Genomic DNA, 144,179 nt, shown 5'->3' with positions numbered 1-144,179 from the left:
GTTTATGCATCAGTTCCTGAGAAAGTGGCCAGCTTTCCCAGGGAGAACCACAATACTCCCCAGAATGCACCCTATCTGTTCTTAATTGTTAGAAAACATCCCCGATATGCCCACTGTTCTAGTTCTCATCAATCCTCCTGAAATATGAAAAGTGCTGACCAGTAAGGCTGATTAACAAAGCTTCCTGCCTGATTTTTTACTTTTAGGTTTGAACAATACTCACTAAAATTTTTCCCAATACAGTATCTTCTCTGTTTTTTTCTTTGTCAGTCTAGCTAAGGGTTTGTCAATTTTATTAATCTTGAAGAACAAACTTTTGGTTTTATTGACTCTCTCTATTGTTTTCTTGTTCTCAATTTCATTTATTTCTGTTCTGATCTTTGTTATTTCATTCCTTCTGCTTGTTTTGGGAATAATTTGCTATTCTTTCATTGGTTCCTCCAGCTGTGTAGTTAGGTCATTGATTTTAACTCTTTCTTCTTTTTTAATGTAACTATTGGGGGCTATAAATTTCCATCTCAGCACTGCTTTTGCTGCATCCCATAGGTTCTGATATGTTGTGTTCTCATTGTCATTCATCTTGAGATATTTATTGATTTCTCTTGCAATTTCTTCTTTGACCCATGATTATTTAAGTGTGTGTTGTTTAATCTCCATGTATTTGTGAATTTTCCCTCTTGCCATCTGTTGTTGATTTCCAACTTTATTCCATTATGACCAGAGAAAATACTTTGTATAATTTTGTTCTTGTTGAATTTATTGAGGTCTTTTTTGTAATGCAACATATGGTCTATCCTGGAGAAATATTCTTTAGCATTTGAGACAAATGTATATCCTGCTGTGTTGGTGTGTAATGTTTGTATATGTCTGTTACATTTGTCATATTATTCAAGCTCTCTGTTTCTTTATTTATCATTTCCCCACATGTTCTGTCCAATTCTGAAAGTGGTGTATTGAAGTCCCCAACTATTATTGTAGAGAAATCTATTTCTCCCTTCAGTTTTGTCGGTGTTTGCCCCATGTAATTTGGAACATCCTGGTTAAATGTGTGTATTAGCCAAAAGGGGTGCTGACGCAAAGTACCAGAAATCTGTTGGATTTTATAAAGAGTATTTATTTGGGATAAAGTCTTACAGTCACAAGGTCATAAAATTTAATTTACTTCCTTCAGCAAAGTCTATTGCCTTGTTTTGGAGCAAGATGGCTGCAGGTCTCTGTGATGGTTCAGTCTTCCTCTTCCTACTAAGTTTCCATGGTTCTGGCTCCTTCCTTTCTCAGCTGTAGGTTAGCATACAGCTTGTCTCTGTCTCTGGTTAATTGTTAATTGAAAGAATTAACAATTCTTCCTCTCTTCTCTACCCACGAGACCAGCTATAAATTATGATTATTAGCTTTAGCATTTATTAGCTCTGGTCTCTTCATAAGGTCGGCTGTAAACTATCAGGTGAATGGCTTGTCTCTCTTCCTCAGCCTCTGCTGTGTCTAATGGAGACTTCTCTCTTTCCTGCCTGCTTCTCTGTGTGTTTACTTCCCAGGATCCATCATCAAAAAACAAGCACAAAAAACCCTCCAACTATCTCCTCTGCTATGTGTTTTCTCTGTGAGCCCCTGCCCATCAAGAGATGGGGCAGGGACTCAGTGTCCTACTGACATGGTGGAATCAAAGCCTTAAACAATAATTTAATCAAGTAAAAGTAAAACTTCTGAATTTAATACAATATAATATGCCCAGAGGAACAGATATGTTTACAAACACAGTCCAATATCTATTTCTGGAATTCATAAACAATACCAAAATGCCACAATGAGTATATATTTAAGATTGTTATTTCTTCCAGGTGAATTTCCCTTTTATTGGTATACAATGTCTTTCCTTGTCTTTAATAACAGATTTGCTTTTAAAGTCTATTTCATCCAATATAAATGTATCTATTCCAGCTCTTTTTGATTGCCACATGTGTGGAATATCTTTTTCCAACCTCTCACTTTCAATCTATTGGTATTCTTGGGTCTAAAATGAGTCTCTTGCAGACAGTATATAGATGGCTTATATTTTCTTATTCATTCACCAGTCTGTGCCTTTTGATTAGGGAGTTTAATCCATTAAGCTTCAATGTTATTACTGTAAAGGCATTTCTTCACCCATTTCGACCTTTGGGTTTTATGTGTCATTTTATTTTCACTACTCTTTGTACACTTTTAGTTACTTTTACTGATTTAATCTTCATTTTTAAACTTTCTTCCAAGGCTTTCTTTCCTGTGTTTTCTTTTAGACTGTAGCACTACCTTTAGTGTTTATTGCAGAGCTTGTCTCTTGGTTACAAACTCCCTCAGTTTCTGTTTATCTGTGAATATTTGAAACTCTCCCTCATATTTGAAAGTCGGTCTTGTCAGATATAAGTGTCTTAAATATATCATATTACTGCTTTCTTGCCTCCATGGTTTCTGACTGAGAAATCAGCAATTAATATTATTGGGTATTGTATATGATCTATTGTTTTTCTTTTGCTGCTCTCAGAATTCTCTGTCTTTGGCATTTGAAATTCTGATCAGTAAGGGTCTCAGAGTTGGCTTAGTAGGATTTATTTGGATAGGAGTACATTGTGCTTCTTAGATGTAGATACCTATTTCCTTCAATAGAGTTAGGTGATTTTCAACCATTTTTTCTTCAAATATTCCTTCTGCCCCTTTTCCCTTCTCTTCTCCTTGTGGGACACCAATGACAATTATGTTTGCATGTCTCTTACCATCATTTATTTCCCTGAGACCCTGTTAAGTTTTTTCTATTCTTTTCTTTATCTTTTCACTTACATGTTCACGTATGTAGCCCATGTCTTCAAGCTCACTGATACTTTCTTCTGTCTCCTCAAATCTGCTGTTATGTTCTTCCAGTGTATTTTTCTATTTCATTTATTGTGCCTTTAATTCCCATGAGCTCTGCTATTTTTCTATGTACTCTTTCAAGTTCTTCTTTGTACTGACCCCATGTCTTCTTATTATCATTAATCTCTTCAGCCATCTCATTGAATTTATTAAGGAGATTTGTTTGAACATCTGTGATTAGTTGTCTCAGCTGCTTTATGTCATCTGGAGGCTTATCTTGATCCTTTGGCTGGGCATATCTTCCTGTTTCTTGGTGTGTTAGATGGAAAGTGGTGAGTATATTTGCTGACTTTTGCTTACAAAGAGTCCACATTTGAGTAACATGGAGGTTTTTTAGGAGGTCGCTCTTAGGCATTAATTACAATTAGGGTAAGTTTAATTTTTATAGGAATAGGAGTTCTTAAGTATAGGCACTATGTTTGAAGGCTGGGCATATTGCCCTGTTTTTTTATTAGGCATTACTTATATGTTCCTGAGATTTTGCCATTTTATTTGAGAAAGTATTAGTACTCCCCAGGATGAGAGTTTAGTATTTTGTTATCTATTGTTTGGGTCTCTAAGTATAAAGGAAACATGCTTTTGACAGCATGAATGTATTCATAACCCATGGAAGTATGCTTAAAGTGATTTCCTATATATTATCCCCCATTGACACTCAGTAGTAGTAATGCACTTTTGTTATAGATGCTGGAAGAACATTCTTATAATTGTATACTTAACCACAACCTCTAGCCATCCCAGATTTCATTGAGTTGCACTGTCATCCAATTTATCCTCCTTTTTTTCTAGCATCATGTATGAACCAAACCTTCCTTTTTTAAGGCAATTCACCCTCATACTTCAGCACCATTAATTACTCATATCACTGTGCCACCATCACCTTCATCCATTGCCAAATCGTTGTCATCAACCTTATTATAAAAATATACCCAGATTAGGCATCTGCTTTTCAATCTCCACTACCCTTTTATCTCCTGGTTACCTATCTTCCTTACTTTACCTCTGAGTCTGCTCAATATCACTGGTCCTCATCAGTGAGATTATGCAATATTTGTCCTGCAGTGACTGGCTTACTTCAATCAACATAAGGTCCTCAAGGTTCATCCATGTTGTCACATGTGTCAGTACTTCATTCCTTACAACTGAATGCTATTCCTTCATATATATACTCCACATTTTGTTTATCCATTCATCTGTTGATGGACACTTGGGTTGCTTCCATCTTTTGGAAATTGTGAAAAATTCTGCTTTGAATATTGGTGCACATATATCTGTTAATGTCCCTGTTTTCAAATCTTCTGGGTATATACCTAGTAGTGGGATTTCCTGGTCATATGGTAATTCTATACTTAGCTCCCTAAGGAATCACCAAGCTGTCCTCCACATGGCTATACCATTCTACATTTCCACCAACAGTTCATAAGTGTTAAAAAAAAAAATGTCTCCACATCCTCTCCAAACCTTGTATTAATTTTCTGGTTTTTTTAAAAATAGCATCCTGTCTAGTAGGTTGAAATGGTATCTCACTGGAAGTTTAATTTGCATTTCCCTAATAACTACTGATGTTGAGCATCTTTTCATGTGCTTTTTAGCCATTTGTATGTCCTCTTAGGAAAAGTGTCTATTCAAGTCACTTGCCTGATTTTTTTTTCTTTTTTTAAAATTTTATTTTGTTTACAAATTGATTTTATGATACATATTAATAAAGCTTAAACCCAAAGTGTACAATGATATTTTGCATAATCACATTGCTGTGCATTCATCACTTCAGTCATTTTAGAGCACTTTCATTGTTCCAATAGTAATAGTAATAACAACAAACAAAAATCAAATATCATCTTTCAATCTCTCTTTGCCTCCCCTGCTGTACATGTCTTGTTATTCTGTTTCCCTCTCTCTAGTTTATTTGTGTTTATATCTTTTGAAAACAGTCTTATATATGCAATATCACCATATTCATATTTTACATGAGTTTTCACCATGTCATATGGTCCCATGGTACATTTTTTATCTTTCCTTCTAGTAATATACATAACCTTAGACTTTCCCTTTCAACCACTGTCATACCCATATAATAGCTCTGCTTATTACAAACAATATGATATGCTTTCACCATTTCTATTCATTTCCAAAGATTTATAAACTTTTTAAAAACCAATTCTGTACAGATTAACCCTCAGCTTTCCATTCCCTGCCCACCTATTATTTGGTGACGTATATTCTAATTATTAACTCCATGAGTTTACACAATGTATTTAGTTCATAATAGCTCAATCATACAGTATTTGTCCTTTTGTGTCTGGCTTGCTTCACTCAACATAATGTCCCACGGGTTCATCCATGCTGTCATATGCTTCACAACTCCATTTCTTCTTACTGCTACATAATATTTCATCTTGTGTGTATACCACAGTTTGTTTATCCATCATTGGTTGATGGACACCTGGGTTGTTGCCAACTTTTGGCAGTCGTGAATAATGCTGCTATTAACATCTGTGTGTGGATGTCTGTTTATGTCACTGCTCTCAGTTCTTCTGGGTGTAAATCTAGTAATGATATTGCCAGGTCCCATGGCAAGTCTATATTTAACTTCCTTAGGAGCTGTCAAAGAGTTCACCACAGTTGCTGTACCATTCTACATTCCCACCAACAGTGAATAAGCATTCCTATCTTTCCACATCCTCTCCAGCACTTAGTTTCTGACTTTTTAATAGCATCCATTCTAATAGTGTGAAATGATATATTATTGTAGTTTTGATTTGCATTTCCCTAATTGCTATTGATGTTGAACATTTTTTTCATGTGTTTCTTAACCATTTGTATTTCTTCTTTTGACAATTGTCTTTTCAAGTCTTCCCCTCTTTTTTTTTTTTTTTTTAGGTATCAGGGCCAGGGATTGAACCTGGGACCTTGTATGTAGGAAGCCAGAGCTCAACCACTGAGCCATATCAGCTCCCTGGGGTTGGTTTTTTCATTTGTTTATTGTTTGTTTTTGTTTGTTTGTTTTAAGGAGGCACTGGTAACCAAACCTGGGACCTCCCATGTGGGAAGCAGGAGCTCAACTGCTTGATCCAGATCTACTCCCCATTGCCATTTTTTAGATTGGTAGTTTGTCTTTTTATTGTTGAGTTGTACGATCTCTTTATAGATCATGGATATTAAACCCTTATTGGATACATGATTGCCAAATATATTCTGCATTGAGTTGGTTGCCTTTTCACCCTTTTGACAAAGTCTTTTGAGGTGCAAAAGAGTTTAATTTGGAGAGATCCCATTTATCTTTTTTTCTTTTGTTGCTTGTACTTTGGTTGTAAGGTTTAAGAAACTACCACCTACCACAAGATCTTGAAGATATTTTCTTACATTTTTTTCTAGGAGTTTTGTAGTTGTCACTTTTATAGTTAGGTCCTTCATCCATTTTGAGTTAATTTTTTTATAAGGTATGAGATAGGGGTCCTCTTTCTTTCTTTTGAATATGGCTATTCAGTGCTCCGAGCAGCATTTGTTGAAGAGATTGTTCTAGCCCAGCTCAGTGGGCTTAACATCCTTGTCAAAAATCACTTAGCTGTAGATTTGATGGTCTATTTCTGAGTTCTAAGTTTGGTTCCATTGATCAGCCTGTCTGTCATTATGCCAGTACAATGCTGTGGGTTTTTGTTTGTTTGTTTTTTTTACCACTGTAGCTAAGTAATATGCTTTAATGTCAAGAAGTGAGAGCCCCTGAACTTTGTTCTTTTTTAAGACATTCTGGCTATTTGGGGCACCTTACTCTTCCAAATGAATTTGATTATTGGCTTTTATATTGCTTTAAAATAGGCTATTTGGATTTTTATTGGGATTGCATTGAATATGTAAATCAGTTTGGGTAGAATTGACATCTTAATGATTTTAGTCTTCCAATCCATGAACATGGAATGTCCTTCCATTTACTTAAGGCTTTCTTGGTTTCTTTTAGCAATGTTTTGTAGTTTTCTGAATACAGGTCCTTTATTTCCTAGGTTAAGTTAATTCCTAAATATTTGATTGTTTTAGTCACTATTATAAACAGAATTTTTTTCCTGATTCCTCATCAGATTGCACATCAGTAGTGTATAGTAATGCTATCAGTTGTTACATATTAACCTTGTATCCTGCCACTTTGCTGAACTCATTTGTTCTACCAGCTTTTTTTGTGGATTTTTCAGGATTTTCTAGATATAGGATCATGTCATTTGTGAATAGTAAAAGTTTTCCTTCTCCTTTCCCATTTGGGTGCCTTTTATTTCTTTGTCTAGCCTAATTGCTCTAGCTATTAGAGTTTCTAAACTCTAGCACAATATTGAACAGCAATGGCAACAGTGAACATCCTTGTTTTGTTCCTGATCTCAGCAGGAAAGCTTTCAGTCTTTCAAATTGTGTACAGTGCTAATTGTAGGTTTCTCATATATGTACTTTACCATATTGAGAAAGCTTTTTTCTATCCTTATCTTTGGAGTGTTTTTATCAAGAAAGGATGCTATATTTTGTCAAATGCCTTTTCTGCATCAATCAAGAGGATTATGTGATTTTTCTTCTTCAATTTATTCATAGGATTTATTACACTAATTGATTTTCTTTTGTTGAGCCATCCTTACATGCCTGGGATAAAACCCACTGTATTGTGGTGTATAATTCTTTTATTGTGTTTCTGGATTCTGTTTACAAGTATTTTGTTGAGGATTTTAAAATCTATATTCATTAGAGATATTGGTCTGAAATTTTCCTTTTTCATAGTATCTTTATCTGGTTTTGGTATTAGGGTTATGTTGGCTTCCTAAAATTAGTTTGGTAGCATTTCTTCCTCTTCAGTTTTTTGGAAGAGCTTGAGTAAGATTGGTATTAGTTTATCTTTGAATGATTGGTGGAATTCACCTGTGAAGCCATCTGGTCCTAGGCTTTTCCTCTTTGGGAAGTATTTGATGACTGTTTCAGTCTCTTCACTTGTGATTGGTTTGTTGAGGTGTTCTATTTCTTGTAAAGTCAATGTAGGTGGTACATGTGTTTCCAGGAATTTGTCCATCTCATCTAAATTTTCAAAATTTTTGGCATACAATTGTTCGTAGTATCCTCTTATGATCTCTCTTATTTCTACAGGGTCAGTTGTAGTGTCCTCTCTCTCATTTCTGATTTTATTTATTTTTGTCTTCTCTCTTTTATACTTGTCAGGCTAGCTAAGGGTTTGTTGATTTTGTTGGTGTTCTCAGAGAACCAACTTTTGGTTTCGTTGATTCTTTCTATTGTGTTTTTGTTCTCAATTTCATTTATATCTTCTCTGATCTTTATGATTTCTTTTCTTCAGCTTGGTTTGGGATTATTTTGCTGTTCTTTTCTAGTTCTTTCAAGTGTGCAGTTAGATCATCAATTTTAGCTCTTTTTTAAATGTAAGTATTAAGGGCTATAAATTCCCCTCTTGGCACTGCCTTTTCAGTGTCCCATAAGTTTTGATATGTTGTGTTCTTATTTTCATCCATCTCAAGATATTTGTTGAATTCTCTTGCAATTTCTTCTTTGATACACTGGTTGTTTAAGAGTGTGTTGTTTAATCTCCATGTAGTTATAATTTTCCCTTTTTCTGACCATTATTGATTTCTATCTCCATTCCACTGTGATCAGAAAAAGTGTTTTGTATAATTTCAGTTTTTAAAAATTTATTGAGAATTGTCTTGTGACCCAACATATGGTCTATCTTGGAGAAGGATTCATGAGCACTTGAAAAGAATGTTTACCTGCTCTTTTTGGATGCAATGCTCTTTAGGTGTCTGTTAGGTCTAGTTCATTATTATTCAAGTTCTCTGTTTCTTTATGTATCCTCTCTCCAGATGTTCTATCCAATACTGAGAATGTTGTATTGAAGTGTCCAACTATTATTGTAGAGACATCTATTTCTCCCTTCAGTTTTGTCAGTGTGTTCTTCATGCATCTTGGGGCCCTGAGGTTAGGTGCATAAATATTTAGAATAGTTATTTCTTCTTGTTGAATTGCCCCTTTAATTAACATATAATGACTGTCCTCATCCCTTATAACAGTTCTGTATTTAAAATCTGTTTTGTCTGATATTATTATCACTACTCCAGCTCTTTTTTGGTTACTATTTATATAGGATATCTTTTTCCAATCTTTCACTTTTAACGTGGTTGTGTCCTTATTTCTGAGGTGAGTCTCTTGTAGACAAATATAGAAGGGTCATATTTTAAATCCATTCTATATGTCTATGTCTTTTGATTGGGTATTTCAAGCCATTAACATTCAATGTTATTAATATTATTGTAAAGGCATACCTTACGTCAACTATTTTGACCTTTGTCTTTCTGATGTATCATACTATAGTTATCTTTTTACCCTTTATAATATTCTTCATTTCTACACTCATTTCCAAGTCTCACACCCTTGTTTTTTCCTTTTAGACTGCAGCACTACCTTTAGTATCTCTTGTAATTCTGGTCTTTTTTATAACAAGTTCTATCAGTTTTTGTTTGTCTGTGGAGGTTTTGAAATCCCCTTAATTTTTGAAGGACACCTTTGTTGGATATAGAATTCTTGGCTGGCAGTTTTTCTTTTTCAACACCTTAAATAGATCATACCACTTTCTTCTGTACTCCATGTTTCTGATGAGAGGTCTGCACTTAATCTTATTGAGTTTCCCTTGTATTTGATACTTTGCTTTTCTCTTGCTGCTTTCAAAATCTTCTATATCTGATATTTTTCATTCTAAATAGCAGGTGTCTTAGGGCATGTCTCTTCATGTTTATTCTGTTTGGCTTGTATTGTCCTTCTTGGATATTGATATTTGTCTTTCAGAAGGTAGGGAAGTTCATTCCTTTGGCTGAGCCTTCTCTTCGTGTTTCCTAGTATGGCTGGTAATTTTTTGCTAATGTCTAGGCATCTGATATTTTGGTGAGTTTACTCTCAGTTGATTTGTCTCTCTTGCCTATTGTTATTATTTTTTCAGTTTTTCAGTATTTGGTTCAACTTACACATTTGTCTTTAAAATGGCCTGGCTTAAGTTACCAAAATCTTGTAAGGGACTCACTAATGGGATGCAGACTCTCTCCCATGTTTGGGATAAAGAGAGCTCTAAAAGCAGTTTTGTCCATGTAATTTCCAGACCAGCCAGCAGATAGTGCTTGTTGGCTCACCTTTTCACTGAGGTTTATCTCTCAGTTTTCCTTTGTTTTTATCTGGCCAGAGCCAAGATTCAAAGTGTGCTCTGTTGGCCAAATTCACTGAAGAAATGCCCTCCTACTCCCCCTCTTTTTCCCTTTGTAACATCTAGCAGGGAGGATGATGTCTGCCCTCCTTTCAGTCAGCTGCAATATGCCAGGTGTTTTTCCCCCACTGAATATCTCAGGAGAGTGGGAGGGTAGCCATTCCCAATGGCCAGGTAGTTTATTAACTCACAGTTTGTTTTGTCTTCTGTTTCTCTCCTGTCCCTCACCCTCCTGGGAGTTGTGAAACATTGTTCTGGTTCACTGACCCCCAAAGTAGGACCCCCAGGCAGCTTTTGTTTCTTTGTCCATTGTTTTTGTGGGAGCACTGGGCCTTATCTGCCTAATCTGATGCCATGTTCCCACAATCCTACTGAACTCACCCTCATTTTTGAAAGATAGCTTTGCAGATATAGAATTCTTGGCCAGCAGGTTTTTTCTTTCAGTATCTGTAGTACATCAATCCACTTTCTTTTCACCTCCAACCTTACACTTTTTTTTGAGTTCTTTTTTTTAAAGATTTATTTATTTTTTTATTTACTTCTCTCCCCTTCCCCCTCCCCCCCAGTTGTCTGTTCTCTATGTCCATTTGCTGTGTGTTTTGTCCTTCCATCTGATGTGGGTCTCTTATAGACAACATATAGGCAGGTCATCTTTATCTATTCTATCAGTCTATATCTTTTGATTGAGGAATTCAATCCATTAACATTCAAAGTTATTACTGAAAAGGCATTATTTACTTCATCCATTTAGCCCTAGGCCCTCTGTTGTCCTATCATTCTTTTGTCTGTCTTCTTACCCTCTAGTTTATCCTTCCTAATATTCTTCACTTCTAAACTCTTTTCCAAATCTCTCACCCTTGTTTTTTCCTTTCAGGCTGAAGCACTCCCTTTCATATCTCTTATAATTCTGGTCTTTTGGTAATATATTCTATCAATTTTTATTTTCCTGGGAAGACTTTGAAGTCACACTCACTTCTGAAGGATGGCTTTGCTGAATACAGAATTCTTGGCTGTCAGTTTTTCTCTTTCAGTACTATAAGTACATCATAACACTTTCTTCTCTCTTCCATGGTTTCTGATGAGAGGTTAGCATTTAATCTTATTGAGTTTCCCTTGTATTTGATGTTTTACTTTTCTCTTGCTGCTTTCAGAATCCTCCCTTTATCACTGATATTAGTTATTCTGAGTAGCAGGTTTCTCAGGGTAAGTCTATTCAACTTTATTCTGTTTGGGGTGCATTGTCCTTGGATAGTGACTTTTATGTCTTTCATAAGGGTTGGAAAGTTTTCGGTCATCATTTCCTCAAATATTTTTTTCTGCCCATTTTCCATTCTCTTCTCCTTCTGGCAGATCAGTAATGCATATTTAGTGGGTTTTGTGTTGGTATTCAGTTCCCTGTGATACTGTTTCTTTTTCCCATTCTTTTCTCTTTCTGTTTTCCTGTCTTTTCTAGTTCAGATGTTCTGTCTTCAAAATCACTAATTATGTCTCCTAGCAATTAAAATCTTCTCTAAGGGCCTCTAAGGTATTTTTAATTTCATCCATACTGTCATTCCATAAAGTTTTACTTTTATTTCAGGCTTTCAAATTCTTCTTTATGCTCACCTAGTGTCTTCTTAATAGACTTTATTTCTTTATTCATATTTTCTTTCAATTCTTTGAATATATTTTAGAGACTTGTGTGATTATCATTGATTAATTGTCTTAAATCCTGTATGTCTTCAGGATATTTGGTTTTTCTTTTGGCTGGGCCATCTCTTCCTGTTTTCTAGTATGGCTTGTAATATTTTGCTTATGTCTAGGCATCTGAGTATGCTGGTAAATTTACTCTGATGGCCAATTTCTCTCCCTTACCTTTTTTTTTTTTCACAGCTCTTCTTTGATATTTTGGTTTAACTTATTCTAAGTCTTTAAAATTATCTAGTTTAAACTCTTAAAATCTTGCCAGGGACTCACTAATGGGGCACAGATTTTCTCTCAGGAGTTATTAGGATATAGAGAGAAAACAAAAAGCAGTTTTTGTCCATGTAGTTTCCAGATCTCCTAGCAGATGGTGATCATTGGTGCACCTTTCCACAGAGTTGTTTAACTCTCTGCTTTCCTGTGTTTTGGTCTGGCTAGAGCCAAGATTCAAAGCAGGCTTTGCTGGCTGAATTCACTGAAAAGAACCCTCCCAACTTCCTGCATTTTCCCTTGTAACAGCAGTCATGTAGGAAGATGTCTGTTTCTCTCTGAGTCAGCTGCAGTGAGCCAGGGATTTAACCTTGGCTTAAAATCTTGGGTGTGGGGGAGGGGAGCCCTTCCCAGCCACTATAGGGCTTTTACAATTTATGTTTGTTGTTTCAGGTTCTTCATCTCTCTGCCCCTCTCCCTCCTGGGAGTTGTATAGCACTATCCTGATCTGCTGACCCCCAAAGTAGCTTCTTCAGACTCGTTTTGCTCTTTTTCCATTGCTTTTGTAAGACAGTTAATCTCTGCCTAGTCTGATGCCATCTTCTCACAATTCCCTAAACTATATCTTGCCTGTTTTTAAATGTTTTTTTTTTTTTGTCTCTCTATTACTGAGTTGTAGCATTTCTTTATATATGTTGGATATTTGAACCTTATCAGATTAAGTGATTTCTGAATATTTTCTCTCACTGAGTAGGCTGCCTTTTCACTTTCTTGTCAAACTCCTTTGAAGCATATAAATTATTAATTTTGAGGAGGTCACACTTATCAATTTTTCTTTCATTTCTCATGCTTTGGGCATAAAGTTTAGGAAAAGGAGAGTTTTATTGGATATAAAATTCTCTGTTGATAGCCTTTACCATTCCACATTTTAAAAAATGTCTAAGTTTTTCTGGCCTGTAAGTTGTCCAATGAGAAATCAGCTGTCAGTCTTATTGAAGATCCCTGTACATTATAAGAGTCCTTTTTTTCTTTAAGATTTTATCTTTGTATCTGAATTTCTTCAGTTAGACTGTGATGTGTCTTAGTTTGGATCTTTTTGGGTTTATTCTTCTTGAAAGTCACTGAGATTTTTTGATGTGTATAATAATAATTCTTACCAAGTTTGGAAGGTTTTTAGCCATTATTTTTCCTTTTCTTTCTCTCCCTTTATGTACATATTGGTATGCTTGATAGTATTCATAGATCTCTGATGCTTTGTTTATTTTTGTTCATTACTTTTTTTCTTTTCTCTCCTCAGGCAGGATAATTTCTGTTGGCCTAGTTTCAAGTTAGCTGCTTATTTTTCTATCAGCTTAAATATTTTATTAACTCCCGTGGTACACTGAATTGTGTGCCTCAACAAAGACATGTTCTTAATCTTAATCCATATTCCTGTACATGTGAACCTATTTGTAAATAAGACCTTTTAAAGATGTTATTTTTAGTTAAGGTGTGGCTAACTGAATCAGAATGAGTCTTAATCCATATTATTGGGGGCCATATAAAGAGAAGAATCTAGAAGTCATAAGACAGAGAAAGCCATATGGAGGGGCTAGAAGCCAGATGTCAACAGAAACCATAAGAGCATACACAAGGAGAAAGAGATTGTCATATGCAAGCCAAGGAGCCCCAAGGATTGCAGCAAGCCAGTACCAGAACACTACAGACTGCAGGGAAAATACATGGTCTTGCCAAAACTTGGTTTGGGAATTCTGGCCTTTGAGCTAATAAATGCTTGTTGTTTAAGCCAACCCTTTGCAAGGCATTTCTTATAGCAATTTTGGCAAACTTCAACAGCTCCTCTAGTGAATTTTTCATTTGTTATTAATAGTTTCAACTCTAGAATATCTATTTGCTTCTTTTACATACTTTTTACATCTTTATTCATCCTCCTTACCTGGCACAATATCATTGCTATACTTTCCATTAATTCTTTAGATATGGTTTCCTTTAGTACTTTTAGTAAATTTAAAATAGCATGATTTAAGCCTTTGTCTAATAAGCCCCAAATCTCAGACTCTCAGTATATTGCATTCAACGTTGGCATTATGTCTCTTCTCCCCATTGTGTTTGCTTTTATTGTTGTTGCTTATTTATTTATGGACTTTCCTGGACTAATTCTATATATTATATATTCCCTGAAATGTGCAATGGTGAGTTTTCTGTTAATTTTTTTCCATTTACATTCTCACTTTTATTTTAGGCCTGACTTCCTAGCCCTTGTATCAGTTCCTTAGGGTTTTTCTTCATTGCCTTGCCCGTATGTCTTCTGCACGTTTCCAAGGTGTTCTGCATGAGAAGGCACTCCTTCAAACTTCAGGAAGTTTACAGGAGCTGTTAGCTCTAATTTCCTGATTGTGCAGGACCTCAAGGTTAGCCATAGGTGAGTGGGGTTTTCTCTTTCCCCAGGTTTTTCCTGGGGAAGTACACAGCCTTGCAAATCTGGACAGACTTTTAGATCCCAAGGAATATGCTGGAGTTGTTCATCATGACCTATGCTCATCTTGTGTTCTAGAAGTTCCTTTTAAGTTCCTAGACAAGCTCATGTGTACATCAACTGAAGTCAGAGTCTTAAGTAGCTGTGATGTTGCCAGTAGAGTGCTCTTTTAGTGTGCTGGGAATAGGGCTTTTCTTTTTCTGCTGAGGTAAGCTCTGACATAAACCACATAGTCAGAACGACCTGGGAATAGAGATTTTTGAAGGAGCTGGAAGTTTGGACAAAATATGGAATGTACTCTGGAACTGATGCATTTCCTGGAGCTCCAAGAGAGGACAGTCCTATCTGTTGGATGCAGACATGTTGGCTTTTCATGAGCCTACTCTGCCACCAATCTGGGACAGGAGAGGAGATGGGAATAGCCCCATGCTAAGATGTCAAAGAATCCCACTGGCTTGCTGAGGTTCAGTAGAGTCCCTTGGATAGATGATTTTCAGGTTGTTCTGTGGCTTCGGTTAATTTCCACATTTCTAAAATGGATAATTTTAGGTTTTAGTAGTTTTGCTAGTACTTTCATTGTTTTTGTGAGACAGTGGTTCACTGAGGTCCTCACCTCTCTGTTCTGGAAGTTGATTTTTTCTATGATGATTGACATGAATAGACATAACTGATATTATGAGATTAGTCCTGGTAGTCCAAAGGAGAAAAATGGTAGAGAACTTGCAAGGATCAAGGGCAGGAAGTTCTGGGGCCTCCACTTCCTGATAGAAGATGTAGAGTCTTGCAGATGAAGCAATCTCTGCGATGACTCTGAAAGGAGGAGTGATAGTTATCTACGTGGTTATAGGGTGTGTGGATGGCGTGGGCCTCTAGGTCAATCTTTGAAACCCACATTACCTTTATTTGTTTAAAATTTGTGGTTGTGGGGAGATGAAATAGACAAATGCTTATAGTAGAACTCCACTTGTTATAATCATACTCCCAATTTTTAATATATAGGATGCTATTGTGCTTGGGAAGAAAATGACCAAGTGTCAGAGATTGGTGTCCCTGATTGATTGATAGAGGCCCTCTCTGTTTTCATCTCCAGTCACAAGAGTGACTGAAGCTAGTGTTGGTAGCCAGGAGTTATGTTTGTGATGGAGATAGGATGTCAAAAACTAACGAGTGATCAGTGATATTGTATTGGCTAAGGATAGAGATTTCCTATTATCAGGGAAGCTCTCCTAGGGACATTTGATTTCAGTCAACTATATTTCATATGGGTGGAGTCCCACACAGAAAGGTCAGATAGCCTCCTTAGCGCTAGAGAAACCTCCCTTAAAGCATAAAGTGGGTAAATACAGGGTCTTCAGACACTGATGGGTTCTATAGATTGATGGTGCCAAAGTAGGCTCCTCTTTGTCTTGTGAGCTGCATACAAAACTAAGGCATCCCCTGACTGCTATATTTCCCCTCCTCCATCCCAGAATTTGAATTTGGATTAGGTTCTAATTATACTTTGGAATTTCTAGTCATAGATCAAGTTCATCACAGTGATATAAAATATATTAATGCACACATACTTAAAATGTATAATTATAGGACATTTTTCATCTTCTTGGAAAAATCTTAATGAAATTGTGAAATTTGGAGCTAATGAGATTGGAAAGTATTATTGCTCTGTCAACTTAGCTTTGGAGATCAACTTTGCTCAGAGGCAGAGGGAGAAGCAAAGAGAACCTCAGAGTCTGATTTAAGGAAAGCATTAGAGGAAAACACAGTCTCAGGAAGAAAGGGCCTTACTCTTGCAGACCAGCCCATAATGATGAGAGACAAAAAGGAAAGGCTAGTATGTCAATAAGAAGAACAAATTTGACTTTCTTGTGATAGAGTAGAATCTACTTGAAAGGGGCAGAGAAATCATTATTGTAAATACTGAAGGCAGATCCCTTGAATAAAGAAGTACAGATGGTAGAAAGGCATGTTTCTGCTCTTATTGAAATAGCAAAAATTGCCCAAGTTCTGGAAAATTAAAAGATGAAGGGAAGATAGGACAAGAAAGCACACAATAACATATATATTTGCCTTCACTGGGCCCTGAGGGGAACACCTTCTGACGCATCAGCTCCTGCAGTTTAGTTCAAATATGCATTGAAGATGACTCTCCAACTGGATAGAATTTGAGGACTGAGGAGAAATTTCCCTTAGGATGCAGCATTCCTAGACCCATGGAAAATCAGAACAGAAGGCAAGGGCAGCAGGAAAAAATATGCCTTGGTTAGAATCCTGCTTGGAATGTAGACACAGAGAAAAGGGAGGATATGAGAGTCCTGGGGTACTTTCCTCACAATCTAAGTAGACCTCTGGACCATCTGGCTTTGCAGAGCCAGGGACTCAGGGGTTAAGATGAAAGAGAAATGAAGATAATTTAAGCATATAGATTTTATATGAGGTTGGAACATGGGATTAGCTTGGTGACTGTAGGACATTCCATTTCATATTGATAGGTATTTGTATTTCAGAAGACAAGAGTACTTTAAATGCCATTCTTTTATGAAGAAACCATGCCTAGTTGGATATGTTTTCCCTATAGATACAGAGAGCAAATATCATAATTAATCTCTTGACGCAAGGTTTCTTTCATTTGAATTTAAATTCACAGGTTGTAGACATTGGCACAGATGGATTAGTACCTGCTGAAATATTAGCCAAGAATAACTTTTTTTATTTCTTTGTTTTTCTTGTTCTTCCAGATTATACAAAATTTGTATTATGTTTTTAGCTGGAAATAATGTCTCTAGATTATGAAGTATATTGATTTATCAGTAAGGATGATTTTGTCTGAAAATAAAAGAAGACCAACCTTAAAATGCCTATAAATTTGGAGGTAGGGGGTAGGCCTTGAAGTAGGTTAATTCAGCAGCTCAACAATGTTGCTATTTTTCTATTATATCATTGCTGTGGTTTTGTACTGCGGTAACTTAGTAAAGCCAGAAATTAGTTTCTGAGAATTCCTAGTTACAAGTGAGGCCTGGCCCCCAGGTAGATTTACATGAAATTTGGTACCTACAGCCACTATGCTTGGAAGGTGCTAATGTTGTGTGGGTCTGTTGTCTTCAATTGGCTGGTCATGTCATTGGCATGGGGCAGCAGATTGGTCTGCAGCTTTTTCCAACCCTAATACGATCTTTCCTTTCACTTGCCTGAATCCTGGGACAGGTGTGTGAACTTCGCTGTGGTAAAGGGCAGTCGCTTCTTCTATAGGTCACTGCGTCATCAGGTTTGGACATGATGAGGTTCCATTTGTCTTTGTTTTTCCTCATTTTGTATCCAGATTTTCTTCCTAACTGCCTGTCTTCACCTCTACCACTAGACACAGAGCCAACGGCCTTCTAGGAATGTCTTTACCAGCTGCCATTTTTGTTACAAAATTCTAAGTGATGGATGTTGAGATTTTACAGTAGGGCACTGCTAGTGCTGCTAAGAAGTGGGAAGGGTCTGACTAATGGTCTTGATCCTGGTGCACATTAGAACATCTTGGAAACTCAAAAATATACCAGCATCTGGGACCCGCCCCAGAGATTCCACTTCAAGATCTTTCCTGTCACGGATCCTGGGCATTATTTTTTAAAAAGCTTACCAGAGGATTCCAGTAGGATTGAAGTACCCTTGTGTGAAGGAGACAAATTTAAAAGAGCCTGCTGGGCAATTAAATATGACTGAGAGCAAAAGTAAGGAACCTACAGTGGCTTCAGGCTTTTATATCGTTGGAGGAGGGATTCATGTGGGGTGGTGATGACCTTCCAAGACTGAGATAACTTCAGGGTATTTGAGAGTGGCTCCCTAACAGGAGGTTAGGCAGGAGTTTAGAGCCCAGAAGAGGCTGGAGATGAATGGCAAGTGATATAGGCATATAGCGGCCCTGAAAGTTGAACATGAATGGGTGATTTCAAGTAAGAAACGTGAATAGAGTGAAGAGAAGGCCAAGGTGATAAATTTGAAAACACTTCAAAAAAGAGTGTGGTGGTTGAGAAAGAGACAGCATAATGCTCCAGAATTTCAATGTAAAGCAAAGTTTTTTGATGGCAGTTTTCAAGATTGTGAGATGGGGCAGCAGACTTGGCCCAGTGGTTAGGGAGTCTGTCTATCACATGGGAGGTCCGCGGTTCAAACCCTGGGCCTCCTTGACCCGTGTGGAGCTGGCCCATACGCAGTGCTGATGCGCACAAGGAGAGCCCTGCCACACAGGGATGTCTCCCACATAGGGGAGCCCCACGCGCAAGGAGTGCACCCTGTAAGGAGAGCTGCCCAGCGCGAAAGAAAGTGCAGGCTTCCCAGGAATGGTGCCGCATACACAGGGAGCTGACACAACAAGATGATGCAACAAAAAGAAACACAGATTCCCATGCCGCTGACAACAACAGAAGCGGACAAAAAAAAGACACAGCAAATAGACACACCGAACAGACAACCGGGGTGGGGAAGGGGAAGGGGAGAGAAATAAATAAATAAATAAATCTTTAAAAAAAAAGATTATGAGATGGGGATATTTTGAGATATACTATGTTATTATTTAAAGGAAGGGGATGGTGATGGAATAATAAAAAGCATGATCATTTGGTAAAGATTTTCTTTGATAGCATAAGTTCTGTACTTTATAGATATGGTTAAAAGAAGGAAGGGGAAAAACTAATAAAAAATGTAAAGGACACATAGAAAAGAGTAATAATACTTTTAGGTTTTATGGTTTTATGTTGTATGTCTATATATATAGCACACACTAGACCTGTCCATGCTTACTTCATGATGCTTAAAGTACAATATCTTTGTGGTTGCATAAATATTATAGCTATGAGCACCTGTTTTAGTCAGGGCCAGAAAACTCAAAATCTCGGTGGCTTTAAGCATAAGGGTTTATTTTTAGTTAATGCACCGTCCAGTGTATATCAGTAGGGAGTGGTGACTGTCACCTCTTAAAGCAAACTCTGCTGGATCTAGTTCATGTAGAAAAGAGTGAACTTGGAGGATGGCATGGAAGATTGCTTGGATTATATGTGCCTTGGTGGAGGATCACAGGTCATTTCTGCCCATTCTATTGCCTGAACGCAGTCTCTGTCTGCAAGCAAGCCTAGAAAATCTAGTGTAAGTATGAAAGAAAGAAGAAGAAACTGGTTTGAGGAACGTTTAGCCAAGCACCATGGCAATGCATTTTGCTTTTCCTTTGTCAAATGTGCCCAGAGCTATTTAAACATAGGTCAGAGTTTACATTGTTTGGAACTAGTAAGACTGAGATGTAAGTAGATAAGTACTGAAGAGAAGCCTCCCATCCCCACCTCCCAGACACATGCACACCCTGTCTTACATGGTCTAACGTTGTATACTGCTCCATTAAGGGCTTGTATGACCCAAGTAAGGTGCATCTGTGATACACCTGCTCTCCAAGTTCACAGCCATGGATAACTCTACATGTGGAGAATTATGGAATTTTGAGAAGAGATGATGTAACCTCTCCATACCCTATGCAAATACAATAAAACAAAAATAGAAACAAAGCTCCATAATACCCTGTAAAGTCCTCCTGAGAGTCACTGCTCCTGAGTGTCACTACAGTGAAGGAGGCACACACAAGCTCTTTGCATATTGTGAAGATAATTAGAAAGATAAATCTCTATTCAAATGGAAAGCATAATAAGTAACCACAACCATAAAATGCAAAGTGACTCTGAATAGCTCTCTCGGTTTTACTGTCTTTATGACAAAAGAAAACAGTGGATCCCTCCACACTTTTAAGAAATATATATTTATTTGAAAATTTAAAATCTTAAGATTGTTTAATGATTGATGTATGGTTCACTCTCTAAAAATGCATACATGATTTTGGCCAACATTCTTATAAAATGAAGAATCTCATAGTGACATTTAGTGACTACTGGATATTAGTCTACATTAATAATGAAATTGTTAATGAGTTAGTCTCTCCTAGGAAACTCTTTGCAACACTGTGTAATTTTGATGATAATAACAGTTTGGTACTACAAAATTCAATACTTCTATTATTGAGAAACAATAGGTTTTTAGTGAAATGCATTTAACTCTGGAGGTATTTTTTTCTCTAATGGAATATTCTATACAGAAAACAAAAGCCACTTCTGTAGACAACTTTCTTCATTTCTGAGAGTCATCTGATTATTTAGTGTGATTTGTAAAATGAGATCTAATTTTAGTATTAGAAGTAATGTAATGCTAGATGAATAAAGAAAAAGATAGAAGAACTAATCAGCCTTTTTATTTGTAAGTATCCAGATGTGAGTTTGGATTCTTAATACTTCCTTTAAATACTACAATAATTCCAGTAACTCTAGAATAGAAATGGTTGCACACAAATTAACAAATACTTTCAAAGAGCCCAATCAACCATGTGGTGGGTTGTCCAGATATACTGTGTCACAGAGCTCCCTGCTTGATTCCTGCTTTTAGGGAGTAGATGTCGGTGCCAGCAGTACTTCTCCAGGGGTGGCCCACAGCTGCTTTTGTCCAATTGGCTTTGTTTTTATTGAGACATGATAAAAAATAGTTTTCCTCCTACACACTCCTTCCTGATAACTCTCCTCTTCCTCAAAGCCATGTAAGCAAGCTGGAAGAATAGAAAAGGAAAGGATTTGAAAGAACAGTTAAAGAGAAAAATTGGTCAAGAAAAAGAGGAAGCAGATCATATTATGTATAATCCTATTATTAATCCAATGAGTTCCATAATCCAATATCATTAATAAGTTCCTCCAAGTTGAATATTATTGAGTACCTTCATATAAAACGTGTTTCTAATTTATGTAAAAGATCCTGGTGTTAAAGAGCATCCTTGAGAACCTGGCATATATATATATAAATGTGTATATATGCTGCGTAGATAGTATTAAGTGACAATTTCTAGAATATATTGTCATGCTGACTTATAACAGCTCATGGGTTTTTTGTAATATTTACATTTATTTTGTCTCTGAACTTTTTTCTACTCATCTGCTCATGTAAACTGCTTTGCTTTCATCATGTCCACAAAGCACTAGGACGGAGTATTTTATATAGCCATCTCTCAACGTCTTTGCTGAATGAATGATGTGCTTGTAACATAATAGGCTTTAAATAAATGTTTGTTGAATCATATCACAGCTCTGCAGGGTTCTAGATTCTATGGAAACCAGCTTATCTCTTCTCTCCTTCCCTGGTATTGGCAGTGTGAACTAAAGTGAGTCTGTTATTAAAATCACAATGAACACTTTGTACCAGTCTTACCAACGATACCTGGAGAGAATAACCAAATGTTAATAGTCTCCCTGGAGTTTGATCTTAACCAAGCTATTTTCCATTATTTTATTATAATTTAATAGTTCTAAATATTTCCATCGATGCTCCCTAGCATGAAAGAAAATTACTCTAGGAGGCGGCTTTTCCTTGACTCTCCGTGCCGTGAGAATTTTTTTTTTTAATCTTTCCCCAAGGTCCATGGAATTTTTCTCTAGATTGTCTCAACTTGGAAAATTTGTTCTGTCTTTATATATGATAATTCAATGATGAAAAACTTCTCCTTTAATATGTCAGAGTGCATTAATTATAATGGAGATTTTGCTCTAACTAGTTCATAGTGGAGTTTTGGTTTGATAGTAAGGAAAAGCCCACCAGTACTTGTCAATGTATTCTTTGCTAGAACGGAAACCATGCTCAGTGTATGCATATGTAAGTCTTTCATCAGAAATATTATGTCTCTACAAATCATCTAACTCAAATAGCTTCAAATGAGAGAACTATGAGGTCCCTACCACAAGCAAAGCCTTTGAAAACTTTAAGGACTCCTTATGTTTCTCTTAATGTAAGAGAGTAGATTTACTAGTGAAAAAAGATTACTCTTTTGTACAACAGTAGAGGCTTAACATACAGAGAGCACGGCATTTAAAAACACCTAAAAACAGGGCAGTTTTGAGTCAGAGCATTCCTTGTTGTTCTTCCAGTCTAAGCTCCTCATTTGAGTAGATGGGAGAATATTCCTGAGCTAGAACCACTCAGCTCATGCATTCTACTCAGTTCAGTCAGCAGTGACAGGAGTAAGCCCAGGACACAAGCAACTACTTACGCTGAAGGAATAGGTGCTTCAGTGGCTTTCCTTGTGAGGAGGAAGTTTAGGGAAGAGAGTATATGTAAAACGTCTACCTAGAACCAGAGGTCTAATTCTTCCATGGATGAAGGTGCTGTGCTAGCGGCGAGGGGTGGTTTTGAAATAAAAGAAAAATGAAGGACAAGCTACACTCATAAATTGGGCAGATGGAGAAGATGTCCACTGTGAAAGAACATAGAAGACTTTGTGAGTGTCTGGGGGAGAATGAAAGAGGCTTCTGTAGCTTTTCACATTTAACCAAAATAAGAGTGAATTTTCTTAAAGAACTAAAATGATCTGCTTTTCCCTCAAAACTTCATGACTGTGTACAATGAGGTTGCTGTTCTTTAAAGGTATTTACTGCCAGGTGTGTGTATACTCTGGGTATCAAAGTCTTGACTGAAATTGTAACTTGTGGTCTGTCTGAAATATGAACAATCTGTTAAATGTTCTGGAGGTGGCACAAAATAGTGGGAGCAAGTGTGCTGTGATCCCTTGTCCCCTCTCCTATGTATTTATCACCCAAGAAAATCCTTGCACACACCCATAAAGAAACACATACAAATTGCAGAATTGTTTGGGGTATGGAATGGAGACAGGATCTCAAACACCGGTGCTCGGTGAAAGAAATGGAATGAGATCTATGGTAAAATTAGCACAAATTAAACACACACAAACTAGATGTATTTTGCACTTTGAATTGTGCACATCAAACATGTTAGGCATTTCTTTCTGTCTGGGAGAGAGGAATGAATGAAAAATAAATGAAGAAATAAAAATATAATTCTAAGGCAAGAAGTGTATCTTGCAAGAACGAATGTCTGGAGTGGACTGAGGTATACGATTTATTCCAACTTCTGTATCTGAGGTCAAAAGCAAGAACAGAAAGGAAAAAGGAAGGGGGAGGAAGGAAGTGAGGAGAAAACGAAGGAAGAAAGTTCTGTAAGGACATTAAAGGATTTTTTCGACTCTAGAGCTAGATGATTTGAGAGATGCCAAACATGCCCTATGGAATAAATTTTACAGCCTATTGAACAGTTAATAAGAAGGGCATAAATATTCATTGTCTTCTTCCCTCCCTCACCCTTCTCCTGCTTGTTCTCCTTCATGTAAAATAAACGACAAATACTGATCTTTCAATCATTATCCAGAGGGAAAGGAAAGGGTCTTAGGCAGACACCTAAGTCTACTATTGAGCCGTTCCTTTCAGAGAAGGGAGCCTTGTCGTCAGCTGATAGTCCATGTGTGCTGCTGCGTTTTCCAACTCACTAAGAATTCTGTAGAAAATTTGTCATTTGTGTTTGGAAAATATGTTTATCCTATTAGATAACATCATTCTATGCAGCTCAGAAGTAAGGTACTAAAAAGTAGACCTCAGATTATTTAGAAAAATTAAAAATGCAAAACTGTCTGCTTGCAATTTCTGACTACCCAAAATGAAATGCTGTTGAGGAAATTATTTGGAAAATTCAGATAGAAAATGTGGTGGAGGCTTGTCTCCCTGCAGGCTGGAAGTTTTCCTTCCCCAGTCGCCAGGAGAGCTGGCTGCCCAGGGACCTTAAATGAGTCCTCCTCTGGGTATTGGCTTGTCTCCCCCAAAAAAGCACCCCCCCCCTTGACCTTAGCAGCAGCCTGCACCCAAATGCCTGACCACACGAGGGCCACCCCATGCCTCAGGTAGGAAGGACTTTGAGGGCCTTCCTGGAGACACGGCTCGCTGTGGGGTCTTGATCGAAGATCTGCATTGCTGTGCAACTTCTTCCTCAGCCCCTTCCTACTTCTCTCTCTGCCCCCCTGGTGTTGATTTGAAGCCTCCAGTAAAACCCCTTCCTATTGAAGAGAAAGAAACATCTGAAATACTTGATGTCCTACATACTACACTTCTCCATTCATTTCTTTTTGTGAATTAAGAATAATAATGGTGATACTACACCTAATGGAGCACCTTCTTTGTGTCAGATACTGTATTAAACAGTGTAATTATAGAGGCTGATAGGATATGGCCCTTGGACAGGAGAAACTTGTGACAAGTGCACTTTCTACATAATTATTTCAACCTAACTTCATTTCATCTGTGTATATATGTCTTTGATATACTTGTTTTTATTTACTCATAAGAATGTTGTTAGCAAATCCTTTGAATCTACTAGTAGGTTTGCAACATTCATTTAGGTATGTGCTCCAAGACTAGAATCAACAGAGATAGTTAAAAAAAATTATGCTTGTATTATCTAGAGTGGATAATCCAACATTTATTTTTGTTTTGTCAGCCATGATGTGCTTTCAAATTAATTTTCATTCAGTAAGTCCCCATCAGCTTAGGCTGCTAGGAAACTGGAAAAATCTTCCAGGGAGAAAAATATTTATCAGAGATGAATAATACAGAGGGAATCAAGGCTAAAATGTTTGCATCAGGATTTCTTCCTGAAATGTGGTAATTCAGTGTGCTCAATTATATAAACACAGAGAGTACACATGACTTTTCAAAGATCACTAAAGAGGTATTTGTTAAAGTATCTCTCTAGGAGGTAAAGAGGGAGAGACTACAAGGAACCAAAAATCTGGTTGGAAAAAAAGATGTACCCTAGAAAACCTAGAATGCAACTAGGAAAGAGTATGTTGAAAACCTTACCTTCATCCAAGATACATAATGCCAAAAATAGAACCAAGATAGGTTATCAGTATAGTAGATGACAAATCAGTGAATCTCAGAAACATCTGGAAAAGGAAGTGGGCATTGAATTGGTCTTACTGCTGACCCAGCAGGTGGTGGAGGAGATGGCACAATTGGTTGAGCTGCTTTGCCCTCACTGTTGAGAAACTGGGAACTTGGCTGTGTTATGGCTGTGGAAGAGATCTTGAAATTCTGGAGATTTGCTGAGTGCTTCACAGCACTCGCTTGTCCTATGGCAACAGGTAATGTGGAAACTTTAACAGCCCCAAACCAAGCTAACAACACAGGTCCTTCAGGAATGAAGGTTTTTGTCACCCCATTGGGCAGGGAACCAAGACTAGCTGAAGTGCCTACTGAGAGCAATGGGAATACCAATAGGTAGAAAAAAAAAGTTGCCACCGTATAAATGCTATGACTGCATGGTGAGTTTCAGAAACGAGGACTAGAGTAGCTATGAGTATTCCTTCCTTTGACCTGAATACATTTATTTATTAACCAGTTTCTTTCCTTTTCTCCTCATCCCACTTCCTCACTATCTAATATAAGATGTACGCAGTGGGTTCAGTGTTATCCTCCCAGAAATGCATGTTTACCTGGAACCTCAGAATGTGACCTTATTTGGAAATAGGGGTTTTTGCTGATGTAATTAGTTGAGGCTGTTAAGATGAGATCAACCTGGAATTCAGGTGAGTCCTAAATCCAATGGCTGGTGTCCTCATAAGAAGAGAAGATGATGGAGACCTGGAGAAGAAGTTCATCTGAAGATAGGGGCAGTGTTTGGAGTTATGCTACCAGCAGCCCAGGAATACTTGCAGTGACCAGAAACTGGAGAGGCAGGAAGCATTCTCTTCTAGAGCATTGAGAGGAGCACGGTCCTACCAACACCTTGATTCAGCCTTCCGGTCTCTAGAAATGTCAGAGAAGAAATTTCTGTTGTTTTAATCCAGGAGGTTTGTGGTCATTTGTTACTGCAGCCCTAGCAAACAAGTTCAATGTGTTAATGGTGGGTGACTTTGTATCTCACTATGTAAGTATCAAAGAGGGAGTAATAAGCACAATAAACATTAACCATTGAGGGATAAAGTACATGTTTGTGTATCCTCTTTTGGAGGGGGGTGATTAGCATGTGTTTGGTTATAGGAGGTACGATTGCATCATGTTAGGTGGAAGAATAATTTTGCTGATGTTTTTATTTGGAAGGTAGAATGGCTGAAGGAGGTGTGGGTAGATGCCACATTTACAAAGAGTGGACTCTGCAGTGGTTACGACTGGGAACTACTTTTTCCAGAATCCCCTTTCCTATAGTTCCTAGGTTAGAAAGGCAAAAACAAGAACAACTAGAAGACCTTTCATATAATTGGGAAGGTGGAGGCAAGAAGTAGTCATTCCTTTCAGAAAGGATGGCCAGATTCAGCAGGGCGGGCGCCCTAACACTGCCTCTCCTCACCCCACGTCTACCTGGCTTCCCGATGCCTCTCTCTGCTCACCAGGAGCAGTACCCAGGCCCACCCCCAGTCTCTTGCAGTGGACCCACGGGCACAGCAGCTGCCTGGGGCAGCAGCTCTCCCTACGTCTCTCCGTGAGCTCCCCTCTCCAGTCCCACTTTGGCAGTCGGGCAGGCTCGGCTTCTTGGCATTCCTGGCAAGCCAAATTGTGCCTAACAGCCAGGGCTTCTGATGGACAGGTCAGTGAGCATTTCTTAAATGACCTGACTACACCTGCAGACCTCCCCGTCCCCAGTGCCTTCCATAATTGTGTAATTGTGTCCAGTTCCTGCAACAAATCTCTTTTTCCCATAACCTTCATTGGGGTGATGCTTCCCTGGCTGAACACTAAGTGATGCAGGTGGGATGGGGAAAATAATGGATAAGGCATAGCAATGGGAATAAATGTGCTTATTTTTAGAAAAGGCAGGAGCTGACTGGACAGGAGAGTGGGATTGAATCAGGAAATGGTAGGAAATGTGTTTCCATCCACAGTACAGTGTGGCCAGATGATAGAGAACCTAGAAAGAAGTGATAGAAATTATGTGTGATGCAAGAGGTGAATCAAAGGCCACCATTGGTTCTCCACAAAGAAAAGAGGGAATCTGTAAAATTGTAGGCCAGGGTACTTCACTTCCCTGTTAGAGAAACTGGTAAAATTTATCATAAAAGTTAAGATAAGGCATATCTAGAAAAATAATTTAAAAATTTGGAAGGGTAAAATCATACATACCTCACTTAATCTGTGAAATTGATATGGTTGTTAAAAATTTTATGGAAAGTTCTCACACTAAAGATGGAACATACTCTTTTCCATGTAAAATGAAAAAAAAAAAACCCCATAGAAACATAAAGCCAAGTCTTGATAAATGGGCAGTTCTCTAGACAGAAAAATCAGAGTTGGTTTCCCCCAAAATAAGTGCTGAAATAAGTCATTTTGCAAATTTATAAATGATAAGTAATAAAGTATGCCCAAGAACGACACTATCACAGTGTTTCCTAAGTGTGTTCACAGAGTGTGTCCTGTGAGAGTCTGTTAAGAAATGGTGTGAGGAAATACTATACACTATATCCCACTTTTGGAAATTCACAATGCACATTAGAAAACAATGGATAAAGGGCTCTGAGAAGCGTGCATAGTATAAGCCTGTTAATTTTGTCTAAACCAGTGTTTTGAAAACATTTTGAAAATAGTTTCATTGGAATTTTCCAAATTGTTTCAATAGTCTCCCAAAGACCAAGCTGAGAAAAGATAGAGGAGGAAAGAAGGTGGTAAATCTGTAGGAACAAATATAAAACTTGATATTTAAATTTTACTGAGGCCCTGATGAAACGAATGTGCTTAGAGATGGAAATAATCCAATATACGTAGTATTTTATGTATGTAGTCTGTTTGTTGTATTATTGTGTGTATGTACACATATACATATATAAACTATACATATATGTACACACACACACATATATACACACGCGTACAAACAGAAAATGAAGGGTTCTGGGTACTAACGGAGGAAGGAAATTCAATTGTTTTCAGAAAATATAATTTCATCTCGATATAATTCTACAGTAAATAAGCCCAAAAAAAAATGTGTGGCATCAATAAAGCCACTGAAAACAACACAAAACAGAAAGAAATACTTCTAAAAGCAAAGTTTATAAAACCTAGAAAGCACTGTACTTTCAATATTAATTGCACAAATGCTATATGCCAAGTGTTCTCCTAGGTGCTGTGGTAAAGCAGTAAGCCAGGCAGTTGAGATCCCCGCTTTCCTGGAGTTTCTATCCTAGTGAGAAGAAAGAGGAAACAAGCAGAGTATATACTATGTACGTAGTGATATTGGAGTGAAAGGGGAAAGGGAGTTTGGTGGGTTGGGGGGTGTGTGTTTGTAGAAGGTCCACATGTTTGTATGAAGCACAGGGCTGAAGCCATCTTGGAAGGAATGGGACAAAAGAGGACAATGGTCATAGTTGCTGATGTTCTAGAGGTGGTAAGGAGCCCATTCCTGTAGGACCTCGTAAGCCATTGTGACGACGTGAGCTTCTACCATGAATGACGTGGAAAGCTTCCAGAGGATGGTTTTAGGTCGAGGAGTTAAATGATCTGACTTATGCTTAAAAATAGCTGCTGTTTTGAGGGGGAAACAAATTGTCTTTAGGGAAGGAAGGGTAGAAGCAAGGAGACCCATTTGGAGGTTTCGTAGTAATCTAGGGAGACAACATGGTGCCTCAGACCAGGGCGGGAGCTGTGGGATACTGAGTATATTCGGGAGGTTGGGATGAGAGAATTTGCTGAAGAATGCCATGTGGAGTGTGAGAGAGAGAGATGGAATTGCTCCCAGGTGTTTGGCCTCTGCTGGTGGAAGGATGGCATTATCCAAATGGAGACATGAATGGACCACCTGGGGTGGGCGAGGCACCTCCACGTGTGTCACCTCCTCTAATCCTTACAATGCTCCTGTGATGTTGCAGGATTATTCTCACTTTGGGGTGAGAAAACTGAATTTGAGTGAATATGAATATGACTAAACTTTCCTGGGATCACACAGTAAATGGTTGTCTCAGTTTGGGCTCCCCAGAAAACAGAGCCTGAGATAAGGACTTGTGTGCACCTGGGTTATTTGTGAAATGAGCCCAGGAGCAGGCATGAGGGACTGAGAAGAAATGAAAGAGGAACAATCTACAAGAGGGAATTCCTGAGTTTGTGGACAGTGAGGGCTGCCTTGGGGACCACAGAAGGCCTCCCAGAATTGTCTGCAGAAGAGAAGGGGTGGGGGGCCTTCAGCCATCTGCTCTGTTCCCCATCCCCATTCTCTGGTAGCTGCCCCTGGAGGCTAGCTCCCTCACTTCTGAGTTTCTCATGTACCGTGGTCTCCGAGCTGCTAGTCAAGCTCTTTTGTGTTTGGAGAATCCCCAGGCAGAAAATGAAGATGCTCAGCAACCTGCTAGTAACTTCCCACGGGTCACCTCATTTAATCCTCACCAGACCCAGGGAGATAGCAATCTCCTCATTTCATGTAGAGGAGCCGAGACCAGTGATGGTAGGTGGAGCTTGTCTGTGGAAGAACTAGGCTTCGAACCCAGAATGGGTCTGAGATGCCAACGCTGCCATAACCCTGTTCCTGGGCACACTCCCACCATCAGACTGTGCTGGAAGCCTCCTTTTCTACCCCTGTTCCTACTGTAATAAAGGAGTCTGGTGGGTGATATCAAGTCACGTCGGAGAGTGTTGCTTTAGTGTGTTTAGCTCATTTCCAACCTGAATATGGGAGTTGAGGAGGAGGCACGCAAACTTGGGCATGAGGAGGGTGACGTGAAGGAATGGCGTATTGGAAAGAGCCATGGACCTCCAGCTAGACAAAATGAGTCCTGCTGATTCTCCCTGGGTGTTGCAGTCACAGCTCTCGCATCTTTGGGTCTCAGCTTCCCTGTGAGCAAACGAAGATCTTGGGGATGATCTGCAGGGTTCCTTCTGCCCAATACTTCAGCCTGTGTGGCTTCTGATGGGTATAAATTCCTAAACATGCATTTTTGTGTGGCAAAGTTAACTCCCGAGGTGTAACCGTAGGTGGCATTTTCTGAGAACTCCTCCCCACGAGGGGAATATGTTCATGGGAAACTCCACGCACAATCATGCAAATTATTTCCTATTGTTTCTGCAAGTTCACCTTGTTGAAATAGAAGGCTGTAATAGCTTCAGCTTGTGAAAGTAACAAAAGCAATTGGGATGATGTCAGAATTTTAAAATGCTGATGATAATTAGTATTTGTGTACACACTTGCTTTCACTGGGGCCAACATTTTGCCTTAAGAAAAAGACTCAAAGCTCTAGCCAGGAAACAAAAGCACAGAAAAAATTTTCCGTCTTCTCCCATTTTACTCAACTATTAATCTCCATAATTATTTGCATGATTCTGAACATTAATCTGTTTTATCTGAGACTAGAGGTCAGGATGGCAGCACAGGATTAATATTCCATAAAGGCTACATAAAGGCTATCATGCGGTCTACTCATTACATTCCGGGAAGCACCACCATGCATTCACCAATATGGCTTTTAGTATGTTGTCACAGTAGTGATTATAATACATTGTTCCCAGTCAGTCCTGCAAGCCAGGCCATTGTTGTTAGGCTAACAGGTTAAATATCTGAGCTACTGAGTGTGAATTATGTTACATGAAATCTTTGAAGAATGTGAATTTCTTTGGTTTAATTTCTAATAGACAGTTGAGACATTTACTTGACAGGAAAGATAGCTAACCTCAGTCAACCAAGAAACAATTGTGTGTGTTTTAAAATGCAGAGGAAAGATGCATCAGTTCTTTCTGACTCCTCATGGCTTTGCATTGAGTACCACTCAGGTCTGAGAAATTAATTCCTATTGCATGAAGAGGGCAAAAATCTATCTTTGTAATTGATGCCTTTGGTCCTTTACTTTTTCCATCAAGATTTTGTGTGCAAACCTGCTCAACAATGCGACCTGTCAGGGCCAACATAAAATTGTAATTAGCTGTCATGTATTTGTGGTAAGATGAAGGGAGAAAATGCATGTTTCCCTTAAAGTATTTGGAGCTTTCAAAAGGAAAGCAATGTGACTTCCAATGTAAAGAAGATGAGGCTGCGTCATGATCAGACCAGGCTTTTGGTCCCTGATGCCAACTGGCTGGCCCTTTGGAGAAAAGTTGCAGAGGGAGCCTCTGTGGAGCTGGCCCTAAAATGGTTGGGACTGAGTCCATTATCTCCTCTTCATATCTGCAATATTGGAGAGAGCTCTTTTGGTAAAAGATAAGGTTTTGCTAAATGCAAAATTTCTTTCTCTTTCCTCTATTCCTTTTCCCAAACAATAGAATAGTGTTACTATGTATGGAAACTGATTTAGATTAAACTCACTGGAAATACAAGAGTGGAGATTTTTATTACTTAGGTTTCCAATTTACTAGTCATTATGGAAAATCTGACTTTTATTGGGGACTAAATTCTCTTTCAATATTATGCTGCACTTTATTATAAAGATTAAAATTTCAACCAACATTTTTTTCAGAGAGGAGCTTAAAATGAATACCCTTATTTCTTGCAAAGAAGGAAAGCAATTGAGAAATGCTTTCTTCTTTTCCTAATTCTCACCACTATGAAGCAGGAATGGGCTGTGGGGTGGGGCAAAATAAACCAAGGTTAAAATCCTGGTAGGCTCATGAACTCTAGGGAATAATAATATATTATCTTCAAGGAGTGTAGTGTTTCAGATACTGGTTAAGTTATTGAAGGCACAGGGTCAAGGATTATGTATGGATTTAAACATATTGTTGATATTTTAAAATTATAATAATATGTCAGTGTTTATAGGCATTGCTGCAATATTTTTTATTTGTGTAGAGGAAAAGACTGAAATGTATTTGCTAATATTAAAATATTTCCCATATGTGTTTTCTTGGTTCTTTTAGTTCTTGGCAACCCAAGGCAAAAATGCTTCTTGAAACTCGAGGAGAGAGAACAAATGCTTTTCCCCAGCCCCCAGAATCTAATGACCCTACCCATGGTTGAACTGTTTTCACATTAAACTTTATGTTCTTTTATTTTTGAAGTTTGCACAAAACTCTATCCTGTCTTTTCAGTAGACTGTCTTCTTCAGGAAATCTTGTCTTCTCTGGGAAACGTATTCCCTTCCAGTTTATTGACGATGGCCATGATCTAAACATGCGTAATCCTTCAACCACAATGGATTGGTCCAGAAGGAGATGTCTGCACAGGTTTTGGCCAATCACAGCACCCAATCCCTGGAGCTCCAGCTCATTGGTTCATGGGAGGCAATTTATCCAGGAGTCTTCCTTTGGGGTTAGGAAAGAGGATCCATTTTCTTGTGGCTGGAAGGCCATGACATGTGTTAGAGGCCATGTTTCTGTTCTTTGCAGAAGGAGAGAATGGTGCCTAGAAGTCAGGAGAATCAGACAATAAATGGAGGTACAGGGTGTGTGTTGGTGGCCTGCGCATCACTAGTTCCAGCTGCCCTGAGGCATCAGTCTTTCACCTCATGTGGCTGCTGAAGTATTGTTTTGATTACATGCTATAACCCAGGTTCCTGCCATCAAGTTCCTCTTTTGACTTAAGCTGTAGTTGATTTATTTCTGAGCACTTGCATCTAAAAGTCTTGAATGATACAAAGGTGAACCCTCCTCAGACAGTTAGGTAAATTCTTGAATGCAACTCCTCCTTCCGTTTGGTACCACAAAGGGCCATCATTAGAAAATCTAAACTTTCCTGATTTGTATGTTCTTGGACCAGATTTCCAAGCTCATAGTGGTATCATGCATAATAGTTTTGTAAAATTAGTTCCCCAAATATGCAGCAAAGTAGCTTAATATTTTAGCACACATAGCTCAGAATCTGTTAAAAACTAGCAACTTTCTTTTTCTTTCAAGATTTACCTTTATGTTTAATCACCCCAGCATGTTGAAAAATGTTCAAATTTTTGAAGCAATAAAAGGCAACTAAGTCATCTATATTTCTCAACCTCTTACAATAATAGAGTTTCTAACCCCAGAAAGAAAAGACCTCTTTTCCCTTCAAACAATTTTTTATGGGTATTCTTCAGTCTGTAATATGGAAGTGATATGCTGTAACATCTGTAAGCTGCCTTTCAAGGCAGGACATAAGCTCAGTCCAGGATTCTTAACAGAAGGCGAATCTTCCAGTATTGCTCTCCACCTGTAAGCCTCTTCTTTGTTGACAGTATGTTTCATCTCCAGACCAACTGAGATCTTTCAAAATAGTAGTTTCCTAGTGGCTGATATTGTGACCCAATGAGCTACTGAATTGAACCGGATTGGCAAATAGTTGGGAAGAAAACCACAACTTTTAATAAGAGGACCTGGGACCAACATCTCAAGGTGCCTGCCAGCTACATGGCTTTCTTCTGATAAAAAGCACAGTAGGAGGGGTCCATTACTCTAAATATGCTCAGCTTTATGACCTGACCTGCTTGGCCAGGGTGACTTAGACCAGGGACTCAGCCTGCCATGGGGCAGGCACGATAAAATGAAGTGCGAGGATGTCTAGTGTGAGAAACCTGCTGTCAAGTGCTCTGTATTGGAGAGTGACTGAAGATTCCGATTGGGATTTGGAACGTGACACCCAGGGGAGAGTAAAGCAGCTCAGACTGGCGAACCTGAAGTTGAAGCGGTGAGAGTGACGGAAGACGTAGGGCAGATGCGTAGGAACCTACTGTCGGGGGCCCTGGCCCTGGCTGTCACCTGGGTAGCTTTCCTATTGTGCACGATACTAGATACTAGGCAGCCCAATGTATGAGAAGGTGTCCTGTGTTTCTTTCTCCCCTGCATATTTGTATATTATACTGTAAAAGATACCTTAAGAGAGTAAATTATTCTTTAGAATCTGGAAAGGGCTGGGCCACAAAATAAATCAGACAATTTATAACCAACCATTTTCTAACAAACTTCTAGAGGGAAGATAAATGAAAAAAGTAAAGTAAGGGAACTCTGCTATCTTCAATGCAAAATAACCATAAATAGAAAATGCCAATATAGCACTTTATGCCTGGCACTCTTCTACAAATGTAACTTTAATCCTAATAACAAACCCCCAAGAGGAAGGTACTATGATTTTCCTCATTTCACAGAGGGAGAAACTGAAAACAGAGAGGTTAAGTAACTTGGCCAAGGTTGTACAGCTGGTAAATGGCAGAGCTGTTTCCAGGATGCTTGCTCTTTAACTGCTATATTATATCACCTTCATATATTTCCCTAGTTCTTTGACTTTGTCAGAAAATGAGAATAAACTTTTTTTTTGACCTTGGGTAAATTGCTTCATCAGTCAATGTTTGCTGCATTTCATAAAACTGTAAAATGGAGTAAAAGTATTTTCTTTGTCACTTTCAAATTGTTTTCGTGTAAACAGAGTGAGATCACAGATATTGAGAACAAAAAAGCACCAAATAAATATAAGACATTATCGGGACGGTGCTGGTAAAAAACCAATTTATAAGCCAAGGCCTAAATCAGAATCTGGAAACACACTGCAGCAGAACCCCATTTAGAGTGAGACTCCCCTTTAAGTAGCGCACACCACCTGAGAAAAGCTGTTCAATCAGAGAAAGAAAAATAATTTGTTCCAAATTTCTAAAATTTTCCTGCACTGATGTTGTCAGGTCATAGCTTCCTATATTTATAGATGAAAGGAATATTGGAGATTAAATTTTAAAAAATCTAGTGGTCAGTATGAGCCTTCCTGAACTAAGGACAGGTCAGGTTCTCATGGTACGTTCTTGCTTAGCCCTTTGATTGCCCTAATTAAAGCACTTAGCACATCTTCATGTAAATACTCGTGTAATTGTACATCTCCTTGAGGGATTATGGCAACTAACCTGAGGAAAAGAGCGTACATGCATTGACTGCAATTAAGTTTATCCTTTCTGGCAGAATGGAGTTTGTGTTATTAAAAAAAAGAAGAAGAAAGGTTTCTTACACACCTGAATTTGTTTCTGAGACCTGAGTCTGCTGCAGATGGTGAGTAACAGGGGTCCTTAGAAACTGCACTGCGCTTTCTGAACTAGATTGAACATAGGCTGTGACTAGAGTTGGTGCTAAGTCACGGAAGGCAGTAACCTTGACTCTGGAGAAATGGTGTGTAATGGGGATGAGGCTTTTAGAAATGCAGCCAATCTGCCCCCCCTCCCATGGGAGACATTAAGAAGCTCTGTGCTGGCCTGGGCTGTGGAACAGGGAAGCTTGCAGGGCCAGCCCACTCTAATAGCTCTGCTTTTACCTTTATGGGCCTAGGGGAAATCTGAGGTCTTGCTAGCTCCTTGGAGGGAATATCTATTCTCTTTGCTCCAATTCTCTCAGGTCTTCTTTTTTCATTCCACCATGCTGGGGAATATAGACAAAAGTCAGAAAGAGAGATTACCTACCTGCAGTGGTTTGATTCTATATAGACTCTAGAATAAAGTATTTTTTTCTTAAAAGTTAATCCATTCCTGCGGGTGTCGACCCATTGTAAGCAGGATCTTAAGTTTAGATGGACCCACTTCATTCAAGGTGGGTCTTCAACCTCATACTGGAATCCTTTGTGTAAGAATGAAATTCATACAAAAAGAGCCATGGAAACAAGCTGAAATCTATGAAACCTGGAAGAAAAGGGAGAAACCAACATATGTACTGTGTGCCTTGCCATGTGACAGAGGAGTCTAGGGTCACTGGCAGCGTGTTTTCAGGAAGAAAGCATCATCTTGATGATTGCCTCCGTTTGGACATTTTCACAGTCTCAGAACTCTAAGTTTGTAACTTAATAAATTCCCACTTTTAAAAGCCATCTATTTTATGGCATCTATCGGCAGCTTAACAAACTAAAATACTACCCAATGTCTATTATCTTTTCTTCCTTTTCAAAAGAATCTTAATTTGCTTCAGAAAACAATGTCACATCAGTGTTAGGCCAAGGCAGATTGAACAAAAATTTAGGAATAGCATGAGAGACTTCATTAAACGATTAATATGAGAATTGGCTGTTGGTCGTTGTATTAGTCAGCCAAAGGGGTGCTGATGCAAAGTACCTGCAATCTATTGGATTTCATAAAGGGCATTTATTTGAGTTGAAAGCTAACAGTTACAAGGCCCCTAAAGAGTCCAACTCAAGGTTACTTCCTCATCAAAGTCTGTTGCTATGTGTTGGAGCAAGATGGTGGGTGACGTCTATGAGGGTTCAGACGTCTTTTCTTTTAAAGCTCTGTGGTCCCAGCTTCTTCTAATCTCAGCTGTAGGCTGGCATACGGCTCATCTATCTTCCCAGGACACATTTCTTTCTGGGCTCAGCTGCTCTGGTCTCTTCACAAGGTCAGCTGTAAACTATCATGTGAATGGCTCCTCTCTCTTCCCAGAGTTGCAGGATTCTCTTCCATGTCTATAGAGCTCTCTCTCTTTTCTCTCTTATCTGCTTCCATGTGCCTTCTTCTATGTGTCTCCTTGACTGAATGTCTGTTTTTATAGTCCACAAAGGTGGCAGGGACTCAAACTGACTTGCCTTCGTGATATGGTAGAATCAAAGCCCTAACCTTAACATAATTTAATCAAAGTTATCTCAGTTGAATCTAATACAGTCAAAGGGTATCTTGCCCAGAGGAACAGACTAGTTTAGAAACATAATCAATGTCTCTTTTTCAAATTCATAAATAATATAAAATTGCCACAGGCATCATACATTCCTGAAGTCTAATGGCCAAGCTTCCTGCTCCCTCTCTGTCACCAGGTTGCTGGGATTGTTACTACTCATAGTGGCTCCTTCCTTTCATTTTCTCTTTACTTTTCTATCCTGTCCTCATGAACAGAAACTGAAATCTGAAAATACCTTAATGTACAAATACGTTTCTTCAGAAATCCATCCAAAGCCTCAATGGTTTTTCTATAATTTTACATCATTACTCAGAATACTTCCATTCTGGTCAGAACTATATGTATTTGGATTAATTCATGCTTGCTTGACTAACTTCTCAATGATGAAGATAGCTACATCCTTCCCCCCAAAAATACTATGCCCAACCCTAGAAAATCTAATTTTCACTCTTACTTCCCAGAAGCAAATGCTTGCTTTTAAAAAATAACTGTTTCATTTCCTTCTACCTGGCAAGACTTCAAAAATAATGAAGTACAGTCTCAGAGCACATATCCACATGAGTATCTGTGGTAGGACGGGGATCCTAGGATATTTTTATGGGGCAAAGAAGGAAAATGGAAATTTTGTGTGATTTAATTAAAACTGATTTAAGATTTTAAAATATCATAAAACATCATGTTAAAATAATCTGTGAAGAATGTAGTTATATTCCATTAAATGAGGAAGGGAAACTCCTTTAATGTGCTAAACCTATCTTCAAAGGTTTAACCCTGGCTCTGACTTCCCTGAAGCATGAAAACTAAACCACAAGTTCCTCTTCCATTGCTTTTTAAAAATGAGCTCTCTTCATACCTTTCCCTTATAAATTGTAATGCCTTCATAAAAAAAAAAAGAATATTTTCATTCTGATTTTAATCAAGATCTAAGAAAGGATAAAGAAGAAGATGCTATCAAGTAAATGATGAGCATTTCAACATTGATAATACAAAGGGAGTATTACGGGTTGAACTGTGTGCTCCCCAAATATTTCCCATCCTAACCCTTGCCCTCACAATGCAACCTATTTGGAAATAGGATCTTGAAAGATATGATTAGTTAAGATGAGGTCAATTTGGATTAAGGTGGTTCCTAATCCAATATGAGCAGAGTCATTATAAGAAGGGGAAAACTGGATACACACAGACCAAGGGAAGGTTATGTGAAGATGGAGACAGATGCACCACAAGTCAGGAAACCTGAAAGATTGTCAGCAAATACCGGAAGGTGGAACAGGCAAGGATGGATTCTCTCCTACAGGCTTCAGAGGGAGCCTGGCCCTGGCAACACTTGGATTTCAGTCTTCTAACTTTCAGAACTGTGTAAGAGGACATTTCTGTGGCTTTAAGACACCTAGTTGGTGGTGCATTGTTACAGCAGTCCTGGAAATCTGACAGGCAGCATGTTGTTCTAAAAACTAAGAGCATTTAAAAGAATCATCAACAAACTTGGCTCACCACTGAAATCTGCATCATATTAGAACAATAAACATAAAATCTCTTAATGTCAAGTAAAGGTAAGGAAAAAAACTGCATTGTTCTTTCTAACTTGCATTGAACACAGGAATGTCACAAGAAATAGTAGCAGTGACAAAAATAACCCATTAGCCAACGCTACTTTATCAACTTTCAAATTTAAGATGCTGCTTAATTAAATACGTATAATTATTAAATGTCTCAAAGGATGAGGAACTTACCTCAAACTTGCTTAAAACTACTAGGGAGAAAAGAAATTAATGTTCATTTTCTTTTATATGCCAAGCTTTCTCCCACCTAATTTTCTCAACAATTCTACAAAGAAGGCATTCTTACACTATGCTATTTATGAGGAAACTGAAGGTCAATTAGATTAATTTAAAAAGTTCGCATAGCTGATAAACAGGGAAGGTTTCGTGGACTCCTTAGCATAGCCCATGGTCTTATTTTTACTATGCAGTGTCATGTGTTTTCCATCATGAAGGGAACATTACTGTGTAAAATCTAATAAAGTTATATGCGAGGTGAATTCTGTTGGGCTAGTGCAAATGCATTGTCCAAGAATTGAGAGGCACCACCAGAGTCATGTTAGAGGCTTTCCTACCCTGAGGTAATTAAGCAGCTGTGTCTAGGTGGAGCACAGGCTTCCCAAAACAGATGTCAGGAACACTGTTCTCCCTGCCCCTCCTGGGTCAGCAGGCAGCCAATGTTCCCAAGCCACAGAAGTAGGGGAGGTCATAGCAGGAGCTCCAGTTTGCATAGGGACCTCTTTTTGTCAAACTGGTTATGACTTTCCCAGCTCACATCCCATGTGTTTAAATTTATGTTTGGTGGAATAGTACTAGAGAGGGCATAAGAAGGTCAGGGTTTGAGTTTCATTTCTACTAGTTACCAGTCATAGGTTTTGCCCAATTTCTTTTTTAATGAGGACACTAAATTGTGAGGATGAAATGAGCTTATGCATAAAAATGATGTGCTAAGCTATAAAGCACTCAGAAAAGTTGATGCTATTATAATCAGATTGGTTGTAGTTTGGAAGCATAAACTTTTTACCAAGATTGGACAATTGGCAATTTGTAACCTAGGCAGTGATAACAACCTACTTGTGAGTGCTGACGAAGCATTGGTCCTGAGAGACATATTAAACCACTTTCAGGGTGTCCCCTCCAGGCATCCCATGAACATCCCTGAAGCCTGAAAAGCAAAGTAGAAGAACTGCTTGCCATCTGTCAATCACTGAGCTTCTTGAGGGAAAAGCAGAACAGGTAGAAAAGCTGAAAATAGGAAGGCATAATTACTGCAAGATTCTGGCAGAATGATTGTTTTACATCATCTCAGGTAATTTCTTGGCTTCCAGATCATTTTAGGAGGCAGAGAAAATAGAAATTCCATTCATAGGAGGCAGCATATTACACATTACATGATTGGATTGTAGGAATGAGAACTTCAGCCAATAGGACTTGGCTGGCTGTGGAATGTTTTCTTGTACCTCTTCTATGCATCAAATGAATGGGTGGTAAATGTGAATGGAATATTTTTTTAATTGTTATTATGATGGAGATGCTTTGAAATACATTGATTTTTTAAAGTTTCATCCTGAAATTAGACCTAATTTCAGCACATACTGCCCCCCTGTATAGGGAGAAATTGTTCAATGCTGCATGTATCAAGGGAAGGTCATTCAGAGTACTAAAAAATATATTTTTAGAACAGCAACTTTGGAGGGAAATACTACTTATTAAATGTAAAAAATACATCAAGTCTACAATCCTCAGGAATTTTCTTAAAATTTTTTTGAATATTCAACTTCATTGAGGCCCCATTTGGATAATACAGTAGACTTTAGCCTCAGTAGATCTGGGTTTCAAGTGATTTATGTTTTGCCAGGCATAGAATGTGAAGTATGTACCCTCATTTCTACATTCCTGTGTATGGGAAGCCCTTGTAAAAGGGTTTTCAAAGGTGTAAATTTTAGTTAAGGTGTGGCCCAACTGTATGAGGGTGAGTCTTATTCCAGATTATTGGAGTCCTTTGTGAGCAGAGGAAATTCTGACATAGCAAGAGAGAGCCAGGGGCAGGAACTGCGGACTGGAAGTCAACAAACCCAGAAGAGAAGGGACATCAACATGTCATGCAAAGAAACTCCAAGGATCACTGTCGTGTCCAAACACTATCAGTCCTGAGGCGAAGCAAGCCTTCTAGACCCTGAAACTGATAAATTCCTGCTGTTTAAGCCAACCCATTGTGTGGTATTTGTCATAGCAGCAAGGAGGCTACGATACCAGGGGTGGTCAGGTTGTGGCAGTGGTGGAAGAGGTGGGGATCTGGCCAATTAGGTGCCAGCTGAGATGACCAATTCTTTGTCTGAGACCTGTGTCCCTTTCAGTTTAGCAGCTGCCTCCTCCTCGGCACCCTAAGGAATCTGTGCAGGGCCTGTTTCAGATGCGGTGATGGGAATCTCCCAAATCAACTCCTCTCTCCCTGCCTGCATAGTTTCCACAGTCATTTATTTTGGGGATCTTGCCTGATCCTGGATTCTCTCTGAGAAAATAGTTTGCCTCTATTTTCTGGGAAGCCTAGTTAAGTGATTAAAAACAACAACTACTACTACTTATTTTGAACTAATTTTAAAGATTATTTAAATTGCAAGAATAGTACAAAGAACTCCTGTATACTCTATAGCCAATTTCACTATTTAAAATATTTTTGCCACATTTGTTTTATTCTCCCTCTATAAATTCAGACTGTTATCATTTTCAGAACTATTCGAGAGTAGTTATCATGAATTATGCCATTTTACCCCATCATACCTCAGGGTATACTTCATAAGAACAAGAATTTTCTCTTAGATATTTGTAGCACAATTATCAAAGTCAGAAAATTTAATTCTGATACAGTACTTTAATCTGATCTATAGTCCGTATTCTAATTTTGTCAGTTATCTCGATTATGTTTTTTATAGCATTTTTTCCAGTCCAGAGTCTAGTCCAGGACCATATATTGCATTTAGGTGTCATGTTTCTTTAATATCATTTAAATTGGAACAATTCATTAGCTTTTCTTTGTCTCTCATGCTTTAGATATATATGAAGAATTCAATAAAATAGTGTCCTTCATTTGGTAATCTGTGACATTTCCTCATGATTTGATGGTTTATCCACGTTTGGCTGAAATACTGGGTGAATGAATTCATATCCCACTCAGCATATCACAGCCAGAAGCTCATGGAGCTTATGTTCACCTCACTGGTGATGGGAACTTCAGCACTTTAAGGTGTTGTCTGGTTTCTACACTTCATAATAGCTGCCTTCTGTAAGAAATAAACAATTTGTGCAGATATATTTTGAGATTATATACTATTCTGTTATCAAAGCTGGCCACACCACCTGTTGATGATGATGATCTAAGTCAGTTTCACTATGGCAGTTGCAAATAATGATTTTATGATGCCATCATTCCTTGTATAATTGAAATTCTAAGGTAACCCACGTCTATTTGCCTGCCTGTCTGTCCATCGGTCAGTCCATTCATTCTATCTATCTATCTATCTATCTATCTATCTATCTATCTATCTATCTATCTATCTATCTATAACTACCTACCTACCTATCTTATAAAGATATATACGATCTAGCTATAATCTTGCTCTTGCTCTCATTATACGTATAATACAGTATATATACTATACATTTATAATATCATAAGTTGGAGATCATTGATTCTTATTTTCTATAATGTTTATAACTTTATTGTGATCATTTTGATGATCAAAGAGCCTCCTCAGGCTTGGTCCTGTGCCTTTTTCACATACTCTTCTCACTTTTTGATCACTGTCTTAATTTGTGGCACAAATAAGATATTCCATGCCTAATTTGTACCTTCCTGCCCCCACTTTGTAATCAGCCATTTCTTCAAGGAGTGCTGATTAAAGTTAGGAATAGTACTTAGAAGCCTGTTTCTGGACCCTGCGTCTGCTCTTTGCTTTAGGCCCTTTCAGAGAACACACCACACACACACACACACACACACACACACACACACACACACACACGGGATCATGAATCCTCTAGGGTTTTGGCTGCCTGATCCCATGTTGTAGCTCTTTTCTGAAGTGATAATTTGGCTTCCAACACATCAATATATTTATTTATTTACTCAGTTCCACCATATATACAAAATAGTTTCAAAATTATTATTCCTACACTCCAACACACAAACCCATGAAGAAGAGTTCAATATTTGTTTGCAGCTCTTTCCTTTTTCACCCTTTTACATAAGGGTAAAAAGTCAAAGTGCATAATTTAAAAGTTACCCAGATTAGATCTTCCTTAAACTTCAGTGTGTTTATTCTTTTGAAATTCTGTTGGGTCCATTTACACACAGTTTTAGGGTCTCCCCCCTACTCTCGTTGATCTAATTTAATTTTCTAATATGTTGATCATTAACATGAGTCAAACAAGCAAAACTATACAGAAAGATACACTCAGGCAAGCGTTCTTCCCATATAAGTATTATACTCATACATTATAATCTTCAAGCAGTGAGTCTACTTATTAAAAGCTCCTAGCAGGAGGCAGTGTGCTCTTTTCAACTTAATGTACCAATATATCCTAGAAATAAATGTCAGACATGGAGCAGGGAAGGTATGTGATAACCTTAAAATCTTGTTGTGACAGAAAGTAAGAAAGTGTTCCAAAAGTTATGGAGACTTATTTAGACGATACAGGAGCATACTTGATCAAGTTCCTACTGGCCAGATTAAACAGAATAATTAAGAGTCCAGGGTGAAATGCAAAAGGGGTTTTGTAAGATCTGGACAAGTTCCCTTGCATAGAGACTATATTTTTTGTACATTGTAGTCCCATCCAGCAAGGAATGGGAAATGCTGTTTCTCCACTCTTTGATAGCAGAGACAGTTGTCAAGATTTTGAAATTTAGCCAATCTTCTAGTGAGAAATAGTATTGTAGTGTAGCTTTAACTTGTATTTATCCTACTATGAATGAATCTGAAAACTTTTCATATGCTTCAGGGGCATTATATGTGTGTGTTTGTATACATATATATATATATATATGCACATATATATTTATTTATTTCAGTCTGTTTCCTATTTTTCCCTAGAATTGTGGCCTTTTTCTTAATTTTATATTTCCTTATATATAAATATTAGTGACATTAGTCACTTGCCTGTCATGTATGTTGCAAATATTTTCTTATAATTTGTCACTTGTTTTTTTGACCTTGCTTATGTATTTATATCTGGATTTTGTGTTATAATTAAAAAAAAAAAACTTATGTACTCAGGTTTTAAAAGAATTCATTTATGTTTTATTCTAGTACTTATGTAGTTTATCACATTCTGATTGCTCGGGCTTTTGGTTTAAGAAGGGATTTCCCTTTCCTTCCTTGCATTTCACTGGTTTAGTTTATCTTCCTCTTCTACCTTGCTTTCTCATACCCTGCGTTTGTGGTGGCATCCTTCATATTCCTTTATCCTGGCTTGTTTTAATGTCTCCTTTTGGTGCTGATGAGGGGTATAGTTTCTAGACAGAGCTTGACGTGTTTGCCTTCTCTTACTTGCTCTTTAGGATCTTGACCTTGGCAGTCAGCACTATCTGATAGAAATAAACAGTGAGACATTAAAAAAAGTCAAAAGAAACAGGTGAAATTGATCTTAATAATATACTTTTTAACCTAATATATCAAAATGATTATCATTTCATTAAGGAATTAATACAAAATTGTATAAAATATTTTATTTATTTTTTTCATATCCAGTCTTCAAAATGGTGTCTAATTTATACTCATAACACATCTCAATTCAAACTAGCTGCATTTCACATACCCTACTATACTGAACAGCACAGGTCTAGATAATCCTGCTTGTCTTCATGGAGGATACTTCTGGACCAGAGCAGTATATCTAGCATCAGGAATTTGGAAAACGTGTTCCTGCAGGAGGATTTTAAATGATGGTCAGTTCTTGGAACCTTTAGAAATGTTGGATGAGGCTCCTAAGGACAAAAAATCTTCAAATAGGGAGCAAGGCTTGTATATGTCAATTCCTTTCTTTGTATCCCATAATAAATGTTCCTAGGATTCTTATGAGGCTGTGAGAAGTATGTTGAACTGGAAGAAATTGTTGGAATTTTTTTCCATGTAGTAGAGGCTTAATCAAGTTTGTAATGGTGAATACTTACTTCTTTTGCTTTGGCTAACTGGCAGCATTGTTGGTAAAATATCAAGATTCTGAAAACTGAATTTGAGTTATGTTAAACTGATGACCTTAGGGAGGCCATGACCAATAGAGAGAAATCCCACTGTTGGGAAAATGTGGATTCATGTTTAAAGCATGTATAAAGCAATCCCTAAGATTTTGGAGAGATTACTGGCTATCACGTTCTGTGACTAGTCATTCTTTTTTATTTATTTATTTTCCTTTATAAGAGAAGTTGTGGGTTCACAGAACAATCATGCATAAAATAAAGGATTCCCATGTGACTAGTCATTCTTTACTGAAATATCAATATATGTGTCTCAAAAAGACTCTAGAATGAAGATTATTTGGTGGCATTGAGAAATGTCTATGCCATGACCACTCTATTTTCCTGGACACACTTGGAAAATAAACCATGTGTAATAAAACTATTCCAAGATCAGTTGTCACCATTCAGAGGGTAGAAGAAACATTGTAAAGACTCATGTAAAGCCTCTCAAGGAAGTTCTCAGGCCCACAGAATGTTCTGTACCTTGTATCCAAAACTTTTGAAAATTGATAGAAGCTAAGTGTTCTGGAAAAGCTGCACAAAAGCACATGTGTGAGTTTCAGAGGAAGCTACGGAAGCCCATCAACATACTTCCAAAGTATGCGTGAACCTCAAGGGAGGGGGCTTCCCGCTAATCCTGTGCTAATATTGTATCTTGCTTCGAGCCAAGTGTAGTTATTGTGTAGTCTATTAGATGAGGAGTTGGAGACAGAGAAAACAAATTCTATGGCCATAAAGCCAAGGATATGCAAATCAGAATCTTTCAGCTGTGAGCCACACTTATTTATTATGAGCCCTTAGTGCCCATCAGGAGCAGGCTATGAAAGAAGAGTAATAAATAATCATCCTCAAGGAAGAAAGCAGACTGTGATAACATGGCCTGTAATTGAGAGTGAACTGATATAGTGTGGATTTACAAATACACACAGATTGCAATGTCAGTTTTAAATAGTAAGGGGAGATGTTTTTCACAGAATATGTTTACATATTAAATACAATAGGGCTTACAACTGTCCGACTTGTGATTTTTCATAAATCAAAGGATTACTAATAGGGGATCATAAATTCCTCATGGCACTTTGCTGAAGGGGCCATAGTTTAAACCTATTGGACTAGCTCATTCCTGCTGTTGCTGAAAAGTTGATTTCTTCAGAGATCAGCAGCTGCAGGCAAGCAGTCAAGCCATCAAGTTTCTAAGGCTATGTCTCAAAAAGGATGCTATATCTTTGGGCTAAGATATTCTGGGAATAAAAGCCTGTTGACTTTGGCTGAACCTCGTAAAACAATATCACTGCTGACTGTGGCAGTTACTCCACAGCACATCTAATGTGAGAGCTTGTGCTGGAAAGAAAGGCATTTTGTACCATTTTTCTGACAGCTATGAATCCTATAGAGTTAGTCTCCTGGGTCATTCATGCTGAGTACAGAGAAAAGAATTTTCTATTTTCTCTTAGTACTTTGTATAAAAATAAAAACAGCGTTTGTATCTGGGGCCCTGCCACAGAGTTCCAGGCTGCAGAATTTGAGACATCCCAAATACTAGCTAAAGTAAGCTGGCTTGGCATTTTCAAAAACTGACCATTTCCCAGTTGCAACATGAAACACACACACCTTTTGTCAGAGCATGAGATCCTAAAAACCACTGTTTTTGCAGGAAGCTTTTGTTTGGTAATATTGGGAACCAGCTAGAAGAAAAAGAATTGGAAGATGTCAGTTGATCCAGAGTCCAACAACAACTAACTGTGAGACCTTGGACAAGACTTTAATCAAGGTTTGTTGTGAGGATAAACAAGTAGATGAACATAAAAGTGAAGTGACAAACACAAATAAATATTAAACCAGAATATTAAACCAGTTAAATAAATATTAAACCAGAATATTTCTGGTAAATTCTATCTTTTCCCTCCCCTTAAGCCATTAGAGTAGAAAAGCCTCTATGAAGAATTAAGATAGGATAAGAGGTTAGGACATAGTCATCTAGAGCTGCTGGAAGGGACACTGTATTAGTCAGCCAAAGGGGTGCTGATGCAAATACCAGAACTCTGTTGGCTTTTATAAAGGGTATTTATTTTGGGGTAGGAGCTTACAGTCACAAGGACATAAAGAGTGCATTACTTCCTTCAGCAAAGTCTGTTGCCATGTGTTGGAGCAAGATGGCTGCCAGTCTCTGTGAGGGTTTGGGCTTCCTCTTCAGGCTCCATGGTCACAGCTTCTTCTTGTCCCAACTGTAGGCTTGTATAAGGCTCGTCTCTCTCTCCAGGGCTCGTTTCTTTCCAGCTCAACTGCTCTACTTCTCTGTATATTTACTTCCTGGGGCTCCAGCATCAAAACCCCAACCCTCTCCTCTGCTGTGTCATTTTCTCTGTGAGTCTCCACCCCTTGGCTCAACCAAAACCCCAATCTTAATTTAATCAAGTAAAAAGGAAACCTCTGAATCTAATACAATCTAATATGTGCAGAGGAACAGACCAGTTTACAAACGTAATCCATTATCTATTTTGGAATTCATAAACAATATTAAATTGCTGCGATGTGATAGAAGCAAACCCAGTGAGACAGTTTGCTGTGCAGTGTTGACCTTCATCTCCCACAGGGGCTCTAATTGCCAAGGTAGCAGGTACCATCAAAAGCAGCAGAAGCAAGTGACAGCAACACCGGGGATGGTGTTGTTAGGGCTCTACAGTAGAGTTATGACCTAGGGCTGATGTGAGAGTCAGGCTGAGAAAGTGACTAAGGCTGCAGGCCAAGGCTTGGGCTGTGATAAGGAGAGGGTCCAAGAAGAGTGAAACAGGAGGAAATCCAGATGCTGGTGTTATGGGTTGAATTATGCCCCCCACAAAGACATGCTCAAGTCCTAACCCCCAGCCCTGTGATGGGAACTCACCTGGAAATAGGATCTTTGAAGATACTAGTTAGGGTGAGGCCAACTGAACCAGAGTGGGCCTTAATTCTTTATGAAGGCAATCTTTATTAGCATGGGAAATTTGGACATGGTGGAGGAGATGGACAAGGAGAGAGATGGGCACATGGCAGAGACAGAGGCTGAGTTATAGATTACTGGCAAGCTGCCATCAGAATGCAGCAGACTTCAGAAAAAGTGTTGCCCTGCTAACACCCTGATTTTGGACTGTAGACCCAGAACTGTGGGTCAATAAATTCCTTTTGTTAAAACCAGCTAGTTTATGGTACTTTGTTACAGCAGCCCTGGCAAACTAAGACGCTGAATAAACTCTTCTTTGAACTCCTATCCCAAATGGAGAACTGGTCTGGAGACCTGGCTGGCAGGCGTGTCCCAAAAATAAAAGTTTTGCAATTCTGGGGTGACATTTGTGATATATTTAATGAAAGCATATAAGCCTGCTTCTGTGGAATGCAATAGAAAGAGACAGGGGTAATTGTAGAGCCTCAGGATCTCCTTCTGCATTGCATTACTCAGTGGACCTAATGCTCTCCTGCCTGGTGCTGGCATGCTTCTGTAAGGAAGTGTCGGTGATGTTGATGATGGGTAGAGAGATTTTAGTGGTATTAAGTTGAACATGTATGTCATATTATTTTAGGCTTTTTCCTTTCTGCTTTACTCTATCTTCCCTTTTCTTCTTCCCCCAAGAAATTCATATTTTTAGATCAGCTATTACCAGGAAAAGCAATAACCCTTGAATGTGGCCATTCATTAACCAAGAACCCCACATATTTTTGCACAATGTTAATAACTTCTTTGGCGCACTTAACTGTATATTAGACACTACCTTAAGTCCATGATTTACATGAAGCAGGTCATTTAATCCACATACAGCCCTATTAGTAATGATATTACCTTGGCAGTTTCTATAGATAAGGAAATGAAGGTTTAATTGTCATATAGTCTGTCAGAGTCATTTCTGGGATGAGCAGCCCTGCCTGCCTCTGTAGTTGTTATTGCTTACCACTTCCCTCACCTACTTCATTTCAGCAGTTGCTTTCTGTGGTCTCCTATATCAGCAAACTCATTCAAACTCCTTAGCGAAAGCCCCACCTAGCAGTGGGCCGCAGATTTCAATAACCGTCTTGCTTCTCCATCACTTTTAATCATCTCACTCCCCAAAGGTACCATGCTTCCCTGCCTTTTGTCTGTTTTTGTGCAACTTCCAGGTGCAAAACCATAGTTGGATCCTCATTCCCATACATGCTCTTTGAGCTTTCTTTTCATCTGTTTTTTTCAGGACTCCATCCCTTTGAGCCTCAATTCCAGCTCCCTCACTTGACTGCTGGTTGTCTGTCAGTAGGGTTCATCCTGATTGTTCTTTGCATGTTGTTAAGTTTGACTTGACCTCAACTCCCCGCTCCCAGAACTTGATATATTTCCTTCAAGCAAGGTTCAGACCCTTCAACTGGTCCTCATAAGTAAACTTCTTATCTATTTCCCCCATTGGATAGGGATGGCGGTTTTTTCAAGGGAACTAATGTTTCTAATGCAACCGTAGATACTACTTCATGGTTAGGAAGTTTGGGGATTGTGACAGAATTTTGTGAACCTCAAAAAGCAGATTTTATTTTAAACTAATCAACTTCTGTGGGTGTGAGACCCATTTGCCTGGATTACATCAGTGGGGTGTGATTCATGTTGAGTCTCTGCTCTCTTGCTGGGTCTGATATAAAGAGAGACACAGAGAGACAGAGAAACACAGGAAGAGGGAGCTGCCATATATGATCCTGTCATGTGAGAGAGAGGGCTGCAGGAAAACAGAAGCCCCCAAGAGACTCAAAGAGCTCAGGCCCAGAAAGAGACAAGCCCTATGCCTGTTTAGCCACTGCTGAGCTCCAAGAGACAGTAGATTCTGGAGGGGAAGGCAGAGGCTTCCACAGAGATGGGCAGCCATCTTATTTCACCACATGGCAACAACCCAGGATCAATGGTAGCTGATTTTGGTGAGAAAACATCCTGCTAATGCCTCAATTTGGACATTTCATGTCTTAGAACTGCAAGCTTTTACCACAAATAAATCCCCATTATAAAAGCCAACAGATTTCTGGTACTTTGTATCAGCAGCCCTTCGGCAAACTCAAACAGGCGTGGTTATAGAATCCATTAATGAGTGTGTGCACAGCTCTTTATTATAGAACAAAGTGTGTGTTCCTCTTACAGTTCTCCTTTTACAAGTATGGTGATGGATTCCTTGTTCTCCCTCTTAATATTTTGTATGGTCTTGGGCAAGATGCTTAACCTCTCTAAGCCTTGTCAGTGAAATGGCAGAAAAATTCCTCTCATATGAGGATCTTATAAAGATTAAATAAAGTCATGTATAAAAAGAACAGCATAGACTTTGATGACACATTATAAGTCATCAAAAAACAATAACTACTGCTACCAACTTTAATATATGCTAGAGATCTGATTTTATCTAGCTTTTTTATAATCAGCAGCTGCACAATCCTAACTTGAGTCCCTTACAAATGTATAATAAAGACAGGACCTACAAATGACCCTTGTTCTGGAAATTATGTGTTCAGCATGAACTGTGAAGTACAAATCTTTAGGATTCTGACATTGGAGAAGGTAAAAACAAAATCTAAGTAAACTTTCAGCACTATGTCTGAATATTTACATAGAGGTTAATAAAATGTCATTTTCTTCTGTTGTATGGGTTTATATGAATGGAGATGGATCTTTTCGAAATCTCATCATCTCAATTGGCTTTTGAAGAATATTTTAAAAAAATGAATCTTAAAAGATTTTAGACTAGCATATAGCTCAAGATAAAAATTTAAGAAGGGAGAGGGAAAGACCTAGAAAATGGACCTGGTGATTTAAAATCAAATTTGTTCTCTTCTTTGAATGGTTTTTGAGCAAAGTTTACTTTTTAGGGAAAGAAAGTATATTTAAAGAAAGAACATTAAGAAGTGATTCTTAATATAGACACTCTATTTTTATATGTGGGTGGATGGATGGATGGGTAGATAGATAGATAGATATACCCTACATGATAGATTCCTAGAGTAATATCCTGAGTCTAGTAAATACTACTCCATTGGATGTAATAAAGTTACATTTGACTCTGTAATGTTTATTGCATTCATTTCCTGACACTGAAGAGTATAATTCTGCTTTATCCTATGCACTGTGCAGATTGCATAGTATAATAAAAATGAGAGACGTTAAATATTCTGTTTTAATGCTAGTTGAATGCATTAAATGGCAAATTCTCTGCAGAATTTGCTTACAATTATTGTTTGTGAAAACTCTTTGAAGCAATATTACTTTGACAAATATATGTGTTACCTTTTCCTGAATCAGTCTTTTTTCCTTTTCTCCATACTGTCTAGGCATTTTCCCCTTCTTCCTGTACTGATGCCCTCAGTCATATTCTTCCTTGAATCTCCTTATCCAAATGTCTGTCTCTTCCATCTTTCAAGATGCAGTTCAAGTCCTAACTACAGTCATGTCATATCTCCCCAACCCATGGCATTTAAACCCTGAAACATATAATTCAATTCAATTTTTGAAGAACCCATGTTCATCATTCACTCTAAGATTCTTGCTTGAGTAACCCTTTATTAGGCTGCTCATGCATTATGCATCTCATTGGTTAGTATATAATAAACTTGCCATGTATTATTTTGCATTTATTAATACAGTATTTAGTTTTCCCAACTAGATTATCATTTCCTCAAAGGTAGGGACTATGATTTATATCCTTAGAACAGAGCATATTTTAGCTTCTCAGGGTTACTTTCATTTGGCAGGCTAGTAGATTTTAAGACTGGGTAGGTTTGTTTCTCTCCCTCCACCCCAAGTTAATAAAAATACGATAGGTCATCAATTGACTTTACCGTTGTTAGGTTTCCTTTTGTTATTTATATTCCAAATATCTCTGTTGACAGTCTAGTCTCTCAAAGATTGTTGGGATCTCTAGCATACCTATGAGGTAGGCCTACCACACATTATATTGGTTGTAACAGACCTGGCTAGTGTCTTAATTGGAGCTAGACAGGAAAGGGTTGATTGTACTTCTACCACTCACTATCTCTGCAGCCCTTAGCAAAGAGTTTTACCATATCAGGCCTTGTTTCTTCACTTGTAAAATAGGGCTATTAATAGTATCAATCTCATAGAGTTGGTGGTAAGCCTTATTTGAGGGTTGCTGTGAGAGTAAATGGGGTAATGCAACCAAGAATTACAGCATACTACATGCTAGGCACTGTTATAAGGGCTGAACATACATTAACTAATGTGAGATAGTAAGAGGTTAATATAAACAGTCACACCACTAGTAGATGACAGAGCTAGGACTTGACCTAGGCATCTGGCTCTATAATCTTTGCTTTTAACCACTGTGCACTTAGAAGAATAGGAATTCACACCTGTAGAGCATTAGAAATATTACTTTACTTTTTGGGGCAGAACATATAAATCCCACTAAACAAAATAAAACATAAAAATTTCATCACCTTCGAGACCACTCCAAGTGGTAGGGAAGACAGAGGATTTTTCTTTGCTCATTTTAAGTAAGAATAAGAATACAAAACCCCTTTATTGTGGAAGGCTGTGAGAGCACTGTGGGAAACTCTGTCTTGCTCTTTACTGGCAGTGATTTAGGATCACTTTGATTGGAAGTAGTTCTGTATGCCCCATATATAATAAAAACTTTGCAAAGCATGCTTCACTTTTTGCCACAGAGATAAATTTAGCTGTGGTGATCTTTGAGGCAGGGCAAGTGTTGAAGAGTTAATTCCCATTCTCTGTCAGCAATGTTCTTGACCTTACCATTTCAAAGTGTGATATCTCTAGGGTTTGCTTATGAAAGTTTAAAACTTTCTGCTAGATCATGAGTCAAGTTCAAACATAGTGTCCTTATGTGGTACATAGCATGTGTGTTCAACACAAAAGCTCTTCCTTCTTGGGAGCTGGTTGACTTACAAGCCTCCAACCACTGGTTTTAACCCATCAAATACGTTTTACTTTTATAAATTCCTTAACAATTTTGAATAAAGTTTAGAAATTTTAAAAAGTAACAGTTTCATAATTTAAGATGATTCATTTACTCATTTGCTTAAAATCCTCCAGCATACTTGTGTTAAGTTACTTCACAAACCTAAAAGGGCCTTCATTATCTGGCTCTTATCTCCTTTTCTGATATAATTTCCTGGCGATTCTCCTTGACTGGTTATACTGCAGCCACACTGACCTTCCTGTGAATCCTTAAATGCACCCAGCACTTTCCCTCCATAACACCTTTACTCTTGCTGAAAGCTTTCCCCCAAAGCTTTGTTTCTTGCTCCTTCTCATTGCTTCATGTTCCTCTCAGATGTTACCTTCTCAAACCTACCCTGACCATCTTACTCAAAGCAGCACTGGTATCCTCCATATTTAGACTCTGTTCTTTTCATCTACTTTATTTTCTTCACATTCTCTCACTATCTGAAATGATCTTATTTGTGTGTGTTTATCATCAGATCCCACACTAGAAGATATGCTCACACTAGAAGATGAGCTCTTCTCATCCCACACTAGAGGATGAGCTCACACTTGAAGATGCCTTCCTATTTCTTTATTAATATATGAATGCTCAAATGTTTAAAAAATAGTTTACCTAGGGAAGTGGCTGTGGCTCAGGCAGTTGGGCTTCCATCTACCATATGGGAAGCCTTGGGTTCATGTCCTAGAGCCTTCTTGTGAAGAAAGGCTCGCCTGCACCCTGAAGAGAGCTGCCCGGCCCGCAGGTGTCATGGAGCTCTACCAGGCCCACAAGTGCCATGGAGAGTCGACTCAGCAAGGTGACAAAACAAAAAAAGGGAAACAAGCGAAAAACACAGAAGAGCATGCAGCAAATGGACACAGAGAGCAGACAGCAAGCAAGCTGCACGGGGCGGGGGCAGGGAGGGGAAATAAATAAATACAGACACAGAAGAATGCACAGTGAATGGACACAGAGAGCAGATAGCACACAAAAAACCACAAAGGGGATGGGGGTATAAAAAAATTACTTTGTCTACTCAATCACTCCAGCTGTAAAATTTCTAACAATCTTTTATTCCTCTTCCTCTCTTCCCCATGTCTATGCCATCACTCATTCTTGTTCATCGTGTCTTCAACATCATATCAGTACTCTTATCCCTGCCTCTGTCCCCACCCTAACTTCTCCAATCCAGTCCCTCATCTTCTTATTTGAACCATAATGACAAATTAATTTTCCTAACCCATTTTTCTCTACCTTGATGTACATCTCTTTTAACTTTCTAAGATGGGACCATTAAGGCGCTGAACCCCTGCTCAGAGAAGAAACAGATAAAGTTCTGCAGTTCACTCTGGAAGCAGAGACTATTTGAATTTGAAATTCCAGTCTGCCTACTTATTTTCCTCCATCACTTTAGGAAAATCACTTGACATCTTTGAATACCTGGGTTGGGTCGCCCCAGCCTTTAGAAATCAAGAAGGGTTAGGAGGGCCTGCCAAGGAGCCTCAGAAAGAAGCAGCTAGAGAGGCAAGAGGAAAACCAGGAGGGTGCGAATTTGGTGAGAAATGTGTGAGAAAAGTGTTTCAAGAAGCTTAATTATTTCATGGCTCGGATAGCAGAATAAGTGGAAATTAAGAAATGAAGCACTGGAGAGAATGCTTTAATCTCAGGCATTAATTGATGACTCAAAGTTCAAGGCCTATGGCCTAATAGTGTGATAGCCATGGATATTATAACTGTGCTCAGAGTTACCCAGAATAGTGATGCATGGGTGAGAGGGGCTTGCTGTCTCATAGCAGATGTGTTGGTATCCCTCAGCTCACACCAAAAAGGCAAAGGCTTACTCATGTTCTACAACACTTGCCCTAGTTCATGTATATACTGTAGCTGCCAGGTGTGATCACATTCCTGGAACCTAGAAGAAATTCATGCTCTTTCTCTCTAGTGCCTTCCATGGGATTCTTCAGCAAGAGAGGAAGGGAGGGATGTGGGAAGGAGGAGGGAAGAAACAGATCTTTATCGAGCATGCCAATTATGTGCCAGGAATTATTCTATGTGCTTATGTATTTTATCTCACTTTTAGCCTTTTAACATTCCTATGAAATCAGCGTCAAGGCTAATTTAACAGATTAGGAACTCAATGCTCAGAGAGGTTAAGCAAATTATCCAAGGTTGAAAACTCGTTAGTAGCAGAACCGAGATTAATACACATTGCTTTGCCTCTTTTATTTCCACCACACCAGGTTGAGGCTTTAAAGTTCTTATCTCATAAGACCCATTTTAAAAATATTTTTGCCTTGATGTGATAGACAAAATATTTCATTTATTAGTGATGTGGTCTTTAGTTTTGTATTATCAGACAAACTGGAGCTCAGGAGACATTCACTTCCCTGGAATAGGGCCTTTGGGGCTGGGGTAATTTAGTGAGTGAGTTATATAAAAATATGCCTCGATTAGAGTAGACTTGAGTCTCAATTTAATTATTTCAGCTAAAACATTGAAGAACTTTGGAGCTGTCACTATAAAATATACTCTTTCCCACTTCAATGCTTTTCCTCGCCTCTCACCACAGCATTTTTGACAGGAATAGGTCTATTTTAAAGTAACCAACCTAAATTTTTAACAAAGCTACAGTGTTCTAAAGGAAATTATTAATTTGAAAGCTGAAGCTCATCTTGAAAAACTCTGAAAGGTACTTCATAATAATTTTTTCTCATGAAACAAAAATAGGAAGCCTCTTAAAGGACCTGTGAAATGAGATTTCCTTTTGCAACAGAATGAGTGCCAAATTGTATCAAAGATTATATTACATTGCACTCCTGTTGCTAGAGAAATAACAATATCTCTAGCCATAATAAGAATGTGGATATGCATGAACATGCTAATCAAATATATTTATGTAACCTTTTGAAATTCAGAAAGGCTAGAATGGGGGCATGATATCATCGAAATATGTTGCTTCAACTTGGAGATCATCTCAGAAAGTATAAGGATTGTTTCAGTAAGACCTGGGTGTGGGGTCCTAGAGGGTGGAAATGAAGGAGATGAATCAGAAATAGATCTGTGAAAAGATGGTATATTCAGCTCCCAGATGTCAGGAACGGTGGCAGTTTGATCTTGTTTATGAATTCCATTCCCATGGATTATGTTTGTAAACTGGTCTGTCCCTCTGGGCATATTAGATTATATTGGATTCAGAGGTTTTACTTTTACTTGATTAAATTATGATTACAGTTTTGATTGGGCCACATGAGCAGGATGTTGCATCCCCTCCCCTCCCTCTGTGGGCCAGGACTCACAGAGAAAACAACATGGCAGAAGAGTTAGTTGGGTTTGATCCTGGAGCCCAGGAAGTAAACACACAGAGAAGTAGATACATGAGGAAGGAGAGAAGTCTCCATTAAACCCATGCAGAGGCTTCAGGAAGAGAGACAATTCACTTGCCTGATAGTCTACAGCTGGCCTTGCGGATAGAGCAGAGCAGCTGAGCCCAAAAAGGAACAAGCCCTGGGAAGAGAAGAACCCAGGAAACCTGAACCCTTGCAGACATGGCAGCCATCTTGCTCCAACACATGGCAACAGACTTTGGTGAGGGAAGTAACTTATGCTTTGTGGCCTGGTAACTGTAAACTTCTACCCCAAATAAATACCTTTTATAAAAACCAACAGATTTCTGGTATTTTGCATCAGCATCCCTTTGGCCGACTAGTACAGGAACCATATCTGATTTTTTCACTGCCTATTGTGCCTGGCACAAAGCAGGAGCCCAATATATAATTGTTGAATGAATGAGAGAAGACGGCAATTATTTCGAGTAAACACTTAAGTATGTCTGAGAAATCCAATTCATATAGAGAAATAAATCCTTTTCAATATAGTAGAAGCATTGTCATACTCAATAAATGGTAAGACTAGAGTTTCAAGTTACTTAGCATGTGTCAATTAGATCCTCAAGTGAATGAGAGCACCAGTTTCTAGGTCAATTTCCAGCTTAGGAGTGCATGTCTCTGGTGAATGTGAGGACTAGAAAGGGTTAGATTAGAAGAAGAACCCAGAGATAAAGAATTATAAGGACATGAATGCAAAGGGGGGAAAGTGCCTAAAAGGGAGCCACTTTTTACTCTGACAAAAAATGTACTTTCTCAGAGATATTAAGCTACTAAAATTGTATTTAGAAACATGACAAAAACTAATGGATATTAGACAAAAACTAATGGATAGATGTTATGTGATGCCTTTTTCAACTTAGAAATCAACTTTTCCCGGTTCCATTAAATATCCATTCTTAAGATTTTCAACAATAATTTACCAAAATTAAGTGAGACTAATTCTAAATTTATACTGAACCACTCCTTACCCATTTCCCCATTCTGTGAAGATCTATATATGAATAATATTCTAAGTGGGAAATGATAACAAAAAAATGAGGCTATGAAGCATTTCAGAATTAAATTGTTCTCCAGTACAAGATCAATTTATTTAATTTCATGTTTTTCCCTAAGGGCTAGGTGTTAACTTGCCATGCCACTAATTTCATCATTGGCTTAAAAGTACTGGGGACCCTGGCTTCTCAACATCTATTGTCTGGAGTCCCATTTCCATTAGTCTTCTTCTTGCCTAGCTAATAACAGTCCAAGAGGAAGAATGGAGTAGAGTTTGTAAAAGTGGTTTACCTTCCTGGAAAAATTACATATTAGCAGGGTTCTCTTAAAACTCAGGCAAAATAATTAAAAGGTGTTATTTCCGGGATTGTGAAAGCTGAGCTCTTTTGGGTTGCATTTTAAAATTCTGTGACAGTAGGAACAAAACCCATCTTCTATGGGCTCCCTTAGTAGCACCAGAGATGGGCCAGCATTGTTTTTATAACACATCATTTCATTAATAAGGAGGTTTCAGAATAGACAGGCATAGAATTGGGGGAGATATTTTTGGGCAGGAATGCTTTCCCATAACTCCATGAGCAGCGTTTTTGGCAAAGAAATCCATAAAGATGGATATGAAAGCAAGTGATTAAATCTATATTTTCATTTTAGAGCTCACTTCACACACTGGTGACAAAAGATGACGATTCGAGTCCTGCAAGCAAATTCATCCATGGTATCAACTTGCCCTCATTTAACAAACATGCCCCATTTTAAGTCTGCTCTTGCCAGACCAAGTACTGGAATTGATGATTTTCTGAAGCCAAACATTTTAAGGTAATGTGTTTCGGGAAAGGAAGTACCAAATTCTGGCAAAGATTTGAATCTCGTTAATGCAATGAGGTATCAGGACTTTCATTACTGTACTTCAGTAGAGCCAATTCATTTCCATGATTTCCTCAAATATCACTAGAGAGACAGACAGTTTCTTTCTCCTTTACACATGGTCCTGAGTGGACTCAGCTTTGGCCAAGGTTTCAAAACCTGATCTTTTCCTCTCTCCAATACCTATTCCACGTAACTGTACCTCAAAACCCATGTTACCAGAGGGCCAGCCAGCTTCCCTGGACCTGTACCAAGAAGTCTATTGATGGGAGGCATTTCTAAGTCTATTTCTTAATCAAAAGCTATACTTCAGAAACTCTAAGGCAAACGTTATCAGTTGGTGAGAACTCTGAAACTGGGATGTTTTATAAGCAGCAGCATCTGAGATTTGAAAGAATATACCTCATTTTTAAGTGCTTCTTATGCTGTTTTTATTTCTGGGTTTGTAATGTTGATCTTAAACTGAACTTCATCCTTTTGAATTTATAATTCTGTTAGCCTGCTAAACTCAACTGCGTACATACTGCTACTATTAATACATATGAAATTGAACTTTTTAAAAACAGTCTACTTGAAAATCATGTTAACTTTCTTGGTCTGTATGCTTTTGCATCTGTGGAGGAAGTAATTTGGGCTTGTCGTGATCCCCCTATCTCAGCTCCAAAGTTCAGGAATTCCTTGATCCAATGTCCAGTGTTGGTTAGAGGTGGATGGTTAAAATTGAACAAACCTTCAGGGATTGGGGTCACCTAGCCTGCACTGTGCAGTGAAGGTTGTATGGACAATGCGAGGATGGTCTTATGGACACAAGGACTGCGCCAGGGATAAATGGGATTGTGTGCTTAGGTTAACACATATGGCACTATAAAGTGGGCTTAGAAACACCATTTATTTTCTGAATGGAGTCATACTTAAAGCGCTGAAACCAGACTGCCCTGAAAGTTTCATTTTTTATTAATAGTGTGCTACATTTTTTTCATGGAGCTTTCAAACTGAGTAGCTAACTTTCACCATCACCCATTAAATGGAGGCACATATTAGCATGCCCTGCGTCACAGAAGAGGAGATTGTCCTGTTGGAGATGCAAAGTGCACTGCCGGAGGCCAGCAGGGATGAGGCCTGCATGGTCAGGCCTGGCCCAGCACTGCTCCGGTAGCCTGGGGGCTAGATGCCCCAGGAGATGCTCAGCTGCACAGGGCCCCAGGAGCTCCCAGAACTGGCCAAAATGCATTAGCCTCTGCGAGCACAGATACTTTTCCTTTAAAGGCAAAAGCCACATTAATTTACATTGCTAGTAATCTAGATGTCATTGGATGGGGCTTTACTACAGCAGATTCCCAAGGCTTATTGCCTCTCTTAGACTTCCTGGCTTTGCATTAGGCTTTTCCCTTCCTCATTCAAAGGGAAATTGAGTTGACTTTAAAAAAAAAAATTTAATATAAGCTCTCAAGTGTGTCTCTCGGCATTCCTCTAGGGGACACCACAACAGCTGGTAGCTGGACTGTGAAAAAGGAAGGAATAGCAAAGGGATGCTAAACTAGGCATGAATATTACCAAAACTAAAACACTGTTGCTCCTCCTTCAGAACAGTTTAATATTTTGACAAAGACAAGTAGTATTGTTTTTGCCTGTCAGGAAAAAAAAAAAAGATAAAACAAAGCAAATCAATATTTATCAGGGAGGCTTGCTTCAATTTGTGGTGTTCAGCAGCTTGGAGCTTTTCAGCATCAATTTTGGTGAAGTGGGGCAAAGAAACCTTGTGCTTTTGACATATTTACTCATTGTTGTGGGTTAAATTGGGTCCCCCAAAAGATGTATTCAAGCCCTAGGACCCAGTGCTTGTGAATATGACCTCATTTGGAAAAGGATCTTTACAGATGCGATTAGCTAAGGTGCAATCCTGGCTTAGAGCAAGCCTCATTCCAATGTGACTAATGTTGGGGATTGTCACAAAAGACAGCTTCTAGTCTCAATCCACATGCCTGGGGGGCTGAACCCATTGGTAAATTGGAACTTCCTCGATGGTGTTAGTTCAGGTGGGGACTCACTTGGAAGATCCTATTTAGAGGAGGCCCAGATCGGCTTGTGCATGCTTTGGACACGCCCTGGTCTGCATTCTGGTGGACTCATTATAAACACAATATATCAGTTGAAAAACAGAGCCTCTCAGTCTTTTTATTTCTAGGCACTGATAATAAGACTTTCAAATGATGAGATTACATGCACAATGAGCATTAATAACTTCCATTAATATCAAGAGCTAATATCTACCCTCAATTTACATAGTAATTCCGGCAGGAAATAATGTGCCAATCTTTGCCCTCAGATATTCAGGTCAATTTTGTGAATAAATATCTTAAGGACAAAGTTTGAACCTTTATTTAAACTCTAATTAGAGAGTTATAATATGTAAAAATGAACAAGGAGTTAAGAAAGATATTAAAAACTTGAAAGGTTCAGGTTTTGCTAAAAGAAGTTCGATTGTAGAGCCACTGAATTAATTACACTTATGGGATTATATGCTAGCCTGTCAACTTGAAATGCTAAACAGTAAATTCATAAAGGTAGAATAATTACAATCCCAGAATCTTCCCTAAAACACCATTCCCAAAATATCACGGAATTTTTATTATTTTGAAATGATATTGTTACAGTGCAGTGATTAGGAAGTGGAAATGGAACGAGGCCAGGTGCAAGATATGAATTTAAATATGAAATCAACCTCAATTGCTCATGTTGATATGAAGCACTCTGGAAAAACGTATTTGGCCTTGAAAAATAGTTTATGTAGATTACTGGGGTTGAAAAATTCTTTCAACTATGTCTAAGTTTTAAGTATTCCTTAAATATCTGATTTTTCTATTATAAATTATTCATGACAGGATATTATGTTTATAAATATTACTCATTCTAAATTAAGAATGATTTTATTCTATCAGAATATTGCTTACATTTGATGGGTTGAAAATGAATCTAACACCTCAGTATGGCATTTTAGAATCAGAAATGTCCAACTGAAATTTCTGTCTTTTAATTATTTTGTCTACATGGCCACTTCAAAGGATGAACTAAGAAACCTGACAGATGCTCAAGCTTTTAATTGACATTATTTGTCTTTAAGTAGCATTTTTAAAAAATTTATTTACTTTATATTTTATATTTATTCCCCCCTCCCCCAGATGGTCCTCTCATTTGTCTGCTCATTGTTTGCTCACCTTCTCCAGGAGGCACTGAGAACTGAACCCAGGACCTCCTATATGGGAGGCGAGTGCCCAATGGCCTGAGCCACATCGGCTCCCTGTGGGCTGTGGTATCTGCTGGCTTGTGGCATCTGCTTCTTGTGCCAGTGTGACATCTAGCTCATTGCGCGGGTGCGGTATCTGCTCATATTCTTTAGGAGACACCAGGACACAAACCTGGGACCTCCCATGTTTGCAGGCCAGTGCCCAACTGTTTGAGCCACAATCGCTTCCTAAGGAGCTTTTTTTATTAGGTCAACTTTCATGATATTCATGTGTGCTCGTTTAATCAGTAGACATTGTCGCTCTTCTTTGCTTATTCCAAAGAAGAATGGGAGAGGCAGAACAATTTATTGGCCCATATTACTGCTGGAGTCTTGTGAGCCTGTGAAGTAGGCTTTGTAAAGTGGGAGCACTGTTTTGAGTGGGCACTGGTTCTGTTCTTTGAGAGGCATTACCTTGTTCTTTTTGTCTTTTTTTGCCATGATGCCTGGTTCTTTCATTTGGGGGTAGGATGAGTTTTTTCCCCTTATTTATTGTCATCTTTGGTCTCTTAGAGAATGTATAGATTTTAGAGTTTATTTCCCCATTTGTGGACGGTTAGGATCAGTGGCAGTTTGAGATTATTTATGAATCCCCAAAAGGAGAAAGATCATGTTTGTAAGCTAATCTATTCCTTTGGGTGTGATACCCTTTGAATGCATCAGATTCAGCTGACATGTCTTGATTACATTACCTATTAAGATTAGGGCTTTGCTTTGACCACATCAGTAAGGTGTGACTCAGGATTGAGTCCCTGCCTCCTTGGTGGGTTGATACAAATGGACACTCGCTCAAAAGGACACATGGAAGAGGAGAGAGCTCTGATCCTGAGGCCTGGGAGAGAGCTGAGCCATTGGCCTGACAGTTTGCAGCTGAGAATCCTGGAAATAAATGAGCCCTATGCCAAACTGATTAAGGAAGCCCTGAGAGATAGCCCTCTGCCAGCCTACAGCTGCGACCAGAAGAAGCTGGGCTCATAGAGCCTTTTAAAAAATTTTTTTATTTTTTTATTTCTCACTCCTCCGACCCCTGCCCAAGTTGTCTGTTCTCTGTGTCTATTTGCGGCGTCTTCTTTGTCCACTTCTGTTGTTATCAGCGGCACGGGAATCTGTGTTTCTTTTTGTTGCGTCATCTTGTTGTGTCAGCTCTCCGTGTGTGCAGCAACATTCCTGGGCAGGTTGCACTTTCTTTCACGCTGGCCGGCTCTCCTTATGGGGCGCACTCCTTGTGCGTGGGGCTCCCTTACACAGGGGACACCCCTGCATGGCACTCCTTGCTTGCATCAGCACTGCGCATGGGCCAGCTCCACACGGGTCAAGGAGGCCCGGGGTTTGAACCGCGGACCTCCCATGTGGTAGGCGGACGCCCTAACCACTGGGCCAAATTCTGCTTCCCCCATAGAGCCTTAAGAGGAAGAAGGAGGGAGAGACCAGGCAGAGATCGCCTACCACCTGGCTTCAACATGTGGCAGCTGACCCAGGTGAGAAAGCAGCCTTGAGTTGGCCTCTTTAGGGCCTTGTAACTGTAAGCTTTTACCCCACTTAAATACCCTTTATAAAAGCCAACAGATTTCTGATACTTTGCTTCAGCACCCCTTTTGCTGACTGATACAGGGCCCAAGGGTTGTTTAATTTTAAGGGGTTTTTGTTTGTTTATTTGTTTTTTTTTGTTACTTTCCTGGTTTCCTTTAAAATATAATTCCCTAAGAAAACTTAGTAGTTTCTTACTTACTTCTAGTTAGTAACATTATCAGTAACCATTACTAAAGTTCTTTCCTAGCTGCAGCTCTCTGTTCTCTTGCTCTTCTTTCCCTCCCTCCTACCTCCCTCCTTTCCTCTTTCTCTCTTTTCATCCCCCCTTCACTCCATCCACTCTCTCCTTTCTCTATTTCCTTGTTCTCATACTTCTATCTTTATTTTTTTTAATTATTTATTTATTTATTTTTAATTACATTATGAAAAATATGAGGTCCCATTCAACCCCACCGCCCCCGCCCCCCACTCCCCCCACAGCAACACTCTCTCCCATCATCATGACACATCCATTGCACCTGGTAAGTTCATCTCTGAGCATCACTGCACCCCATAGTCAATGGTCCACATCATAGCCCAGACTCTCTCACGTTCCATCCAGTGGGCCCTGGGGGGATCTATAATGTCCCGTAATTGTCCGTGAAGCACTATCCAGGACAACTCCACGTCCCGAAAACGCCTCCACATCTCATCTCTTCCTCCCGTTCCCCACACCCAGCAGCCACCATGGCTACCGTTCCCACACCCATTCCACATTTTCTCTGTGGACATTGGATTGGTTGTGTCCATTGCACATCTATGTCAAGTGAGGGCTTAGATTCCACATGGGTACTGGATGCACTCCTCCCGCTTCCAGTTGTAGACACTCTAGGCTCCATGTTGTGGTGGTTGACCTTCTTCAACTCCATGTTAGCTGAGTGGAGTAAGTCCAATAAATCAAAGTGTAGGAGCTGAAGTCTGTTGAGGCTCTGGGCCTGGGTGTCATATTATCAGTCCAGAGATTCAAATCCCCTACATATATCTTAAACCCAGCACCAACTACAATTCCAATAAAGTAGCATGCAAGTCTTGTGAAAGGAGATCCCCTCTGAGTCCAATTCCATCATGCAGAAACACCAGCTCCAAAGAAGGGCTATCTGTCATGGCAGTGAACCCCTTCTGTCATGACCATAGAACCCGTGGGTCTCTTTATCCCTCAAAAGAACCAATACCTGGGGTTGTATCTACCTTATCTGTCTCTTAGACTCTGTTCAGTTGTACATAGGGGTATTCCTTCTGACAACCTCCAGACTCTTTTTTAGAGACTCACAGCCTTATAATCTCATTTCTCCTTTCCATTTCCCCCTTACATTAGGTCAAACAGCTTCCCGAAGTCATGTTATTATATGTAGACAGATATATTCTGCTGTTCTGCATTGAATCTTTAATTCAAGGTCATTTTCTAGTTGCTTCTTCAGCTGGTATGTGGTAGTGATCCCTCGGTGCCAGGGAGGCTCATCCCCGGGTGTCGTGTCCCACGCTGGGGGGAATGCATCGCATCTACATGCTGAGTTTGGCTGTGAGAGTGGCCACATTTGAGTAACATGAAGGCTGTCAGGAGGAAACCCCCAGGCACAATGCTACTCTAGGCCTTGTTCTTATTGCAGGTGTATAGGCTCAAAAGTGTAACCATTAGTATCACGAGCCCACTGTTGGGCCCTCCTTCCTTCCTGGTTCTTGCCGTTGCACCTGGAGGATTGCCGCTGCTCTCCCAGGGCCCACAACAGTGACCCCCTGGCCAGGAGCCCAGTACCCCCCCAGCTGTTGTTTTTGTTTCCACTACGAGTATATATAGACATTACCATATACCCTGGGCATATGCCCTGTATAACTCCCTGTCAACCATATATATCCTGTCAATAACATCCCATATCAGTATTCCTCCGCTGCCATTGTTGAACCACTCTGTGATCCAAAACTTCCCGTAAAGTGAATCCCAACATAATGTCAGCTTCAGAAGAGTCTTAGATCACCGAAATTCATATATACAATATACAGTATTTCCCCAGATCCACCATAAAACCTTTTCCCTTGCACAGCAATAATCTTTTAGCTTATTCATATCATATTTCCTGAAACTGATGTACAGATTCCAAAACTATAGTTTTCAAACAAGGTGACATTTGTGCTTACTATGTGGTCCATATTTTAGGCTGTACAGTTTTCTAAATTTTTTAGTTATCCTATGTTTTGTCTTATGGTTTTCATTATTAGTCTGTCGTCCCCTATATGTTTTTGGTGTAATATTAGCTGTTTTATATTCATCCTCGTGTACTCTCACATAACTCCTCTTTTGCCCCCTTATTTACCTTTGTTCCATCCATTCCACATCCATTTTCCCCTCCCCTTAGGGCCCACAACGCCTGCCAATCTAATACCCTGGGAGCCGTCCTTTCTCACGAGAGATACAGTTCTCTCTATTCGACGGCATTAGTCTTCCCCAGGATGTGGGTCCACCCCACCCAATGGTAGAACCCATCTTGGCAAAATGAGCCTTCAGCTATTCCCTCCGGAGTCCGTCACGCATCAGACCATACCCCCTGAGCGTCCTAACCAGGTAACCCTCCTACTTATACTTTGATACGTTTTACTCAACATTTAGTTCTCAACGAACTTCTGACACTCTCCCATATTTGTATGTTGCCCCTCCCTCCCACCTATTTCTTGGACAATATTACCCCTCTTCCCATCCCCAGCCCCCCTCAAACCCAGAAAACCCCACCCGAAGGTAACCCCTTGCCCCCATTTTGTCCCTTCTTTGTGCTCATACTTACCGGCAGCTCATCACAGATTCCACCCCTGCAGACATTAACTCACATCCTTCCTCCACCCCCCGATTTCCTGTAAGCCACTTTTCCAGACTCTAGCTCTCTGAGGCAGTTAACTTATTTCATATCATTGAGGTCATATAGTATTTGTCCTTCAATGCCTGGGTTGCTTCACTCAACATAAGATTCTCAAGGTTCATCCATGTTATCACATGCGATTGTAGTGTATTGGTTCTTACAGCTGAGTAGTATTCCATTGTGTGTATATACCACATTTTATTGATCCACTCATCTGTTGATGGACATTTGGATTGATTCCAACTTTTGGCGATAGTGAACAATGCTGCTATGAACATTGGTGTACATATATCGGTTTGTGTCCTTGTTTTCAGATCTGATGGGTATATACCCAGCAGTGGTATTGCTGGGTCATATGGCAAATCTATGGATAATTTTTTGAGAAACCGCCAAACTGTCTTCCAGAATGGTTGGATCCTTCTGCATTCCCACCAGCAATGGATGAGTGTTCCCCTTTCTTCACATCCTCTCCAGCATTTGTATTCTACTGTTTTTTTCATGGCTGCCAATCTTATGGGAGTAAGATGGTATCTCATTGTAGTTTTGATTTGCATTTCCCTGATAGCTAGAGATTTGGAGCATTTTTTCATGTGCTTTTTAGCCATTTGTATTTCTTCTTTGGAGAAGTGTCTGTTTAAGTCTTTTTCCCATTTTTTAAATGGGTTGTTTATCTTTTTGTTTTCAAGATATATGAGTTCTTTATATATGCAAGTTATAAGTCTCTTATCAGATATATGGTTGCCAAATATTTTCTCCCATTGTGTGGGTTCCCTTTTTACTTTCTTGACAAACTCCTTTGAGGTGCATACTTCTGTCTTTAAAGCTCACTGCTGTTAGTCCTGGATAGGAGGTCCATACCTTAATCTAATCTCTGCTTGAGTCATTTTATTTAGCTGAGAAGTTCAGTGAGCCTTTTAAAATCTCATCTCTTACTGTTTGAAATTCAGAAGCAGCTGGATTTTCCAATTCTTCAAATACCTAAATTTTGAATGCATATTCTCTTTTACTTCTGTTTAAAAATTCCTGATTCTTTCTTGAACTTATCTATTTAATATATCTTGCAATACTTTGCAAAACACTGCCAAGAGGGAAACATGTCTTGCAGTCTCCCTTCTATGTTATCACTGATGACAGTTTTACTAAAATTTGACAGTGTAAGACATGGAAAGCACTGTTCGAGCCTCTGGTATCCATTTCTTTACAGCTTACCATCTGTTGTCTGCCACCCAACCACTAAGCCAATACCATATATTTATGTTTTAAGGCTGCACTTGCCTTCAAGTGAGGTCAAATACATGGGCATGGAATATCTCCATGGCCAATTATTTATGCCCCAGGAGAAAAAATAAATGGGATCTCAGTACCTCCCTCCTTTGAAGCAGGTGCTCAGTTGTGGGCAAACACCTTTTCTGACCCTCCCCCCCAACTGAGGTTTCCAGAAATTTATACATTTCCTAAAACAAAACACACAACTAGAGAGACAAAATCTTTGTGGTACAATCTGATTTTTTAAGAAAATATTATCTATGGTGGAAACCAAGCAGTACAAAAGGCTTTTTGACTAATCTCTTTCTCTTGGCACTTTAAATATCCTTATAAAGAAAAATAGGCCTAACCCAGGTTTTAAGGAATATAGACATATAAAGAAAGGAGTAAGTAAAAGGACAAAAAGGAGGAGGAGGAGGAAAGAAAAAAGTAAACACAATATATGAATTTCTTATCTTACATGATTCCATTCCTTAAACAAGTTGGGGTTAAAGTATTTTCGTTCACTGCGAGACTAAATTTTCTTGGCAGTAAAGGAATGATTGCCATTATTTATTTTTTAGAGCAGAATGCAGGCTGGTACCGTTGTGAGGGGAGACTGAGACCTGGAACTAAAACCTGCTCATTAGATGGCCCTGGTTACTGATCCAACTTTGGTTCTGCCAGTATCATCCAGTTGGTGGGCAAAACATGAAGAGAAACAGGATTTAATAGCAGATCCCAATTCAGGCGAGCAGCCAAGCATCCCAAAAAGTAGAATGAGACTGACAATGGCGAATCTCAGAATACCATGCAGCAGGCAGGCAGGCAGTAATACAAGCTTGTGGGGTCTGGAAGAGAACTTGTAAGAAAATCAGTAAATAAATTTCAAAGTTCCAAAGTTGGGAATCATCCTTGATATAACACTCTTACATCCTCTTCAAGCCACAAATCACAGACTCTTGTCTATCCTACTTAGGAATTTCACTTCTTTCAAATCTGTTGAATTTTCTTTATCCCTGTTGCTATTCTTTGAAATCTTCTTGGCCGTTAGGATAGTTGAATAGTTTCTCTGTATTTGCTTTTCTGACATCTGAGTCATTCTCCAGCCTCCAAGGTAAAATTTTAAAAGTTTAAATCTCAAATCTTGTTAGGGCTCTATAATGTCTTCTCATTTTCCTTGGCTTTAAAATTCTCAATCGCTAATTTGGCTGGCAGAAGCCTCCATGAGCTGTCCTTTGCCTTCCTTTCCAGTTTATCAGAACCACTGTCTCCCCTCCCCTCTTCGTACGTCAGTGGAATTAGACATATTTTAGTTCATCAGAGGTAGCTCTCTTCATTCAACCAATCTTCCACTCCCCTAAGAGACTTCGCACATGCTCTTGCCCTGTTTAGAACATTTTTATCTATCCCCACTCCCTTTTTTTCGTAATATTCACCTTTCTAGTTTACTAACTTGATAGTCTTCCATTACAGTTCGACTTTCTGGTCAGCAAACACTTAATGAGTTAACATTCCCTGCCAAATACTTTGCCAGCTGATTACTGGTCTAAATTTCTGGATTGCACGATGTGTCTTTCATATTTCTGACCTTCCCTTTAAAACCACTGCTAAGTGTGAAGCACCTGCCAGCTGCCTGTGAAAACCTGCCAACCCTGTCTGCAATTACTCGGTCTGACTTGTCAAACGGGACTGTGATGGTCAGGATAGCAAGGCAACTTGACAAAATTAGGGAAAGAGTTCTTGGAAAACACATGGGAGCAGGTCAAGCAGGGCAGAGCTGGAATCTTAGAACTGGAAGGCATTCTACTGGAGAGCTCATCTTATATTATGGATGAAGGCACAGAGAAGCAAGTAAGTGACTTGCAGGAGATGCTAATAGTTTAATGGTTAAGAGTATGGGCTTTGGACCCAGGCTACCTGAGTTTAAACTCTGGCTCAGCTGTTTAATAACTGTAATAGTAATTAACTAGCAAGCTGTTGAATTTCTCTTCACTTCACTTTTCCATGCATCTTATGGGGCTCATAAGAAGCACTGATTTTACAGAGTTGTATGAAGGTTAAAGAAGTTAATATTTGCAGAGTGCTTAGAAAGTAGCTTATGTTTTTCTTTCTTTTTAAATAACTAAGCTTAGTAACTGAGCCAAGACTTGAACCAAGACCTCAAGCATCTTCTGAGCATTCTCCTCTTATCACTAAAACTGCTAAATAAAACAGAATTCAGAGAAGCAACAGAAATAAATAGCCTAGACATTCCATTGCCAGCATAAATGAGAACTAAGGGAAACATGACAAATCTGTTCCTGAAACTACGGTGGCAGATTAAGCTCCTGTGGACCCAGCACTGCCTGACCTGAAGCTGTCACCTTCTCACCCTCTTGGCAGCAGGGTCTCCTACCCTTGGATCATCCTCAGAAGCCATCACAAGACGAGTTCCCATCACCAGATCTTGTACAACTGAGAAGTAAAGGCTTGGAAAAGTGAGGCTGACATCAAGGACCTCACTTTGAATATGGGAGAGGTGGAACAATTTGTTATCTGACCAAAAAGTTTGGGACGCACTACAACAAAGCTAGACGACATGAAACAGATTCCTTACTTATAGCACCTGTCAGAGCTTTGAATTTATTAATGTACATTGAAAATCTCTAGCAGGAATAAAATAAGCAGTGCTTTTCAAACATATTTGACCACAAAATCCTTTGTTAAATGTAACATATTATATTATAGAACACAAATTTTTGAAATTCTTCCATAATCATACATCCCTTATAAATATAACAATTTATTTTCAAATCCATACAGTCCTATGAAAGCATGACTTGAAAAAAAATGTGGATTTGATTTCCACAACTAAATATTAAAAGCTTAAGTAGGCCAATTTATACAGAAGGAAAGTCCCCAACCCCATTAAAATAAGAGTCACATTGCAGAAGATTTTCTATTATCTGCTAGAATTTCAACAGGATTTTTTATTTTTTCATTCCAAACAACTATTATTAAGGCTAACCAAATACCAATTTCCTTCACAAAGTTACAGATTGCTTTATTTATTTGTGCCAAAGTCTATAATGCTCTCTGTTCCAAGTATACTTTTTTAACGCCTTTTTATTGTCTTTTTTAAAAAAAGATACATAGATCACACAAAATGTTACATTAAAAAATATAAAAGGTTCCCATATACCCCACTCCCCACCCCTCCACCCTCACTGCTCCCACAGCAAAATCTTTCATCAGTGGCACATTCATTGCACTTGGTGAATACATTTTGGAGCACTGATACACCACATGGACTATAGTTTACATTGTAGTTTACACTCTCCCCCAGTCCATTCAGTGGTTATGACAGATACATATTGTCCTGCATCTGTCCCTGCAATATCATTAAGGACAACTCCAAGTCCCCAAAATGTCCCCATATCACACCTCTTTTTCCCTCTCCCTGCCCTCAGCAACTCCCGTGGCCACTGTCTCCTTTAATAGTAAAAATCTAAGAGTCTGCTTGATATTCTAACAGTATGCTAGAGAAAGTTGATCTTGTAAACAATTCTATTTTTAGGTTGATTCACTTAAAGCAGATCTATTCGACATAATCCTGAAGGAGAATTGATGCTACTACTAGAAAAAAGGAATTTAATATTCCCTTTTATGGTATGAATCTCTGTATTTTTTAATATAGCTTTATGGATTTAGCTGGAGCTTTCTCTTCACATTAATGTAACCTTACTCTGTAAAACATAAACTTAATTTCTATAGTACATTAATATTACAATATTTTTACATATTATTTACATGATTGTTTTAAAATCTTTATTTTCAATTCAGAAACTAATTATAATTTAAAACATTTCTTAACATGTGTTTATGATCAGTAATTAGAGGTATATTATTTTCACAATGCTAGGTATTTTTTCTTTTACTGGTAGTTATGCTTCATAAAAAATGATTTTGTCATCATAAATATTCACCTGCCTGTGCATTTATATTCCCTGATCATGAAATTTTCCATTTGTCCTTTATCCCACGTAATAATTTTTAAATGTCTTGACTGCAAAGTCCTTTAATAGAGAAATTGCTGCTAAAGAGGAGGTTATTGTCTCAATCTAAGAAATGCTAAGTCTTTCTTCTTAGCATTTATTCTACTGGCCTCCCAAGAATATTGATTCCTTTACACCTCCTATTTGAATTCCCAATAAGTGGAGAATGTGACATGGAAATTGGGTCCTGGCCCAGTGTAAATACTCAATAGATGTTTTGAACGATTACATGTTCTCTAGTTTCTGGGTGTATGTAGTCAAGGATTAGATTAGCCCCTGTTCAAAAGAGGGAATGCCTTTGATGGCTATGGTCTTTCTATTGACTAAAGACATCAGGGGACAGAAGATCTTTATAGGAGCTGGGAAAGAGGTATTAGTCAGGGCTCTTTCTGTTGAAACTGGTATAGCCAAATCAAAAAATCAAACTACTTTAACCAACCAACCAACCAACCAACAAAAATGGGTGTGTTGTAGGTGGGCAGAGTGGGTAGAATATATTGTCTCATTTTACTAGGAAGTCCAGTCAGGATTACCCTTAAATTATGGTTGGCTCTATTGACATAAATGACTTCACAATGTTTTTTAAAATTTAAATGCCTATCCCTGGACTTGGGTAATTTCTTTGTATAAGACTCATTTTTCTCACAAATGAGATGGACTTCTGCCAGGTGGCCAAGAGATTAACCAGCTGCCTCAGCTTAGAAAATCCAACAAAGATGGAAATCTTTCCCAGAGATATTTGTTCAATTCTAGGGTTATATTGGTCCTACCTGGTACCTTACCCTCTCCCTAACCTAGCATCTTGATAGTATTTAGGCTTTTGATCCATCAGCATGGGGTGTCTTTCCATTTATTTAAGTCATCTTTAATTTTTTCTACAATGTTTTATAGATTTCAGAATATAAATTTTGTACTTGTTAAATGTAATACTAAGCATCTTATTCTTTTTGAAATTATGGTAAAAGTAATTGGTTTCTTAACTTTATGGTCAAATTATGCATTGTAAATATACCAAAATACAGTTGAGTTTTGTATATCGATCTTATATCCTGGAAACATCCTGGACTCATTTATAAGTTCTAAAGAAGTTTTGAGGGTTAAGATTTTCTGTCTACAAGATCATGTCTTGCCCCCAAAATGACCTATGTTCTACCCATTGTTCTGTATAATCTACAATGATGGATTCAGGAAATTATACATTTTGTCATAATCTATAAAAGTGTACTGTGCAAAATGTAAACCATAATGTAAATGAATGACCATGGTTAGTAGCAATGCTTTTATATTTGTTCACCAACTGTAGCAAATGTACCTCACTCATGAAGGATATTACTGGTGGGGTGGTAGTAGGGGTAATGGGAATGTGGGTGGTAGTAGGGGTAATGGGAATCCCCTATATTTTCTGTAATCTAAAGCTTATTGGAATATAAAGTTAAATAAACTAAGACATTGGGGAACATAGAGAAGAAAGTGTCAATGATTATAAAATATAATAAGAGTTTATGGTGACAAAAGGCACAAAGCAAAAATTATTTTTTAAGATTATTTTATTTTATTATTACTTGGCTTTGTTTTGGGGGACGTTTTGGATTGCATAAGCGTTGTAGCTGTGGCAGGGGAGGATCACTGTATGGTGTGTCAGTGGTGGAAGGATGTGTGGGGAATGGTGTACCTGTGGCATGCCTCTATGGAATATGAATGTGTTCAAGTGGTCATGAGGTATTGTTTTAGTGTGTGGAGACCCACACAATAACCAAAAGAATATTGAATTCCCCTCCTGGGAAGTCCTGCCACATTCTCTAATAGAGTGGCAAGAATCTCTAGAGTACATGGGCAGTGCCTAGTGAAGGAGGGCAGACCAATACACCAGGCCCTTGATATTATTTGTTGTACTTACAAACCTTGTAACTGTGAAATTGAAACCTAGCCTAGTATAATATATTGCCTAAGAGTTACCTCATAAAAGCTTCCTTGTTCATATGTGGACTCTTTCTAAGCCAAACTCAGTGTATAAACTCACTGCCTTCCCCCCTGGCATGGGACATGGCTCCTGGGGATGAGCCTTCCTGGTACCAAGGGATTATTACCAAGGTCCAATTCATGATGCATTTGGAAAAAGACCTTGACCAAATAGGAAAATATTAAATACAAATGAGTTTTTATGGCTAAGCTATTTCAAAGTGAATCAGAAGTTCATTCCAGAGATTGCACTTATGAATGTCTTGGAAGGATCTCCCAGACTGCCACAGTAAAACAGTGCCTCAAGCAGGGTGATCCTGAGGGCTCTAGAGACATCTAGACACTATAGTCAGGGAAGAAAACCCCAGGAAATCAGTACCCTGTCAGTGGGCCTTACCTTGGAATATGCGATATTCTTTTTTCTGATGTATCAGAATTAGACTCATTTACATTTTTTCCATACATGGTTCTTCTTCCCCTTTTATTTGAACCTATAGTTAGCACTATATCCATTAAATATATGTCTTAGAAACTTAAATATTCTGGCTGTTTATACACTGGTTGAGTCCTGAATCTTAGTGAAGTTGCAGCCAACCCCTACTCTCCAGTTCATCGGACTCACCCAGGACAAGCTAACAAAAGAAGGATGGACAACACCCATCCCAAAAAACAGAGAGAATCTACAACTGCAAGCAAGACAGTTCCATCCATCTGCCCCATGGGATCTAAACCCCCTCTCAATTAGAAATAGAGTGGGCATTGCCATTTCCAAATCCTCATGATTGAGGAATGAAGAAACATAAGAGGGAAATGTAACTTTGGACCAAAATAGATTCATTGTTTCTCCAGTAATGGAAATATTTGAAATATTGAAATAAAGACAGTTGTTACCAGAGGTTCTGAGGGGAGGGAGTGGGGAAAATAGTGTAATATGGGGCATTTTGGGGACATTGGAATTGTTCTGTATGATGGATACAGGCCATTATACATTTTGTCAAACCTATAAAATTGTGTGGTACAAAGTGTCAACTATAGGGAGTGGATGTGGTTCAAGCCATTGAGTGCCTGCTTCTCACGTGAGAGGTCCCAGGTTTGGTCCCTGGTGCCTCCTAAGAACAAAAACAGCAAGCAAACAATAAAAAAATAACTCAGGGGAAGTGATGTGGCTCAGTGATTGTGCACCAGCATCCCACATACAAGGTCCCAGGTTCAATCCCCGACCCTAGTACCTAAAAAAAAAAAAAAGTATAAACTATAGACCATGATTAGTAGCAATGCTTCAATATGTGTTCATCAGTTGTAACAAATGTATCACACTATTGTTAATGGAGGAAATGTGGGAGGGGAGGAAATGGGATATATGGGAATCCCCTATATTTTGATTAACATTTATGTAATCTAAAGCTTCTTTAAAAATAAAGGAAAAAAGGAAAAAAAGGATTTGGATTTGTTTTTTCTTTTCCAATTTGGATGTCTTTCATTTCATTTTCTGCATAATTACCCTGGCTAGAGACTCCAGTACAGTATTGATTAGAAACAGAAAGAGCAGTCATCCTTGTCTTGTTTCTAATCTTAGAGGGAAAGCGTTCTGTTTTTCCCCATTATATATGATGCTAGCTGAAGGATTTTTGTAGATGCTCTTCACCAAGTTCAGGGAGTTCCCATCTATTTCCAATTTTTTGAGAGTTATCATGATAGATGCTAGATTTTGTCGAATATTTTTTGTCTTCTGTTAAGATCATCAAATGGTTTTTGTCTTTTATCCTACTAGTGCAGGGTATTACATTAATTGATTTTTGTATGTGGAGCTAACCTTACATTCCTAAGATAAATCCCATTTAGTGCTTGTGCCAAAATCTCTTTATGTCTTGCTGGGTTCAGTTTTGCTAGTATTTTTCATCCTTGTATATACATAAAAAATATTGGTCAGTAGTTGCTCTATGATGGCTTTGTCTTGTTTTAGTGTCAAGGTAATATATAAAATGCAAAGAAAATACATTGAGTGAGTTGGGAAGTTATTCCTCCTTTTCTATTTTTTTGGAAGTTTGTAAAGAACTGGTAATTCCTCTTTGGGAGAATTCACCAGTGAAGTCATCTGGGCCAGGAATTTTCTTTGTAGGTAGTTTTCTGATTACTAATTCATTCTCTTTACTTGTTATAGCTTGTAGGGGATTGAATCATGTTCCCCACAAAAGGTATGCTCAGGTCCCAACCTGTGTCCTGTGGGTGTGAACCATTTGTAAATAGATAAGGTGTGCTCAAACTGAATGTGGTTGATGTCCTTTTAAGCAAAGGAAATTGGACACAGAAATAGAAACTATGGGGAAGAGTTAGGAGCTGGAAGTCAATGAGACCTGGCAGAAAACTAGAATATATTGCCATGTGCATTGCCACAAGATGGAAAGCCAAGGACCAAATATCACCACCAGCCAGCCCCATAACACCACAGTCTTCAAGGAGGAAGCATGGTCTTTTTGACGCCTAGATTTTGGAATTCTCCCACCCTTAAAACAATGATCCAATAAATTCCCATTATTTAAGACAACCATTATATGGTGTTTGAGCAACTGGGAAACTAGTCTATTTAGATTTTATATTTCTTGAGACAGTTTTGGTATTTTGTGTCATTCTGGGAATTTGTCCATTTTATCTAAATTATCTAGTTTATTGGCATACAGTTGTTCATTGTATTTGCTTACTCTTCTTTTCTTTCTTCATTAGAGAAGTTATGAGTTTTCAGAACAATGGCACATAAAAAACAGAATTCCCATATACCACCTGTAGCAGTTTGATACGGTTATTTGAATTTCAAAAATAGATATTGGATTATGTTTGTAATCTGGTCTGTACTAGGTGTGATTAAGTTATGATTAGGGCCACACCATTAGGGTGCTGAGTCCCCACACCTTGGTGGGAAGGGATTCACAGATAAAAGACATGGCAAAGGACAGAGTTGGGTTATTTTTTGATGTTAGAGTTTGATGCTGAAGCCTTAAACTGGAGCCCTGGGAAGTAAGCTCACAGAGGAAACAGAAGCAAGCCCCAGGAAGAGAGGAAACCTGAGCCTAGGAAGAAGCAAGCCCAGGGAAGAGAGGAACCCTGAACCCAGAGAGAAGCAAGACCCTGGAAGAGAGGAACCCAGGAAGCCTGAATCCTCGCAGACATTAGCAGCCATCTTGCTCCAACATGTGAAAATAGACTTTGGTGAGGGAAGTAATATATGCTTATGGTCGGGTATCTGTAAGCTCCTACCCCAAATAAATACTCTTTATAACAAACAATTTCTGTTATTTTGTATCAGCACCCCTTTGGCTGACTAATACACCACCCTGCTATGAATGCTTTGTATTGATGTGAAACGTTTGTTACAATTGATGGCAGCATATTTTTATGACTGTACTATTAACTCAATTCCATGGTTAACCTAGGGTTCACTGTGTAGTGTAGTTCCATGGATTTTTAAATTAATATTTATATTTATTGTTACCATATACAATTCAATATATCCTCTTTTAATCACATTTATATTCACAAAGTTAAAGTACCATCACCACCATCCATAAAACACTTCCATTATTCCAAATGGGAATGTTTTACATTTTAAGACTTGATTTCCCATTCCCTATCCCAACCCCAACCACTGGTAATCAATATTCTAGATTTTGACTCTAGAATCTGGATTTAGCATCTACAGTTTTTTTTCTTGTCCAAATACTTCAAATCAGTGAGATCATAGAATATTTGTCCTTATGTGTCTAGCTTACTTCATTCAACATGATGTCTTACTGCTTCATCCATGTTGCACACATCAGGATTTCATTCCTTTTCATGGCTGAATAATATTTCATGGTATGTACATATAGCATTTTTATTTATCCTTCCTAGGTTGATGGACACTGGAATTGCTTCCATCTTTTGGCAAGTGTGAACAATGCTGCTATGAACATTGATGGGCAATCATCTATTTGAGTCCCTGCTTTCAATTCTTTTGGGTATATAACTAGTAGGCAGATTATCAGGTCATATGATAGTTCTATACTTAGCTTTATGAGGAACCACCAAATTGTTTTCCACAATGGCTGCACAATTTTACAATGCCACAGCAATGACTGAGTGTTCCTCTTTCTCTGCATCCTCTCCAATACTTGTTATTTTTCAGTTTTTAATAACCATTTTAGTGAGTATGAAATGGCATCTCATTTTGGTTTTGATTTGTATTTCCCTGATGGCTAATGATGTTGAGCGTCTTTTCATGTGCTTTCTGTCCATTTATATATCTTATTTAGAGAGATGTCTAATCAAGTCTTTAACCCATTTTTAATTGGCTTGTCTCTTTTTAAGTTGAAGGATTTCTTTATATATACTGGATATTACATTTTTATTGGATATGTGGTTTCCAAATATTTTCTCCTATTGCGTAGGTTGTCAATTTACTTTCATGATAAAGTCCTTTGAGATACAAAAGTTTTTAATTTTGATGAGGTTCCATTTATCTCTTTTTCCTTTTATTGTTTGTTCTTTGGGTGGGAAGTCTAAGAAACCACTGCTTAACACATGTTCCTGAAGATGCTTCCATACATTTTCTTCTAGGAATTCAATAGTTCTGGCCCTTGTATTTAGATTTTTGATTCATTTTGAGTTGATTTTTGCATGAGGTGTGATGTATACCCCCTCTACATTATTTTGCAAATAGATATCCAGTTTTCCCATCACCATTTGTTGAAGAGACTATTCTTTCTCAGTTGAGTGATCTATGACACCTTGTCAAAAATCAGTTGGCCATAAATATGAGGGTTAATTTCTGAATGATAAATTCAGGACACAAGATCAATCCACAAAAATCAGTGGTGTTTCTATACACTTATAATGTACAATCTGAGGAGGAAGTCAGGAAAAATTTCCATTTACAGTAGCAACTAAAAGAATCAAATATTTAGGAATAAACTTAACCAAGGATGCAAAACTATATTGCATTTGTATTCAGAAAACTATAATGCATTGCTAAAAGAAAAAGTCCTAAATAATTGGAAGAACATCCCATGCTCATGGATTGGAAGACTAAATATCATTACGATGTCAGTTCTACTCAAATTGATATACAGATTCAATGCAATCCCAATAAAAATTCCACCAGCATTTTTTTAAGCAAATAGAAAACACAATTATCACATTTATCTGGAAGGGTAGGAGGCCCTGAATAACCAGAAATATCTTAAAAAGGAAAAGTGAAGTAGGAGGACTCTCACTTCTGGACTTTAAATCATATTACCTAGCTACAGTGGTAAAAACAGCATGGTATTGGCATAAAGATAGACACATAGACCAATGGAACTGAATTGATGGTTCAGAAAATCCTCACATCTACGGCCAAGTGATTTTTGACAAGCCTGTCAAGCCCTCCCAGTTGGGGCAGAAAAAATTCAGTTTATTCAACAAATGGTGTTGGGAGAACTGGATATCGATAGCCAAAAGAAAGAAAGAAGACCCTTACCTCACACCTTATGTAAAAATTAACTCAAAATGGATCAAAGACCTAAATATGAAAGGAAGTACAATAAAGCTCCTAGAAGAAAATGAAGGAAAACATCTTCAAGACCTGGTGGTAGGTGGTGGGTTCTTAAATCTTACATCAAAAGCACGAGCAACAAAAGAAAACATGGATAAATAGGACCTCCTCAAACTTAAACATTTCTGTGACTCAAAGGACTTTATCAAGAAGGTGAAAAGCCATCCCAGTCAATGGGAGAAAATATTTGGAAACCACTTATCTGACAAGGATTTGATTTCCATTCTATATAAAGAGAACATACAACTCAAAAATAAAAGAGCAAGCAGTCCAATTAAAAAATGGGCAAAAATTTCAATAGACATTTCTCCAAAGAGGAAATACAAATGACCAAAAAACACAGGAAAAAATGTTCCATATCACAAGCTATTAGGGAAATGCAAATTAAAACAACAATAAGATATCATGTAACACCATGTAGAATGGCCGTCATTAAAAAAACAGACAGCAGTAAGTGCTGGAGAGGAAGTGGAAAAATAGGAACACTCCTTCACTGTTGGTAGGAGTGTAAAATGGTGCATCCTCTGTGGAAGACATTTTGGTGGTTCCTCAGGAAGCTAAATATAGAACTGCCATATTATCCAGCAATTCCTCTACTAGGAAAATACCCATATAAAAACTATGACATGAACAGACATCTGCACACCAATTGTTCATAGCAGTGTTTTTCACAATTGCCAAAAGATGGAAACAACCCAAGTGTCCATCCATCAATGAATGGATAAACAAAATGTGGTATATACATATGATGGAGTACTATGCTGCAATAAGAAGAAATGAAATTGGGACATATGTGATCACCTGGATGAATCTTGAAGACATTATACTAAGTGAAGTAAGCCAGACACAAAAGGACAGATATTTCATGGTCTCATTAATATGAACTAAAAACAAATAACACATGGAATTAAAACCTAGAGTATAGGTTATAAGGAGATAAGAAGAGGTTTGAGAAGAACTATGGATGCTTAATGTACATAGAAGTTTTAATTAACTTGACTGTAAAGGTGTGGAGATGGATAGAGTGGTTAGTAACACATTATAGTGAGTAACAACTGGTTTATAAATGGGATTGTGATGGAAAAAGGTAGTCTGGAGAATTAAATGTTCATAGAAAGAAAGCTAAGGAATAATCTAGGGACTGAATAACACAACCCTGAGGTAGTTGAGAATTGTAGTTAAGGGTACAAATGCAAGAGAGTCCTGTGAGCTAGAGCAGATGTACATCACTATTGCAGAGTGATGGGAATATGGAGAAATATGGGAAAACTATAATTGGTGTGATCTATAGACTGGTTAACAGCAATACTATAATATTCTTGCATCAATGTCAAGCTGTACTGTGTTGATAATGGAGGTGTATGGAAAAAATGTGCCAAATGTATGCTATGGACCATGATTGGTGGTAATAGTCTGATGATATTATCTCATAATCTGTAACAAATGTTCCACCAGGGGTCACGATATCTGTAATAAAAATACATTAAAAAAATAGTATGGGTTGGGGGAAAAATACACCAAATGTAAAATAAGGAACATAGTTGGTAGCAATGTTTTGACAGTGCCCTTACATAGTTTGTAATGAATGTTTCACACCAATGCAAAGAGTTGGTGGAGGGGTGATGTATGAGACCCTGTGTGATGTTATGTATGTTTATTTTATAAGTTCACAATCTTTACTATACACTTATTATTTATGTGTGTTTATGTATGAATGATATACATCAATAAAAAATTTTTTTTAATGACACAGGAAAAAAAATCAGTTGGCCATAAATATGAGGACTAATTTCTGAATGATAAATTCAATTCCATTACTGAGAGTAAAGTATTAAAGTCTCTTACTATTGCAGTAGAATCACCAAGTTCTCCCTTCAAATCTGTAAGTATTTGCTTAATATATTTTGGGGTTCTGTTTGGTTCATTTGTATTTATAATTGTTAAACCACCTTGTTGAATTTTCCACTTTATCAGTATATAATGACCATCTTTGTCCCTCATTACTGATTTGGACAAATCCTGTTTTATCTGAAACTGGTGTAGCTACCTCTCTCTCTTTTGGTTACTGCTTGTGTGGTATAGTTTTTCCATTCTTTCACTTTCAACCTTCTTGTATCTTTATACTTAAGGTGAGTCTCTTGCAGACAGCACATAATTGGGTAATGATTTTTTTTTTCATTCATTCTGACAATCTCTGCCTTCTGACTGGGGAATTTAATCCAATTACCTTTAATGCCACTACTAACAATGCAGGGCTTTCTTCTGCCATTTTGTTATTTAGCCTTTGTAAGTCTTATGCATTTTTTGTCCCTCAATTCTTCTGTTAATGCATACTTTCATATTTATTTGATTTTTTGTGTTTTACCTTATTGAATGCCTTCTCTTTTCTCTCTGGATTTTTTTTTGCATATATTTTCCGTTGGGTTAACATTTAACATACTAAATACATAGCAATTTTATTTGGTTTGTTACCAACTTAACTTCATAGCACACACATATAGTTTCCTATACCCATCTGTTCTACTACCTGCTTACTATCATTTTTTTTTTTCTGTATGGTTGGTAATTATGGCCCCTGTTTCATTCCTGATATTAGTCATATAAGTCCTCTCTATATCATTTTTTTTTTTATTTCCCATTCTGACCTGGCACAATATATCATGGTTCCAAATTCCCAGTTAGGATTCATGTATATGACAGGTATGATGTGTTCTAATTAATCCAGTCCTCATAATCCACTAGGGAAAGTGGCAATAAGAGTCTTGGAAGATTCTGGTTTACAAAAAGAGATAAGGGCTTAGCACATCCCTTGTGTTTTATCCAAAAGCTATGGCAGGCTCCGGTAAATATAAGAAAGTATATAAAAATATTCAATGAGGAGCAGAGAGTGGGGATATCTAGTCAGAATCTGTGTTCAGAATGGACATGGGTATTCCTCTAATTCAGTCCAGTGGATAGATTGAAAGTCACACTGATAATATCTACCTCATGGAAGGAGAAATGGTGAATATAAGTTTTGGTTGAAGCAAGATCTGTTGTGCAGAAACCTGGGGAAAAGACAAGACAATCAGTTGGGAGTAAAGAGACAATACAAGGCAGAAGCCATGTTACTAAAATCTTTGCCCTACAGAGGTCATTGATACCTAGAGCTCATCCCAAAAGCCCCAGGCCTCAGGACTTCAGTGTGCAGCAAAGGGGAGATGGTGGAATGGGGAGGGCATGTGGGAAATTGTGTCCAACTTTTATGCCTGATCCTGGATCTTTCAGATTCCTCTCCAGTCTTGGAGTAAATAAGGTTGGGAGTTGCAGTGTTTCTGAAAATTATAGAAACAGGTAAAGCAGTCACATAATAGCTGTTAAGATCACAGACAACCCACCATAAGTCTCCAGATCATTACTTTCATTTCCATTGGCTGAAACTTATTTCTCTCTTTGGTATAGTATACTAACTTCCATAAGGAAAGTCTGAACTTTATCCAGAGGCTACTTGCTGGTGAGTTTTCTTCTGATAATTGAAATTTTGCCATTTAATTGCCTCTCCTAATGGCAAACTATGACTTCACATAAATTATTTTAAAAAATATATATTCCCATATAAACGGAGGTTAGTACACTGTATACCAAAGAGAGAGATAGGGTTTCAGCCATATGGAGATGAAAGTAATGATCTGGAGACTCATGGCAGGTTGTCTGTGATCTTGACCACTATTAATTTTGACAGTGTGAAAATTCTATCATATGTCTGTAACAGTTGATAGAGTTCTTCATTCAGCACAGGTGTTTTTATTGTGGGCTTTGTTTTCATATTTGGAAAAAGAATACATATTTTCATTCACTGATAAGATGAATAAAAACATGGAAAGAGCTAATATGCCATTTTTAAAGTTTTTGGCCAAAGGACACTTCTATAAACTTGTTCAGTATTGTTTCCCATTTAATTAAATGATCATCTTCAATTATTTGGTTCGTCTTATTTCATACCTTTGAAATTGCCTGTGCTATTTCTATTCTCACAGAGCTTAGTTGGTACATTTATTAGACTTTCTTTCAATGTTTTGTACTGCCCACAAAAAAGGATAAAGTTCCAAAATGAAAAATGAAACAGTAAAGTTCTCATTTACAAAGAAAATCATCAAGTATTAAATAAGCAAATTTTTATTCCATTCCTTAAATTTGGCCTAAATATTAACCATCTCTCAGATATTTACTTCATTCTACTTCTATTCTTTCTCTAATCTTTCTGAAGTTTTCAATAAAAAACATAAATGAAAGACCATATATTGGATATGGTTTGAAGATAATATCACTTTCTGAAAGCATATTATTCACTTAGATACTGTTTTATTTTGTTAAGGCTGCTAATGCAATATACCAGAAATGGGTTGGCTTTTATAATGGGGAATTTTATTAGGGTAAAAACCTACAGTTCCTAGGCTGTGAAAATGTCCAATTCAAGGCATCATCACACATGCTTTTTTTTTTTAACTTTATATTTTTTAAAATATTAAAAAAAATTTTTAATGCTATATTAAAAAAATATGAGGTCCCCATATACCCCCCACCCCCCTCACCCCACTCCTTCCCCCATAACAACAACCTCCTCCATCATCATGAGACATTCATTGCATTTGGTGAATTCATCTCTGAGCACCACTGCACCTCATGGTCAATGGTCCTAGCTGCTACACATCCTGGAGTCCTGCCATGTGGCAAGGCAAGATCTAGGGTCTGCCAGTCTTGATCTACTTTCTCCTCCAGATCAGCTGTGGGTGATCAGGCATCTCTCTCTAGCCTCTTCTCGAACCTCTTGGGGCTTCTCTCTCTTTTGGCAGCTGTAGGCAAACCTGTTGTCCTCTCCCTCACAGCAGGGTCAACATGGCAGAGTTCCCTTTCTCTGTGTCTCTGTGTCTTTCTCTTCTCCTTTATATCTTTCTGCTTTTTGTTCTCAGTTTATAAGACATATCAAGAGAGCAGAGATGCAACTAGAGTCATGCCTAACTGATGAAGTCCAATCAAAAGCCATAAAGTAATAGAAGCAAAGAGCCCTTAGCTGAATCTAATATGATTAAAGAGCCCCATACCCACATAGAAAATAATCTTTTCTGGGATTCACAAAATTCAAACCATCACAGGTATGAACAAGGTAGGTATAGCAGTTTGATATTATTTATGAATTCCAAAAATAGATATTGGATTGTGTTTGTAAACTGGTTTGTTACTCAGGCATAGGCATATTAGATTATATTGGATTCAGAGGTTTCACTTTTCCTTGATTAAATAATGATTTAGGCTTTGATTCGGCCATGCCAGGGGGTGGGCACTCACAGAGAAAACTGCATCACAGAGAATGGAGGTGAGAGTTTTGAGCTAGAGCCCTGGGAAGTAAACATGCAGGAGAAGAACACAGAGGAATGGAGAAAGCTCCATAGGCTTGGCAGAGACCCCAGGAAGAGAAATGATCCTGATTCTACAGCTGACCTTGTGGAATGAACAGAGCAGCTTAAGGAACAAGCCCTGGGAGAGAGAGATGAGACTTACCCCGGCCTACAGCTGATATGAAAAAGCTGGGACCACAGAGCCTTAAAGAAGAGGTAGGCTGGACTCTTGCTGATTTTGGCAGCCATCTTGTTCCAACACATGGTGACAGACTTGGGTGAGGGAAGTAACTTGCACTTCATGGCCTGGTAACAGTAACCTTCTACCCCAAACAAATACCCTTATAAAACTCAACAGATTTCTGATACTTTGCTTTAGCACCCCTTTAGCTGACTAATACAGTAGGTAAAATTTTCCAGGATTGTTTTCTTTTCATTTCTGTTGATTGCCTGCATGAATTTTTAAAAAATATCAGATTTTCTTTATTTGTTTAACAAGTAGCCACTTTTGATCCTAAATATTTTACAAACTATTCCTCTTATCATGATTGGTAAATTTTCTTACTTTTCTTGTCTTAATTACTCACAATATGTTCAGTGTTGTTGGATTTAGAAGGAGTAGGATGGGAGATGGTGGGAAGGAACATTTCATCTTGATCATTCATTCAAATGATACATGTATGTTGAGAATTCATCAAATGCCAGGTACTTTCTGAGAGGCAACTTTCATGAGGGTTAAGGAGAAATACAAGTCCCTTCTTTTGTGGAACTTAGATGCTAATTCAATTAGCACAATGGGCCAATACAATAGTTTTTATGTAGTTTTTATTGCTTTTGGAGATAAAAGAATAAGCAAAAATCCCAGTTCTTACTACCTGCAATATTTTATTTTTCATTTTCATGATTGTTCTTTCAATCTTTTGCTGTGTGTAGTATATATGTTTATGTTAGTTTATGTCAATAATGTAATTAAAATATCAATTTCTAGTAATAATCAAATAAGGTAGAGACTATAGCTGTTTAATGCATTTTATATTTTCGACACACAAATCACTCCACAGGGTAAGGGCTCCGTGCTATTTGTTTTTCATTTTTGTTTGTCTCCTTAATCTTTGGGATTGAAAAAGGAGTATTATTTTGAAGCTTCTCGTACTAAATATTTCCAATGTCTTTGAAAGTAACTGAAAATAAGTTAATGCATTCTTAAAGATTTTGGAAGAACAGATTTACTCATTTCAGCCCTAGATAAGTAGGCTTGTTTATTTACTGAGGATTCAGTTATTTGACATAAAAATAAAAAAAAGATTGTTTTTATTTGCCAATTCTTAAACACTAGGCATGTTTGGATGAAATAGCAACAATCCAGTGATCATGGTCTGATTTCCTGTATCAAATTGCAGGGATGGTTATCCCCAGGGTCCTAATCAGCGTATTTTTCTGTTTAGTAAAATATTTGATATTTTTATCTCATTTCTTTGTACTTTCCACTCATCTGTTCAAGATCTCAGCTTTGATATCTTATCTGAAAACACAGTTTGTGTCAGGCTGTTGCATTTAATTTCTCTTTCTTATTTAAACAATGTCTTGCTTCAGTTTGTTGTATAATCATTCTGAATTTTTGTAATTATGCAGTCTCATAGCTTGGCAAATTAACTATGATTTGGGGCAGTGTTTTGATAATTTCTCAAGTCTTTCTTAGGACCGAATTGGCTTTCTAATTGGATTTGAAAAATTTAAGGTGGATGCTTTAAAGTTTTCCTGCTAATTTTGGCACATTTTATAAACTGCCCAGATTCTTCTATGTGGGTCATAAGAAGGCAGTTTCTTTTTTTTTTAATATGCAAAAATATTTTTATCTGTGCAAGCAAGTCTGCCAAAGGTTATTTTAAAGTGGGTAGTTGCTTTGGAGCTTAACCAGCAATGAAAAACAACCTCTGTTCCTATTTTTGACAATCTAATTAAGAAAAAAAATGGTCATTTTATATTGCATATGCCTCTTTGAATTGCAATTTTAATGTAAATTTAACTTCCTATTCATTTAGCACATAAAATTAATAAAACAAATTAAATATCTAGATTGCTACCAGTGTGAGAAAATAGACTGATGGTGTGTGTGCTATGTTGCATATATGTGTGGGTTTGTTTTAATGAATGATAAATTCTTGATGTAGAAAGGCAGAACTTAGATAGATGAAATTCAAGAAGCAGGAAATTTACTTATAAAGAGATAACTTCCTACTAAATTTTAGTTTAATATTGTACATTTCCGTAACAGAAATCTATATAATGCCCAAGAGAACAAAAAACCAGAGCATTGTTTAAAAATCCATGTATTCTTTTTTGTTTCTGTATTTTTAATTAAAGACTACCAGAAGCAGTATATTTTTACTTACATAAAGTTAATTAGATCAACGTGGTTATAAGAAAACTCATGATTGTTAATTTGTTATTGTATATTGAAGGAATTTGAGGATTTCTGGGTCACATTCTGGTCTTCTCAAGATAATCATTTTAGAAAGTGAAAGTAAACTCTGTTTCTTAACATTTCCTGCTATTCTTGTCTTTCTCTAGATTGATTCATGGTCTTACTCAATTTATTTCTGAAATTCTCATAAATTATAAGAAGATTCTTTTTCAATTTTTGGTAACTTTATCGAGTATATAATTATCACCCCACGAAGTTCTCTTATTTCCATTTGTAATGAGACCCCACTTCTACCCTCCACTTCTAAGCAACCACTGATTTTCTTTCTCTGTAAATTTGCCATTTCTTGACATTTTATTTAATTGGAATTATACAATATTTAGTCTTTTGTGGCTTGCTTTTTCATAGCATAATGCTTTTGAAACTCATCTGTGTTGTAGGATGTATGAGTAGTGCATTTGTTGATCCTGTTGAGTAGTGCTCCATTGTATGGCTCTAGCACATTTTATTTATTGACTTACCAGGTGATAGATATTTGAATTGTTTCCAGGTTTTGGCTGTTATAAATAATGCTACTATGCACACACATATACTTGTCTTTACATGGCACTTGTTTCTTTCTTGAGAAGATTACTAGGAGTGGAGTTTCTGGGGTTGCATGGTAAGTTTTTGTTTAAGAAACTGACAAACTGTTTTTCAAAATGGCCCCACCATTTTACACTCTTATCAGGGAAGTCTATGGATTCTAGTTTATTCACATCCTTTTCAACACTTGGTATTGTCTTCCTTTTTCATTATAGCCATTCTAATGGGCATTGCTCTAGGGATTAAATTTGCATTTTCCTATGTAGTAATAATGCTGAGCATCTTTTAATGTATTTATTAGCCATTTGTATGCATTCTTATGAAATGATTTTTCAAATTATTTGCCCAGTTATTGGGCTGTTTTTCTTTTTGGGGGATGGTGGGAAGTAAGAGTCCTTTATAGATTCAAGATTCAAGTCTTTAATTAAAGATATTATTTGCAAATATTTTCTTCCAGTTTATAGTTTGTTTTCTTAATGATGCATTTTGAAGTGCATGTGGTTTTAATGTTGATGAAGTCCAATTTATCAGTTTTTTCTTTTATTGATCATGCTTTTAGTGCCATATCTAATAGCTGTTTGCCTAACCCAAGGTCATGAAAATTGTCTCCTGTGTTTTCTTCCAGAGTTGCATGGTTTTTGTCCAGACATTTAATCCATGATTAACTTTTAGTTAACTTTTTTGAATGGTATGGCTAAAAGTCTCAGTTTTTTTTTTGCATACAGATTTACAATTTTCTCAACATAATTTTTTGAAAAGACTAGTATTTCTCCAATTCTTTGTGATGATAGCTTTGTTGAAAACAAATTTACTATGAGCATAAGAATTTATTTCTGAACTGAAAATTCTGTTGCATTTATCTATGGTGCCTATTCTTATACCAATACGATATTGTCTTGATTACTATAGCATTATAGTAAGTTTTAAAATCAGGTAGTTTAAATCCTCCATTATTGTTCCTTTTTTTGCCTTTGAAAAAATTAGTGGACTGTTTCTTTGAACAGTTTCAGATTTACAGAAAATTGAGCAGAAACGTCAAAGAGTTCACATAAACCCCCACTCTCCCCAGTTTAATTTCCCTATGTGATAAACCTCTTATACAGTGTAGTACATTTGTTTTAATTGATGAACCAATATTGCTACATTATTATTAACTAAATTCTATAGTTCACCTTAGGGCCTACTCTTTGTGTTGTACAGGTCTATGGGTTTTGGGAAATGCATAATGTCATTTATCCACCATTGTATATCATACAGAACAGTTCCACTGCCTAAAAACGCCCTGTGCTCTATCAGTTCATTTCTTCTTGCCTTTTTCCCCAACTCCTGTCAACCACTGATATTTTTATGGTTTCTACAGACTTCTAGAAGTCAATAGTTGGACTCATACAGCCTTTTCAGACTGGCTCCTTTCACTAAGAAATATGCAATTAAGTTTCCTCCATGTCTTTTGGTGGCTTGAGAGCTCACTTCCTCTCATTGCGTAATAATATTTCCATCTTTCCAAATGGGAGCCCTGTACATTTTAGGCCTTCACTTTCCCTTCCCTGTTCCTACCCTGTCTGCTTGTAACCTGCTCATACTGACACTATGAGTTTCCCAATTCTAATTATTTCCAGTCAGTGAGATCATACAATATTTGTTCTTTTTTAAAATAAACCCATCAATTTTATTGATAAGCATGCAATTTATCCAAACTGTGCAATCGATTGTATTTGGTATAATCACATAGTTGTGCATTCATCACTTCAATCATCATTATTAAAGCATTTCATTATGTCAATAATAATACTACTCAACAAAAAACAAGCAAACAAGAAAATTCCGCACCTCTCAATCTCTGTGTGTCACCTGCTGGTACATAGCTGCTATTTCTGGCTATTCTTGCACAATTATTTATTTGTTTATTAAGCAGTTTTAGTGAGATATATTCACATACCCGATGATCTATCCACAATGTAAAATCAATGGCTTTTTTTTCAGCTGTTAGAAAGTCCTTTATTGTAAAATTTTAAAATAAATAGAAAAATAGATAGAAAGAAATTACACATTTTAAATGAGAGTGCAAGGCCAGGTTAGATTTAATATATTCAATTATGAAAAAAATAGATAGTATAACAACAAATATTTATAAATGTAAATAGTAACTCAAATATAATAGAAATTAGTTATAACATAATTCAAATTTTTATATTACAGATCTAACTATTGGACATAATCTCTAAGAATAAAATAAATTGTTGGTTTAGTTATTTAATTATGATTTAGGGCATAATTCTTTCTAGATAATCAAATTCTGGGAATTTTTCACATCTTATTGGAATGAATTACAGCAGAAAACTATTTATTAACTCATATTTTTATGAGGCAGAAAAACTCAAAATCTTGTTCAACAGTAGTCATGTGCGATCATTGTTGACCCAGATAGATTATTTTAATTAAAGAGTATTAATAAGAAAGGGTTAAGGAAAAATGAAGTATCCAAAAAATATATTTCTTCTCCAGCCCTCCTCAATTAAAAGCCAAGTGTTTATTTTGTATGAAAAAATTACAAAATACTGATTACAGGAACAATTTGCCAGTTGCACTGAGTAATTATTGTTCATATACTATAATGTTGTTATTTTATATTTATCTTGTCTATTCAAGCTCTTTTTTGGTTACTATTTTCATGGAATGCCTTTTTTCAACCTTTCACTTTAACCTGGTTTTGTCCTTACCTCTGAGATGGGTCTCTTGTAGACAACATATAGATGGCTCTTATTTTTTATCTATTCTATCACTTTTGATTGGGGAGTTCAATCCATTAACATTCAGTGTTATTACTGTAAAGGCATTTCTTACTTCATCCATTTTGTCTTTCAGCTTTCTAGTGTCATATTGTTCTTCTTATCCTTTAGTTTACCCTTCCTAAAAATCTACATTTCTAAATTCTTCTCCAAATCTCTTGCCATTGTTTTTTCCTTTCAGGTGGCAGTACCCCCTTTAGTATCTCTTGTAAATCTGGTCTTTTGGTAACATGTTCTATTAGTTTTTGTTTATCCATGAAGACTTTGAACTCACCCTCATCTTCGAAAGACAGCTTTGTCAGATACAGAAATTTTGGCTTGCCGTTTTTCTTTTAGTGCCTTAAAATACATCGTACCACTTTCTTTCTCCTCCATGGTTTCTGATGAGAGGTTGGCACTTAATCTTATCGAGTTTCCTTTGTATGTGATGCTTTGCTTTTCTCGTGCTACTTTCAGAATCCTCTCTTTATTTTTTATATTTTCATTTTGAAAAGTAGGTGTCTCAGGGTAGGTCTATTTGGGGTGCATTGTATGTCTTGGATATTGATATTTATGTACCTCCCAAGGGTTGGGAAGTTTTTGGTTATTATTCCCTCAAATATTCTTTCTGCCCCTTTTCCAATCTTTTCTCCTTCTGGGACACCAATAATGTGAATGTGTGTTTTGCATTATCATTCAATTCCATGAGACTCTGTTCCATTTTTTTCCATTCTCTTCTCTTTCTGTTCTTCTCTCTTTTCCAGTTCAGATGTTCTATCTTTGAAATCACCAATTCTGTCTTCAAGCAATTCTAATCTGCTTTTATGTGCCTCTAATGTATTTTTAATCTCATCCATCATATCTTTCATTCCCTTAAGGTCTGTTACTTTTCTTGCTGGCTTTCAAATTGTTCTTTATGCTTTCCCAGTGTCTTCTTAATATCCTTTATTTCTTTAGGCATAGTTTCTTTAAATTCTTTGAAGAGTTTTAGGAGAGTTGTGTGATTATCACTGAGTGTCTTAATTCCTGTATCTCTTCAGGATATTTGGTTAGTTCTTTTGACTGGGACATCTCTTCTTGTCTACTAGCATGGCTTGTCATTTTTTCTGATGTCTAGGCATCTGAATATGTTGGTATATTTACTCCGATGGCTAATTTCTTTGTCTTGCCTGTTATTATTATTATTTTCTCATAGCTCTTCTTTGATTTTTGTTCAACTAATTCTCAGCCTTTAAAATTGCCCAGGTTAGTTTTCAAAATCAGGCCAGGGACTCACTAGTGGGAAGCAGATTTTCTTCCAAGGGTTGGTTTGGATACCAAGAGCTTGGAGTTTTTGTCCATGCAACTTCCAGAGTGTCCAGCAGATGGAGCTACAGAGTACACCTTTCCGCAGAGTTGTTTCCGTCTCTGCTTTCTTGTCTTCCTATGTTGAATCTCCAGATTGGAGATTTCAAAGCAGGCTCTAGTGGCGAAATCACTGAAAAAAAAAAAAGCACCCCAATATCCCCTCCTTTTCCCCTTGAAACAGCTGACAGGGAGGAAGATGTCTGCTCCCCTCTCAGTCAGCTGCAGTGAGCCAGGTGTTTTACCCCATTTTAATATCTTGGGAAGGGGAGAGTTCTTCCTGGCTGCCATTGGGGCTTGGTATCTCATGTTTGTCACTTTGGTTTCTTCATCTCTGTCCCTCACCCTCCTGGGCATTATGTAGCACTGTCCTGGTCTGCTGACCCCCAAAGCAGTTGCCTTGAACAGCTTTTGGTTCTTTCTCCATTGTTTTTGTGAGCGCATTCAGCCCTGCCTGTTGGGTCATCATCTTCCTACAGTATTTTTCCTTTTGTGTCTGGTTTGTTTCATTCACAATGATGTCTTCAGGTTTCACCCATGTTGTTGCATGTATCAGGATCTCATTTCTTTTTATGGCTGAATAATTTACCTTGTAAGTATATACTACATTTTACTTATTTACTCATTGACTGATGGACACTAGGGCTGCTTCCATTTTTGAGTAATTGTGAAATGCTTTTTGAACACTGGTGTGCAAATATTGGATCAAGTCTCTGCTCTCAGTACTTTTGGGTACATTCTGAGTAGTGGGATTGTTGGGTCATATGGTAGTTCTATACTTGAGGAACTGCAAAACTGTTTTCCACAGCAGGTGTACCATTTTACATTGCCACCAGCAATGAATGAGTGTTCCTATTGCTTTGTATTCTCTCCAACACTTTTTTTTTTCCATTTTCTAATAGCAACCATTCTAATGGGCATGAAATGGCATCTCATAGTAGTTTTGATTTGTATTTCCCTGATGGCTAATGATATTGAACATCTTTTCATGTGCTTTCTGTCCCTTTGTTTATCATCTTTGGAGAAATGTCTATTCAAGTCCTTTGTCCAGTTTTTGATCAGGAATTTTGTCTTTTTGTTGTTAAGTTGGAGGAACTCTTACATATTGTAGATAAGGAACTTTATTGGATATGTGATTTCCAAATATTTTCTTCCATTGTGTATGTTGTTATTTTGTTTAATGAAAAAGTCCTTTGGGACACAACAGGATCTATTTATTTGTTTATTTAATTTTTATACAGCAGGTTGTAATCTATTTTTTCCTTTTGCTGCTTGTGCTTTGGGTATATAGTCTAAGAAATCATTCCCTAACACAAGGTCCTGACAATACTTCCCTATGTTTTCTTCAAGGAGTTTGATAGTTCTGGCTTTTATATTTAAGTCTCTGGTTAGGGATCCTTCTTTTTTTTAATTTAATTTTTTGTGAATAGAGATCCAGTTTTCCCATCACCAATCTTTAAGAGACTGTTCTTTCCCAATCGAGTGGTCTTTGCCCCCTTGTCAAAAATCAGTTGACCATAAATGTGAGCATTGAATTCTGAGCTCTGAATCTGAGTCCATTGGTCTAAATGTCTTTCCTTGTTTCAGTACCCTGCTGTTTGATTACTGTGGCTTTATACTAAGATTTAAGACTGGTAAGTATGAATTCTCCAACTTCATTCTTTTTCCAGATGGCCTTAGCTATTTGGGATCCTTTACCCTTCCATATAAAGTTAATGATTGGCTTTTCCAGTTCTTCAAAGCAGGTTGTTGGAATTTTTATTGGGGTTTCAGCTATGTTTTGTAATTTTCCATGTAGAAGTCTCACAAGTATTTTCAAGTCTTACAAGTATTTTGTTAAATTTATATTAAGTATTTTATTATATTTGATGATATTTTAAATGGAGGATTTTTTTAGTTTTATTTTTGGATTATTTGTTGCTAGCATATAGAAATACAGTTCATTTTTGTGTATTAATGTTGTTTCATTTAGACTTGCTAAGCTCATTTCTGGTTTCCTTAGAATTTCCTATATGCAGGATCAGGTCCTCTGAAAAAAGACAGTTTTGCTCTTCTTTGCAATCTTAATGTATTTAATTATTTTTCTGGCTATACCTTAGTACAATGTGAAATAGAAGTGGCAAGGAGACCTCCTTGTCATATTATTTTCATGGGGGATAGCATTCATGATTAACTATGGTACTAGCTGTGAGTTTTCTTAGGTGATTTTGTTACAGTAAGGAAGTTCTCTGCTACTTTTAGGGTCTTTGTTTCTTTTTTTCTTTTGATCACGTATTTGCATTGGATTATTTTTAATGATTTTTTTTATTTAGTGAGCTAATCTTTTGGATTTGTCCTTTATTATGTTAATATTTATAATACAGTCATTGATTTTAGATGTTAAACTAACTTTTTATTTGTGGGGTAAATCCCATATATCATGATGTATGTATAATCTTTTTTAGATACGATTGGATTCAATGTGCTTATATTTTGTTAAGCACATTTGCATCTACATTTATAAAGATTATTTGAGATTTATTATATCTTTTTCTGGCTTTCACATCAGACTAACACTGGCCTCGAATAAATTTAAAAGTGCTATTTCCTCATCTAGTTTTTATTTATTTATTTATTTATTTATGTATGTGCATGTATTTGTTTTGTTTTTTTTTAAAGATTTATTTTATTTTATTTATTTCTCTCCCCATCCCCCCCACCCTCCCACCCCACCTACCCCCCCACCCCACCTACCCCCCCCACCCCACCTCACCCCAGTTGTCTGTTTTCTGTGTCCATTTTGCTGCGTGTTGTTCTTTTTGAACACTTCTGTTGTCAGCGGCACAGGAATCTGTTTCTTCTTTGTTGTTGTTGCATCATCTTGTTGTGTCAGCTCTCTGTGTGTGTGGCACCATTCCTGGGCAGGCTGCACTTTCTTTCACGCTGGGCGGCTCTCCTTACAGGGCGCACTCCTTGCGGGGCGCACTCCTTGCGCGTGGGGCTCCCCTACACAGGGACACCGCTGCGTGGCAGGGCACTCCTTGCGCGCATCAGCACTGCGCATGGGCCAGCTCCACACAGGTCAAGGAGGCCCCGGGTTTGAACCGTGGACCTCCCATGTGGTAGATGGATGCCCTAACCACTGGGGCAAGTCTGCTTCCCTGTATTTGTTTTTGAGGTACTGGGGCTGGGGCCCAGACCTTATCTGTGGGAAACCAACATTAAACCACTGACTGAGCCACATGGGCTTCCCTGAGTTGTTTTTTTTTTTGTTTGTTTGTTTGCTTGTTGTTTGTTTTTTGTTTTTAGGAGGTACCTGGGAACAGAACCTGGGACCTCACATGTGGCAAGTAAGCATTTAACTACTTGAAATACATCCTCTCTCCTCATCTGTTTTTGAAAGTGTTTATGAAGATTTGCTGTTGTTTCTTCTTTATATATTTGATAGAATTCAGTAATGAAAGACTTGGGCTTTTATTTTGGGGAATATTTTTAGTTATTAATTCAATTTCTCTTCTTGCTATAGGTCTAGTCACATTTTCTATTTTTTTTCTTAAGTCAAATTTGGTAATTTGAGTCTATAAGAATTTGTTCATTTCATCTAAATTGTCTAATTTATTGGTATTAATAGTTTCTAATATTCCCTTATAACCTGTTAATTTCTGTAGGACCAGCAGTGACACCTTTCCTTTCATTCCATATTTTGGTAATTTTTGTCTGTTTATTTCTCTTGCTCAGTTTAACTAAAGGTCTATTGATTTTGTTGATCTTTGGAGAGAAACAACCTTTAGTTTCATTTCTTTTTATCTATTATTATTCTGGTTTTTATGTCATTATAATGCGCTTTTATCTTTATCATTATTAACTTTCTTGTGCTTGGGTTGGGTTTCGTTTCCTCTCCTTTCCCTACTTTCTGAAGGTGGACTCTTAGTTAATTTTTGTTTAAGCTCTTTCTTATTTTCTGATGTGGACATTTAAAATTATAAATTTGGCCGCGTTGGAGGGATCGAGTCGCTCCCCGACGTGGCACAGCCGGAATCCTCAGGCCGGTGCGGGAGCCGCGCTGGTCGCGAGCAGGTCCTCGCCCCGCGAGTTCCTGCCCTGGTTTCCGAGCTTCCCACGCCGCGGCGGCACTGACGCTCCGGTGCTTCTCCAGCTCTTCTCTTCACTGTCGCTCACCCTCCCGCGAGCGTAAAGGAGAAGGCCCGGGGAGCAAGCGCCTCCTGCTCCTGCCCGTTCCAAGTGCCAGCGCCTCCAGCGGCCTCACCGTCTCTCTCTTCTCCCGCCTCTTCGGCGAGAAGCAGGTGCGTATTTTCATGGTTGGACTGGATGCTGCTGGCAAGACGACCATTCTCTATAAACTGAAGTTAGGAGAGGGAAGAAGAGAGAGGATGTGGGGGCATTTTCAGGACTTGGAGTTGTCCTGGGTAGTGCTGCAGGGACAGATGCTGCACATTGTGTGTCCTGCCACGGCCCACTGGGTGGACTGGGGGAGAGTGTGTACTACAATGTGAACTATTATCCATGTGGTGCAGCAGTGCTCCAAAATGTATTCACCAAACGCAATGGATGTGCCACGATGATGAAAGAGGCTGTTGATGTGGGAGGAGTGGGGTGAGGGGGGTGGGGGTATATGGGGACCTCTTATATTTTTTGAATGTAACATTGAAAAAAAAGAGAGAGAGAAAAAAAACAACTGAAGTGAGGGGAGATAGTCACCATTCCTACCCTTGGTTTTAATATGGAAACAGTAGAATATAAGAACATTGGTTTCACAGCATGGGATGTTGGTGGTCAAGATAAAATTAGGCCTCTCTGGAGGCATTACTTCCAAAACACCCAGGGCCTTATTTTTGTGGTTAGATAGCCGTGATCGTGAAAGGATTCAAGAAGGAGCAGAAGAACTGCAGAAGATGCTTCAGGAAGATGAGTTGCGAGATGCAGGGCTGCTGCTGTTTGCAAACAGGATTTGCCAAATGCTATGGCCATCGGTGAAAGGACAGACACATTAGGTCTTCAGTCACTTCGTAACAGAGCAGGGTGTGTTCGAGCCACTTGTGCTACACGAGGAACTGGTCTGTATGAGGGACTTGACTGGCTGTCAATTGAGCTTTCAAAACCTTAAATGAAACTGGGTATTTCACCAACGACACGTTTGATAGACTTGGTCTAGGCTTGTCACAACAAAATTAGTTTGCCTCTTTGTTATTAAACAGTACCTGAGACTGGTTTGGGCAGAATATTACAGCATTTAAAACTTATTTTGTTGCCAATTATTGTTTACCAAGTATCTTGTTGCTATTTAGTAATATGCTTGGTTTAAAGAAATTCTCCTTAACTTGGGGAAAAAAAGTCCTCTTTTAATTTTACTTCCCTTAAAGTCTAAATGCCTGGACATATACAGCGATTTGTGACACATTTAAATCTATTTTGAATGATTTTTGAGCCCACAACACATAATGTTTTAATGTAACCCCTTGCTACTTTCCTGGGACCTTTATCATTCCTGGGACAGTCTGCTGATTGAAAAATATAGCATTCCATTTGTATTTATTTCCCTCCCTTGCCAAAAAGATTTTCTAATACTGCTTGTGCCAGCGAGGGAAATGCTCCAAAAAACTATTTGGATCTGTTGCACTGAGGAACTTTTTCTTTCTCCCATTATTGACTCCTGGCCTCCATGAACCAAACTTACCTTGGAGTGGTTTGGAATTGATAGCTAATTAGTTCTGTGCTGGTTGCAAAGAGTTTATATTGAGATGGTTTTTAACACTCAGCAGATTGTCTTCCTTTATATCTCTTTTATGTGGCATGTTGCTTTTGATATCAGCCTGTTTGCCCAGTATATGATAGTTATGCTGATGTTTTGTTTATTGGTGAACATATTTCATTAAGAGTTTTTGGGAAACTCATCAAACTCAATGAGTAAGTTTCTTCATAATCCATTTGGAATTATTCCTAATAAAATGATAAAATATTTTTAAAAAAATGAAATAAAAGTATGTATTTCCCTATAAACAGCACTTTAACTGCAGTTAGTAAATTTTATAGTGTGTTTTATTTTCATACAGTTTAAATGTTTTCTAATTTTTCTTGTGCTTTCTTTTCAGACCCATGGGTTATTTAGAAGTATGCTGTTTATTTTCTAAATATTTGATGCTTTCCTTGATTTCATTTTGTCATTGATTTCTAATTTAATTCAGCTGTTGTAAAACATACTTTATGTGATTTCAATCCTCTTAAATTTATTGTGATTTGTTTTATGGTATAGCAGATAGTCTGTCCTGGAGAATGTTTCATGGTCTTAAAAAGAATTTTTGTTCTCTAGTCATTGGGTAAAGTGTTCTATATGTCAGGTCAAATTATTTGATTATGTTCTTTAGTCATCTATATCTTTCTGATTTTCTGCCCAGGATTCTATCCATTATTGAGAACAAGATGCTCAAATCTCTGGCTATTATTTTTTAATTATCTCTTTCTTCTTTCAATTTCATCATTTTTTGCTCCATGTGTTTTTGTGTTCATTGTAACATGCCTATTTACTTGTAATTGTTCTATTTTCCTGAAGTATTAATCCTTATATTATTACAAAATGTTTGCTTATGTCTCTAGTAATGTTTCTCATCTTAAAAAGCTCTTTTGTTTGATATCAATGCAACCATACCAGGATTCTGTTGATTACTATTTGCATAGTGTATCTTTGCTATCCCTTTACTTTCAACCTATTTGAGTCTTTGAAGTTTAGATGCATTTCTTTTAGATAGCATCTGGTTGGATCTTGCTGTTATATCCAACCTACTTCTAGATTGTGTATTGAGACCACTCACATTTAAAGTAATTATTACTATGGTTGGATTTAGATTTGCCATTTGTTGCTTATTTTTTATATGTCTTTCTATTTGGTTCCTCTATTCCTCTTTTACTGTGTTCATTTATGTTAAATATTTTTAGTGAACCATTTAAAATATCCTGTTGATATTTTTACCATAATTTTAAGATTTTTTTTGTGGTTGCTATTGAGATTACAATATGCAACATAATTTAGCACAGTCTACTTCAGACATATATTTCTTAATTCCAACAAAATATAACTTTGCCCCAAAATAGCTCAATTCGACCATTCTTGTACTGTTTATTCTTATATATATATTACATCTATATAAATTAAAAACCCAATAGTACAGTATTATAAAATTTTCTTTATACAATCTAATGTCTTCTTAAAAATTTAAGAGAAGAAATGTGAAAAAAAGTATTCATTGAGTCTTTTATATTAACCTACATATTTACCATTTCTGGTACTTTTCATTCTTCCTGTGGGCTGGAGTTATGAACTAATATTATTTCCTTCCAGCTTAAAATACTCCATTTAGTATTTTTCTAAGAGATTTTTGAGAGCAAAATAATTCTGTCTTTTGTTACCTGTTTTTGTTTTTACTTTGTCTGGTTGACTTTTTCCTTTCAGCACTTTTAATCTGTTATACCACTGCCTTCTGACCTCCATCATATCTGATGAGAAGCCTGTCTTTAATCATATTGTTGTTATCCTGTATGTGATGAGTCATTTCTCTGTTTTGCCTTTCAACTGTATGTCTGTTGTGTATCCAGTGTAGATCTCTTTATATTTATCTTACTTGAGATACATTGAGAACCTTGGATGCATAGATTTTTTAAAAATCATACTGGAAAATTTTCAAATACTTTTTCTGTTCTTTTCTCTATTCTCTCTTTCTGGGACTTGCGTTGCTTTATATCAGTACATTTGATCTTGTCTAACAGGTCTCTGAATCTCCATTTAATTTTCTCCAATCTTTTGTGTCTCTGTTTTTCAGGCTATATAATTTAATTGATTTCTCTTCAAGTTCTCCATTGTTTTTTTCTGCCATCTCAAATCAGTTGTTAAAAGCCTTTCTCAGTTATTGCATTTTTCAACTCTAGAAGTTCCAATTTTTAAAATATAATTTCTGTCACTTTATTGAGTTCTCTACTTGTTGATTCATTGTTGCCATGCATTTCTTTTAATTCTTTAAATAAGATTTCCTTTAGTTCTAATTATGGAAGTGTTTATAATAGCTTCTTTGAAATATTTTTTTCTGCTAAATCTAACATCTGGTAATATTCAGCTTTGACTTCTTTTCCCTACATGGATTATACAGTCCTGTTTCTTCATATGTTGCTCAGTTTTTGTTGCAGGCTGGACTTTTTATGTTATGTATTTTAGCAACCCTGAATTCTGACTTTGTTCCTATTGGAAGTTTTATTGCTATTTGCTGGTTTGTGTCTTTGTTTAGTATCTTGCCCTGGCTAAAGTGGTGAATTCTGTTTTCCCCCATGATGTTTGACTGCTGATAACTCTGTTCAGTATTTTTAATTCCTGTTTTTATTTTTAAACCTGACATCCTAAGGGTCATCCTTCTGTCTGCACAGTTTCGTTGTCAACCAAACATTGTAGTCCTCTTGAGCCGGGAAGTGTTCTCTTTTCTATGTGTGGGTGTAGATGCACATTCAGTGTTCAGTCTGTTTTCAGATTGCCCTGCTTTTACTTTCCCTTGGGTCATTTTGTGTCTCCTCTGTGCATGCATGTAGCCTCGAGGTCAGACGAGAGTACCTGACTCACTTGATACTCTCTGGGCTGCACCGTGCAGGTGGCTTCAGCCACACATAGGCTTACCCCAACCGTGACTGCACCCTCAGGACACTAGAGCCGGCGCCACTTTCTTCTTACCCAATTGTCAGGATTGTCACTTTCACTGACAATGACACGGGGCATGGGAATATTTGGCCACTGTTCTCATCTGAAGTTCAGCAATTTCACCAGCATGAACTCCTTTTAGATCCTTGTATTTCTTTAGTCTATTTCCACAGCTTTGAATGGTGGTTTTTGTTAATTTGTTCCCCTTTATAGTTGCGCTTTGGGAATAGGATTTACTGAACTCCTTATTCAACCACAGTCTAGAAATCACAATAGTGTTCTTTTATTAAGAAGATAAAACTGGAAGGAAAGAATGGGATTTTCTCCCACTCTGCCTCTCTGGGGCTGTGGGAGAGGGTAATATGCCTGTATCAGGATAGTGTTTAGCAGATATTAAGTACAAAAGTATAGAAGGAAAAATAAAAATGATGAATTCAAGATTGCACGACTATTTGCAGTAAGTGTATGCAAGAAACAGAGAGATTCCACTGATGTATAATTCATGGGCATCTATGTAAATGGCCATGCAAAAGACTTGAGAAAGAGCGAGGGGTACTGGCAAATGAGAGTTTTCCTAAGCTGTCACTTGCATGAATAGTTCTTGTCAACAGGGAAAAGAAAACACCCCAAAAGCCTGACTCTTAAAGGCTTTATATTCCTGGCACAGAAGCTCTCCACATGACCTTGGACTCTCTGTTACAATTTTTGGTCTGACTTTTTCTAAACCTCTCAAACAGAGATATGGTAATATTAAATAGAGGTGATGTAAGCCTGAATAAAGTTAATGTTGGTAAAGCATTTTTAAAATTGTGGAAAAAATAGGTCTCAGGATATATATTTCAGAAGATGTGTCATTTAAAACTGGCTTTTCTAGGTGCTTGCCAGCTTCTAAAAATCTGGGTTTCCCTTGATATTCTGAAGTAAAGTCTCAAGCACTTATACTTCTTTTCCCAGAAAAATGAAATGCTATTTAGTAGAATTAAAAGGTAATGCCACCCTAGAATAAAAGTTATAAAAAAGGGATAAATTGAGGGAGAAACTATTTCAAGAGGAAAACTGTGGAAGATGAAATATGGACATGGTGCATCTTCTCTGACCAGAAGAGGAACCCAACCTCTGTGTGCAGAAAGGTTGAATTTGCCAAGGCACTTGAAGGGGGTGGATTTTCCTCCTTTGTTTACAGAGAATTTGGCTACAAAGAGGTTGGAACACGGTCCCCATCTGTTGGAGAGAGTTAGATGCCCACCTTACTGCTCTGAGGAGGTTGAACTATTCCCCATAGATTAAAGAGAGTTAGATCACCATCTCACAGTTCCTAGGGAGTTTAGACTTCCCCAGAAATTGGAGAAATGTGGTCATCATACCAGTGCTCTTGGAGAATAAGGCATAGAGCTTGGCTGCCACACAGGTATTTCATAAGGGTAGAACTGAGAAGACAGACATTGGGCTAGCCCTTGGAAAGGATGAAGCCCCATGAAGCTCCAAGGAGGAAAAGACAGATGTAGAGATGACTCTCAGACTATGAATTCTAATGGAGTATGCACTGCAGGTTCTTGGAAATGTCTGGGGACCATGACACCTGTTTTATTTCCAATTTCTCCTATGGTAATGCAAATGTTTATCCTATGTCTTCCCCTCTTTTGTATTTTGGAAGCAAATGACTTGTTGTGTAAGTTTCACAGGTATATAGTCAGATGTGACTTTTAACCTGACAAACTGCATACCTATAACTGATTTTTATGATTTTGTACTTAGCATTGCTTCTGAAATGATATAAGGCTTTTGAAATATAGTGATGTAATGAATGTAATTTGCATATGGAAGGAACATGTCTTTTTGGGATTCAGAGGGTGAAGTGTGGCAGTTTCAAATTCTTTTATGAGTTCTAAAAAGTAAACTAATCCAAAACAAAACAAAACAAACCAAAAACAACAAGGTGATGTCAGGGGAGCAGATGTGGCTCAAGGTGTTGAGTGCCTGATTCCCATATGGGAGGTCCCAGGTTCAGTTCCTGGTGCCTCCTAGAAAAAACCAAAAGCAACAAGCAAAACAAAATGAAACAGAAAAACTCGGGACCTGATGTGCCTCAGTGGCTGAGTGCTGACTTCCCACATTCAAGATCCTGGATTCAATCCCTGGTCCCTGGTACCTAAAAAAAAAAGTAATGTTACATGCTACAGTTAGTGTGAAAATACACATTTATATTTATTCATAATGTATAAGTATGTTTGGAAATTGAAATAAAATTCAATTTCCAAACATACTTTTGGAACTAAGATAAATGGGATAGGGTCTGGCGATGAGGTTCTGGGGTGGTGGTGGTAAAACAAAGTAAGGCTCTCAGCTTTGCTCACTACTGGCCACAGCCCATTTATGTTTCATGAGTTCCAAAATGTTCCTTTGATTGGCAGTGAACTTAGTTTCTATTGCCTACTGCTGAGTAACAAATTACCACACACTTAGAGGCTTAAAATATCATGCATACATTATCTCAAGGTTTCTGGAGGTCAGGAGCCTGGCAAGGCTTAGATGGGAACCCTCTTTCAGGGTCTTTCACAAGGCTGCAATCAAGATGTTGACCAGGATTAGAGACTCATCAGAAGGCTTGACTGGGGAACGATTTGCTTCCAAGCTTAACTGGTTGTTGGTAGAATTTTTTTCTTAAATGCTGCCTCTTGGCTGGAGTCCACTGAAACTTTCCTGTAAGAAAGCCTCTGCAACACAGCCACTTCCTTCACTCAAGCATGCAAGCCAAGCAGTCAATCCTGCTAGTGAGACAAGAGTCACGGTCTCATAGAACGCAATCAGGGAAGTGACATTCCATCACCTTTGCAACATTTTATTAGTTAGAAGCAAGTCACAGATCCTGTCCATATTCAAGACCAGAGGTTTATGCAAAAACATAAATACCAAGAGGTGAGGATTACTAGGGGGGGATATCTTAGAGTCTGATCCCCACAGGGAGACAAGAAAGACAGGATGGTCATGAGTTCTACTTCCACCTTGTGCCTTTGTAATTTATGAAGCATGCCCTCTGTGTTTTCTGGAAGCTTCTCCCATTAACCCCAGCCTGGGAAGCCTTACATTCTTGCTCCTGTCGACCTTGTTGTCTTGCTCTGCTGTTCCACTCATGCTTCTTTCATTTAGCCTATTCCCTCAGCTCAAACAAAAGCCTTGTACAGATTTCTAATTAGTTTTTCTGTTTTCCACAAAGGAGTGAATTAGCTTCAAGTTTTATGTTCATGAGTGGAGCTTGGCAAGGTTGTCTGTGTCTGTTAGTTAGGAGAAAAAAACTTAATGTCAGCATTTCTTTTCTCACTTCTTTTCTTCCAGGTGGCTCTCTGGGGAAAAGGATGCCTAGTTTCCTTCCACATGTGCAAATAAGTAGTCTTCTGAATTCCTGCTCATGCTGAGTGGAGAACTTGATCCTCCTAACCTTACTTCTGCATGTTCTGCTTGGGTTATTACTCTTATTTCAGAAAACCTAGATGTCATCTTTCCATGAGGAATTGTGGATCAATTTGGTTTTTACTTGTGCTCATGAATAGATGATACTCCTCTCATTGGAAGCTATCTGGCAAGTCATTATCTCCCAGTGTCCAGTCTCATCCCATTATGCTATGTGATCTGAAGGTATCAAAGGGCCGAAGTTAAGATTTTTGGAGGCACTGAAACAATTCCTCCATCAGTTCTGTAGCTGTGCATTCCTGCAGCATAAAACATGTGCTCAGCTCTTTCCTGTAGAGTTGGAGCCAGTTGCAGCCCCTTTGATGATATCCTTAAGCCCACATAATAGTGTATGAGTAGAAGACTTATGAGGAGATATAATCCAGACATTGTCCCTGTCCAACCTCCGGAGAAGCCCTTGTACTGCTTTACCAAGCTGAGAAGGGAGAAGAAAGCTGATTGTTATTCGAAAAAAAGCTGTAAAATAAAATGGAACCAAGTAGTTTTTGGTCTATCCCTTGTAAGAGGAAGAAACAGTTGGAAGGGCCAAGTGACTGAAAAAGGAAAACAACAGTTGGTGAAGGGAAACCCTTTCAGGCATAATTTCCTGTGGACTTTCCTATCTCCATTGTTGTCCATAGAGATTGGGTATTCCTGGCCAAGGGAATATATCCCTTTTTGGGGACCTGGAATGAGGCTTCTCAAGAAGGAAAATCAAATGACTTTTATCTCTCAAATTGAAGGTCCTTTATCATGAACCAGAACCTTTATATGTGTCTTTCTCTGTATTAATTTTCATTTTCCAAAAACATGTACATTTGTCTGAATCAGACTGTGAGAAATCAGGTGTGGAGGAAAAATAATTACCTGGCGCCTATACACACTTAATCTCATCTCAGAAGGATACTTGCAGGAGCCATTTGATAAAATTGTTTCTCAGATCCAAGATGAAAATGTTATGAGAGGTGAAAATCCATGATTTGATTTTTGGTGGTATCCACTCTTTTTCATGCAACAATAGAACTCAGTTATCAAAGTGCTTTCAATTTTGAAAAGACAACCGGCTTTGAAAGAGTAAAACATTGGCTGTTGTAAATGAGCATTAAAATGATAAGCAACTACTGCCACTTGCCAGAGGGTATAAATATTGTAATTGCTTCCTTCAAGATGCTCACCTGTTAGAATGCCAGCCAGGGCAACGCCTGAGGTGGGTGACCTTAGAGATAATCAATTTAAGGAACTTTTAAAAATTCTACATTGTTCAGCAAGAGAAAAAAAGCATGGAAAAGACAACAAAATTTCATGTATGAGATACACTGCTACATGATAAACCAAAAGCAAAGTTAGATCTCATAGGATACCAGCCATATCAAGAAAAAGTTATTTGGTTAGCAGAATCTTACTATGGAGCATAATTTTATGATCTTACCTGGCACATTTCCAACAACAACATACTGCTATTTATCAGCAGCTTGGTAAATCCTTGTGCAAGTAAACATAGATCAAAAGATCCTTGATCATGGGACTAATCGTCATTTCCAATTTTGCTTTAAGAAAACTAGCAACTAATAGAGACCCTGTCCTCCCTCTTTGTGACTTGTTATTACTCTTAAGTGAATCTCTCAGTTATAACTGAATTGCAGAAATATTGTAAGAATTTGCACAAAATTTAACAGGTTTATTGCAAATGAGCTAAGTGTTTTAATTTAAATAATAGGCCTTTTTTTAAAAAAAGACATATAAGGCAAGGTTCAGACTCCTTTTTATCCAGCTTCACCCCCCTGTTGAACTCAAAGTCAACACTAAATTATGTTAGTTCCCCATACACCATACTGGCTTTTCCCTATACTTGCTCATGTAGATTTCTTTTACTCAGTACATCCCTACCAGCCTTCACATGCTCAAAGATTAGTAGTTTAACCTTCACATTTATATTAACCCCTTCAAAAAATCCTGGCTGATTTTTTAAAATCTTGCCTCCCTTGCCTCTTAGTCCTTTAGCATCTTAGAATTATCATGATATGCGCACTCTAATGTAGCTATATGTTTAACACTCTTTTCCCCAACTTAATTTCTGAAGAGCAGAAGTCCTGTTACTAATCTTTTTATCCTCTGGCTTGGCACCTAGCGTAAAGGTGTTCAGTGAATTTTTGCCAAAAGAAAAACTGATCGAGCTGCAAATTTGAGATACATAAACTCAATAGTAGAGGACTGAGCAAACATCAACTACACTTTTTTTTTGTTGTTGGAAATAACAACAAGTGCCTCTGACTAACCTGAGAAAGAAGAGAGGGTTCATTAGAGAACTCTGTGATAGTGCAGGGAGTAGAAGGAAGGGGTGAAGAGCTAAAGCTGGTGAGGGCAGATCCCAGTGTTGTGCTAGGGATCCAGGTAGGCAGAGCTCACAGAATTTCTTTCTAAGCTTCTGCCATCAGGTAGGAATTTCCAAATATCTTCTGTCCCAGTATGTCTTCACTCAAGTTCAATCCCAGGGGAGAGAAGCCAATTGGTTCAAAGACTCTCAAGGGTTCAGTGTTATGATCAGAGGGTAGGATCTATTATAAAAAGTTTGGGGAAAGGGTCTGATCAGAAAATAGCAATAACTGTTAATACCTTTTCCTCCAAGCCTACCATACAAAAAGAATAAAAGGGGAAATTTGATGTGGAAAATTTTTCCATTATACTTGAAGATATATAAAAATTTAAAAGTGAGTATAGAGGATGTTCAAATGTTCAAATACTTACATGACTTTTTTTTTTAATTATTTATTTTTAAAAATTACATTAAAAAAATATGAGCTCCCATTCAACCCCACTGTCCCCACCCCCCAACCCCCCACAGCAACACTCTCTCCCATCATCGTGACACATCCATTGTACCTGGTAAATACATCTCTGAGCATCACTGCACCCCATAGTCAATGGTCCACATCATAGCCCACACTCTCCCACGTTCCATCCAGTGGGCCCTGGGGGGATCTACAATGTCCCGTAATTGTCCGTGAAGCACCACCCAGGACAACTCCACATCCCGAAAACGCCTCCACATCTCATCTCTTCCTCCCATTCCCCAAACCCAGCAGCCACCATGGCTACCCTTCCCACACCCATTCCACATTTTCTCTGTGGACATTGGATTGGTTGTGTCCATTGCACATCTATGAAAAGCGGGGGCTTAGATTCCACATGGATACTGGATGCACTCCTCCTGCTTTCAGTTGTAGACACTCTAGGCTCCATGGTGTGGTGGTTGACCTTCTTCAACTTGATGTTAGCTGAGTGGGGTAAGTCCAATAAATCAAAGTGTAGGAGCTGAAGTCTGTTGAGGGTCTGGGCCTGGGTGTCTTATTATCAGTCCAGAGATTCAAATCCCCTAAATATATCTTAAACCCCAGCACCAACTACAATTCCAATAAAGTAGCATGCAAGTCTTGTGAAAAGAGATCCCCTCTGAGTCCAATTCCATCACGCAGAAACACCAGCTCCAAAGAAGGGCCATCTGCCATGGCAGTGAACCCCATCTGCCATGACCATAGAACCCGTGGGTCTCTTTATCCCTCAAAAGAACCAATACCTGGGGTTGTATCTATGCTTACATGACTTTTTAAACATATAACTATTTCTTCCAGCCTTGCTTCTGCTTCCCTTCTAAGCGTCATTCATTTTGGTAGGAGCAAAATTATATTGAGTTATGGAATTAAGAGGTTGGATGTTCTACTCATGTTTATTTTATCTCATACTCCTTAATTTCCATTTTGTGTATAATTTGTTAGTTATATAATATGTTGGTTCAGTGGTATATGTATGAAGATTATGAATACTTTACATATAAGGAGGCATTTAATTATTTTTTTATATTTGAAGTTGATTTGGAGACCACCGTTCTAAAGGACTTGAAGTCTGTTAAATGGGAAAACTACTAAACAGCAATCACTGGAAGACTATTAAAATAGATATTAATAACAATAATAAAACTTTAAAACACAACAAACAAGCTGATATATTGTAAAATGCCCAGTATTATAGTTTTTGGTCATAAGACCTAGCCACGTTTCATTGTGATAGTAATCTGATAAAACAAATGCTGATTTATTTTTATTTTCTCCAACACTTTTCTTTTCATCCCCTTGAAAAAATCCTCAGATGTTAACTTGTTAGTAGAGACTAACTTTATTCAGGGAAATCCATAAAATAATAGATTCTTCCAAAATATTTCATCAAGTTAAAAGTATTTTATATAAGGTGCTTGGCATATATCCCAAGGCTCAGTTTCCAATATAATATCTACAGCCTTGAAGGATTTTAAAAAAGAAGGCACACTATTTCTAGATGTACAATATTCCATTTTGTGATTTGAAGTAATTAAAACACAAAGCGAAATATTTCACGTGAAGTTGCTTGTGTGTGTTGGAAAAGCCAAGTTACAGTATGTTTCTGAGAAATAAAAAGGAAATAGAAAAACAAGACGGCATTTACTTAATAAAAAGTCAGCAAACAATTGATTAGAGTATGGAATGTTTTTGGTCGGTCAGCAGTGTTATATTTTACACTGCACCATTGCTGATTTTGTCTTTGACTTTTTGTTTTATATTCTAATGGGGTATACAGAAAATGAGCTAATATAGCAATCAATAAACTAAACTATATTATCAGGTTGGGCTAAGTGATATGAAGGCAAAACATAAACCAGGTAAAGGGATGGAGTGTGATAGAGGGGTGGCTATTTTAAATCGGGTGGTCAGGGCAGGCCTCTGTGAGGAATGGATATTTGAGTGGACTCTTGAATGAATAAGGGAGTGAGCCATTTCAACATCTGGGGTCATGCATTCCAAGCAGAGGGGGGAGCAAGTGTAAAGAAAGTAACACATCTAAAAACAAATCGTGTATATAGAGATGGTATTCTTTTTCAAGGCCAATTGTTTCTCCCATAATATATTTGATTCTTTGGAAAGAATGAGAGGTGGGTTACAAGCAAAATGTCAGCATGAGAAATCAGAGCAGAAATTGGGAAGTGACAGCTGGATACCCATTCAGAAGAGAGAATATCAAATCATAACAGAAGAAAATACCTAGCTATAGATATGATTATCTGTAATCATTGGCAATGTGTATTAATTTCTTAGAACTGTTTATTTAACAGAATTGTGACTAAGTGGTTCTGTATGATGGAATAAAGGTTGCTTGTTGATTGTTGATCAACTTGATATATATATATCCCTTTGATAAAGTTGACCTGTGGATGCTAATATTAATATTCATTAGAATCTCATTTCTTAAATTCAGATAAATTATCTGTGTTAATTAATAAACTCATTACTAATAAATAAATTACTTCTAAATAATCTTCCTTTGTTTATATTATAATGATAATGCTAACCCCTGTACACTAAACTTCTAATTACCTGGGATGACATGTAAGATCAAGTCACAGGGCATAGTAGTTTGATATGGTTTATGAATTTCAAAAATAGATATTGGATTATGTTTGTAAACTAGTCTCTCCCTCTGGATATATTAAAGTATATTGGATTGAGAGGTTTACTTGATTAAATAATGATTAAGGCTTTGATTGGGTTACATAAGTAGGATGGTGCATCCCTGCTTCCTTGGTGGGCAGGGACTCATAGACAAAAAACATGGCAGAAGAGTTATTTGGAGTTTTTGAGCTGGAACCCTGGGAAGTAAGCATACATAGGAGCTTGGTTGTGAGGAAAGAGAAAAGGCCCTGGAGAGAGAAACAAGCCTTTCACCTGATAGTCTACAGTTGACCTTGTGGAGATAACAAAGTTGCTGACACCAGAGAGAAGCAAGCCCCGCAAAAAGAGGAACTCAGGAAGCTGGAACCCTGGCAGACATCAGCACCCATCTTGCCTCACCACATGAGCAAAAGACTTTGGTGAGGGAAGTAACATATACTTTATGACCTGGTAAATGTAAGCTTCTACCCCAAATAAATACCCTTTATAAAAGCTAACCAATTTCTGGTATTTTGCATCAGCACCCCTTTGGCTGACTAATACACAGGAATTCTTATCTTTCTGGCTGAGAATGACTATATTTGGTTGTTGGTTTTCAGAAAATTAAAATATGATAGATGCACACAAAATTAAAATTATTTTGAGCAAAATTTAATACTTCTTGGAAGAAACAGAAAACATTGTAGGATTTAATATATTTTAGAGTCATCATTAAGACTATAAAGTTTTGTAAATTTTCTGAATTTATGTTGTTTCACTGTAAAGAATTTAAAAAGGTAAAATAAAACAAAAATGTCCTATATGGTGCTATAAAGAGTAGTAGCTCAGAAGATTCATTTCTTCAATAAAAGCTTACTTGGTTCCCGGCACACTAGTATGTGAATAGGCAAAAATATACTTTTATTTTAAGATCAATATTTGCAGGTAGATTTTGCTATACTTTGAAAATTCCCTTAAAATAATTTCTAGTTGTTTTGATCAGAAAAAGGAATTCATTATGCTTGTAGATTTCATAATATACCACCTTGCTACTCTTTTTTCCATTCTCCCTGGAGAGTTGAGTTTTAACTGCTTATGGAATGAAATGGAATCCTAACAAGTTTGCTTCCTCAAGAATCCCAAGACTAATTCCATCCCATATATCATATATCCATTCCATCTGACCCATATATCAATGGTATCTTAAGAGTGGGGTAGAAGATAAAATTTAGGAAAAGCTGGAGTATAATCAATGCTATGAGAATATGGCAGACAATCCCTGGTGAGGTTTACTTTCTCAGCTCCTCATCTCTCTGCCTCTTCTGTGAATACTTTTCATAATAGTTTAGCTGCAGAAAGCATGTGTGGTAGGTACCAGCTTTTAGAATAGTGTTTAAACTTTACTGGGATGGCTTAATCATATAGACCTTCAGTAATGGTTGAATGAATGAACAGGAAGTGAAAGACACCATAAAAATTGGGAAGCAATGGTAAAGAACCTAGGACTTTTCATTTTCAAGGAAAACGTGACTTAGAAAGGTAAATAGCAGAACTTATTGTACCAAGTGTGATGTAGTAGAGAGACTTAGGCTTGAAGTATTGCTCCGCTATTGGCTAACTATATGACTTTGCAGAAGATATTTAAGCTTTGCCTTCTTCTGTCACCTCATCTATAATTAAGGAGGATGACACCAATGCTAAAGGTACTGAGGCTATTAGAGCCTGGGCCAAGTAGGTGTTGGAAAAATGCCTCTATTTCCATGATCTCCATGTGATGAAGGCAATCTCCTCCATGAATTAAGTGACCATTGTGGTTAGGAATGGAGGTTATGCATGGGCTTAGTAACATGGACTTCCACTCACCAAGGCTGACCTGGCTACAGCCACTGCTGAGTGCCCAATCTTGCAGCAGCAGAGACCCACACTCAGCCCCTGACCAGCCTGCTACCTGGTGGCAGGTTAATTACATTGGACCACTTCCAAGATGGAAGGGGTAGCATTTTGTTCTAACTGGCATACAATAGACTCAGGATATGGGTCTGCCTTCTCTGTACACAGTGCTGCTTCTAAAACAATCATCCATGGACTTACAGAATGCCTTATCTACCAACATGGTATTCCATACAGCTTTATTCTGATGAAGGAATCAACTTTAAAATAAATGATAAATGGAAATGGGTGCATGATCATAGAATTCACTGGTCTTATCATGTTCCCCATCATCCTGAAGCAGTTGGATTGATAAAAAGGTGGAATGGCCTTTTGAAGACTCAATTAGGGCACCAACTAGGTTGCAATACCTTGTCGGGCTGGGGCAGTGTTCTGTAGGAGGCTGTGTATGTTCTAAATCAGCATCCACTCAATGGTGCTATTTCTCCCATAACCAGGAATGAAGGAGTAGAAATGAGAGTGGCACCACTCACTATTACCCCTAGTGATTCACTTGAAAAATGCTTGCTTCTTATTCCTGCAACCTTAAGCTGTGCTGATCTATCTCTTATTTTCAAATGGAGGAGGGCTTCTAACAGGGAAGACAAGGATTCCATTGAACTGGAAGTTAACACTGTCACCCAGCCACTTTGGACTCCTTATACCTCTGAATAAACAGGCAAATAAATGGAATTACTGCACTGGCTGGGGTGATTGATCCTGAGTATAACAGGAAAATAGGACTGCAACTACACAGTGGAGGTAAATAAGAGTCTGCCTGAAATCTAGGAGATCCTCTAGGGCATCTCTTAGTACTAGAATGATCTGGAATTAAAGTCAATGGAAAATTGGAACAACCCAATCTAGGTAGGACTACTACTGAGCAAAGAACCACAGCCACCTGAGGTGCTTGCTGAGAGTAAAATGAACATGGAATGGGTAGTGGAAAAGGTAGTGATAAATATGAGCTAGGACTTTGTGACCAGTTACAGAACTGAGGACTTTAATGGTTATGAATATTTTTCTGATACTCATATCAGAGTATGTTTATATATATATACATAAAGCAAATATCTTTGTTTTCTTTCCTATCCTATCCCCTTATATGATGTAAGTTGTATTAGCTTCATGTCATAGTATTTAAGTTACAAGATATCAAGTTTAAGAGTGAGTATTACAGATGGACTTGCACCCTATCTTGGGGAGAATTAGTGCATTTCTGATTGTACAGAGGACAGTTGATTATTGTTAGGTGAGAATAGGGATGCTATTGTTTTTATTTAGAGTTTAAATATGGTTTGAGGAAATGTGCATAGATGCCATATTGACAAAGGGTGGACTGTAATGGTTAAGTTCCTGTGTCATCTTGGCCAGGTTATGGTGTCCAGTTGTTTGGTCAAGAAAACACTGGCCTAATTGGATATTTCATGGATCTAAATCATCAGTAAGTTGATTGTATCTATGGCTGATTACATCTACAATCAACTGAGAAGATTGCCTTCAGCAATGAGAGACATTTCATCCTATCAGTTGAAGGGTTTAAAAAGAGAAGTGATAATTCCAGCAGTCAGAAGAGAGAATTTTTGTCTCTCCTTCAGCCAGCCAGTGTCTCCTGGGAAATTCATTGAAAATCTTCATCGGCGTCCCCAGCTTGTGGCCTGCCCTATGGAATTTGCATGTGCCCATCCCCACAGTCATGTGGGACAATTGTTATAATAGTGTCATTATGTTTACAGGTATCTCCTGTCAGTTCTGCTTCCCTAGACAGCCCTAATATACCATATGATGAGATCCTTGAGGGTTAAATGTCATGAGCTGCTCATACAGAAATTAGTTCAGTGCTTCACACAAGTGGAATTCAGGGTTTGTTTGTTGGATTAAAATGAATTATATATGATTTATTTAGACAAAAAAGCATTTTCCATAGGACGAATTCTGCTCATTTCTGGATTAAGTTATTGTGGAGGTGGGTAGAATCTTCTTTTCATGCTTTTTGAAGTAAGAGATCCTATCTCCTATTTTGATGCTTAAGTGCAATTTAACCTCCTTGTTAAATAAGGCTGCATATCTACCTTAAGTTTCCATGTGACCAGGGAGGGTCATGCCTTTAGTAGCCACTTCATAATAGCCATAGGAATAGAATCTAAAGAACACAAAGAATTAGAGTTCTTGTGTAGCCCAGGTGTTTCAATTAATATGCCTCTAAGTGCTACCTTAGAGGAGCAGGAGTGATTGCTTACCTGAAAAGTTAAGGGAAAATACCAGGATCAGGTGGAGAAAATGTCACCTTTTAAATTAGATTGGAATATCAAAATGTTTAATAGGCTTAGTGTCATACGTTAGTATATTTTGGATCGAGAACTCTCTAGTGTTTAAAACAGTAGGAAGAAAGACAGTGGCAGGGACTCCTTTTCCTATTCCAGGATTTTGGGGCCCAAACATGAATCAATGTACCCTATGTGTGCAAGCCTTCTCCACATTGCTTTCTTCCTCTCAGCAAGTAGAATTTAGCGGATGAAGAAATCTGAGCTCTTCAAGTTGTACCAGGTTGCAACTATTACTTCAAGTTTTAAGGAGATTTGTGATTGCCTTTGGGTCTAAAATTCGAAGTAAAATGATCTTCCCAGATAATAACTCTGTAGCCTCGTGGACAATAATTGGTCTAGTGAACATGAATTTAATGGACTTGGTCTCATTTCTTTTTGTTTTTTAATTTTCACAAGAAAAGTTATAGGTTTACGTCATGCATAAAATAGTTCTTATCTACCTTCTCATAATTAACACCTTGCATTAGTGTAGTACATTTCTTGCAATTCATGAAAGAACATTTTTTGTAGCTATATCATTGACAATGGTTCACCTTAGAGTTCCTTGTTGTATGCATAGTACTATGGATTTTTCTTTCTCACGTCTTTTTTAAAATTAATTATTTTTATTTTTAAAGAAGGTTTAGATTTCATAAATGTTAAATAAATATAAGGAGTTCTCATTTGCCTCACTCCTTCCCCCTCCCACACCTTCCTACATCAACAACATCCTTCATTAGTGTAGTACATTTGTTACAATTGATGAACATATATTAAAGCATTTCTCCTAACCATGGAGTGCAGTATACGTTATAGTTTACATTCTGTCCCACACAATTTTGTGGGTTATGACAAAATATACAATGGCCTGTATCTATCACTGCAATGTCATGCAGAACAAATCCAATGTCCCGAAAATGCCCCCATATTACACCTATTCTTCCCTCTCCCATGCCTTAGAACCTCTGGTGTCCCCTGCTTTTACATCAATTATAAGAGTTCTTCCATTGTTAGAATAATAATGTCTATAGTAGAATAATAATGTCTACTTTAGTCCATTATTCATTCCCTAATCTTGAGGATTTGGGCATGGTGATGCCAACTCTACTTCTAATTGAGAAGGAGCTTTGATCCCATGGGGCAAAGGGCTGGAGCTATCTTGCTTGGAGTTATAGACACCCAATGGGATGGGCATTGTCCATCATCACCTTTTTGTTAGTTGTCCTAGGTAAGTCCAATGAACTGGAGAATAGGTGTAGCAACACATGTCTTTTTAAGAAGTTTATCCCAAGTTCCAGTTGATACTCTTTCTGAAATGTTAAGATTACCCACAAAACAAAAAGCAGAATGTTGTTCATTACAACCATTTCCTGACTCTCCTTGCACCCTACTTTTGTTTAAACCAGCAGTTGAACACTGATTTTTGTTTGCCAATTCTGTATGTTTGCAAGCTCTTTTTAAATGTTTTCTTTCTGTTTACCTCCCTGGTTTCTCTGAATAAGATGAACTGGATTCTGCTGAATACTAGCATTGTGTGATTCCATTTTAATTGCTCTAGTCCCCCCCCCCCCCCACTTTTTTTGCTTTTGCTGATAATCATTCCTCTTAACTAAACACTATAATTAACATTTTGTGTGTTGTTTTTTTTTTAACAGCTGTTTTCCCTTGTCATCTTAAAAAAATACATAACAGAAAACTTGTGTTTTTCCTCAAGTCATTTTTGTCTTCAGATTTCTGGCTTTAATTGTTTGTTTCTCATCTGCTTCCTTTCAGAAATAATATTATTTCCATGTAATTTCAAGCAATTTTAAATATTTTTTAGCAGAAATTGTTCTTGAGTATTTGTCCTTGAAGTTTTTTGCTCTTATTTAAGCACATGAAAAAAAAAAACAAAACTCCAAGAAGATATTCATTTAACAAATCTGTCCCACAATTTATTTTATGAGTTTGAAGTCTCTTTATTAAGGCATACAATATCCAAAGTCCAACATGAAAAATAATTTTGCAACAGCTGTATCTAACTTAAAGTATTAGATTGTCTGACAAATAGATGAATGTGATCTCATACTTGACCCAATGATTCTTTAGAAATACCATTTCATAGGTACCTTTTACAGTGTCTGTCTGGTATATTTAATGAATAGAATCACACAGTTTTAGAGTAGCAAGTCACATTATAAATACAATTTACAAAAATTAAACCTCATTTTCTTTGAAGATAGTTATAGAGTTAAATAAAACAGACTGAATTAAGACTTTCTGCAGTAAATTTCAGTGAAGCACATTTGATTCAGATGATTCTTCTGGTAAAGTATCCCAGTGCAGTGAGGGATCTAATTTGAGAAGACATCTAGTTTCATGCTTAAAGAATTTCATTTTATTCCATGCATTACCTTGAGAAATGTTACAGATCAATGATTAGCACTATTCCTTGGCTTTTCTAACTTTGCTTTGGAGTTCATGAATATTAATCACCTTACTTTTTGCCCTGTAATGCAAGTTACCAGAGGTCAAGCAGCTCAGAACATACATCAGTGCTTAGCAGAATGTAGAAAGTGAGCCACCCTCTAGCAGAACACAAGACAACCCATTATCTGGAAAAATAACACTCTCTGAACCCTGCATAACCTGGACATTACTGTATAGATTTGCCCTGGAGAATTTATGTTATCATTTCTAAACATATAATTTTGCCCTTTTTCAGCTGCCATTAGTCCCTTAAATTATTATTTATATTTTCTAGAAGCTTCCATATCTTATATATGATAAAAGAAGTGTTTATGAATTCAGTAAAAGAAAACAAGGCAGAACAATTAATCTGAGAAAAACAGCAAGGATTTTCCCTTTAGGTGACAAATACACAAAAATAACAATTTTGTGCACAAGACAGCAGGCATAGTTTCCTGCTTTTGAACTCTTAGGTTAATTATTATTTTATTGTTACTTTCTGACTCCTATTAAAATCTTATACAATATTGAAAAATTTGGCATGGGATTTTGAGGAGGAATTTCAGGTGTTGGGGGCAGGAAGACCTTTATTTCTAGTCTTATTGATGTCACGGGGCACAATGTTGCCATCAACTAAATTAGTGCTAATTTATTTAATTCAGTGCAATAGATTCTAGGGGTTGTGCCAGACAATGGAAATAAAGCAATAAAAATAAATACTGGGTAGTTTGGGTGGAGTGTGCTTCCTCTACAGTCGTAATGGTTGGTTCCACATAAGAAATTATCCTTGAATGGTAAAGTCCATCATCAGCTTAGGGTCCCTCTTCCTCACTTAATGGAAGGGCAGCCTTACTCTGATGAAGAGTGTATTCCCGCCTCAAGTTCTATTCTGCTTCTATTTCAAAGTCCAGTTCCCTCAGAAACCCTCCTCAGGCAAATTGTCCTCCTTCTCCAGAAAGCAGAGCTCAGGATTCCTCTTTATGTAAAGGAAGAGGGTTTGAATTGCTTCTAATGCAGCCTGCACCTATTTAAGTTTGTACTTTAAGCAAATAGACTTTTTTTTTTGGCTTCGGTGAGAAATTCATTCTTACAGTTGTATCCTCTGTTTTTGGTTATTTCTAATCATATTAGTAATCATTTAATTCATGCTGTTTTAAAAAATATTCTTAATCATATAATTTATACCTGTTCTTATGAGTGGTGCAAGTTTAAATTATTTATTTGTGGTTTAGTCTATTTTTGACTCTTAGAGACCTGATATATTACTTTCATACTAAGAACATTATTTTACTTTTTTCACAAAAAACATTTTTAGAGAGGTATCTGTGGTTAAAATGTTAGAAAAATCATTAATGATTTTATACCAATAGCTGACTAATTTTCAATCCCAATACTGTTGCCTAGAAATGAATGAATCACTAGTTCAGTAAATTTCATTTTTTGGATTTTAGGGTTTTCTTTTCTGATAGTACTTTTCTCTAATCAAAAATCATGCTTAGTCCCAGATTCACTTGCTTCGTCTATGTGTTCGTATGCCATATTATGTGCTGTATTCTATATTCTCACATTCTATAGAATGGACAAGTAATATTTAGCTCTACTATAACCTTAATTATAGAAAGTATCACATTTATGGATATACTTGGAAGAAAATCTTCTAACTTTAGCTTCACAAGTGCAGGCGAAAAGGATACATAGGAAAACAAGCTATTATTCTCCACTGTAATAAAATGATACAGAAAAAACTGGAAGAACATGAAATCAAATCAGAGATGTGACGTGGTAACATCACTGTTGGAAGACATGGGGCAGAAACATAGGCAGAGAGGGATCAGGTAAAATAGGAAAAGAAATATAAAAAATAAAATAATCACTCTTGCTGATGAAATGATTGTACCTAAAACACCTCAGGTGATAGCATTAAAAATCTGTATTACTAACAAAATTTGAGCAGATGTCTGGAGGCAAGATAAGCATGCAGGGAAACGGACTTTGGCCCAGTGGTTAGGGCGTCCGTCTACCACATGGGAGGCGCGCGGTTCAAACCCCGGGCCTCCTTGACCCGTGTGGAGCTGGCCCATGCGCATCACTGCAAGGAGTGCTGTGCCACACAGGGGTGTCCCCCGCGAAGGGGAGCCCCACGCGCAAGGAGTGCGCCCCGTAAGGAGAGCCGCGCAGTGCGAAAGAAAGTCCAGCCTGCCCAGGGATGGCGCCGCCCACACTTCCCGTGCCGCTGACAACAACAGAAGCGGACAAAGAAACAAGACGCAGCAAAAAGGCACAGAAAACAGACAACAGGGGGAGGGGAATTAAATAAATAAATAAATAAATCTTAAAAAAAAAAAAAGATAAGCATGCAAATCAAACAACATTTCAGTATTAATTCACCTACAAAAAATCATAGAAGTGTTTTTCACAAATGCGATAGAAATCATAGTGTAAATAAAATAAATTTAACCAAGTATTAATATTATTAATCCACCTAGACATAAAATAGTAATTATGACAATAGTGGTAAGAATCACAGTACAGTATAATTAAAACTTAATTTAATAAAAATATGAAGGATCTAAATCAATATAAGCATAACATACAAAGCATCAATAGACCATAGGCACAAAGAGGATTGTGGAAAGATGGCAGAGTAGGGAGCACCAGGACTCAGTCCTTCGGCCAGAACAACTATTAAACAGGCAGGAACTGTCTGAAAAAACTATTTGGAAACTCCAGAGGCCAGATGAACACTGTACAGCATCCAGGGAAGAGTGGGAGGAAGAAGCTGATGAATTACATAAGGGACCAGTAAATTGTCCTCTCTGAATGGTGGCTACAAGTACACTTCTCCCACTAATGTGGAGGGCTGCTATGGGGTCCCACCCTGCTTAGCTTGCTGGTGACAGAAAGGGACAGAAAAATCCTCTTCCCTAAGACCAGGGGTAGCAATGGCTAATCATTAATCACAGTTTGATTAGAGACTTTGGAGGCCATTGTTTCAACCTGTCCCAGACAAAGTCCTTGGGAGAAGACTTAAAGACACCTAGTCTCCTGAAGGATACAGAGGACAGTTAGTTGAAGGGCTGCACTTACTGGGCAGGCAAAGAAAACCCAGTTTTGGGTGGCCATGTAAGAAGCTCTTGGTCATTCCTGATCCATTCCCCTGGGCACTTTAGAACCTATCTGAATCTCCTTCATGTGCCCCTGATCCTTTTTCAACTGGGAAAGACTGCCTGAGAAAGTCATTTTCAGTGTGTCTCTCCTCCCAGAAATTTCCCCAGGCAAAAGCAGCTTGATTTAGCAAAAGGAGTGAAAGAATCTATAGTGGCGCAAAGTCTGAGACAAAGTCCTGGTGGCTTCAAACACCTTGTAGGAGAGATCTGTCTCCTAAGAAACAGAGGGGACAACCACATATTTGTAAACAGGGGAACTCCAAAACAACTAACAAGGAAAAGCCCAGGATAAGGCACAAGCCCAGAAAGACAGGGAAAACCCAGCGTACTGCATTTGCCTTGAGCAGACTTTCCTGAGAGAATGACTGAAGCTCAAGAAAATCTCTATTTCATCACCAGCTACTTCCAAAATCAAGAAATAGACATCTCCAGGAATAAATCCCAGAGGTAACATTTTAGCTATTAAAATGAATACTGTGCAAGAAGAGCAGAAACAAAAAAAAATGAGAAAATGATCGTCTATCCACAGGAAGAGGGTAGAAATCCAGAAAATACGAATAAAGAAGACCAGGATGTGGACATATGAAAGAAGCCTTTAAAAAATGATCTTAAAAAAGTTCAAGGAGATGAGGGAAAATACAGAGAAAGAACTAAAGGATATCAGGAATGAAATGAATGAGCAATGCAAGAATTTTAATAAAGAGATAGAAATTTTTTAAAAGGAACAAAAAGAACTACTGGGCGTTGAAGACCACAATAGCTAGAATAAAAAATTCCCAAAGGATTTCACAAGTAGAGCTGAGTGGGTAGAAGAAAGAATCGGTGAACTCAAAAAAAAAAAAAAAAAAAAAAAAAAGACACTCAAAATGAGTCAGGCTGAGGAGCAGAAACAAAAAGGAATTATAAAAAATGAAAATAGCCTAAGACACCTCTCAGATACCATTAAGCATACCAATATATATGAGAGTCCCAGAAGAAAAAGAGAAAAAGAGGCATAAAGAGTGTGCTAAGAAGTAATGACAGAAAACTTCCCAAACTTAGCAAAAGATGTGGATAGGCACATCCAAGAAGCCCAGAGAATACCAAATAAGATAAACAAGAAAAAAATATACGCCATCATATACTTATCACATTATTGAATGCAAAGAACAAATAGAGAGTTCTGAAAGCAGTAAGAGAAAAGCAACATGTTACACATAAGGGGGTCCTAGTTAGATTGAGTGCTGATTGCTCACCAGAAATGATAGCAGCTAGAAGGCAGTGGGTTGAAATAAAGTGCAGAAAGAAAACAACTACCAGCCAAGAATTTCATATCCAGTGAGACTTTATTTCAAAAATGAGGGAAAGAGTAAGACATTCACCAGATAAAGAAAAGATGAGAGTATCCATTACCACTAAACTTGTTTTACAAGTTATGATAAAGGGAAACCTTCAGGCTGAAAGGAACAGACATTTGACAGTGTTTCAAAGTATCATGAAGGTCTTTTGTAAAAGTAGCCATTTGGATAATTATAAATGCCACTATTATTCTAGTGTATTATTGGGTATGTAACACCACAGCTCACTTCCTACAGGTATCAAAATGCAAATGCATGAAAAGTAATGATAAATCTATGGTTTTAGATATACAATGTACAAAAATATAGGTGGTAGTAATTATGACTAAAAGGTATGCAACAGAGGGGTATAGGGAAAGTATATGTGTATGTTTTTGAAGTTAGTTTGAAATAAAAGCAAGTATTTCTTGTTATATATTTCGTATGTTAAACTTTAAGCCATGGTAGCCACACACACAAAATGGATGAAAACTATATCCAGATAGAGAATGCATTGAATATGGTATGACGCGCACACACACACACACACAACCCACAAAGAAATATAGAAGTAGGCATTACCAGAAGAATTGAGGGACAAAAATGGTTATGACATACAAAGGCTAAATAGCAAACTGGCAGGAGAAAGTCCTTCATTATCAGTATTGACTTTAAGAGTAAATAGGTTAAACTCTCTAGAAAAAAAGTCAGGATTGGCTGAATGGATAAGACAGCATGACCAAATCATATGCTCTCTGCAAGAGACCTTAAATTCAAAGGTATAAATAGGTTGAGAGCAAAAGGATGGAAAAATATAACATGAAAGTAGAAAGTAAAAGACACCTGGGGTATATAATATTGGACAAAAAGACTGTCAAAAATAGCCATGAGGACAACAGTCATTAACTACTGATAAAGGGGTCAATTCAACAAGAAGGTGTAATATTTACAATGACATGCATTTAACAGCAGAGCCCTTATATATATGAAGCAAATATTGACAGATATGAAGGGCATTATCAACCATTCTAAATTAAGCAGAAGACTTTAATAGACCACTTGAAATAACAGATAGATCATCTAGCCAGAAGCTCGGTAAAGAAATAGAAAGCTTCAACATTTCTATAAAACAACTAGACCTAACAAACATATTTATAACACTTCCCGTGATAATATCAGAGTACACATTCTTCTGGAGTGCACATGGCTCATTCTCTAGGATAGGTCACAAAACAACACACAATAAATTTAAGCATATTGAAATCACATAGTGTGTTTTCTCTGAATACAACAGAAAGAAGCTAGAAGGGAGAAATAGAAAATTCACAAATGCAAGGAAATTAAACAATACACTCTTTAAAAAGCAATGGGTTAAAGAGAAAATGAAGAGCAAACTTAGGAAATAATTTGGAGTGAGTAAAATGAAAATACAACATACCCAAATGTACATGATACAGTGAAGGCAGTGCTGAGAGAGAAATTTATAACTCTAAATGCTTGTATTGGAAAAGAATAAAGACACATCAAATCAGAGACCTAACCTTAAAAACTGAAAGAACTTGAAAAGAGGAAACTAAACCCAAAAGGAAGGAAATAACAAATATTAGAACAAAGGTAAAACAAATAGAAAAAAAAATCTATAGACTTGATAAAACCACAACTTGTTTCTTTGAAAAGATTAATAAAATTTATAAACCTTTAGCTAGACTTTCAAAGGAAAAACATAGCTACAAATAACAAAAATCAGAAATGAAAAAAGGGGACATAACTGTTGACCCAACAGGAAAAGAATAAGATTATGAGAGGATACTATGAACAAATTTATGCCAATATCTAGATAGCCTAGATGAAATATACAAATTCTTGGAAACATGCAAACTACCTTCATTTACACAAGAAGAAATAGAAAATCTCAACAAAGTATTTACTAGTAAAGAGATTGAATCAATGATAAAAAACCTCCCAACAAAGAAAAGCTCATGACCAGATAGATGAATTACCGAGGAATTCTATCAAACATTCCCAGAAAACTTAACTCCAATTATGTTCAAACTCTTTGGAAAAACTGAAGAAGAGGAACACTCCCTGGTTCATTCTAAAAGGCCAACATTACCTCCAGCAGCCCACCTTGATAAAAAGAGTTAGGGCACTTAGAGTTGAAGGAAACTTCCTCAGCATTATAAAGGGTATGTATGAAAAGTCATTGACTTACATCTTACTTAATGTGAAAGACTTCCCTGTAAGATCAGAAACAAAGATGCCTCCTCTCACCAGTGTTATTTTATTTAAATTGCACTGGAAACTCTTGCTACATAAATTAAGAAAAAAAATAAAAATAAAGGCATCCACACTGGAAAGGAAGAAGTAAATATTTCCTATTTGCTGATGACATAATCCTATATTTGCATAGGATATATCCTACATAAAAATATCTGAAAAATCCACAACAAAAATCCTAGAGCTAATTATTGAATAAGCACAATGTCAGGGTACAAGATCAACACATAAAAATCAGTAGGGTCTCTAAATACAAGCAATAAACAATTGGAAGACAAAATCAAGAAAAAATTCCATTCATAAAAGCAACTAAAGGAATCAAATATCTGGGAATAAATCTAACCAAAATTGTAAAGGATATGTTTACAGAAATATACAGAACATTCTTCAAAGAAGATCTAAATAAATGGAAGTATATTCCATGTGCTTTGAAGAATATTGTTAAGATGACAGTCCTTCTCAAAGAAATTTATAGATTCAATTCAATCCCAGTCAAAACTCCAACAACTTTCTTTGAAGAAATGGAAAAGCCAATCATCAAATTTACATGGAAGATAAGGTGCCCTGAATAGCTAAAAACATCCTGAAAAAAGAAGAATGAGGTTGGAAAATGAACCTTCTCAATCTTAAAATTTATTACAAAGCCACAGTAATCAAAACAGCATGGTACTCTCATAAGGATGGACATATAGATCAATGAAATTGAATTAAGAGCTCAGAAATCAATCCTCACATTTATGGCCAACTGATTCCTGATAAGGTGGCATAGACCACTGAATTGGGAAAGAATAGTCTATTCAACAAACGGAGCTGGAAAAACTGGATCTCCATTTGTAAGAAAAAGAATAGAACCCCTGTCTCACACCATATAGAAAAATCAACTCAGAATGGATGAAAGACCTAAATATAAAAGCCCTAAAAGAAGAAAACGTAGGGAATTATATTCAGGATCCTGTGTTAGGCAATGGTTTATTAGACTTTACACCCAAAGTACAAGCAATAATAACAAAAATACATAAATGGGATTCCCATCAAAATGAAAACCTGTTGATCCTCAAAGGACTTTATTTGAAAGTAAAACCTATACATTGTGAGAACATACTTGGAGATTATATATATCTAATAAAAGCTTAATATCCAAAATATATGAAGAAGTCCTTCAATTTAACAACCCAAAGACCTACAACCTAGTTAAAATATGGGCAAGAAACTTTAATACAAATGTCCAGAAAGCACATGAAAAGATGCTCAACATCATTAGCCATCAAGAAAATGCAAATCTAAATCATAATGAGATACCATTTCACACCCATTAACATTGCTGCTATTAAAAAATAGAAAAAGAAAATAACAGGTGAGAGAATGCAGAAAAATAGGTATACTCATTTACTGCTGGTGGCAATGTGTAATGGTGCAGCTGCTATGGATGACAGTTTGGCCATTTCTCAGAAAGCTACATATAGAACTACCATGTGACCCATCCATCCCACTATTTGGTATATACCCAACAGAATTGAAAGCAGGGATGTGAACAGGTATTTGCACATTCACATTCACAGTGGCATTATTCACAAATGCCAAAATATGGAAGCAATCAAGTGTCCATCAGCCAAAAAATGGATAAATAAAATGTGGTATATACCTACAAAGGCATATTATTCAACTGTAAAAAGGAATGAAGTCCTGATATATTCCACAACATGGATGACCCTTGAATACACCATATTGACTGAAATAAGCCACACATGAAAGGACAAATATTGTATGATCTCAATGATTTGAAATAATTAGAATAAGCACACTCATAGAGTCTGAATCTAGAATATAGGTTACCAGGGAATGGGGTGGGGATAAGAAATGGAAAGTTAAGGCTTAAAATGTACAGGTTTCCTATTTGGAATGATGGAAATATTTTGGTAATGGATGGTGGTAATGGTAACACAATATTGTGAATGTAATTAACAGCAATGAAATATATATCTGAATATAATTAAAAAGAGAAATGTTAGATTATATATATGATATATATATATATATATACACACACACACATACATATGTGGTAACAATAATTTTTTTAAAGTACACACTGAACCCTAAGTTAAACCAAGGAGTAAAGTTAATACTATAATTATAAAAAATATGTTGTCATCATTTGAAACAATTGTTTCACACCAATGCAAGGTGTTAATAATAGGATGGTATATGGGCATCCTGTATTTCATGTACGATTGTTCTGTAAACTCACAACTTCTCTAAGAAAGAAAAAAAATCATATAGGAAAATCTCATTTTCCTTTCAATTGAATTTGGCAGTATATTTGGCTTCATTTTTTAAGAAGTTTTGGATCACAGAAGGGTTCAATTATGGCAAAGGAGGAGCACTGGTGTGGATGTCAATGATGGGAGATACATGAGAGGAAGTTCACCTGGGAATACATACAAGATATATAAATATGTTCAGATGTTTCTGGGGCATTGCCACAGTGGGTAGAGAGTCACACAATAACTGAAAGAATACTGAATTCTCAACCAGAGGAGCTCTGCCACATTCTCTAATAGAATAGCAACAATCCCCCAAGTACATGGGCAATGACAGTGAAGAAGGATGAGCCATTGATGGGCCCTTGATATTGATGACTATGCTTATGAACCTTTTGCTCTTGAAATTTCAACTTAGCCTCGTGTTGTAGAGTGCCTAAGATTTACTTCCTGAGAGCCACCATGTTGCTCAAACGTGGTCTCTCTCTAAGCCAAACTCAGCATATAAATACATTACCTTTCTCCCAATGTGGAAAATTACTTCCAGGAATGAGCCTTTCTGGCACCAAGGGATTATTACCAAGTACTGGCTAGTGATGCAACTGGAAAAAGAACTTGAATAAAAGGGGGAAATGGTAAAGACAAATGGTTTATATGGCTAAGATACTTCAAAATGGGTCGGGAGGTCATCAGAGAGTTAACGCTTATACACATCTCAGCAAGATCTCATAGACAAAGTAGATACTACCCCAAATAGTGGGGCTCCTGAGGACTCCAGAGACACCCAGGTTCTATGGTCATGGCAGATAGCTCCAGAGTTTGGTGCCTTGCCAATGGGTCCTACTTTGGAGTTTGTGCTCCTGAGTGTGACAGAGTTGGACTCAGATGTGACTTCTCTACACATGCCTCTTCTGTCCCTTTTATTGAACCTATTGTTGGTGCTGGAGTTGGTAGGTGTGTGTCCAAGAGACTCGAAGCTCTGGCTGTCCATTTGCCAGCTGGACCCTGAGCCTCAGCAAAGTTGCAACATCTACTCTCCAGTTCATTGGACTCACCCAGGACAACCAACAAGGAGGTTGAGATGGACAGCCACCACACCAAGGAACCAAAAGAGTCTACAATTGCAAGCAAGTGAATCCCATCCATCAGTCATATGGGATCAAAGCTCCCTTTCAATTAGAAGTGGTGTGGGCATCACCATCCCAGAATCCTCAAGATTGGGGAATAAATATGAACTAGCATGGACTTAATGGTATTCTACTATAGACTTACTGTGATTCTAGAATGGAAGATACTATATCATTGATGTGGAGACAGTGGCCACTGGAGTTGCTGCAGGCAGGGAGAGGGAAAAAGAGGTGTAATATGGGGGAATTTTCAGGGCTTGGAATTGTCCTGAATGTCATTGCAAAGACAGATACAGGACATTATATATACTGCCAAAACCTACAGAATGGAGTGGGTGAGAGTGTAAACTACAATTAAACTATAATCCATGCTGTGTGGAAATGCTCCAAAATGTGTTCATCAATTGTGAAGGAATATATCACACTAATGAAGAAGTTGTTAATGTGGAAGAAGTGGGAGGTTTGGGGAGTGAGGTATCTGGGAATCCCCTGTATTTTTTAATGTCACATTTAATGTAATCTATATATCTTTTAAAAATAAATAAAAAATATATTTTGAGAAAAATCGTATGGACATAAAATGGAATCAAAACAAATGGAATGCATGCCATGTTCTTACATAAGAAGACATTACCAGAAAATATCAATTTTTCCGTAAGCGTTATAGAAACTTAATACAATTACTATTTGCATTAGTTTTGTATTGCTGCTTCACAAATAACCCCAAATTTAACATCTTGAAAACAGGCACATTTATTATCTCAGTATTCACAGGTCCAAAATGTGGGCTGACTTAGCTAGGTCTCTGGCTCAGTGTTGCACTAGGCTGCAATCTGGTCAGGGCTGTGCTACCATCAGAGGCTCAGTTGGAAAAAGGTCAATTTTTAGTCTCATTTGGATTTTTGGCAGAATTTACCCTTTTGCAATTCTAGGACTGAATTATCTGTTCTTTGCTCTCTATTGGTGCCAGAGGGAAGCTCTCAGCAACCAGAGCTCTCCTGTGGTTCCTTGCCATGTGGCTCTCTCCATAGACCAGGAGAATGACCAGTGAGCATGACGGCTCACTCCTTCACAGCCAACATGGAAGTCTCTTTTGCAGGTTAGCATGATGGAGCCCCATGTATGTAAAGTAATATAATTATGAGGGTGACAGCCCATAGCTTTTTCTGTAAAACATAAACTAATCATGGCAGTGACAACCCAATTATTTTTGCCAGATGCTAATTTTAGAAGCAAGCCACAGGTTCTGCCTATACTAATAGATAAGAGATTAATCAGGGTGGGCTACAGAGCCATACCAGGTTCTGTCTGCCTCATGATTCACATAACTTTAAATTAAAATGCTAATTTATATGATGGCGAGGACCTCACTGTTCTAGTTTAAATTAACTCAACCAGTGTAAATGACTTGGCAGATTCTCTTAAAATCAAGAGCTCATTTAAAAAGCATCCTTGAAGCATTTATTTTTCAAATAAAATAAATAAGGGGTGAAGAAAGATTATCTTTAAATTATAATGCAGGATCCTGCCTTTCCATACTATTAATACTATTCTTTTTAATAAAGCAATTTGGTTTGTGCTAACAATTCATTTTTTAATTGCTTCTTTAGAAATAAGAGAAATGGAGGTAGAGAGCAGTCAATTGGATGTTATAGAATGCCAAGTCAGTGAATTAGATGACTATCTAGAATTTCTCCTAGAACTCAAAGACAAATGATAAATATATATATATATAAATGATAAAAAATAAAAGCATGTAGTGAAAAAATCCAGGATATTTGTTAGGCATATATTTATATCTATAGCAATCACTCAATAGATAGTTACAGATATCCAAAGAGAAAGTAGAGAATATTAGAGGGTGGTAAAAAAAAAAAAAACCATAATGAAATTTGAAAATAAGACATGATTGGAAACAAGAATTTACATCATAAGGAATAAGAAAAGGGATAGTGATTTTTGAAGGTAATTGTGTAAGTTCTGTGCTATATGACATTAGACTTTTTAAAAAACTGTATGAATTTTACCTAGGAGTATGATTTGCTTTATTTATTAGAGAGACTCAAGTGAGCGTGAGCAATTTGACTCAGTTATCAATTGGATCTTGAACCCTTATACAATTTGACTATAGTGTGTTTGGTTGTAGTGATAGATCACCATCTTAAGTGAAAAGCTGGCCAAACAAGGAAGTGTCCTTGCCATAAAAGCAAAAACCGTATTTATTCTTACCTACTACATTCATCTACAATGATAATGTTTCTATTAACATTATTTGTTCTTCTATTATATAAAAAATAATCTTACTATCCCATTTTAGTGACTTTACATTTATTTTTAATCAAATAACATACTTACCTCTAAAATTTGATATTTTTAAAAGCAAAATTGCATTTGAAGTAAAGGGGAAATAGGCTTCTAATAGCTGGATCTTTTGCCAGGTACCTTATATTAGTTGTGCCAAGGAGAACTATCTAGAGATAGTAGCCTGATAGCCCACTATTCCCTGAAGGAATGACACCAGTTGTAGTTTGCCAACAAACAGAAGTATGTATATGTAATTTAATTAGTTTCAGGATTAGCACTATGACTTTAAATTTTAATGGTTAAAAAATATTTGCAAAATTCAATGCAGCATATTTCTGCTCATAAAAATAAAAACTATTTCATAAAAAGAAATAGCTTTATGCATATCCTATGTGTCTTTACATTAAAGTTTTATGAATTTTACCTAGATAAATGAATTATAGTAGTTATGGAATAAATTTGGATAATTCTTTTAAGTTCTTATTTTGAAATACATTCAAATTATTCAATTGTAGGACAGTTACAAAAATAATAAAAACCCCATGGAAAGAACTCTAACATATTTCTAACCCTCAGAAACCCAGATCAATGAATTTTAGCATTTTGCCCCATTTGTGGTATAATTCTAGCTAGCTGTCAGTCATGCTGTTACTCCATCTATCTACCCATTTACATTTGTCTGTCTGTCTGTCTATCTATCTATATCTATTTGCCTATCTATCTATCCATCCATTTCCTGAACACTTAAGCATGGGTTGTTTACATCATGTTCCTTGAACACAACACTGCCATGTACATTTATTTAAGAACAAGAATATTCACTTAAATGACCATGTTAAGTGCAGTTATCAAGTTCAGGAAATTCTGCATTCATATAAAGTTTACAGAATATTACAAATTTTTCATTCATCCCAATAATATCCTTTTGAGCCTTTTCTCCTCCCATGTCAGATCACATCCAAGAACATGTTTGTATTTAACTGTCATTGTCTCTTTAGTTGCTTTCTCTCTTTTAATTTTGGAGTATAATACAATATAAACTTTCCCATCTCAATTACTCCCAAGAATGTGATTAATCACGTTCACAATACTGTGGTGACCTCAGCATCTTCCATTACTAAAACTTTTCCCTCTTCTCAACTAGACCTCCTATACCTATTATACATTAACTTTCTATTTCTCCTGCCTGCCATTCCTGGAAACTTGTAATATAATTTTTTTCTCTATGACTTTGTACATTCTCTGTTATTGTCTTTGCATTTAACATGGGGCTTAAATTTAACACCTTCAATATATAACAAACTTGTTTGATTTGATACCAATTTAATTTCAATAGTATACTCATTTTATATTCCCTTACTCCTGTGACCAACCACATTTATGTAGTTCTTATCAGAAATTACCCTTATACATTATGTGTCCAAAACCACTGATTTATCATTATATTGAATGTATTTGCCTTTTAGATCCTGTAGGAACTCAACAGTTGACATACAAACCATAAATACAATAGTACTGGCATTTGCATTCACTCATGTCGTCACCCATACCAGAGGTCCTCCTTTCTTCACGCAACTTTGATCTATTGTCTATTGTCCATTCTTTCCAACCTGCAGAGCTCTCTTTAGCATCTCTTGTGGGGCTGATCTTTTGGTGAAAACTCCCTTGGCTTCTTAATTTTTTTTAATGTGTGAATGTCTTAATCTCTCCCTCATTTTTGAAAGACAGTTTTCTATATCTTTAGATATAGAATTCTTGGCTGGATTTTTTTTTCCTTTCAGAACTTCAAATAAGTCATCCCACTGCGTTCTTACCTCCATGGCTTCTGGTGAGAAATCAGTGCTTAGTTTTATTGAGGTTCCCTTGTGTGTGAGACATTGCTTCTGTCTTGTGGCACTCAGAATTCCATCTTTATCCTCTATCTTGGAAAATTTGATTACAATATGTTGGGGCATGGGTCTATTTGGGTTTATTCTGACTGGTGTCCACAGAGCATCTTGGATGTGATATTCATGTCTGTCATTAAATTTGGGAAGTTTTCAGCCATTATTTGTTTGAATAATCTCTCTGCCCCTTTTCTTCTCCTTCTGGGACTCCCACAATGCATATATTGTATGCTTGATGGTATCCCACAAGTTCCTCAGGCTCTGTTAACTTTTCATTTTATTCTTCTTTTGGCTACTGAGATTGAACTATTTCTAATGTCTTATCTTAGAGTTCTCTGATTCATTTTTCTGCCAGCTCCAATCTGCTCTAGGGAATTTTTTATTTATGTTGCTGTGGACTTCAGCTATGTTTGGTCCTTTTTCATACTTTCCACTTCTCTATTGATATTCTTTTCATGTGTGTGTGTGTGTATGTGTGTGTGTGTATATATATATATATATATATATATATATATAATTTTCCTGATTTCCTTTAATTCTTTTTCTTGTTTTCCTTTAGCATTTTACGCACATGTAGGTCCATTTAAAAATGTCTTTGGTATGGCCCAGATTTGGTCCTCCTCGCTGATGGTTTGTAATACATTAATCATCTCTTTTTCCCTGGTCATCATTTCCAGTTTCTTTGTATGTTTTGTAATCTTTTTGTTGGAACCTGTACATTTTGATATTTTAATGTGTTATCTTTGGAATTTAGACACTAGAGATTCTTTTCTTTAAGTTTGTATCCATCTAGTATTATGACAGAGCTTTCCTTAAATAACATACCTTGCTTTATGTAGTGTGGTAAAAGAGTGAGGAGAAAATAAAAAACTAATGTTTTTAAGAACACTTAAAGTATTGCCAATGTTGTACTAAGAGCTTTGTAAGTATTACCCTGTTAGATGCTCACAACTCCATGTTACATATGAAGAAACAGAAGCACAATGAAGGTAAACTGCCCAATTGTGGTGGAAACATGATTTGAATTTGAGAACTTCCAGCAACCATGCTGTCCATAACCTGTATGCTATAATAAGGCTGTGTAAATTTTCCTTAGGGAGAAAAAATGAGTCGTGGGAAGAACATATGGCAGGAGATGAAATAGCTGTCTGTCACCATTATGCAAAAGTTATACCATGTTCTATCTCTGTTTGGGGGCCGCAAAGCAACTTAACAAAGAATATTTTTAGAGAAGTTTCAGATTTACTTTTACAGGAATTCCCATATAATCCCCCCCCCACACACACACGCATATGCATAGTTTTCCCTGTTATTGACAGATTAGTGTGGTACATTAGTTACAGTTGATGAACCAATATTGAAGCATTGCTACTAACCAAAGTCTAGAATTTACATTATGGTTTCCACTTTGTTCTGTGCAGTTCTATAGGCCTTGGCAAATGTGAAATGTCATGTGTCTGTCATTGCAGTATTATATGGAAGAATCTCACCCCAAATATGCCCTTTTCCACCCATTCCTTCCCTCCTCCCTTCTGAACCCCTGGCAACCCCTATCTTTATATCAGTGTTACAAGTTCTTCACCAACATAAGATAACATCCATAATAACAAATAATCTACTTTGGTCTGTGCACCCCCCTCCTCCCCCTGCCCCAACCAGGATTGTTCATTCCCCAATACTCAGGGACCCAGAATGATGTCGGCTCCGGCAGTCACAGGCTCAGAGGGGACCCAGATACCAGGGGACAGCTGGAAGGAATTGTCCTCTTTGCGGCTGCACACACTCTCCCCTTTCTGGGGGGGATGGGACCTGTCCACCATCATGGCTTTGTTGGGTGTTCAGGCAAGCCTGAAGAACTGGAAGATGGGAGTTGTAGGCTATTCTGCTGGGATTGATGGCTCCATTGGCATTTGAGCAGTCCAGAGATTTAAGTCTCTCAGAAATATACTTAACAGGTACTTTGGAAACAATAGGTTCAAATAAAAGGAGTAGAAGACTCATGATTAGGGGAGTTATAAATGAGAATAATTATGTTTTTTTGGGGAGACAGAGTATCATATATTCCCAGACTGGGCCCACCAACAGGGTGTTGATTCACGAGGCCATGCGCCTTGCCTCTGGAGTCGACTTCCCTAGAGCCCTCAGGAGCCCTCTTGTTTGAGGCTTTGGTTGCTGTGGCAGTTAGTGAAATCTGCCTGAGAGCTGCATAAGCATAACCTCCAGAAGGATCTCCCTACTCCCTTTGAAATCTCTTAGTCATAAAAACTCTTTTATTTAAGAGCTATTCCTGCAAAGTAGAAAGATACTTTATTCTGGGTTTTAACCGGAACCCCACCTTTGCAGGAAACGATACACTGTAATTTTCTAAGTGGGAGCAGGAATATACTGACTCAGCAGTGCTTACTGCTGTGGTTTGCCATTTTGTAAAAGAGAATGAAGTTTATACATGCTGAAAAGGACCTTAGCGATGGCTAAGTCCAAATCTTTCAGTGAATAAGTGAGGAAAGGGAAGCCCCAAATGGTTAAGTGAATTTCAGAGTTCTCACTCCTATTATTGGGGAAGCTAGGACTAGAACAAGGTATTGCAATCTTTATTCCAATGACAGAGAAGCCAGAGAGTAGAGGAGGGGAAACTATTACAGATAAAATAAATATCTAATACGGTGCCTGGTATATAACATGTTAGACACTCAACCCATGTAGTATATACATATATTTTATAGATATATATTTATATTATTTATATTATATATTTAAATATATATTTTACATTTCACTTTTTCATCCATTATGGCACTTCCCTCACCCTCTATTATTAGAAAGGTAAAATAGAGTCACTTAGCACTTTATTAGATATATTTCTTTGAGAATCTACAAATTCACTTTAGTGGCCTGATACTAGGAATAACTTGACATTCAACAACAACAACAACAACAATAAAAATATATCCAAAATATTAAATAAATTCTATAGAATTGGCAAAGCAGGTATAGGTCATATACAACCACAGATAGAAATGAATTTATAAATGCTCTTCTCCAAACCAGATTTAAAATGACTTTCCCAGGAATGCTGGCATTGATATGCAAACAGAAAATATGGCTTATCATTCATTCACTTATTTTCTGAAGCCACGCTGATGATTTCAATTCATTTTAATTGCTGCATTGAATTGATTAGTGTATCTGATGCTTGAATGGATTGCTTGCATGTAAACATTGGTAAGGAGATAAATTGTGTGTCATGGCTTATTATGTTTTTGTATTTTGTATCTACTTACTTCAGTTTTATACTTTCCAAGGAAATCCTCACAGGTAATACGTCTCTCCAAATTTCTATACAAATACATTACTATCAAGGGATAGCATATTTAATGCTATAAGAGCATAAGAAAATTATTTTAAAGGCTCTTAAAATGGAATAAAATTACTCAGCCAGGTAGTATTTTAAATCTTTTTTTCTCTATTTGAAACAAACTTAATTAAAAATGTGTCTATATGCTTTATTATTTTAGAATTTAAACTCATTATGGAGGTAATGATGGTCTCATGACTACCGACATTATTTCTCATAATGGTGACTTCTTCCAACTTCCTTTATCCATATTTATCTTTTATCTCCACATTGTCTTTGACATTTTAAATGAATTCTGGGATAGAGTTTTCATTCTACATTGTAATATGAATAGATGGTTTAAAGGATAACATCCAGCCTTTCCTGCATTGGGGATGATTGGTCAATTAGAATAGCATATTGCAATTCTGTGTAACAGTAAAGAAATGGTAATAACAACAGGTTTTAAAAGGCAGAACACTGAAGAGGAAGCAAAACGAAAGAATGAAGTCATTCTTCAAAACTAACTAAGTTTGGGACTTTGGAGAGAAGCATATCCCTTGAGGACCTATTTCTTCATCACTGAAATAAAAGAATTAGAATAGACATCTCAGAGAACCCATCTGGCTCTTAGAGTCTATAATTTTCCACCAAAACATAGCCAATCATTTTTAGAGATTATGCAGGTGAATTTATATCAGAGTGAGGATCTTACCATCTATATTGATCAGGTCTGCAACTCTTCTTAAGTAACCTGACAAGCAAAAGTCAGTTGAAACTTCAACATAACTTGGTTCTGCATGAAGTTCTTATCATTATCTTTTTTCTTCTTCATTTTTATGACAAAGGAAAAAGGAAAAGACAGATTTCTCACCCTTTAGTCTCTGGGAAGAGATTAAAGTTGACACATGAAAGGCATTTCGCTCAGCCTAGCCCATGCTTACACATTCCAGCTGGCCTTCTCCCAGCTTTTGTGTTATATTTCTCTGAAACAAAAATGAGACAGAGTAGGTATGTGGTGAATTGAAAAATGGAGTCCCCAAAATATCAGGCCCCACTCTTTGGCTCCTAAGACTGTTACCTTATTTAGAGAAAGGGTCTTTGCAAATGTGATTAATGGTCCGAAATGCCATCCCAAGTGTCCTTAAAGAGACTGGTAGGGTGAGTTTTGGCACACAGGAAAGAAGGGTGCAATATGAAGGCAGAGCAGAGAGAGAGTTGAAGACTAGGGTAATATGGGACAAGCCAAGGAATCCTGGCACCCACCAGAAACTGGAAGAGACAAGGAACAGATTATTCCCCAAGAACCTGTGAAGGGAGAGTGACCGATAGGTACCTTGATTTGTTCCAGTCTCCATAGAACGTGCATATGATGTAAAACAATCGTTCCCTAAAGCCTCTAGAAGGAACCAGCCTGCTAACGCATTGGTAGATTGGTCACACTGTAGCTTCAATTCAGCTTCTCACATCTTACACAGCAAAGCCCGAAAGTACAGAAAGAGCTCATTGCTGAGTTCAGATGCAGCAGGATAGGCAAGAAAATGTAGGGAATAAAAGACAAGGCCAACTGTGTAATGGCCTGGGGACTGATAGAACAACTTCTGGCACTTCCTTGGCTGTCCGGACTTATCATCCTTTCACGTGGTTTGCCTGTTGTGAAGGTTAAACTATGCATCCACGTGAGCTCCTTAGGGATGTCAGGGGAGCACTGGTGAGAAAAATATAAAATAATATATAACTAGTTTCAGTGTATTAGATTCAATGTTGATAATTACAAAGTAAAGGCAAGAATTGGTAGAATAAACATATCAAAGGGAAAAATATGAGGTTTCTTTTTGCTTTTTTATTTTTATTTTTAAAATACTTTAGATTATATAAATGTCACATATACCCCACTCTTTACCCCTCCCACACTTTCCCACATTAACAACATCCTTCATTATTTTGGTACATTTGTTACAATTGATATACACATATTGAAGCATTTCAACTAAGTGTGGGTTATAGTTTACATTGTAGTTTACATTCTGTCCCACACAATTTTATAAGTTATGACAAAATATATAACACCCTGTATCCATTATTGGAACATCATTCAGGACAATTCTGATGTCCCAACAGTGCCCCCATATTATACCTGTTTTTCCCCCTCCCTCCCCTCAGAACCTCCAGTGGCCATTGCATCCACATCAATGACAAAAATTCTTCCATTGCTGGAATAACAATACATTTATAGTAGAATAACATTAAGTCTACTCTAGTCCATCATTCATTTCCCAATCCTGAAGATTCTGGGATGGTGATGCCCACTGAACCTCTAATTGAGAGGGGGCTTAGATTCCATGGGGCAGATGGATGGGACTATCTTGCTTGTAGTTGCAGACTCACTCTGTTCCTTGGGATGGGAGTTGTCCACCATCTCCTTGTTAGTTGTCCTGGGTGAGTCAAATGAATTGGAGAGTAGGTTTTACAACTCTGTTGAGATTCAAGGCCTAACTGGTGCATGGACAGCCCAAAGATTTAAGTCTCTTGGACATAAACCTATCAAGTCTAGTACTAACAGTAGGTTTAGATAAAAGGGGCAGAAGAACCATGTGTAAGGAAACCACAAATGAGTCCAATTCTGTCACACTGGGGAGTGTAAATTCCAAAGTAGGACCCATTGACAGGGTGCCAAACTCCTGAGCTGTCTGCCCTGCCTGTGGTGTCTGCATGTCTCTAGAGCCCTCAAGAGCCCTGCTACTTGAGGCACTATTTACTGTGGCAGTTCGATGAGATCCTGCTGAGACATGCATGAGCATAACCTCTAGAATGACCTCCCAAATCCCTCTGAAATCTCTTAGCCATAAAAACTCATTTTATTTAACTTTCTTCCTTTTGGTCAAGGTCTTTCCAGGTGCATTGCTAGTTGGCACTTGGTAATAATCCCTAGGTGCCAAGGAGACTCATCCCTGGGAGTTATGTCCCACAATAGGGGGAAGGTAATGCATTTATATGCTGAGTTTGGCTTAGAGAGAGGCCATGCTTGAGCAACAAGGAGGCTCACAGGAGGTAACTCTTAGGTCTTATATAATACTAGGCTAACTTTCAATTTTAAAAGAAAAGGTTCATAAGTACAGTCATCAATATTAAGGGCCTATTGCTATGCTCCATCCTTCTTCACTAGGCACTGTCCCTGTAGTCAGGGGATTCTTGCTGTCCCATTAAAGAATGTGGCAGAGCTCTGCAGGAAGGGAATCTGATATACTTTCAGTTATCATGTGGATCTCCACACATCATGACAATGCTCCATGAACACTTGAATACATTCATATGCCTTGGCAGTACGAACCTCCTCCCATGCATCCTCCATCACTGTCACCCTGCACCAATGATCCTCCCCTGCCGCAGTTGTGACCCTTCTGTGATCCAAAACTTCTTAAAAAATGAAACCAAGATAACCAAATAAAATTAATAAGAAAATAAAATAATGAGAATTTTAGAAATAACAAAATACAAAAATTGAAAAAATTTGAAATAATAAAGTATTTTTGACATTATGTCTTTCATCATTGTAAGATCTGTTGTCTTGTATGTACAGTGACATTTTCTTCTGTCTATTCCCCCAGTATCTTACCTTTTTCATTTTATCTTCAAAGAAGCTTTGTACAGAAAAGTCACATACAGAATATAGGGGATCCCCATATACCCAATATCCTCCCCCTTTTGTCCACTCCCCTATTCATAACATTTTACATGTGGATGGTACATTTGTCAGAACTGATGTACAAATATTGAAGCATTGCTACTAACCATGGTCAATGGTTTACATATGATTTATATTTTGGACCATACACGTTTATAAATTTTGACAAAATTTAAAATGGCCTGTATCCATTGTTGTAAGATCAGGTAGAACAATTCTAATGCCCTAAAAATGCCCTATGCTCCATCTAGTTTATTCTTTCCTCCCCTTTCTCTTCGTACCTATGGTAACCACTATGTTTCACTTTGAGAAGAATAAGATTCATGGTTACATGCAATAATATTGAGGGCTTGACCTATTGGTCTGTTTTCTTTTATTAGGCAGTGCCTATGTTCTTGAGGGATTCTTGCCCCTCTAATTGAGAACATAGCAGGACTTCCTAGGATGGGAGTTTGATATTTTCTTGTGTGGCTCTCCACCCACTGATATAACATATTATGACAAGGTGAACATGTATATGTACAAGATGTTCATGCTATAGAAGACTGCTCCATATGTGCCCTGTCCCATATACCCCCCCACATATCCAACACCCTACACCACTAACCCTCCTCTGCCATATTTGCCAAAAGAGCATTCCCAACATTATAGTTTTACCACAGACCTGCAAATCCTCAGAGTTCACCAGTTCCTTCCCTCAATCCTCGCCCTAGTTTCAACCCAACCCCCCAACCCTATGCTTCCTTACAGCGCAGCACTGCCAAACCAAATCACATCACTTCACTGTCATACTCATCCCCTGCACAACTACAGTCTTCCACCTTATCATAGATTTTGCCCATATGGGCATCAGCTCATCACCCCCTATACCCTGTTTCCTGTAAACCTTTCTTCTAGACTCTAGCTCTGTGAGTCTTCTCAATTGACTTAATTCATGTAAGTGAAATCATGTAATATTTGTCCTTCAGTTCCTGGCTTACTTCACTCAGCAATATGTCTCCAAGATTCATCCATGTAATCCTGTGTGTTTAGGCTGCATTCCTTCTTATGACTGAATAATATTCCTTTGTATGTATATACCACTGTCTCCTTATTCATCTGTTGATGAACATTTCGGTTGCTTCCAACTTTGGCAATACTGAAAAATGCCACTTTCAACACTGGTGTTAATATAACTGTGCATGTCCCTGCTTTTAATTCTTCTGTATATATACCCAGCAGTGGGATTGCTGGATCATATGACAGTTCTATATTTAACATCCTGAGGAACAACCAAACTGCTTTCCATAATGGCTGCACCATTCTACATTCCCACCAGCAGCAGATAAGTGTTTCCTTTCCTCCACATCCTCTCTAACACTTGTGGCCCTCTGTTTTTATAATAGCCACCAGTCTAATGGGTGTAAATGATATCTAATTGTAGTTTTGATTTGCATTTCCCTCATAGCTAGTCATTTTGGGCATCTTTTTCTATGCTATTTAGCCATTTATATTTCATCTTTGGAGAAGTGTCTATTCAAATCACTTGCCCATTTTTGAAATGTGTTGTTTGTCTTTTTATTTTTAAGATGTATGATTTCTTTATATATGCCGGATATTTGGCCCCTATCAGATAGATGCTTACCAAATATTTTGTCCCATTGAGTAAGCTGCCTTTTCACTTTCTTGACAAAATCCTTTGAGGTGTGAAAGTTTTTAATTTTGAGGGGGTCCCATTTATGGTTTTTTTTTTTTTCATTGCTCATGCTTTGGGCATAAAATTCATGAGACCATATCCTACTAAAAGATCTTGTAGATGCTTCCCTACATTATCTTCCAAGATCTATATGGTCATGGCTCATATATTTAGATGTTTGATCCATCTTGGTTTAATTTTTTCTAAGGGGTGAGCTGGTGTTCCTCTATTATTCTTTTGGATATGGATATTCATTTCTCCAAGTAGCATTTGTTGAAGAGGCCATTCTCTCCCAGATGAGTGGGTTTGGTGGCCTTGTTGAATATCAGTTGACCATATATGTGAGGATCTATATCAAAATTCTCAATTCTGGGAAGCAGACTTGGCCCAATGGATAGGGCATCCACCTACCACAAGGGAGGTCCGTGGTTCAAACCCCAGACTTCCTTGACCCGTGTGGAGCTGGCCTATGCGCAAGGCTGATTCACGCAAGGAGTGCCGTGCCATGCAGGGGTATCCCCTGTGTAGGGAGCCCCACACACAAGGAGTATGCCCTGTAAGGAGAGCTGCCCAGCATGAAAGAAAGTGCAGCCTGCCCAAGAATGGCACCACACACATGGAGAGCTGACACAGCAAGATGATGCAACAAGAGGAAACACAGATTCCCGGTGCTGCTGATAAGGATAGAAGCGGTCACAGAAGAACACACAGTGAATGCATACAGAGAGCAGACATCGGGGAGGGGGGGGGGAGGGGAGGGGAGAGAAATAAATAAAAAATACATCTCTAAAAAAAATTCTCAGTTCTGTTCCATTGGTCAGTATGTTTATCAATGTGCCAATGCCATGCAGTTTTGACTATTGTAGCTTTGTAGTATGTTTTAAAGCCAGATAATGTGATTCCTTCCATTTAATTTTTCTTTTTCAATATGTCTTTGGCTATTTGGGGCCCTTGCCCTGCTCAATAAATTTTATGGTTAACTTTCCCAATTCAGCAAAAAATGCTGTGGTAATTTTTATTGGGAATGCATTAAATAAGTAGATCAGTTTGGGTAGGGTAGGCATATTAATGATGTTTAGTCTTCCTATCTATGAAAAGGGAATATTCTTCCATTTATTTAGATCTTCTTTGATTTCATTTAACAGCTTTGAATAGTTTTCTGTGTACAAATCTTTTCTCTCTTTAGTTAAATTTATTTCTCAGTATTTGATTCTTTTAGTTAGGATTCTAAATGGATTTTTTTTCTTGATTTCCTCCTCAGATTGTTCATTGTTGGTGTACAGAAATGCTACTGATTTTTGACCTTAATCTTATAAACTGCCACTTTAATGAATTCATTTATAAGATCTAGAAGCTTTGTTGTAGATTTCTCAGGGCTATTTATGTATCATGCAAATAGTGAAATTTTTACTTCTTCCTTTCCAATTTGGATGCCTTTTATTATATATGTTTTTCTTGTCTAAATGCTCAAACAAGTCCTTCTAACACAATGTTAAAGAAGAGCAGTGACGTGGGCATCCTCGTCTTTTTTCCAGATCTTAGATGGAAAGCTTTTAGGATTTTGCCATTGAACGTGATGTTAGCTGTGCGTTTTTCATATATACCCTTTATCATGTTGAGGAAATTTCCTTCTATTCCTATCTTTTGAAGTGTTTTTTTATCAGGAAAGGGTGGTGTATTTTGTTGAATGTTTTATTCTACATCTATAGATATGATCATGTGATTTTTTTCTTTCAGACTGTTAATGTGGTGTATCACATTGATTGATTTTTTATGTTGAAACATCCTTGAATACCAGGCATGAAACCCACTTCATCATGATGCATAATTTGTTTGAAGTGTTTTTGAATATGAATAGCAAGTATTTTATTGAGGATTTTAGTATCTAGTTTCATTAGAGAGCTTGGTCTGTGCTTTTCCTTTCCTGTGTAGTTTTGTTATTAGGGTGATGTTGGCAAAATAGAATGAGTTAGGCAATGTTCCCTCCACTTCTATTTTTTGGAAGAGTTTGAGCAGGATTTGTGTTAGTTCTTTCTGGAATGTTTGGTAGAATTCACCTGTTCTTAGTTGGGAGGTTTTTGATGACTAATTTAATCTCATTACTTGTGATCAGGCTGTTGAGTTCATCAATTTCTTCTTTCATCAACATAGGCTGCTTGCGAGTTTCAAGGAATTTGTCCATTTCCTCTAAGTGATCCATCTTGTTGGCATACAATTTTTCAAAGTGTCCTCTTATGATACTCTTTATTACTGAAGGGTCAGTGATGATAATCTCTTCCTCATTCCTTATTTTATGTATTTGCATCTTCTCTGTTTTCTTTATTAGTCAAGATAAGGGGCTGTCAGTTTTATTAACTTCTCAAGGAACCAACTTTTGGTTTCGCTTATTTTTTCTAGTACTTTCTTATTTTTAATTTCATTTAGCTCTGCTCTAATCTTTGTTATTTCCTTCTTTCTACTTTTGGATTAGATTGTTATTCTTTTTCTAATTCCTCCAAGTGTGCATGTAGATCTTAGATTTTAGCTCTTCTTTTCTGATATATGCATTTATGGCTATGAATTTCCCTCTCAGCACTGCTTTTGTTGCATTCTCTAGGTTTTGATACATTATGTTGTCATTCTCATTTGTGTCAAGGTACTTACTGATTTCTTTTGCAATTTCCTCCGTGATCCAGTGATTGCCTAAGAATGTGTTGTTTAACTTCCATACCTTTGTGTGTAATCTGGTTCTTTGTCCCTTACTGATTTTTATCTTCATTTCATTGTGGTAGGAGAAATTACTTTGCATAATTTCAATCTTTCTGAATTTGTTGAGAATTGTTCTGTGGTTTAGCATGTGGTCTGTCCTGGAGAATGATCCATGTGCTCTTGAAAAGAGTATATCTCACTGTATTTGGGTGTAATGTTCTGTATATATCTATTAGGTCCAGATCCTCTAATGTATTACTGAAGGCCTCTGCTTCTTTTTTGATTCTCTGTTGAGATATTCTATCTAAAGGTAATAATGGTGTCTTAAAGTGTCCCACTATAATTGCAGAGGCAGCTTTTCTCCACTTAGTTTCTCCAATGTTTGCCTCATATATTTTGAGGTGCCCTGGTTAGGCGCATAAATGTTTATGATTGTTCTTTCTTCTTGATAGATTACTCTTTTTTAAAATATATAGTGTCTTTCTTTGTCTCACCATAGTTTTACATTTAAAGTCTATTTTGTCTGATATTAGTATAGGTGCTCCTGCCCTTTTGTGATTATTGTCTGCATGTAAAATTGTCTACCAACCATTCACTTTCAGCCTCCTTGATCCCTGGGTCTAAGGTAAGTTTCTTGTAGACGACATATTGATAGGTCATATTATCTTAATCATTTTGACAATCTTTGTCTCTTGATTGGAGAGTTTAATACATTAACATTTAATGTTATTACTGTCAAGGAATTACTTACATTAGCCATATTTTCTTTAGGTTTATGTATGCCATATGTTGTTTTTATTTTCCTTTTTATCTGTTTAGTTATTCTTACCAATAATTTTCTTTCCTACACTATCCTCCAACCCTTTCTCTCTCCTGCTTTTTTTTTCCTTTTCAACATGCAGAACTCCTTTTAGTATTTCTTGAAGGGTAGGTTTCTTGTTGACAAGCTCTCTTAATTTCTGTTTATCTGTGAATATTTTGAATATTTCTTCATGTTTGGAAAGTTATTTTTGCTGGATATAGAATTCTTGGCTGACAGATTTTTCCTCTTAGCACCTTAGCTATGTTGTACCACAGCCTTCATGTCTCCATTGTTTCAGATGGAAAATCAGTCCTTAATCTTATTGAACTTCTCTTGTATGTGATGAATCTCTCTTCTCTTGTTTCTTTCAGTATACTCTCTTTGTTTTGAGCATTGGACAAATTGACAACTCTATGTCTTGTGGTAGGCCTGTTAGGATTTATACTGTTAGGGTATGCTGTGCTTCTTGGACATATATGTCCATGTCCCTTAAAAGAGTTGGGAAATATTTTCAGCCATTATTTCCTCCAACACTCCTTCTGCTTTCTTTACCACTTCTTCTCCCTCTGGGATGCCCATGATGTGTATATTTGTGTGTTTCATGTGACCATTCAAATCTCTATGTCCCTGCTGGATTTTTACTATCTTTTTATCTATCTGTTCTACTACTTGTCTGATTTCAGATCAACTGTCTTCCACATCATTGATTCTTCTGCCTTTTCAAATCTGCTATTATGTGCTTTGAGTATATATTTTTTTTATTGTGCCATTCATCACCATCAGATCTGTTATCTTTTTATGTATGTTTACAATTTCTTCAGTATGTTCTCTCAATGTCTTCTTAATATCCTTCATCTCTCTTTTCACTTCTTTAAGTTGATTCGTGATATTTGTTTGGATATTTCTGATTAGTTGTTCCACATTCTGTATCTCCTCCTTTTTTCTAGTTTGTTCATTAGTCTGGGCCATGTCTTCCTCTTTCTTAGTATGGCTGATAATTTTTTGTTGGTGTCTAGGCATCTGTTTATCTTGATGGTCTTATTCAGTTGGTGAGCTTCTCTTTCTACTCTAGGGTTTTATTTATTTATTTATTTTGTATGTGTGTGTGTAGTAAGGTTTCCCTTTGACACTTTGTTCCTCTTATTTTATTTTCTTGCTGTTGTGTGTGTTCCCTTGAAAAAACAATTAGGACCAGGATAAAGGAATGAGATAAGAAGAGAAAAAGAATGATAGTAATAATAATAAAAGGCAGAGAGGAACCATACAAGATCTAGGAGAATAAATAATTAACGTAAGTTACAAATACATAAATATTGAGGGCTACAAATACATAAAGTATTGAGGGCTAAGAATAAATAAGTGGAACAGAAAAAATGAAGCAAGAACCAAAATAGAGAAAAATAGATAGAATGAATTAAAAGGCTAGAATGATGAGAAGAGAGGAAAAGGAAAAAGAAAAAGAAAAAAATAAGAAAAAAGAGAAAAAAAATTGATGGGCAAACAAAAAGAGGTGGAATGAAAGAAAGGCAACAGAAAACAGAAGATAGAAAAATGAAGGAAAGATTAGAAATAAAGTAGGTAGAAAAAATAGAAAATAAATAAAGTAGGTAGAAAAAATAGTAAAAAGGAAACAAAGAAAGGGGAAAAAGAGCAAACAAGAAACAAAACAGCAATGACTAAAAACAAAAAAGCAACCAGAGAAAAGCAGCCTTCTTTATTAGGCCCCTAAGTACCTTCTCTGACTCTGGTGTTTATCAGTCAATCATCCTGCAGTCTGCCTTCCACAGGTGATGCACCAGGTTTTAGAAAGTAAAATAAGCAAAAAAAAAAAAAAAAAAAGCACAAAACAAACAAACAAACAAACAAAAAACCAAACAGAAAAAACACACACACAAAAAAAAGGAAAAAAGAAAAACTTTAAAAAAGAACAGCTCCAAGAAAACCTAAAACAAACAAAATGTGTCTATATGTTCCCTGTCATAGGTGTCAGCTGGGTGCCTGAGAACCCAAGGGATCATTCTCTGGATCATTTCTATAAGGAGACCTGGGATTCAAACCAGAGACCTATAAGCAAGGCAGGAATTCCTCCATTGATCTAATCTGGTTCCACAGGTTAATTAAGAAAGCTTGTCTGGCTCTACCCACCCCCTTTTCCTTCAGACAGGCTAGACTTCTACCACTTTGCCAGAGCTCTCTGGATTAGAGAGAGCTCTGCCCCCTCTCTTATCTAGTTCCTCTCTCCCAGGGGCCTGGGTTTGACAGCTTGCCTGAGCAGATGCCCCCTTCCCTCTCCCCACTGGGTCAGGGTCGCTTCTAAGATTCAAGGGGGGCTAACATGGCCAAACTCATTGCAGAGAAACTACACCCCACCCTCTGTCAGACCCCTCTTCCTCCCAGGGAGTGCTCACTCCCACTCCCTTGGCAGCAGCAAGCCAGGGGCTCTACCAGGGCTACTTGCCCTGAGAGTGGGGTATATGTGCCATTTCCAGCCACAGGGGGGAGCAATTCACGGTGTTTCTTTGTTTTTTTTTCTTCCCAGTTCCCTCCAGGATGCTGCAGAGC

At 37.5% G+C, this 144,179-nt stretch overlaps 1 pseudogene; it reads left to right on the top strand.

Moving 5' to 3' along the window:
* Positions 1–33,804: 33,804 nt before the first annotated feature.
* Positions 33,805–95,942, top strand: LOC101446644 (ADP-ribosylation factor 4-like; annotated as a pseudogene).
* Positions 95,943–144,179: the final 48,237 nt, after the last annotated feature.

Source organism: Dasypus novemcinctus, chromosome 13, assembly GCF_030445035.2.
Source record: "Dasypus novemcinctus isolate mDasNov1 chromosome 13, mDasNov1.1.hap2, whole genome shotgun sequence".
NCBI lineage: Eukaryota > Metazoa > Chordata > Mammalia > Cingulata > Dasypodidae > Dasypus > Dasypus novemcinctus.
This window is presented reverse-complemented; position numbering and strand designations above follow the sequence as displayed.